The 108,202-nt window shown below is 43.4% G+C and overlaps 4 protein-coding genes across 10 annotated transcripts; 3 read left to right on the top strand and 1 right to left on the bottom strand.

Moving 5' to 3' along the window:
* The first annotated feature begins 281 nt into the window (after positions 1–281).
* Positions 282–13,878, top strand: zgc:158398 (uncharacterized protein LOC568894 homolog). 3 transcript variants are annotated; one of them, XM_041901168.1, is made up of 7 exons: positions 282–639; positions 758–922; positions 8,815–9,079; positions 9,241–9,349; positions 9,493–9,655; positions 13,092–13,232; positions 13,580–13,878. In XM_041901168.1, exons 1-7 carry the CDS (start codon positions 631–633, stop codon positions 13,598–13,600), a joined length of 873 nt encoding a protein of 290 aa, XP_041757102.1. In that variant the 5' UTR covers positions 282–630; the 3' UTR covers positions 13,601–13,878. The 3 variants fall into 3 exon arrangements, with proteins under 3 accessions (XP_041757102.1, XP_041757101.1, XP_041757103.1); XM_041901167.1 differs by having other exon boundaries at positions 9,484–9,655; XM_041901169.1 differs by lacking the exon at positions 13,092–13,232 and having other exon boundaries at positions 9,484–9,655.
* A 329-nt stretch (positions 13,879–14,207) lies between these two features.
* On the top strand, positions 14,208–48,285 carry LOC121583985 (ATPase MORC2A-like). Of its 3 annotated transcripts, none has more exons than XM_045225659.1 (27): positions 14,208–14,949; positions 17,607–17,768; positions 29,606–29,659; positions 29,940–29,974; positions 31,961–32,029; positions 32,174–32,264; positions 32,472–32,580; positions 32,811–32,970; positions 33,079–33,190; positions 33,310–33,435; positions 35,085–35,164; positions 35,265–35,347; positions 35,457–35,542; positions 35,632–35,772; positions 35,878–36,032; positions 36,574–36,702; positions 36,800–36,905; positions 38,588–38,807; positions 38,973–39,245; positions 39,572–39,820; positions 40,180–40,320; positions 43,272–43,329; positions 43,450–43,588; positions 44,871–45,044; positions 45,176–45,269; positions 46,857–47,045; positions 47,156–48,285. In XM_045225659.1, exons 2-27 carry the CDS (start codon positions 17,701–17,703, stop codon positions 47,222–47,224), a joined length of 3,210 nt encoding a protein of 1,069 aa, XP_045081594.1. In that variant the 5' UTR covers positions 14,208–14,949; positions 17,607–17,700; the 3' UTR covers positions 47,225–48,285. The 3 variants fall into 3 exon arrangements, with proteins under 3 accessions (XP_045081594.1, XP_045081593.1, XP_045081595.1); XM_045225658.1 differs by lacking the exon at positions 14,208–14,949 and adding an exon at positions 15,881–16,036; XM_045225660.1 differs by lacking the exons at positions 14,208–14,949; positions 40,180–40,320 and adding an exon at positions 15,881–16,036.
* Positions 48,286–51,254: 2,969 nt separating this feature from the next.
* LOC121584920 (mitochondrial sodium/calcium exchanger protein) lies at positions 51,255–59,239 on the top strand. 3 transcript variants are annotated; one of them, XM_041901173.2, is made up of 15 exons: positions 51,257–51,819; positions 52,371–52,523; positions 53,088–53,140; positions 53,667–53,724; positions 53,987–54,092; positions 54,269–54,436; positions 54,733–54,849; positions 55,308–55,376; positions 55,476–55,606; positions 55,830–55,971; positions 56,134–56,255; positions 56,353–56,506; positions 56,614–56,694; positions 56,851–56,915; positions 58,144–59,239. In XM_041901173.2, exons 1-15 carry the CDS (start codon positions 51,622–51,624, stop codon positions 58,330–58,332), a joined length of 1,806 nt encoding a protein of 601 aa, XP_041757107.1. In that variant the 5' UTR covers positions 51,257–51,621; the 3' UTR covers positions 58,333–59,239. The 3 variants fall into 3 exon arrangements, with proteins under 3 accessions (XP_041757108.1, XP_041757105.1, XP_041757107.1); XM_041901174.1 differs by having other exon boundaries at positions 51,255–51,420; positions 55,308–55,606; XM_041901171.2 differs by having other exon boundaries at positions 51,256–51,819; positions 55,308–55,606.
* A 127-nt stretch (positions 59,240–59,366) lies between these two features.
* On the bottom strand, positions 59,367–77,587 carry LOC121584919 (two pore calcium channel protein 1). The gene is made up of 27 exons (XM_041901170.2): positions 77,161–77,587; positions 76,812–76,948; positions 76,269–76,445; positions 76,004–76,117; positions 75,667–75,797; positions 75,459–75,547; positions 75,218–75,252; positions 75,043–75,101; positions 73,011–73,110; positions 72,818–72,934; positions 72,604–72,728; positions 72,474–72,522; positions 66,023–66,086; positions 65,867–65,911; positions 65,663–65,719; positions 65,427–65,480; positions 65,238–65,310; positions 65,013–65,120; positions 63,082–63,153; positions 62,903–62,992; positions 62,267–62,382; positions 62,103–62,149; positions 61,906–61,974; positions 61,712–61,808; positions 60,962–61,101; positions 60,753–60,833; positions 59,367–60,377 (listed from the first exon to the last, which is right to left on the bottom strand). The coding sequence occupies exons 1-27, from the start codon at positions 77,282–77,284 to the stop codon at positions 60,216–60,218; spliced, it is 2,532 nt and encodes an 843-aa protein (XP_041757104.1). The 5' UTR covers positions 77,285–77,587; the 3' UTR covers positions 59,367–60,215.
* Between the last annotated feature and the right edge of the window lie 30,615 nt (positions 77,588–108,202).

Raw genomic sequence — 108,202 nt, 5'->3', positions numbered from 1 at the left:
CAGTGTATATATCTACCTCAATTACCTCGTACCCCTGCACATCGACTTGGTACTGGTACCCTGTGTATATAGCCAAGTTATTATTACATTTATGTGTTGTACTTTTCTATTATGTATTCTCTGCATTGTTGGGAAGGGCCCATAAGTACGCATTTCACTGTTAGTCTACACCTGTTTGTTTACGAAGTATGTGAAGAATAGCATTTTAAATGCGGGCTTTTATTTTTAAGTATTCTTCATTACCATACAAATTGACGTCATTGTTTGTGCTGCTGGCAGAATACTAGTTTGCCTTTCAAAACAATATGGTCAATTCTCAGACGTGGCTAGTTTTCCTCATGTGAACTGCATACTTCAGATGTAGCTATCTTAGAAAGCTGCTTGCTAGCTGATTAACTTTCTTCTGATCCGAGTTAACTAGTGAGTTGTAAATTGTACGGAACTGTATGGCTAGCTAGGCGCTGGACTTTTGCTATCAAGAAAACCACAGATAGCTACGAAAGTTGTACTTTGACTGGTAAACTCCGTTGTCTTGACATGTCAAGCAACGCGAGGTAGCATTGCAGAGAACGGCTCGACGTTGGACTAAGCCTACGTCATCCCTGTGGACCTGTCTGTGTAGATGAACCCATGAGCCAGGTAACATATGTTGTTGCTAAATCGCTGTGTGGCGAATGCAATGCGCTTATGGTATGTTTTCCTGAATCCTGTATTGTCATCAGTTTTTTATAGCAGCAATCTGTTGTGTGTGTTACAGGTGTGTGTGATGGGTTCCAGGCAGCCAGTTGCTAATCTAAGGGACTATGTTTCCCAGCACCCTCCTGGGGTCACCTTCTTCCTGTGTGTGCTGACCCTTGCCCTCACCTTCCTAAGCATCGGGTTATATACGCACACACACCGCCTGCCCAACCCAGACACGCAGGTACAACATACATTACACACAGTTAAGGTTGGGCGATATGGCCAAAATATCATATCACGATATTTTTCACATTTGACGGTATTTTATGTTTTAGAATAATAAAAGTTATAAATATTCAGGACCCTAGAGTGGCAACACATTAATTCTGTGTTTTCAATGGGGCATTCTCCATTCTGATTGATTTATACATTTCCTGCACTTTTGTTATCATTTCCACACCGTGTCAAGTAGTACTCAGTAGGACTGTATAATAGATATGGGCCAAAAATCTAGGCCTACAGCAGTTTATCGGTGAACTGTTGAAATCATGGAAATTGTAATTCAAAAATTAGAATATACTGGGCAGCATTTTGAATACATTGCTGTTTGACATGACAACAAAGGAATAAGCCAGGCAGTAATTATTTTGACAGGGTAGGAACCAAAGGGATTTTCAGTGTTTCCTAGGGGACCCTATATGATGTTACAGTACATGTGTATTCTCCATAGAGAATGATAGAGGCCTCTAGTGGGCAAAAGGCCATTTTAGCATGGGCAGTGCCATTGAGGGCTTCCACCATACTTCCGCCATTTTAAAGTAGGGAACTGGGTGGGGATTCTTATGGGTTGTAGCCTCAATGGCGCTGCCCATGCTGTCACAGACTCTAATGGTACAGATATAGAGGACTCATCTTTATCTCTATGTTATTCACTTACTTCATGTAGCTAGCTAATATATTAATGCTTTGCCTATTCCTCTCTGATTTAGAAGATACAGTTGCACAAACAACATACTGATCTAGGCCTACCCCAGCACTGGGGCCTGTTGCACAAAACTAGGATAAGGGATTAAGCCAGGATATCTTGGTGATCCTGGCTCAATTGATCCGTAATCCGGTTGCACTAAAGATGGATAGGGGGCAGGAGGATATGTTCTGGTATAAATTACCATGGAGATTTATTCTGTGGAGCTAGCCTGCTCCAGACCAGGCTAAATTCCAGGATCTATTTAATCTCATCCCTAATGTCAGTCAGCAGTCACCACAAATGGAAACCAATAGTTATTTCACTGCTCACTATACATTGTTATCACATATAACTAGACCCACTGTCATTATTTAAACGTTTGTGATCATTAATTTCAATGATTTTGGATAAAAAATGATTTTTAGATGATGTTGCTATCATTAGATAATTTACAGTTTCCCATAGACTATAAGGCTATATATAAAATGATAGAATATTAGGGCCACAGAGGGAAAAAAACACAAGTCATAATATTGTAACCAGTTGTTTTAAAGGAGGACAGTTGTTAAAATGACAGATGTGGGGCATTTCGTGAAATTGTACTTCAGTATGGTTTCATAAACAAAGACATGCTGATGTGCCAGAATATTAAGTATCACATTGTCATAAGTATCAAAACTGTAAAAACAATATGTAGCTTTTCTGCAGAAAGAACCAGCCTCATAAATTTATGACTTTATCCTTTTTCTTCAGTGTGGCCCTAGTACTCTGTCATATAAACAAATACACATTCCATATGAATATAAAAACACAATGTGTAACATTATGTTCCTTTATTGAATAAGGACAAAACAAAGCAGGTAAACCATCAGCTCCTTTCGAAACTGAAGTCACAGTGACTCTACAAGATGGAAAGCACAGAATCCAAGCATATTATACAAAATGATACATACACATTCAAAGGTCTGTATATAACACACCCTGCATGTCTGCACACTAAAATAAATGCAGGACAAATCCATACACATCAACTGAACAGACAAATGAATGGATGCAGTAGCCTCCCTGCAGCCTTGTATTACACACAGTATACCGCACAAACATCATAAGAGGCCAAATTCGTAAAAAAAACGAACCCAAAAAACCCAAATTCCTCTGCCACCGCAGTATATATTTAACCAAAATTGAAAGCACACATACTAACTAAAATAATTCAACACATATTGGTCCCTCAGCAGCCGACCACTGTCGTCATCAGGGAAGATTGCCGGATTGTCCCAGTCCATGGCTGGTGGCACTCTGGGGGCCCTCTCCTTCCTCAGGCAGGCCACATTGTGGAGGACAGCACAAGCCACAGTAATATCACATGCCCTAACAGGGCTGACCCTTAATTTGTGAAGGCAGTGAAAGCGTGCCTTCAGGAGGCCAAAGGTCATTTCAACTCTGGCCCTGGTCCTGGCATGGGCATGGTTGTAGGCCTGCTGTGCTTCCTGGGGGTCTGTGAAAGGTGTCAGGAGAAAAGGCTGGCAGCCATACCCCCTGTCTCCCAGCAACACACCAGAGAATTCACCTGTCAACACAAAATCTCATCATTACTACCTCATAAACACAGTGATATTCTTGACACAGCCATGATGGTTATAAATAGGGGGTTGTGTGGCTTACCTTGTGATAGGCACTGATAGATTTCAGAGGCCCGAAAGATTCTGGAGTCATGGACTGAGCCAGGCCATTTTGCCACAACATTGCTGATCACACAGTCAGCATTGCAGACCATCTGAAATCATAAGATGAGGAATATTACACCAATCAATGCACATCACTGGCAATGCAGAGTGTTCGTCAATGGACAATATCAAAAAGTTATGTTCACCTGAACATTAATGCTGTGAAAGGATTTCCTATTCACAAAATCGGCCTCATGGGCACCTGAGGGGGCTTTTATCCTTATGTGTGTGCAGTCCACTGCACCAATGACATTGGGGAAAACCTGTCACACAAAGTAATGAGTATCCTACTATGTGTTAACAGTTGTCCTGTAATTTGTAGATCCTCTTACCTGCAATCCTATAGAACTCCTCTTTGATGTCACAGAGTCTTCTGTGGCCAGGGAAGGAGATGAAGACATCTGCTAATGCTTTGATAGCCAGACACACACTCCTTATTGTGCGGCAAATTGTGGCCTTGTTCAGCTGTTCTGCATCCCCCACTGAGTACAGGAAGGCTCCACTAGCAAAAAGCGCAAGGCCACACAAACCATTTGCTCCACACTCAGTGCATGGCTCCGTGCAGTGCGGTGCTTAATCCTGGGACCCAGTAGTCTGCATAGATACCTGATGCCATCTGCAGAAAACCTGTATCTTTCATATAGATGGTCATCAGGGAAGGCCAGTGGGTCCAACCGGTCCCTGAAGACCCTTTCTCGCCCTGAAGGCTCTCCTCAGCACAAGTGCTTCTTCATCCACCACATCTCGCACGAATGGGCATGCCATTGTCAGAGCAGAAAGGAACACACAATTTTGGGCCTTCATATAGGCTAGTGGCCACACCTGGTGCTGGGGGTGGGCAAAAGAGGGCGATGCCTTATAACGATGACTTGGTTGTACTGATTGCTGGGAAAATAAAAAAAACCTTAGAAAGATGCCACCGTCCTGTGTGCTCACAATAAGAGCTCATATGTCATGGCTCACTTGACTTTACGAGAATATACCTAATTTTTATTTTTGAGCTGTGTCATCTTCTTGGAGCTGGGGGAGGAAAGAAAAATAATGATTAATACATTTGTGTTACAGTTAGCATACAGTGTACATTGAAGGCATATCTCACCTCCCTCTCAAGTTTTTTTATTTCAAGGTCCAGTTTCCTAATTGTCCTCTTTTTTATTTCGGACTCCAGTGCAAGATTTTCCATCTTTTTCTTCTTGTACTGAATGTCTATGTCTGCCAGTTCTATTTGGCGCCGGAGGTGGTTGCCATACAACTTTCTGATAGCTTGTGAGCTCTGTGAACACAATACAATTAGCGCAGCTGGAATTTGGCAGGATGTGGTGTCCTTTTATTAATACGCACTATGTTGCCAGGCTGGTTTTCCCACTGTATAGCATCTGGGTCCTGTAAAAGAAATTAGATTTTTTGATTTTGATGAGGACTCCTCACCATTGTAGAGTAAATAGTACTTTCACAGTCTTAACATGATACCTCATGCCTTCTGGAATCCAGAGAGATGGTCTCCTCCTCATCATCGTCTCCATCATGTGCTGTTGCTGCTGCACTGGGGCCTTCACCCTATCACATTTAATCGGATTCATATTGAAGCTAGTAGACAAGACATGCCAGGCCTACAGTATGCCTTTGATGGAGTACTCACTGGATCAGCATCGTCTGGTGCTTGTGCTGGTGGCTCTAACAGGAACACAGTGCTGCCAGACACTGCAAGGCAATAGGTAAACCAAAGTCAGACAGTCCAAATTGATTCAATATGAATGTGGTTGTATCCCATGTAGAGATGGAAGGACATACCTTGAATGAAGCGGGTGGCATCTTGGGAGGAACCTATGCTCGTCTCTTTCCCCCAGGGATCCCCTCTAAGACGGGCCTGCCTTTATTTAGCTCCAAGGCCATGTCCTCTGCTGGGGTAAGGTCAGCCTTTGGTGACCCACCACCCGTGCCTTGTCTGTGGGTATTCTTTTTCACTGCTAAAACAGTACAGACAATGTGTGAGCAGGCACCTTCTGGGTACAATATATGCTTGTGCTTTGTTAAATATTAGTCAGGGACCATACCATTCTGCAGAATGTTCTTGTATTTGATTTTGACCTGCTGCCATGTCCGTTTTGGCCCGTTCATGTTTAATCTACACACACACACACACACACACACACACACACACACACACACACACACACACACATTTAATGGAGTCACACTGCAAAAAATTACTTGGTATTTTTGTCTTGTTTTCAGTAAAAATATCAAAAAATGTATCATAGCTTTATACAGTGTGATGGAGTTACTTTACACAATTTCACTCATATCTGCAGTGCATTTCAATTAAAAATTTAACGCTTCACAATTACAGTACAACTGCATTTTTGGAGATGTGAATTAAATATTTGAATTGTAATTGTGATGTTTCAGCGGAGCGGTGAGTGTGTAATTGTGCACTACTTACGCATTCAGGCGGTCTGCAATACTTTGCCACGCTTTTTCTCTTTGCTTTATCACTGTGGCGGTGTTGCCTTTCTTCTTAATTATATCTTTTACCTCCTCGTATGCCTCCATGAGGATTTGTGCTTCCGACGGGGAAAAGTACGCGGCTCTAGTTGCCATGGTAAATCAGTTAATCTGTGATCTGTGGCGGGGTCTATTTGAGTGAGCCGTGAGCGCACCTATCCAGGATTGGTTTCACCTGGCTTAATGAATCCGTGTCTGCTCATCCTGGCTTGGTCTTTGTGCAACCAATTAAGCCTGGACGCACATGTTTTGGCTTCATTGAGCTCAGCTGAGTCATTTATCCCGGATGTCTTAATTCTACTTTTGTGCAACAGGCCCCTGGTCTCAGGCTGTATATTAGCTAGCTATGTTTGCTCTGACTGATTACATTTAACCATAGAGAATGATAGAGGCCTCTAGTGGCCAAAAGGCCATATTAGCATGGGCAGCACCATTGAGAGCTTCCACAATTTTAATGTAGTCAACTGGGTGGGACTTCCGACTTCATGTCCAACCGGGTCATCAGGAGGGATCAGCCAATCGTGATGAAGAAAATGGACTACTTCAAAATGGAGATACAATGATGAGTCCTCTATGTCTTTGCATTTAGCTAGGTAGCCAACTAGCTAGTGATAACATGATTTATTTGAGCCACAACTTGCTAAGAAAATAAAGCTGTTTGCAGACAGTAAGATACAAACTAATAGTGTAATTATAGAACGCTTTGAAAGCAGCATTGTTGTCACCCAACATCTTGTTGCGTCTGACCATGTAGACTGCAAAGTGAACGGCAAGTGAAGTGCTCGTGACTCCATGGTCAAGCAACAACAACTGCTCTCCTTGAGTGACAGTGGGCAGGGCTTGGTGTGGGAAGCGAGAGGGAGAGTGACGACTTGCAAGTAGCAAATGGAGTAAACTATAAAAACGGACATTACACGCGCCAGAGTTGCGTATCACATATAACAAACTAAACATTTAAATACTGTTTTAAAAGGTAAAATAAAAAACCGGTCCATGCATCAATACCGGTCTATAGTAAAATAATATGGGATACTGTCCAGCCCTACACATTACACACAATGCCTGTCCAACACCGACACTCTACAGTTATTCACCCCCCTTGGCATTTTTCCTATTTTGTTACCTTAAAACCTGAAATTAAAATGGATTTTTTGGGGGTTTGTATTATTTCATTTACACAACATGCTTACCACTTTGAAGATGCAAAATATTTTTTTTGGTGAAACAAACAAGAAATAAAACAAAACAGAAAACTTGAGCGTGCATAACTATTCACCCCCCAAATCAATACTTTGTAGAGCCACCTTTTGCAGCAATTACAGCTGCAAGTCTCTTGGGGTATGTCTCTATAAGCTTGGCACATCTAGCCACTGGGATTTTTGCCCATTCTTCAAGGCAAAACTGCTCCAGCTCCTTCAAGTTGGATGGGTTCCGCTGGTGTACAACAATCTTTAAGTCATACCACAGATTCTCAATTGGATTGAGGTCTGGGATTTGACTAGGCCATTTCAAGACATTGTCCTGCTGGAAGGTGAACCTCCGTCCCAGTGTCAAATCTCTGGAAGACTGAACAGGTTTCCCTCAAGAATTTCCCTGTAGTTAGCGCCATCCACCATTCCTTCAATTCTGACCAGTTTCCCAGTCCCTGCCGATGAAAAACATCTCCACAGCATGATGCTGCCACCACCATGCTTCACTGTGGGGATGGTGTTCTCGGGGTGATGAGAGGTGTTGGGGTTGTGCCAGACATAGCGTTTTCCTTGATGGCCAAAAAGCTCAATTTTAGTCTCATCTGACCAGAGTACCTTCTTCCATATGTTTGGGGAGTCTCCCACATGCCTTTTGGCAAACACCAAACGTGTTTGCTTATTTTTTTCTTTAAGCAATGGCTTTTTTCTGGCCACTCTTCCGTAAAGCCCAGCTCTGTGGAGTGTACGGCTTAAAGTGGTCCTATGGACAGATACTCCAATCTCCGCTGTGGAGCTTTGCAGCTCCTTCAGGGTTATCTTTGGTCTCTTTGTTGCCTCTCTGATGAATGCCCTCCTTGCCTGGTCCGTGAGTTTTGGTGGGCGGCCCTCTCTTTGCAGGTTTGTTGTGGTGCCATATTCTTTAATAATGGATTTAATGGTGCTCCGTGGGATGTTCAAAGTTTCTGATATTTTTTTATAACCCAACCCTGATCTGTACTTCTCTACAACTCTACACTGTCCCTGACCTATTTGGAGAGCTCCTTGGTCTTGATGGTGCCGCTTGCTTCGTGGTGCCCCTTGCTTAGTGGTGTTGCAGACTGGGGCCTTTCAGAACAGGTGTATATATACTGAGATCATGTGACAGATCATGTGACACTTAGATTGCACACAGGAGGACTTTTATTTAACTAATTATGTGACTTCTGAAGGCAATTGGTTGCACCAGATCTTATTTAGGGACTTCATAGAAAAGGGGGTGAATACATATGCACGCACCACTTTTCCTTTATTTATTTTAGAGATTTTTTTTTAACAAGTTATTTTTTTCATTTCACTTCACCAATGTGGACTATTTTGTGTATGTCCATTACATGAAATCCAAATAAAAATCCATTTAAATTACAGGTTGTAATGCAACAAAATAGGAAAAATGCCAAGGGGGATGAATACTTTTGCAAGGCACTGTACAACACACACACCAATAGGCAAAGAACAAAGTTCATGGTAACTTATACTATTATGCCGGAGGTTAGGGAACTGCCCTTTTACCTCGTTGTTCCTATACTTTTGTCCATACAGTTGAGAGACCTGGCTAGATGACTGCAGAACACAGTTTTTGGCTTTTGGCTCCGCTGTCTGCTCAATGTATATTGGGCATGCAGGCCAAAAAAATCCCCAAAGGGCTAGATGAGTGCAGACCACTTTAGATGTACAGGAAAATGGAAATGCATATTTTCTTGCAAAGGACTGGAACCACTTCCTGTCATCGTTGGCCCACCTCCAGTTGTGTGCAAGAGCCAATGGTACAGCAATGGAGACGGTTTCCTATCCTCCATTTGGGAAAGAGGAGGTAGGTGGAACAGCATTGCTGAACTCCACCCAGAGTCCACCATCCATCACCCAGTTGTCCCTTTGGGTGCCACTGGCTGTGATGGACAGCTCAGACAGCCAATCCCTGAGCGACCTCTGCCTCCATGCAACGTTATTGGCCAGTCAGCTGGGCCTCACAGGTCAGTTTTTGTCCTCGAACGGTAATGGTGCACATTTTATGTTATGGTTAATTGGTTTTATATGATGAAAGCATGCTTAATAATACATAAATGAGAATGATGTGTCATGGTGAAATAACTACAGGAGCAGCAGTAAAAGTTGAAAATGTCTCTCTCCTCAGGTAACGAGGCTGTAAACGTGACACTGATGTTCTCCTCTCCATCTGTGGGGGGCAACTCACACGCCTGCCTTCGCGTCAGTGCACCTACACACATCCTACCTCCAACCCTGTGAGTCACACACACACACACATACCTAGTCTTACATACACTGGTTCATTCACCTGTTGCATTCAGCTCTGTACAGAGTGCCTGGATGGCACTTCTGCGTTATCTCCTCTGGAGTGTCTCTGCGTGATGTCTAGTGTCTTCAGTATGTCCAGGCTGCCACCTGTGTGCCGCCGTGCCAATGAAGGGACATCCTCTCCTGTCAGAGCGATTGCAATGGAGATAAGCAGCCAGAAGCCCTCGGCGTCACAGTCTTGCTACAGTCTACAGTACACACCTGATCCTACACTCACCGCCATGCTAACGCAGGTACACATACACATGACCCCACACTCACAGCCATGTTCTAACATTTCCGGCGACACACTCACACACAAGTCACAACTTACTCACCGCCATGCTAACAGGTCAGGGATTCTTGAAAGTCGGGACAATCTTTGTCCGGCAGGGAAATTTTATTTTTTATAGTAGAAAAAAAGAATCTCTTCATTATTTGATCTTAAAAAATACATTTAGGGGAATTTTATTATGGAAAATATTTGTTTTTGTAATTTTCCAAATATTTTTGATTTTATTCAGTTCCATGTTGGCTCTCTGCCAGGAAATGCCCTTGTCCAGAGTAAATTATCACAATTTCAAACTACCCAAAAAAGTTTTTCAAATTCTATTAACTGGCAAAAATTTATATTAATTGAAAAATGATCACATGTAGTTTCTTGCAATAACCACCTCTGACTTTTAAGGAATATTTCTCTCAAAACTGTGATTCCTATCAAATTTGTCTGGAATTATGGTGAACTCCATCAGATTTATCTAAAATCATAAATTAATCCGAAATGAGCAGCTTCAGCAATACCATGAGAACGCCTTCATCTCCTGATTAACTGTAGTGCAACAAGACCACCCATGGGCTGAAAAGTTCTGTACTTTTGATAGATTTAAACAAAACAATATTGAAATCCCCATGGTTACAACCATAACCTGATAAATCCATCTTCCTTTAATATTAAGATAGAATATTAATTTTGGTTCAAATATGTTCATTTTAATTAGGTTTTAGAGTCAAAGCAACTCAGGAAAAACTAAATTGCTACTTTGTATACCACTTGAATAATGAAGAAAATAATGTATTTTGTCAACTCTGTCATTTTGTTGGGAATTGTCAAATGAATCATTTTCCATATTTTACTCATGTTTGTATTTAACTTTAAGACAATAATATCTGTCTTGAGTTCCTGTTGTCAACTCCGTCATTGATTGCTAACCCCCTTAAGATCGATTTTTGTTGTAAATATTCTGAAAAAATATGTTCATTGTCCTGCAATATATGCTTAAACTATTGAAGTACTTGCTGTGCTAGACACAAGGGATATATGTTCGCTTTATAAATCTTGTTTTATGTTATGAATCTAGAAAAACATACCAAAATGCTAACGAAATTAGCCCTGGAGCATTATGCAATGATATAAAACAAAACAAAAAGACGTTTGGAGATTTGTTTTATATACTGAACAAAAATATAAACGCAACATGCAACAATTTGAAAGATTTTACTGTGTTACAGTTCATATAAGGAAATCAGTCAATTGAAATAAATTCATTAGGCCCTAATCTATGGATTTCACATGACTGGGCAGGTGTGCAGCCATGGGTGGGCCTGGGAGGGCATACAGTGCATTTGGAAAGTATTCAGACCCCTTGACTTTTTCCACGTTTTGTTACATTACAGCCTTATTCTAAAATCGGTTATCGCTTTTTCCCCCTCATCAATCTACACACAATACCCCATAATGACAAATCGAAAACAGGTTTTTAGAAATTTTTGCAAATGTATAAAAACATTTCAACAGAAATACCTTATTTGCATAAGTATTCAGACCCTTTGCTATGAGACACGAAATAGAGCTCAGGTGCATCCTGTTTACGTTGATCATCCTTGAGATGTTTCTACAACTTGATTGGAGTACACCTGTGGTAAATTCAATTGATTGGACATGATTTGGAAAGGCACACATCTGTCTATATAAGGTCCCACAGTTGACAGTGCATGTCAGAGCAGAAACCAAGCCATGAGGTCGAGGAGCTCCGAGACAGGATTGTGTCGAGGCACAGATCTGGGGAAGGGTACCAAAAAATGTCTGCAGCATTAAAGGTCCCCAAGAACACAGTGGCCTCCATCATTCTTAAATGGAAGAAGTTAGGAATCACTAAGACTCTTCCTAGAGATGACCGCCCGGCCAAACTGAGCAATCGGGGAAGAAGGGTCTTGGTCAGGGAGGTAACCAAGAACCCGATGGTCACTCTGACAGAGCTCCAGAGTTCCTCTGTGGAGATGGGAGAACCTTCCAGAAGGACAACCATCTCTGCAGCACTCCACCAATCAGGCCTTTATGGTAGAGTGGCCAGACGGAAGCCATTCCTCAGTAAAAGACATGACAGCCTGCTTGGAGTTTGCCAAAAGACACCAAAAGGACTCTCACACCATGAGAAACAACATTATCTGGTCTGATGAAACCAAGATTTAACTATTTGGCCTGAATGCCAAGTGTCACGTCTGGAGGAAACCTGGCACCATCCCTACGGTGAAGCATGGTGGTGGCAGCATCATGCTGTGGCGATGTTTTTCAGTGGCAGGGACTGAAAGACAGGATCGAGGGAAAGATGAACGGAGCAGAGTACAGAGAGATCCTTGATAAAAACCTGCTCCAGAGCGCTCAGGACCTCAGACTGGGATGAAGGTTCACCTTCCAACAGGACAACGACCCTAAGCACACAGCCAAGACAACGCAGGAGTCTCTGAATGTCCTTGAGTGGGCCAGCCAGAGCCCGGACTTGAACCCGATCTAACATATCTGGAGAGATCTGAAAATAGCTGTGCAGCAATGCTCCCCATCCAACCTGACAGAGCTTGAGAGGATCTGCAGTGAAGAATGGGAGAAACTCCCCAAATACAGGTGTGCCAAGCTTGTTGCGTCATACCGAAGAAGACTCAAGGCTGTAAATGCTGCCAAAGGTGCTTCAACAAAGTGCTGAGTAAATGTGATATACATTTTCAAAAATTTCAACAAACCTGTTTTTGCTTGATCATTTTGGGTATTGTGTGTAGATTGATGAGGGGAAAAAACTATTTAATCCATTTTAGAATAAGGCTGTAATGTAATGTAAATGTGGAAAAAGTCAAGGGGGTCTGAATACTTTTCTAATGCAATGTAGGCCCACCCACTTGGCAGCCAGGCCCACCAACTGGGGAGCCAGGCCCAGCCAATCAGAATTAGTTTTTCCCCACAAACGGCTTTATTACAGACAGAATCTTGTTATTTATTTCAGCTCATGAAACATGGGACGAACGCTTTACATGTTGCGTTTTATATTTTTGTTCAGTGTATATTTGAATAATCTGTTAGAATGAAACAATCAAGGCCTTTAAACGCTTGTTGGACAATTTAAATATAACAATAAAATATTTTTTATGGTGTGTGTGATGGAGTTGACAAATCCAGTTAGGTGCATGTTATGAAGAAAAAATAAATAATTGTGTTGTTCCTTTACATGGTGTGATAGCTGATACTTTGGTCTATAAACATTTATATTGAAAATGTTGTTAATATTAAGAAAAATACTTGTGACAAAAAGGTTGTGATGGTCCGGTCTTTCAATAATCCCTGAGATACAAACAGCCATGGAAACACAAGTACAAACACACTGCCCTAGGTCAGTCCCTCTAAACCTGTGTGTAACTCTGCAGAAGGAGCTGGGTCTGGCGGGTAGGCATCTGATCCAGGTGAGTGTGTGTCTGCTGGGGGTGTGTGTGATGCTCTGTTTCTCCGCCAGTCTCACACACTCACACGTACGCCACTACCACAGCAACAGCTTGGACCTGCAAAGGGTAAGGTTGCTAATCTTTCTGATTTAATATTTTTTTTTTTTTACATTTTAGTCATTTAGCAGACGCTCTTATCCAGAGCGACTTACAGGAGCAATTAGGGTTAAGTGCCTTGCTCAAGGGCACATCGACAGATTTTTCACCTAGTTGGCTCGGGGATTAGAACCAGCAACCTTTCGGTTACTGGCACAACGCTCTTAACCACTAAGCTACCTGCCGCCCCAATAATAATATAACTAATATACAGTTAATGGGTCGCTGTATTCTTACAGCTCTGCAATCTAAGTGACATGTTGTTTATGTGAGTGTTATTTAACCCAGATGTCATCACTGCTTCCCCCCCGTCACAGGAACCACTGATTGACTCCTGAACCAGTCTCCACCACACCATGCAGCTAGTACCCAGTAGAGAAGAAGAAAGAGGGAGGATGGTTCGATTAAAGGACTCTTTCTGAGAGTGCTGCTTCTGCTGTTGGGATCAAAGTTTGATGGAGCATCTCATTTCAAACTGCTTAGCTGCTGTTGTTGATGTCAACCCATGCCCTGTCCACAAACATTGCCCTCTGATAAGACTTTTGAGGTTCTACTCTGTCATGTTATGACTGCAGGGTGATTGGGCACGTTATTAAATATTTCAATTTTATTTCAACACGTTGCTACATCCTAAGGTGGTTTTATTCTGTTCAGGCCTCTTGGCACTTCCATCCATCTGAGCCACCTGCAGCTGTTCATCCCAGTCCAGCTCCTCTCTCTGTAGCGTCCTCTCCACCACTGTCAAAAAAAGCGGAGTCGCTGCCCAGCTTCTGCAGCAGACTGAAAATCCATCTCTTCATACTGCACCTTGATTCCAGTACCGTCTTCCCCATTATTATTTTTTTTGTCATTTAGCAGACGCTCTTATCCAGAGCGACTTACATGAGCAATTAGGGTTAAGTGCCTTGCTCAAGGGCACATCGACAGATTTTTCACCTAGTCGGCTCGGGGATTAGAACCAGCGACCTTTCGGTTACTGGCACAATGCTCTTAACCACTAAGCTACCTGCCGCCCCATCTTATCACTTCTCCTACAAAGATCATTTGTGGTGCAAACTTGTGTTGAATCTTGCAGTTTATTAGTTTAATAAATTACAGCACTTTTTGTACATAGTCCCCCCCATTTTAGGGGACCAGAAGTATTGGGACAAATTCACTTGTGTTAAAAATAATGCATAAGGTCACAGCATTTTATTCTTCACTGTGGGAAAGGGGTGGAAATGCTTGTCATGTTGATATGCTTTTCGCATATTAAACATTCTAGTTTTGAATACTGAGAATGCGTCATGCATGATTGCGTTGTTTCCTGCTATTCGTTGATTTCAGTAGCGTATCCCCCTATCTAATTGATCAGCTTTTGTCAAAGCTGAAATTAGTATGACATCCAGGCATTTAAAGTATACGCGATTTTCGAAATGTCTCATACTATTAAACTTTTTTTTTGCATACTCAAACGGCCTACTATTTAGGAAGCAATTATGGGTATTTGGGGACACAGCCAGTATGTTTTTCCACTTGGAACCGATAGGTTCGCTTGACCTTATTCATGGTTTCCTCCTGCGTAAAGGTGTGGGAATTAAGTCAAGGTCAGAATACGGAATATCTGTAGGCACACCTCAATTTCTGTGATCTCCACCCCAAACGAATACCTGGCTGGCACTTGCGTTTCCCCATGCTTAAGTTCAAGGTCAGTATACGATAGGGAGAAAAGTGCATTTAAGTTCCATTTAACTGGAAGTGACTCAGGTCTGAATTCCCCCCACAATCAAGGAAGGTTGGAATTAAGTGTTGTGGAGTTGACCATTTACAGTAGCTTAACATATGTAGCCTACTTTAAATAGACAGTTGTGCACAGATATGGGTGTAGTACTCAAATAAAGTACAAGCATGCATGGGTCAACTATTGCATAAAACAAGGAGACAATGGCAGCCATTTCAGAATTTGCCATTCAACATGGCTGTCTAGTAGTAACTAACAACACATACTGACACAAAACACAAAGCTAAATCTAGGTCCTAAATGAACAAGCAAAAGGATTCAAACGACTGAATATTCTGGAAACAAGGTACAAACCTGTTCCATTAGCAAAACCAAATGGGTATTATTTACTGATGTATAACCGTCAACTAACTAGCAGTTAGCAGGCGACTAACGTTGCTAGTTCAACAAACTTACCATGGGGATAATAGAGCAAAGTCGAACTGCATGTCCAAAACAAAGATAAACGTTTAGTTTTGGCTAATAAGAGTTCAACTTTAGAGCTAGCCTAGGCTGAGTTAGAGCAGACAGAGATCCTTAGAGAAATGAGTACTATCGGGCCCTCAGCACTAGCATGTGCTGGGCTTCATTACGCATATTACAATAATATTAAACAAAACTTTTACAGGCAAAATGCTCACATTTAAATATTCATTACACGACGTAAAGGTCAATGTCTTTAAATATCGTTATTATATTAGCTTATTTCTTCAATCGAGCTAAGAGAGAATCGAGACATTTTACTTCCTGATCATAGACGTGGACAATAATTGACGAATCACAGTAATGTAAATAAATTAGACGTGTTTCTATTGGTGTTCAGATGAACGGTAGAGGCGGGCGTACCCTTCGGACCTTCCTCTCCTCTGTGCGCAGTACTGTGAGGGAGGGGAGAAAGGAGGAGGTTTTCGCGGCCTGTAGAGTTGGTTGTATTCAGAAATGTAACATAGTTATCGATTCGACGGATGTTTTACACGGACCTAAAGTCAATTTGAAGCTGCTGGCGCTCTAAACGGTTTGCATATTGGATAAATATACATGCTAATGTGCTCTTTACAGGTGTTTACGTTACCCAACTAGCTAGCTAGCTAACGTACATGGATGGGTAGCTACCAGATATTGTGGGTGTGAGAGCCAAGATAGGTTGCTAGTTAACTTGGTCAGTAGACGAACCATTTGTTAAAGCATGACTGGACATTGCAACTCGCCAACATTGACAATAACATCGTCTCTTTACTCATCCATACTCGATAATAAAAATTACGTCAAGATTTAGCCTAGATGAGTCTTATGGAATGATCCAGATTAACAGCACTAACAGGCCTCCCACGTGAGTGTTCTCTTGTCGGCGGGCCCGTTTGAAAGTGGAGTGTTACCTGGCGCGTGGTCTATAGAGAGAAATTAGTAGTGGCATCTTTTTCTAGGCAATAACTCCGCCTTCGTTCGTTGGACAAAGCCTATGGGAAAATTGTGTTTTTGTACGGTTTTTTGATAAACGGCCAAATTAATGTCACAGGGGTAGGAGATCTTTTATGTTTTGTTCTATGAGATCTTAATCAGCTAACATCATTTTTTGTGGATTTTGAAGCATTTATGTAATCAGAAAAAGCACAAAGGTTTCATAATTCATAAAAGTCATGTTAACTGACTATTATATCATAGAACAAAACGTATAGGAACTCCTAAGCCTGTGTTAACTAAAGACCATATTTTTGGCATTTATCCCAAAACCCAGTTCTTTCCCCATTCATTTTCACCATAGGAATGGCTGAACCAACCAGAAGTAACTCCTTTCTGTTTTTTAGATCTACAAGCTGGCAAGCTATAAACAGGACAGGAGTGGAGCTTGTTTGTGTGTTGATAGAGAGACTGTCATAGTACTAAGTAGCAACATGTCTTTACCTCAAGAAAAAGCACTCAAACCCAGCCATGAATTGGCAGAGGTTGCCAACCACCACAGGACTTATTTCCGAGTTTGAATACTCATACTTACTTTTCAACAGGACTTATTCTTTCTGTTCAGATGAAGTATCAGATATCTAGAGGCTTTTCCTCCAGTGGTATTTGTTCTGGGCAATTCCATTGTAACGGAATTACGCTGACACTCAGATTCACTTTAAGATGTATAGTATACCAAACAAAAACCATTGATTTCAAAGTTTAAAATTGCACAAGGACTACTTTTAACAATTTCCACTGAACATTTTATAAAACCACATTTACAGGAAGAAGTGTGCAGATACATTTAGTGACAAACTGATAATAAAACTAAGGGAGATTTTACCAAACTTTGGATCTGCACAGTTTTTCCAGCCACAGTGTATTTTTTTATATTTTTTACTGTGTTCAAAGTAGTCATTGTGCATAGAGTTGTATGGTTCTTTGAAATCAATGTTTTTTGTTTGGCATACATTTTTAAGTGAAAAAATCGGAGTCTCAGCGTAATTCCGTTACTGTGGAATTGCCCTTTGATCTTAATGAAAGCTAATTATATTCCAGGCTCTTGTTATTTCACACAATCATAATATCCTTGACACCATGCATACGTTTGACCAGTGGAGCTGACTGCTGCTGTGATTCTGTAGGTGCATAAAGCTCTTGAATAGAGCTCTTGAAAATCCACACCGGACTGAGAGGAAGTCAGAAAGAAGACCAGGAAGTAGCTTTTAACGAGTGGCGATGGCCTACTCAAACTACAGCACCCTGAACAGGGCTCAGCTCACCTTCGAGTATCTGCACACCAACTCGTAAGTACCGCCTGCAGTAAATATATATATATATATATATATATATATATATATATATATATATATATATATTTTACACACACACACAGTACCAGTCAAAAGTTTGGACACACCTACTCGTTCAAGGGTTTTTCTTTATTTTTACAATTTTCTACATTGTAGAATAATATTGAAGACATCAAAACTATGAAATAACACACATGGAATAATGTAGTAACCCAAAAAGTGTTAAACAAATCAAAATATATTTTTATATTTTAGATTCTTCAAAGTAGCCACCCCTTTGCCTTGATGACAGCTTTGCACATTCTTGGCATTCTCTCAACCAGCTTCATGAGGAATGCTTTTCCAACAGTCTTGAAGGAGTTCCCACATATACTGAGCACTTGTTGGCTGCTTTTCCTTCACTCTGCGGTTCAACTCATCCCAAACCATCTCAATTGGGTTGAGGTCGGGTGATTGTGGAGGCCAGGTCATCTGATGCAGCACTCCATCACTATGTTTTGGGTCATTGTCCTTTTGAAAAACAAATAATAGTCAGACTAAGTGCAAACCAGATGGGATGGCATATTGCTGCAGAATGCTGTGGTAGCCATGCTGGTTAAGTGTGCCTTGAATTCTAAATAAATCACAGACAGTGTTACCAGCAAAGCACCATCACACCTTCTCCTCCATGCTTCATGGTGGGAACCACACATGCGGAGATCATCCATTCACCTACTCTGCGTCTTACAAAGACACGGCGGTTGGAACCAAAAATCTCAAATTTTGACTCATCAGACCAAAGGACAGATTTCCACCGGTCTAATGTCCATTGCTTGTGTTTCTTGACCCAAGCAAGTCTCCTCTTCTTATTGGTGTCCTTTAGTAGTGGTTTCTTTGCAGCAATTTGACCAGGAAGGCCTGATTCACGCAGTCTCCTCTGAACAGATGTTGAGATGTATGTTACTTGAACTCTGTGAAGCATTTATTTGGGCTGCAATCTGAGGTGCAGTTAACTAATGACCTTATCCTCTGCAGCAGAGGTAACTCTGGGTCTTCTTTTCCTGTGGTGGTCCTCATGAGAGCCAGTTACATCATAGTGCTTGATGGTTTTTGCAACTGCACTTGAAGAAACTTTCAAAGTTCTTGAAATATTCCATATTGACTGACCTTCATGTCTTAAAGTAATGATGGACTGTTGTTTCTCTTTGCTTATTTTAGCTGTGCTTGCCATAATATGGACTTGGTCTTTTACCAAATATCTTCTGTATACCACCCCTACCTGATTGGCTCAAACGCATTAAGAAGGAAAGAAATTCCACAAATTAACCTTTAACAAGGCACACCTGTTAATTGAAATGCATTCCAGGTGACTACCTCATGAAGCTGGTTGAGAGAATGCCAAGAGTGTGCAACGCTGAAATCAAGGCAAAGGGTGTCTACTTTAAAGAATCTCAAATATAAAATATATTTTGATTTGTTTAACACTTTTTGGGTTACTACATGATTCCATATGTGTTATTTCATAGTTTTCATGAATCATTAATACTACACACATCACATGGAGGTCACAAATTACAAAAGACACATGAAAGTATTACACAACACGTTTTTCCAATGTGGACATTGTAAAGAAGAGAGGAATGTAATTGTGCCCGGCAAGTGAGAATGATTTACAGACTGCCCACACTATGGAGCAGGACATTGCATTCCTTGACAGTCAACAACATGAGTGACTAAAATTGTGTCTTTTTGAAATGTCACAAGATGGTTGAATAGACTACATAAAAAGGAACGGTTACGCTAAAAAGCGTTTTTACCGCAAAATATTGCTACATCATACGGTTGAAAGACCTTCATAAGCAAAACGCGGAGGAGTAGAAAGTCGATGAAAATGGCTGCTAATGGTACCTACATAACAAAGTCATTGATGGATCCAGTTGGTACATGACAGCTGTCCAGGGTGTCTGAACTTTAGCTACCTCCCTGAAAACACTACATAAACAACTACTGTTTGGCAGCTAAGGGCTCAGAGAAGGCCACTGGTATAAGTGATTTATGGACAGGAGTGATGCACTTTGGACTAAGGCCAAGATGAGAAAGAGAGACTAACACCATCAAACATCACCCCATAAATAGCTGATGCAACTTGTAGATCAATACTCTCCCCTCAAAACGTGAAGATATTTCACTGGGAGGCTTCAACATATAAAGCCCTGTTTACATAAAATGGGCATTAATTAATCATATTGGATATGAGTCTAAGCACAGCCTGACTATGTAGGACTCATGAAATCACCAGAGACCAACTGTATATGATGCTTGATGATGATGCAGGCAATGTGAGATTTTCATTTGAGGATTCTTAACACCCCCACCCCTGAAAACACACACACATACTGTACTTCTTCATGCAGAGTGCTGTTGAACTCTGGCCACATGTAAATAACGCCACATTCATGGTTTGCCAGAGCAAGGAATAATATCCCCACAGGGGCATTTTTATGTTCTCACGTTTGGAGAGGATAGAGATCATAACAGGTATAACAAGGTATTCTAAAAATAAGGTAAAACTATTTTAGAGGAGGTTTAGCTTCCTAAAGCCTCTTATACCTGCTGCCCGAGGTTAATACTTCATGCACTCCACCCTCTCCTGTGGCATTTCCTCTCAAACAACAAAAGGAAAGTATAATGTCTTGCCTTCACTGGGATGAATGAATGGAACAGCCAAAGAGGAAGAAGGATACAAACTGCAATCAAACCTGGATCGTCCATGCGCCCTAAGACCATGTTGGCCCACTTGGCATTCTTTCTGGGAGCTAGCATGCGTGTTCAGGTCTCGAGCAAAGTTACTTAGTTCACCAGAACACATCTGCTACACATTGCCTGACGACTCAAACTGAATTCTTCCGCTCCTCTATGTTCGCTATATACTTCAGTCTGAGACTGCCTTCATTGAAGTAGTTTGTGGTGACCTCAAAATGAAGGGTGTTGTACAAAACAAAGTCATCAGCGATGGGATCATTTCTAACCAGAGTATCAAAGCCAATGACACATTTTCAGAAATGACGCTTTACCCACGTGTTCTGGCTCTGGCCTAACCCATCGGTTTCTGGGACCAATCGGAACGGTTAGAATATGTTTACTTTCTAGAAATCGTCTGAGAGGTATTCATATCTAAACTTATTGCGGAGAAGACACTAACGTCTGTGGGCGTGGCGTAGTGTTTGGCCGGAGCAAGGAGTTTGGGTAGCCAGGCAGTGCTACACAATTACATAAATATGAAACACTCCAGTAGAGAATCTCAGACACAAACTCACTGGGCCATGGCCTCATCGGACCTGCTCTTACTTGGGGCCAAGGTGAGATCGCTGGGGACTTTTTGATGGACTTTACATAACAATGGCTAACTGTGAACATGGGTTAAGGACATGCTTCGGTACTTTGGAGACTAGTAAGTATTTTTTAAACCTCCCGCTTTGGGCTAGATGTGTCAATGTGTAGTTCATACATGCATAACCTATGAGCATAATGACTTTCTTACCTCAATTAGCCATGAAATCCCTAGTTTGAAACCGTCTGTTTTCTGGAAGCTGTGCTGTGCCATTTTCCCTACATTTCCCCCAGTGGAGGCTGGTGGGAGGAGCTAGACTTTTTCCACATTTTGTTGTTAAAGCCCGAATTTAAAATTGATTACATTTATTTTTTATGTCACTGATCTACACACAATACCCCATAATGTTAAAGTGGAATTATGTTTTTACACTTTTTTACAAATTAATAAAACATTTAAAGCTGAAATGTCTTGAGTATTCAACCCCTTTGTTATGGCACGCCTAAATAATTTCAGGAGTAAAAATTTGCTTAACAAGTCAGATAAGTTGAATGTACTCACTCTGTGTGCAATAATGGTGTCTAACATGATTTTTGAATGATGACCCCATCTCTGTACCCCACACATACAATTATATGTAAGGTCCTTCAGTTGAGCAATACATTTCAAGCACAGATTCAACGACAAAGACCAGGGAGGTTTTCCAATGCCTTGCAAAGAAGGGCACCTATTGGTAGATGTGTGTAAAAAAATAAAATAAAAATAATAATTATAATAGCAGACATTGACTTTCCCTCTGAACATGGTGAAGTTATTAATTACACTTTGGATGGTGTATCAATACACCCAGTCACTACAATGATACAGGTGTCCTTCTTAACTCGGTTGATGGAGAGGAAGGAAACCACTCAGAAATTTCACCATGAAGCCAATGGTGATTTAAACCAGTTACATAGTTAAATGGCTTTTGGTAGGGGAGAACTGGGGATCAACAACATTGTAGTTACTCCACAATACTAACCTAATTGACAGAGTGAAAAGAAGGGAGCCTGTACAGAATACAAATAATCCCAAACATCCATCCAGTTTGCAATAAGGCACTAAAGTAATTCTGCAAAACATTTTTGTCCTGAATACAAAACATTATGTTTGGGGCAAATACAACACATCACTGAGTACCACTCTTCATATTTTCAAGCATGGTGGTGGCTGCATCATGTTATGGGTATGTTTGTCATCGGCAAAGACTAGGGAGTTATTTAGGATAAAAAGAAAAGGAATAGAGCTGAGCACAGGCAAAGTCCTAGAGGAAAACCTGGTTCAGTCTACTTCAGACACTGGGAGACAAATCCACCTTTCAGCAGGACAATAACCTAAAACTCAAGGCCAAATATACACTGGAGTTACTTACCAAGACAACATTGAATGTTCCTGAGTGGCCTGGTTACATTTTTGACATAAATCGGCTTGAAAATCTATGGCAAGATTTGAAAATGACTGTCTAGCAATGATCAATAACCAACTTGACAGAGCTTGAATAATTTTTTAAAGAATAATAGGCAAATATTGTACAATCCAGGTTTGCAAAGCTCTTCGAGACTTGTCCAGAAAGACTCAAAGCCGTAATCGCTGCCAATGGTATTTCTAACATATTGACTCGGGGGTTGAATACTTACTTAATCAAAATATATTTGTGTTTTCCATTTAATAAGAACATTTTGTACATGTGGGCTCCCTAGCAATTTGCGTTCCAGCCAATGAGATTCAGCCCCTCGCCATTTGAGTGACAGCTAGCAAGAATCACACAGAGCAGAGCGAGAAAGCAAGCATTGACATGTTGCACATACAGTTGAAGTCGGAAGTTTACATACACTTACGTTGGAGTCATTAAAACTTGTTTTTTTTCAATCTACACTACTTTGTGCATGACACAAGTACTTTTTCCAACAATTGTTTACAGACAGATTATTTCACTTATAATTCACTGTATCACAATTCCAGTGGGTCAGAAGTTTACATACACCTCAGAAAAAACATTGTAGACCTCTGGTTCATCCTTGGGAGCAATTTCCAAACGCCTGAAGGTATATACAAACGTTCATCTATACAAACAATAGTACGCAAGTACAGTGAGGGAAAAAAGTATTTGATCCCCTGCTGATTTTGTACATTTGCCCACTGACAAATAAATTATCAGTCTATAATTTTAATGGTAGGTTTATTTGAACAGTGAGAGACAGAATAACAACAAAATAATCCAGAAAAACACATGTCAAAAATGTTATAGATTGATTTGCATTTTAATGAGGGAAATAAGTATTTGACCCCCTCTCAATCAGAAAGATTTCTGGCTCCCAGGTGTCTTTTATACAGGTAACGAGCTGAGATTAGGAGCACACTCTTAAAGGGAGTGCTCCTAATCTCAGTTTGTTACCTGTATAAAAGACACCTGTCCACAGAAGCAATCAATCAATCAGATTCCAAACTCTCCACCATGGCCAAGACCAAAGAGCTCTCCAAGGATGTAGACCTACACAAGGCTGGAATGGGCTACAAGACCATCGCTGAGCAGCTTGGTGACAACAGTTGGTGCGATTATTCGCAAATGGAAGAAACACAAAAGACCTGTCAATCTCCCTCGGCCTGGGGCTCCATGCAAGATCTCACCTCGTGGAGTTGCAATGATCATGAGAACGGTGAGGAATCAGCCCAGAACTACACGGGAGGATCTTGTCAATGATGTCAAGGCAGCTGGGACCATAGTCACCAAGAAAACAATTGGTAACACACTACGCTGTGAAGGACTGAAATCGTGCAGCGCCCGCAAGGTCCCCCTGCTCAAGAAAGCACATATACAGGCCCGTCTGAAGTTTGCCAATGAACATCTGAATGATTCAGAGGAGAACTGGGTGAAAGTGTTGTGGTCAGATGAGACCAAAATCAAGCTCTTTGGCATCAACTCAACTCGCTGTGTTTGGAGGAGGAGGAATGCTGCCTATGACCCCAAGAACACCATCCCCACCGTCAAACATGGAGGTGTAAACATTATGATTTGGGGGTGTTTTTCTGCTAAGGGGACAGGACAACTTCACCGCATCAAAGGGATGATGGACGGGGCCATGTACCGTCAAATCTTGGGTGAGAACCTCCTTCCCTCAGCCAGGGCATTGAAAATGGGTCGTGGATGGGTATTCCAGCATGACAATGACCCAAAACACACGGCTAAAGCAACAAAGGAGTGGCTCAAGAAGAAGCACATTAAGGTCCTGGAGCCTAGCCAGTCTCCAGACCTTAATCCCATAGAAAATCTGTGGAGGGAGCTGAAGGTTCGAGTTGCCAAACGTCAGGCTCGAAACCTTAATGACTTGGAGAAGATCTGCAAAGAGGAGTGGGACAAAATCCCTCCTGAGATGTGTGCAAACCTGGTGGCCAACTACAAGAAACGTCTGACCTCTGTGATTGCCAACAAGGGTTTTGCCACCAAGTACAAAGTCATGTTTTGCAGAGGGGTCAAATACTTATTTCCCTCATTAAAATGCAAATCAATTTATAGCATTTTTTACATGCGTTTTTCTGGACTTTATTGTTGTTATTCTGTCTCTCTGTTCAAATAAGCCTATCATTAAAATTATAGACTGATCATGTCTTTGTCAGTGGGCAAACGTACAAAATCAGCAGGGGATCAAATACTTTTTTCCCTCACTGTATAAACACCATGGGACCACGCAGCCGTCATACCGCTCAGGAAGGAGACGCGTTCTGTCTCCTAGAGATGAACGTACTTTGGTGCGGAAAGTGCAAATCAATCCCAGAACAACAGCAAAGGACCTTGAGAAGATGCTGGAAGAAACGGGTACAAAAGTATCTATATCCACAGTAAAATGAGTCCTATATCGACATAACCTGAAAGGCCGCTCTGCAAGGAAGAAGCCACTGCTCCAAAACCGCCATAAAAAAGGCAGACTACGGTTTACAACTGCACATGGGGACAAAGATCGTACTTTTTGGAGAAATGTCCTCAGGTCTGATGAAACAAAAATATAACTGTTTGGCCATAATGGCCATCGTTATGTTTGGAGGAAAAAGGGGGGGCTTGCAAGCCGAAGAACACCATCCCAACCGTGAAGCACAGGGGTGGCAGCATCATGCTGTGGGGGTGCTTTGCTGCAGGAGGGACTGGTGCACTTCACAAAATAGATGGCATCATGAGGAAGGACAATTATGTGGATATATTGAAGCAACATCTCAAGACATCAGTCAGGAAGTTAAAGCTTGGTCGGAAATGGGTCTTCCAAATGGACAATGACCCCAAGCATACTTCCAAAGTTGTGGCAAAATGGCTTAAGGACAACAAAGTCAAGGTATTGGAGTGGTCATCACAAAGCCATGACCTCAATCCTATAGAAAATCTGTGGGCAGAACTGGAAAAGCATGTGCGAGCAAGTAGGCCTACAAACCTGACTCAGTTACACCAGCTCTGTCAGGAGGAATGGGCCAAATTTCACCCAACTTATTGTGGGAAGCTTGTGGAAGGCTACCTGAAACGTTTGACCCAAGTTAAACAATTTAAAGGCAATGCTACCAAATACTAATTGAGTGTATGTAAACTTCTGACCCACTGGGAATGTGATTAAAGAAATAAAAGCAGAAATAAATCATTCTCTCTACTACAGCCGTGGTCAAAAGTTTTGAGGTGACACAAATATTTTCACAAAGTCTGCTCCCTCAGTTTTTATGATGGCAATTTGCATATACTCCAGAATGTTATGAAGAGTGATCAGATGAATTGCAATTAATTGCAAAGTCCCTCATTGCCATGAAAATGAACTTAATCCCCCAAAAAACATTTCCACTGCCACAAAAGGACCAGCTGACATCATGTCAGTGATTCTCTCGTTAACACAGGTGAGAGTGTTGACGAGAACAAGGCTGGAGATCACTCTGTCATGCTGATTGAGTTAGAATAACAGACTGGAAGCTTTAAAAGGAGGGTGGTGCTTGAAATCATTGTTCTTCCTCTGTTAACCATGGTTACCTGCAAGGAAACGTGCCGTCATCATTGCTTTGCACAAAAAGGGCTTCACAGGCAAGAATATTGCTGCTAGTAAGATTGCACCTAAATCAACCAGTTTGTAGCTCAGTTGGTAGAGCATGGCGCTTGCAACACTAGGGTTGTGGGTTCGATTCCCACGGGGGGGCCAGTATGAAAAATGTATGCACTCACTAACTGTAAGTCGCTCTGGATAAGAGCGTCTGCTAAATGACTAAAATGTAAAATGTATCGGATCATCAAGAACTTCAAGGAGAGAGGTTCAATTGTTGTGAAGAAGGCTTCAGGGCGCCCAAGAAAGTCCAGCAAGCGCCAGGACCGTCTCCTAAAGTTGATTAAGCTGCGGGATCGGGGCACCACCAGTGCAAAGCTTGCTCAGGAATGGCAGCAGGCAGGTGTGAGTGCATCTGCACGCACAGTGAGGCGAAGACTTTTGGAGGATGGATGTGTGGGGTTGCTTCTCAGCCAAGGGAGTGGGCTCACTCACAATTTTGCCTAAGAACACAGCTATGAATACAGAATGGTACCAACACATCCTCCAAGAGCAACTTCTCCCAACCATCCAAGAACAGTTTGGTGACGAACAATGCCTTTTACAGCATGATGGAGCACCTTGCCATAAGGCAAAAGGGAAAACTAAGTGGCTCGGGGAACAAAACATCGACATTTTGGGTCCATGGCCAGGAAACTCCCCAGACCTTAATCCCATTTGAGAACTTGTGGTCAATCCTCAAGAGGCGGGTGGACAAACCAAAACCCACAAACTCCAAGCATTGATTTTGCAAGAATGGGCTGCCATCATTCAGGATGTGGCCCAGAAGTTAATTGACAGCATGCCAGGGCGGATTGCAGAGGTCTTGAAAAAGAAGGGTCAACACTGCAAATATTGACTCTTAGCATAAACTTAATGTACTTGTCAATAAAAGCCTTTGACAGTTATGGAATGCTTGTAATTATACTTCAGTATACCATAGTAACATCTGACAAAAATATCTAAAAACACTGAAGCAGCAAACTTTGTGAAGACCAATACTTGTGTCATTCTCAACTTTTGACCATGACTGTATTATTCGGACATTTCACATTCTTAAAATAAAGTGGTGATCCTAACTGACAGGGAATTTTTACTAGGATTAAATGTCAGGAATTGTGAAAAAAATATATGTGGCAAAGGTGTATGTAAACTTCCGACTTCAACTGTATCTGCGCATATGTGGTGTAGTACGCAATTTTGGCTCGTGGGGGCTACGTTAAGAACTACTGGCTAAAAAGTATACAAAAGTACTGGAGAATCCCTTAAACACCTTCTCAAAAAGCAACTGTTTTGATTATGCAGAGTTTGTTGAATCTTCTATTCATACAGTGCATTCGGAAAGTATTCAGACACCTTTACCACATTTTGTTAAGTTATAGACTTATTCTAAAATTTATTAAATTGTTTTTTCCTCCCTCAATCTACACACAATACCCCATAATGATGAAGCAAAAACAGGTTTTTATAAATGTTTGCAAGTAAAGAAAAAATACAGAAAAAGATGGGGAAAATAACATTTACATGAGTATTCAGACCCTTTGCTCAGTACTTTGTTGAAGCAGCGTTGGCAGCGATTACAGCCATGTCTTCTTGGGTATGATGGTACAAGCTTGGCACACCTGTATTTGGGGAGTTTCTCCCATTCTTCTCTGCAGATCCTCTCAAGCTCTGTCAGGTTGGATGGGGAGTGTCGCTGCACAGCTATTTTCTGGTCTCCAGAGATGTTCGATCGGGTTCAAGTCCGGGCTCTGGCTGGGCCACTCAAGAACATTCAGAGACTTGTCCCGAAGCCACTCCTGCGTTGTCTTGGCTGTGTGCTTAGGGTCGTTGTCCTGTTGGAAGGTGAACCTTCGCCCCAGTCTGAGGTCCTGAGCGCTCTGGAGCAGGTTTTGATCAAGGATCTCTCAGTACTTTCCTCCGTTCATCTTTCCCTCGATCCTGACTAGTCTCCCAGTCCCTGCCACTGACAAATATCCCCACAGCATGATGCTGCCACCACCATGCTTCACCGTAGGGATAATGCCAGGCTTCCTCCAGACGTGACACTTGCCATTCAGGCCAAAGAGTTCAATCTTGGTTTCATCAGACCAGAGAGTCTTGTTTCTTATGGTCTGAGAGTACTTTAGGTTATTTTTGGCAAACTCCAAGCAGGCTGTCATGTGCCTTTTACCGAGGAGTGGCTTCCATCTGGCCACTCTACCATAATGGCCTGATTGGTGAGTGCTGCAGAGATGGTTGTCCTTCTGGAAGGTTCTCCCATCTCCACAGAGGAACTCTGGAGCTCCGTCAGTGACCATCGGGTTCTTGGTCTCCTCTCTGACCAAGGCCCTTCTCCCCCGATTGCTCAGTTTGGCCGGGCGGCCAGCTCTAGGAAGAGGTGGTGGTTCCAAACTTCTTCCATTTAAGAATGATGGAGGCCACTGTGTTCTTGGGGACCTTCAATGCTGCAGACATGATTTGGTACCCTTCCCCAGATCTGTGCCTTGACACAGTCCTGTCTTGGAGCTCTACGGACAATTCCTTCGACCTCATGGATTGGTTTTTGCTCTGACATGCACTGTCAATTGTGGAACCTTATATAGACAGTTGTGTGCCTTTCCAAATTATGTCCAATCAATTGAATTTACCACAGGTGGACTCCAAGTTGTAGAAACATCTCAAGGATGATCAATGGAAACAGGATGCACCTGAGCTCAATTTCGAGTCTCATATCAAAGGGTCTGAATACTTATGTAAATAAGGTATTTCTGTTTTTTATTTTTAATAAATTGGCAAACATTTCTAAAAACCTGTTTTTGCTTTGTCGTTATGGGGTATTGTGTATAGATTGAGGGGGGGAAAGTACTTTAATCAATTTTAGAATAAGGCTGTAACGTAACAAAATGTGGAAAAAGTCAAGGGGTCTGAATACTTTCAGAATTCACTGCATGTATTTAATGTCACCCTGGGTGATGGAGAAACACTGATGAAATAATAACAATGGATCACTTTAATCACTAGAGACACTCGGGTGCTGCTATGGAAAAGGTCCATTACTTAGTAGTATAATAATAATTTGCCCCAAGGCTGATTTTTCTGTTTCTGATTCAGGTGCTTCAAACCTGCATGTATTCAAGTAACTAGGGCTGGTTGACTACCAGTATCACATAGTGTCCCATCCAAAATCTACATCAGGTTCCATTCTGCCCCATTACCCCAGCTGTCGACTTAAACCAATGAGTCACCACACCCCACAACTCCAATGATGTTACCCAACCCCGGCCTGATGATATCACAGGGCCCAACCTCCACCCACATTGAACATACTGATGTTTACACTGACTTGCAATTGTGCTCGCTGGCACGCACTCTCCTTACCTTAGCAAAGCGTTTTGGAAATGTACCTTTTTAAGGACCAGAACTGTAGGTTGATTGGTTGGTTGGTTGTTTGTTTCCAGAACGACACATGAGTTCCTGTTTGGAGCTCTGGCTGAGCTGGTGGACAACTCCAGGTACCAACAATGCACTTCTCTCTGTTCTTACCCACAATTCTTTTTTCTTCTACCCATCCAAAATGTTTGTATGTATGTGGGACATCATGCATAGGTGTTAGTAAATCACAATTGCAGCAAAACACAATACTGAACTGATTCAGGATTAAACCTGTGGGAAATGAATGTGTTATTGTTATCTATATTCTGAAATAAAAGCCTTCTAATAGGAACCACATCTAACCACACTGGTTTTATCTGTCTTCTGATTGGTCTGTCACCTGCCAATCATCTCCTACAGGGATGCAAATGCCACCCGGATTGACATCTACACAGGTACACACACACACTTACACACATACAGTGGGGAGAACAAGTATTTGATACACTGCCGATTTTACAGGTTTTCCTACTTACAAAGCATGTAGAGGTCTGTAATTGTTATCATATGTACACTTCAACTGTGAGAGACGGAATCTAAAACAAAAATCCAGAAAATCACATTGTATGATTTTTAAGTAATGAATTTGCATTTTATTGCATGACATAAGTATTTGATCACCTACCAACCAGTAAGAATTCCGGCTCTCACAGACCTGTTAGTTTTTCTTTAAGAAGCCCTCCTGTTCTCCACTCATTACCTGTATTAACTGCACCTGCTTGAACTCGTTACCTGTATAAAAGACACCTGTCCACACACTCAATCAAACAGAATCCAACCTCTCCACAATGGCCAAGACAAGAGAGCTGTGTAAGGACATCAGGGATAAAATTGTAGACCTGCACAAGGCTGGGATGGGCTACCGGACAATAGGCAAGCAGCTTGGTGAGAAGGCAACAACTGTTGGCGCAATTATTAGAAAATGGAAGAAGTTCAAGATGATGATCAATCACCCTCGGTCTGGGGCTCCATGCAAGATCTCACCTCGTGGGGCATCAATGATCATGAGGAAGGTGAGGGATCAGCCCAGAACTACACGGCAGGACCTGGTCAATGACCTGAAGAGAGCTGGACCACAGTCTCAAAGAAAACCATTAGTAACACACTACGCCGTCATGGATTAAAATCCTGCAGCGCACGCAAGGTCCCCCTGCTCAAGCCAGCGCATGTCCAGGCCCGTCTGAAGTTTGCCAATGACAATCTGGATGATCCAGAGGAGGAATGGGAGAAGGTCATGTGGTCTGATGAGACAAAAATATAGCTTTTTGGTCTAAACTCCACTCGCCGTGTTTGGAGGAAGAAGAAGGATGAGTACAACCCCAAGAACACCATCCCAACCATGAAGCATGGAGGTGGAAACATCATTCTTTGGGGATGCTTTTCTGCAAAGGGGACAGGACGACTGCACCGTATTGAGGGGAGGATGGATGGGGCCATGTATCGCGAGATCTTGGCCAAAAACCTCCTTCCCTCAGTAAGAGCATTGAAGATGGGTCGTGGCTGGGTCTTCCAGCATGACAACGACCCAAAACACACAGCCAGGGCAACTAAGGAGTGGCTCCGTAAGAAGCATCTCAAGGTCCTGGAGTGGCCTAGCCAGTCTCCAGACCTGAACCCAATAGAAAATCTTTGGAGGGAGCTGAAAGTCTGTATTGCCCAGCGACAGCCCCGAAGCCTGAAGGATCTGGAGAAGGTCTGTATGGAGGAGTGGGCCAAAATCCCTGCTGCAGTGTGTGCAAACCTGGTCAAGACCTACAGGAAACGTATGATCTCTGTAATTGCAAACAAAGGTTTCTGTACCAAATATTAAGTTCTGCTTTTCTGATGTATCAAATACTTATGTCATGCAATAAAATGCAAATGAATTACATAAAAATCATACAATGTGATTTTCTGGATTTTTGTTATAGATTCCGTCTCTCACAGTTGAAGTGTACCTATGATAAAAATTACAGACCTCTACATGCTTTGTAAGTAGGAAAACCTGCAAAATCGGCAGTGTATCAAATACTTGTTCTCCCCACTGTACATATTGCTTCATACACCGGTACATAGACACAAATCTATATGGAATAATTTACATTGCTCACCCCTCTGACACTACTATACAGATCACGCTGCCTATCAACAATCTACAATACCTACAGTGCCAATGGTTACTGTACTACTGATTTTAATTATAAGCTACACCCAGAATTTGACTAGTTCTGATTTTAGTAGGCTTAGTTTCAGCTATTGAAAAAGCCATCTATTTCGGTACTAGTTCCGTGTGTTATGCTATCTCTTTTCCCCCTCTTGTATCTAACCTGTGTGTGGCTCTCTTTCTTATCCACCTCCTGTTGTAACGTGTGTCTAACCTCTCTTCCCCTCGTGGCCAACAGAGAAGAGACAAGACTTGCGTGGAGGCTACATGCTATGTTTCTTAGACGACGGCACAGGAATGGACCCCAGTGAGTTCCATTAAAATAAAATGACTAAAGTAGACCGTAATAAAGTTGATCCACATATCTATATATGAGTTATAAGAAATGCCATAGTATGCAACAGTCAACCATATATGACGGTTATATTTCCCTCCCATCTCTCTCTCTCAGACGAGGCGACCCATGTGATCCAATTTGGGAAGTCCACTAAGCGTACACCAGATTCTACTCACATCGGCCAGTATGGAAACGGACTCAAATCGTAAGACACTTTAATCCTCTCTCGCACATAATATATACCCCTTTGCAGACACTTTCATTCAAATCTACCTACAGTACATACATTTAGTGCATACATTTATAGTGTTTGTATGTGATCCTCGCATTGATCGAACCTGCGACCTTGGGGTTGCTAGTGCCACGCTCTCACCAAGTGAGCCACATCGTTTGTGTGTGTGTTTCTCTCTAGGGGCTCCATGCGTATTGGGAAAGACTTTGTTTTGTTCACCAAGAAGGACAACACTCTGTCCTGCCTGTTCCTGTCTAGAACGTTCCACGAGGAGGAGGGGCTTGACGAGGTGAGGTGTCAGGGATCAGCTGAAGCAGGCACTCTCCCATCCAGCAGACACAGTGATGATATGTCAATTGTCTTAAAACATTGTTTTTATTTTGTGACTGTCGTGTTATACTCTGACTTACTGAGAGCCTTTAGTGACTATGTCCACCTATTTGAAACAACAGATAACATCACCTCTTGAGAAGTGTTTCAGTGTGTATCTTAAGGTTGTCCATTTGTCTCCTCTGTCAGGTGATCGTACCCCTGCCCACCTGGGACCTACTGACCAGACAGCCAATCACAGGCGACCCTGAGAAGTTTGCCATAGAGACGGAGCTCATCTACAAATACTCTCCTTTTAAAAACGAACAGCAGCTGATGGAACAATTTAACAAGATGGAGGGCAGCAGCGGTGAGACGTGTGGCTGTGGGTGTGTCTATTGTGTGTGTCAGCATGCGGTTGTGTGTCGGAGTGTCTGTCTGTCTAGGTGATAATCTATAATCTGAACTGTGTGTGTAGGTACTCTGGTGATCATCTATAACCTGAAGTTGATGGACACCAGAGAACCAGAGCTGGATGTGGAGACAGACCACCAGGATATCCTGATGGCTGGGACTCCTTCAGAGGGAGTGTAAGTATGGGGTCTGTGTGGGTAAGAACGTTTCAAATGAAGTTTTTCCTGTGTCGTGTGACCTGAAGACTACCTAGGATTGTGTGTTTATGTTGATGACATCACTTCCCCTCATACAGGAAGCCAGAACGTCGGTCGTTCCGAGCGTACGCAGCTGTCCTCTACATCGATCCCAGGATGAGGATCTTCATACAGGGACACAAAGTCAGGACCAAGAGACTGTCCTGCTGCCTCTACAAACCCAGGTTTACATATATATATATATATATATACACACACACTACCGTTCAAAAGTTTGGGGTCACTTAGAAAAAGAAAAGCAATTTTTTTGGCCATTAAAATAACATCAAATTTATCAGAAATACAGTGTAGACATTGTTAATGTTGTAAATGGCTATTGTAGCTGGAAACGGCAGATTTTTAATGGAATATCTACATAGGCGTACAGAAGCCCATTATCAGCAACCATCAGTCCTGTGTTCCAATGGCACGTTGTGTTTGCTAATCCAAGTTTAGCATTTTAAAAGGCTAATTGATCATTAGAAAACCCTTTTGCCATTATGTTAGCACAGCTGAAAACTGTTGTGCTGATTTAAAGAAGCAATAAAACTGGCCTTGAGACTAGTTGAGTATCTGGAGCATCAGCAATTGTGGGTTTGATTACAGGCTCAAAATGGCCAGAAACAAATAACTTTCTTCTGAAACTCGTCAGTTTATTCTTGTTCTGAGAAATTGCCAAGAAACTGAAGATCCCGTACAACGCTGTGTACTACTCCCTTCACAGAACAGCGCAAACTGGCTCTAACCAGAATAGAAAGAGGAGTGGGAGGCCCCGGTGCACAACTGAGCAAGAGGACAAATACATTAGATTGTCTAGTTTGAGAAACAGGTGCCTCACAGGTCTTCAACTGGCAGCTTCATTAAATAGTACCCACAAAACACCAGTCTCAACGTCAACAGTGAAGAGGCGACTCCGGGATGCTGACCTTCTAGGCAGAGTTGCAAAGAAAAAGCCATATCTCAGACTGGGCAATAAAAAGAAAAGATTAAGATGGGCAGTCTGAGATATGGCTTTTTCTTTGCGACTCTGCCTAGAAGGTCAGCATCCCGGAGTTGCCGCTTCACTGTTGATGTTGAGACTGGTGTTTTTATACATATACAAACCTGTTTTTGCTGTTATTGGGTATTGTGTTTAGATTGATGAGAAAAAAACAATTTAATCAATTTTAGAATAAGGCTGTAACGTAACAAAATGTGGAAAAGGTCAAGGGGTCTGAATACTTTCTGAATGCACTGTATACTTTACATCCCTTGTTTCCTTTATTTTGCCAGTTACCGGTATGCCTAGAGTCAGGAAGGCCGCAGTTTGGGCACCATGCCTGCCAAATATAGGCTACAGCTAACATAATTGCAAAAGGGTTTTCTGACGATCAATTAGCCTTTTTAAAATGCTAAACATGGATTAGCAAACACAACGTGCCATTGGAACACAGGACTGATGGTTGCTGATAATGGGCCTCTGTATGCCTATGTAGATATTCCATTAAAAATCAGCCGTTTCCAGCTACAATAGCCATTTACAACATTAACAATGTCTACACTGTATTTCTGATCAATTTTATGTTATTTTAATGGACACATTTTTTTGCTTTTCTTTCGAAAACAAGGACATTTCTAAGTGACCCCAAACTTTTTAACGGTAGTATGTGTATGTGTATGTGTGTGTGTGTGTGTGTGTGTGTGTGTGTGTGTGTATATATTTATATATATATATATATACACACACACACACACACCACCGCATCCAGAGACTCATGTCTAGAGACATCACTAAGACTGAAATCATAAGTCCTGTTTGTGTTCATTCAGCTAAGTGTGTGTCTGTCTGTCTCAGGGTATATAAATACACATCGACTCGATTCAAAACCCGCGCTGAGCAGGAAGTAAAAAAGGCTGATCACCTCGCTAAGATAGGTGAGTTGCCCACGGATCACCTGGCCAAGATGGGTAAGACACAGAACCAGGTCTGCCTTTAAAACCCACACCCCTCTCTAACTGACTGTGTGTGTTCCAGCGGAGGAGAAGGCTCGTGAGGCGGAGAGCAAAAGTCTGTCTCTGGAGGCCAAACTGGGAGACGACCTGTCTAAAGAATCACGGGTAAGAACCAACACACACACACACCACACAGCAAGATTAGCAATATCTTGACCCAATGGTCTGACTTCTCTCCTCCCTTATTCAAATCCTCCTCTTGTCTCTGCTCCAGGTCATGTTGCGTAAGGCTCAGGAGGGGGCCATGATGCTTCGACGGGAGGCGGAGGTGAAGAAGAAGATTCAGGAGTCCAAACAGAAGTCAGTGAAAATATAGGACTTTATAAAAAAACGAACGAAAGTCAAGCCAAACAATAAAACTTTAACACTTCTCTCTCTCCTTCCCCCAGAGCATTGAAGGAGCCTAAGGAACTGAGTTTTATCTTCGGGGTGAACATTGAGCAGAGAGACCTGGATGGGATGTTTGTGTATAACTGCTCTCGTCTCATCAAGATGTACGAAAAGACTGGCCCTCAGCTGGAGGGAGGAATGTGAGTAACACACACACACTCCCTTCGATAGTCCTCTCTTATTGGCTAGTCAGTGACCAGTGTGACGACCAGAAATGCTTTCTAATGAAGTGTGCGTGTGTGCAGGGCGTGTGGGGGTGTTGTGGGGGTAGTAGATGTTCCATACCTGGTTCTGGAGCCCACTCACAACAAGCAGGACTTTGCGGACGCTAAAGAATACAGACACCTTCTGAGAGCCATGGGAGAACACCTAGCCCAGTACTGGAAGGACAGCAACATAGGTAACGCACACAACGTCTATATAACCATGATAGTAGGTACTTAGAGATTGTAATTTAACCCTTATTTTACCAGGTAAGTTGACTGAGAACACATTCTAATTTACAGCAACGACCCGGGGAATAGTTACAGGTGGGAGGAGAGGGTCGCTTCAGGGTTAGAATACATGAGTAATTATAGCGTTAGAAAGTTGACATTCTCCGCTTTTCAACAGTATACAACTTACGTTGTAAGCTAATGCATTGAAAAAATAGAAAATAATTCTTAAATGAATACAGTCAAAATAAGTGTAGCCTACCATGTCCCTCCTCCTCGCTCTACGTCTAGGCTGCAACAAGAGAGGGACAGCAGTGAATGCAGGCGGATTGTTTAGTAGGCTAAATAAACATATCAAGCGTAGCAAAATAATGTAACTATTACATCTGTGTATAGCTCTAGTTAGAGACACACTACTGTTAATGAGCATGGTTACGCGCGGTTGTATCCTTACTGCAACAGCCTTAGTCCATATGTCTAGCATGTTTCTGCTTTTCCCACTTTTAGCTCAGAAGGGCATAGTGAAGTTCTGGGATGAGTTTGGGTACCTGTCTGCCAGCTGGTCCTCACTTCCCTCGCCAGAGCAGAGATACAAGAGACGCCGCGCCATGGAGATGCCCCTCACGATACAGTGTGGTGAGTTGTACACATACACAGAGATACTTTTAAGTGTGTCAAGTCACACACAAATAGACAAGCTCTGAGGTTTGTCTTTCTCTCACTCTCTCTGTAGATAAATGTCTGAAGTGGAGGACTCTACCATTCCAGATGGATGCGGTGGATAAACGTTACCCGGACAGCTGGGTGTGTCTGATGAACCCTGACAGCACTCAGGACAGGTAAACACACACACACACCTGCAGGAACACAACATACAGTGGGGAGAACAAGTATTTGATACACTGCCGATTTTGCAGGTTTTCCTACTTACAAAGCATGTAGAGGTCTGTAATTTTTATCATAGGTACACTTCAACTGTGAGAGACAGAATCTAAAACAAAAATCCAGAAAATCACATTGTATGATTTTTAAGTAATTAATTTGCATTTTATTGCATGACATAAGTATTTGATACATCAGAAAAGCAGAACTTAATATTTGGTACAGAAACCTTTGTTTGCAATTACAGAGATCATCGTTTCCTGTAGATCTTGACCAGGTTTGCACACACTGCAGCAGGGATTTTGGCCCACTCCTCCATACAGACCTTCTCCAGATCCTTCAGGTTTCGGGGGCTGTCGCTGGGCAATACAGACTTTCAGCTCCCCTCCAAAGATTTTCTATTGGGTTCAGGTCTGGAGACTGGCTAGGCCACTCCAGGACCTTGAGATGCTTCTTACGGAGCCACTCCTTAGTTGCCCTGGCTGTGTGTTTTGGGTCGTTGTCATGCTGGAAGACCCAGCCACGACCCATCTTCAATGCTCTTACTGAGGGAAGGAGGTTTTTGGCCAAGATCTCGCGATACATGGCCCCATCCATCCTCCCCTCAACACGGTGCAGTCATCCTGTCCCCTTTGCAGAAAAGCATCCCCAAAGAATGATGTTTCCACCTCCATGCTTCACGGTTGGGATGGTGTTCTTGGGGTTGTACTCATCCTTCTTCTTCCTCCAAACACGGCGAGTGGAGTTTAGACCAAAAAGCTCTATTTTTGTCTCATCAGACCACATGACCTTCTCCCATTCCTCCTCTGGATCATCCAGATGGTCATTGGCAAACTAGAAGACGGGCCTGGACATGCGCTGGCTTGAGCAGGGGGACCTTGCGTGCGCTGCAGGATTTTAATCCATGACGGCATAGTGTGTTACTAATGGTTTTCTTTGAGACTGTGGTCCCAGCTCTCCTCAGGTCATTGACCAGGTCCTGCCGTGTAGTTCTGGGCTGATCCCTCACCTTCCTCATGATCATTGATGCCCCACGAGGTGAGATCTTGCACGGAGCCCCAGACCGAGGGTGATTGATCATCATCTTGAACTTCTTCCATTTTCTAATAATTGCGCCAACAGTTGTTGCCTTCTCACCAAGCTGCTTGCCTATTGTCCTGTAGCCCATCCCAGCCTTGTGCAGGTCTACAATTTTATCCCTGATGTCCTTACACAGCTCTCTGGTCTTGGCCATTGTGGAGAGGTTGGAGTCTGTTTGATTGAGTGTGTGGACAGGTGTCTTTTATACAGGTAACGAGTTCAAACAGGTGCAGTTAATACAGGTAATGAGTGGAGAACAGGAGGGCTTCTTAAAGAAAAACTAACAGGTCTGTGAGAGACGGAATTCTTACTGGTTGGTAGGTGATCAAATACTTATGTCATGCAATAAAATGCAAATGAATTACTTAAAAATCATACAATTTGATTTTCTGGATTTTTGTTTTAGATTCCGTCTCTCACAGTTGAAGTGTACCTATGATAAAAATTACAGACCTCTACATGCTTTGTAAGTAGGAAAACCTGCAAAATCGGCAGTGTATCAAATACTTGTTCTCCCCACTGTACAGTATATCTCCAAAATGTTGTGTGTGTGTTGTAGGTGTGATGCAGAGGAACAGAAACAGAACCTTCCAAGTGGAGTTCTGAAGAAGGACAGACAGACAGCGGAGGACAAACAGAAAGAACTGACAGAGAAGATCAGACAGCAGCAGGAAAAACTAGAGGCTCTGCAGAAAACCAGCACCATCAGATCAGCAGCAGATGTGAAGAAGTTGCCTCTGGATGTCAGCATGAGACCCATGAATGACAGTTCTTCCCAGGTACACACACACACTCACAAATACTCCCCATCTACAGGTAAACACACACACACACACTACAGCTATACAGACATACTTACCCTCTACCTGCTTCACACACACAATAACACATACTGTCTCCTGATATCTGAATATAATGTGTCTCATGTTCTCTCTGTCTCCTAGGCAACCAGGTCGTCAGAGCGTGTGTCACGCCCTCGCTCCCCCCCTCTCCCTGCCCTCCTCAAGAACGCCCCCAGCCAGCCCCCGGCCCTCAACCGCAAACCCACCAATTCCCCTCGACTGACCACCCGGCCTGCTGCCCCTCCCCCGGCCCCCAGAGTCGACCAATCTAGAGCCAGAGCTGCAGCGAAGCCATCACCCCCTCCAGCTAAGCCCGCCCCCAAAGCCCCAGCCAAAATCCCCGCCAAACCCACCCCTCCAAGCCGCAGCTCACGGGTGAGTGTGTTTGTGTGTGTTGTCCTTTTTCAAATCTATTACGGCTATGTTAAAGGAATAGTGCGAGACTTTGGCAATTAAGCCATTTATCTACTTACCCAGAGTCAGATGAGGTAGACTTCCAGTCATTGCACTAACGCTAGTTAGCATTTGCCCGCAAAACTACCTCTAACTTCGTTCATACTGGATGCAGAGACATAAAAGTTCATTGCCAAAATAATTGTCAAAATACCTTTAATGGTTGAAGCAGATATTTACATGATCTATCAGCTGTTAAAATGTATGGTCCTTTAGCAGTAGCAGTAATATCTATGGTGTTTCTACAGACCCCAGCCAAATCGTCTCCTGCCAAAGCAACCACACCTGCTAGCAGCCAGCGCAAGAGAGTGATGGAGCAGGAGGAGAGTGATGAAGAGGAGGAAGAAGAAGAAGAAGAGGAAGAGGAGGAGGACAGCGAGGACGACAGTGAGGAGGAGAAGGAGCCTCAGCCCAAGAAATCCAAGATGGCAGCTGCAGTGGGGAATCGTGGGAAAGCTGTTGAGAAAGCTCCACTCAAACGGGGAAAAGTGACAGAGGTACTCTCTCTCTCCCTCCCTCTTTCTCACACACACACACATTTTCACTGCTCAGACTATCAAACTGTCAATCTATAGAATATCTCTATACAATGTATCAGACAGACAGAGGAAAGCACTGAATGTGTAAGAGGAGAGGGAACAGAAAGATGAAGGGAAAGTGATGTTTGGAAGAAGAGGACAGGCAGAAAGATGTCCCCTGAAGACGAGTGAGGACGGAGAGATTATGTTAGGTACGGAGAGAGTGAAAGCTCTTTTGGAGGAAGAACATAAGTCTAATACATGGAGCAGACCAGATGACCCATAGGTCAGAGGTTGACCCATAGGTCAGAGGTCATGTGATGTCATCGACCCCACAGGTCCCCACCCCCCCACTCAGCACCAAACCCCCAACGCCTGAGAGGAGTGCTACCATAGCAACACGGCTGCCCCCTGCAACACCACCGCCGGCCAAACCCATCCCCACCCCCCCTAAGCCCTCGGCTGGGGCTAGAGCCAAGGTACCCACCAGCCACGGAGCAAGAGGCTACACTTGCTTTCTCTACACATAATGGAATCGGTCCTATCCTTCTCTCCTAACTCTAATCATAATAGAATAGATCCTACGCTTCTCTCATAATTCTACTCTAAATGGAATGGGTCCTGTCTGTCTCCTAACTCTACTCTTAAGGTTGTTTTCGCATGTAGTCCTCTTTAAAATAACTGATCTCAGTCTTCTTTAAAGTGAACTCTAGAGTAAAGAAAAGCAAAATAACTCTTACAGTGCCTTGCAAAAGTATTCATCCCCCTTGGCGTTTTTCCTATTTTGTTGCATTACAACCTGTAATTTAAATGGATTTTTATTTGGATTTCATGTAATGGACATACACAAAATAGTCCAAATTGGTGAAGTGAAATGAAAAAATAACTTGTTTCAGAAAATTCTAAAAAATAAATAACGGAAAAGTGGTGCGTGCATATGTGTTCACCTCCTTTGCTATGAAGCCCCTAAATAAGATCTGGTGCAAACAATTACCTTCAGAAGTCACATAATTAGTTAAATAAAGTCCACCTGTGTACAATCTAAGTGTCACATGATCTGTCACATGATCTCAGTATATATACACCTGTTCTGAAAGGCCCCAGAGTCTGCAACACCACTAAGCAAGGGACACCACCAAGCAAGCGGCACCATGAAGACCAAGGAGCTCTCCAAACAGGTCAGGGACAAAGTTGTGGAGAAGTACAGATCAGGGTTGGGTTATAAAAAAGTATCAGAAACTTTGAACATCTCACGGAGCACCATTAAATCCAGTATTGAAAATGGAAAGAATATGGCAACACAACAAACCTGCCAAGAGAGGGCTGCCCACCAAAACTCACGGACCAGGCAAGGAGGGCATTAATCAGAGAGGCAACAAAGAGACCAAAGATAACCCTGAAGGAGCTGCAAAGCACCACAGCGGAGATTGGAGTATCTGTCCATAGGACCACTTTAAGCCGTACACTACACAGAGCTGGGCTTTATGGAAGAGTGGCCAGAAAAAAGCCAATTGCTTAAAGAAAAAATAAGCAAACACGTTTGGTGTTTGCCAAAAGGCATGTGGGAGACTCCCCAAACATATGGAAGAAGGTACTCTGGTCAGATGAGACTAAAATTGAGCTTTTTGGCCATCAAGGAAAACGCTATGTCTGGCGCAAACCCAACACCTCTCATCACCCCGAGAACATCATGTTTTTCATCGGCAGGGACTGGAAAACTGGTCAGAATTGAAGGAATGATGTATGGCGCTAAATACAGGGAAATACTTGATGGAAACCTGTTTCAGTCTTCCAGAGATTTGAGACTGGGACGGAGGTTCACCTTCCAGCAGGACAATGACCCTAAGCATACTGCTAAAGCAACACTTGAGTGGTTTAAGGGGAAACATTTAAATGTCTTGGAATGTCCTAGTCAAAGCCCAGACCTCAATCCAATTGAGAATCTGTGGTATGACTTAAAGATTGCTGTACACCAGCGGAACCCATCCAACTTGAAGGAGCTGGAGCAGTTTTGCCTTGAAGATTGGGCAAAAATCCCAGTGGCTAGATGTGCCAAGCTTATAGAGATATACCCCAAGAGACTTGCAGCTGTAATTGCTGCAAAAGGTGGCTCTACAAAGTATTGACTTTGTGGGGGTGAATAGTTATGCACGCTCAAGTTTTCTGATTTTTTTGTCGGCAACAAAATAGGAAAAATGCCAATGGGGGTGAGTACTTTAGCAAGCCACTGTATCTTTGTATTCACACTGCCCTTGCCTTTGAATGAGGACTCAACTCTTTTGCCAGTTCACTTCACTTATTTTGTGGTCCGAGTCCTCTTTGCATTCACATTGCTATGTTTAGAAAGGAACCAAGATCTTTTTCCAACATTCAAAGTGCAGGGCAAGCCATTACATCAGAATGTGTTATCAGACAGCTAGATATACCTACTTAAATTTTGGAAGCTAATAGATTGCATTTAGTTAAGAGACATAATAATTGTAATCCGAAGATACTATTAACATGTAAATATGATTGGTAACAGAATAAATAGCAGAAGAATAACTGCAGATGAAATAACGCTGTAATTGAAAATTGTACAGCTAATGTAGGCTACTGCCCCTTTAAGAGCTAGAATTGATTTTGCACCCCATGTTGTGATTCTCACCAAATATTCTCACACTATTCAAATCCCAGAATCGAATAAACCTCTTATGAAGCGCTCAGCCTATAGATCACATATTGCAAACCAAATAATCTGAACTAAAATCACCAGACATATTTTGGCATTTCTGTGCATCCTTGACAATCTCTAATCAGTATCCAAAAACGACATGTTTTTTCAACGAATCTGTAGTCTAGTGTGAGGTGCGGGAATAATGACAAGCAAACCTGGGAACCTTTGTGTTCACATTGCCCTAAGAACGGGACCGCGGAATTCAAGCGACTCGAACTCCGACCACCTCTCGAGATGGTCTCAGTTCGGTTTGCTTCAGGGGCTCTTTTGAGGGGTCGGAGTGACTTTGTGTTCACACTGCACAAAAAATTAAGCAAACCACACTGAGTTCACAAAAATTGGCTGAGAGGGACCAAGTGTGAAAACACCCTAAATGGAATGGGTCTGTCTGTCTCCTAACTCTACTCTAAATAGAATGGGTCCTGTCTGTCTCCTAACTCTACTCTAAATAGAATGGGTCCTGTCTGTCTCCTAACTCTACTCTAACTAGAATGGGTCCTGTCTGTCTCCTAACTATTCTAAATAGAATGGGTCCTGTCTGTCTCCTAACTCTACTCTAAATAGAATTGGTTACATTCTTCTCTCCTGCTTCATCTTTTTCTCCTACTCTCTTTTCTCAATGACACACCACTCTTGTATTTCCTGGAATTTCTTCACACACACTTACTGTTAGACAGTTTGATCAGTGTGTTTTCTGTGTGTGTATGTTTTTAGGTGATAGGCAGCGCAGAGGACGAGCACCCAGAGAATGAACCGAAGAATGCTCAGAAAGGTGATTTATTACATTCTTGATGATAGTTGATTGGCCGAGAAGATTTCCGATTAGCAATGCCATAGACATCAGAGTTTCAGGACAAAGCTTCATAAAACTCCTCTGTGTTGTCTCCTGTAGATAAGGGTATGTTGGTGGAGGTACGTGTGAATAAGGAATGGTTCACAGGCAAAGTGGTTGCTGTGGAAACCAGTAAGCAGAGTGTTCGGTGGAAGGTGAAGTTTGACTACGTCCCCAGATCCACCCCCAAGGATCGATGGTAGGCTCACCAACTCACCGTGTTTGTGCTCTGTTGTCTTACGTTTATGTGTGCGCTGTACTACGGCAGGGAATTGCTAGGGACCTCACAATACGATATTATCTAGATACTTAGGTGCCGATACTATGTATTGCGATTTGATACTGCGATTTTATTATATTACGAACTATGTCTGCTGCAGAGAGACGAGGGGGCATGAGAAAACAAGTTTTGATCAGTCAGGCAAATTAATGCTGAAAACATGTTGGCTCACTATTTAAAAAGATGGAGAACAAGCTATAGCTATTTTATTTATTTAAATCGGTACTTGGAGTCAAATATCAATATAATATTGTCCAAAAATAATATTGCGATATGTACAGTTGAGGACCTGTAAGGCGTCTGTTTCTCAAACTAGACACACTAATGTATTTGTCCTCTTGCTCAGTTGTGCACCGGGGCCTCCCACTCCTCTTTCTATTCTGGTTAGAGCCAGTTTGCGCTGTTCTGTGAAGGGAGTAGTACACAGCGTTGTACGAGATCTTCAGTTTCTTGGGAATTTTTCACATAGAATAGCCTTCATTTCTCAGAACAAGAATAGACTGACGAGTTTCAGAAGAAAGTTATTTGTTTCTGGCCATTTTGCTCCTGTAATCGAACCCACAATTGCTGATGCTCCAGATACTCAACTAGTCTCAAGAAGGCCAGTTGTATTGCTTCTTTAATCAGCACAACAGTTTTCAGCTGTGCTAATATAATTGCAAAAGGGTTTTCTAATGATCAATTAGCCTTTTAAAATGATAAACTTGGATTAGCAAACACAACGTGCCATTGGAACACAGGACTGATGATTGCTGATAATGGGCCTCTGTACGCCTATAATAATAATAATAATAATATGCCATTTAGCAGACGCTTTTATCCAAAGCGACTTACGTAGATATTCCATAAAAAATCAGCCGTTTCCAGCTACAATAGCCATTTACAACATTAACAATGTCTACACTGTATTTCTGATCAATTTGATATTTTAATGGACCAAAAAAATGCTTTTCTTTCGAAAACAAGGACATTTCTAAGTGACCCCAAACTTATGAACGGTAATGTAACTGTATAGATTTTTTTCCCCCATCACTATGCTGTAACAGTGGCCAATGATGTGCCAGTTTCTGTCATTTCCAAATGTTTAGTTTATTGTTTTGTTAAGTTAGTGTTCTCAGGAGTTTTAGGGTGTTGTTATTATGGTGGTTAATGGCAGTGAGGAGGAGAGGTTGTTGGTATAATTTATTGTTGTTGTTATTAGGGTTTTCAAAGGCAGTGAGGAGGTGAGGTTGATGCGACCCCCCTCTCCCCTCTCCCAGACCCCTGACACACAGCAAGGGGAGGGGACAGACAAGGGGCCCGCCCCCATGGAACCCGACACCACCCAACCAGGAGCCAGTCGAGAGGTGACTGACAACCTGGTCAGCATGATGAGGTAACCATGACTACCTGATATACGCTGTCATTGAGTCCTAACTGTTGGTTTTTGGCCTCCAATTCCCCTTTTTTCAGAGGGAGAATGGAACGGGGATGTCACAACTATAATTTTGTGTGTGTTCTCTTCAGGACTCTGCTGCGTTATTTCTTCCCTCCTGATTTCCGGATCCCGAAGGACGATGTCAACAGCATGACCGCAGAAGAGCTGGTGGCCTTCCCTATGGTGAGACTGACCATTAACTCCTGACCTCTAACCTTAACACATGTCTTCTAGAGACCTACCCTGGAGTCTGCTGCAGTCATAGTCATATCATTGTAATTCATGCCATAGCAAAATCTGTGTGTATATACACTACCAGTCAAAAGTTGGGACACACCTACTCATTCAAGGGTTTGTCTTTATTTTTACAATTTTTTACATGAAATAACACATATAGAAGTATGTAGTAACCAAAAAAGTGTTAAACAAATGAAAATATATTTGAGATTCTTCAAATAGCCACCCTTTGCCTTGATGACAGCTTTGCACACTCTTGGCATTCTCTCAACCAGCTTCATCAGGTAGTCACCTGGAATGCATTTCAATTAACAGGTGTGCCTTCTTAAAAGTTAATTTGTGGAATTTATTTCCTTCTTAATGCGTTTGAGCCAATCTGTTGTGTTGTGACAAGGTAGGGGTGGTATACAGAAGATAGCCCTATTTGGTAAAAGACCAAGTCCATATTATGGCAAGAACAGCTCAAATAAGCAAAGAGTCCATTATTACTTTAAGACATGAAGGTCAGTCAATACTGAACATTTCAATAACTTTGAAAGTGCAGTCGCAAAAACCATCAAGCGCTATGATTAAACTGGCGCTCATGAGGACCGCCACAGGAATGGAAGACCCAGAGTTACCTCTGCTGCAGAGGATAAGTTCATTTGAGTTACCAGCCTCAGAAATTGCAGCCCAAATAAATGCTTCACAGAGTTCAAGTAACAGACACATCTCAACATCAGCTGTTCAGAGGAGACTGTGTGAATCAGGCCTTCGTGGTCGAATTGCTGCAAATAAACCACTACTAATGGACACCAATAAGAAGAAGAGACTTGCTTGGGTCAAGAAACACGAGCAATGGACATTAGACCGGTGGAAATTTGTCCTTTGGTCTGGAGTCCAAATTTGAGATTTTTGGTTCCAACCGCCGTGGCTTTGTGAGACGCGGTGTGGGTGAACGGATTATCTCCGCATGTGTTTTTCCCACCGTAAAGCGTGGGGGTGCTTTGCTGGTGACACTGTCTGTGATTTTAGAATTCAAGGCACACTTAACCAGCATGGCTACCACAGAATTCTGTAGCGATACGCCATCCCATCTGGTTTGGGCTTAGTGGGACTATCATTTGTTTTTCAACAGGACAATGACCCAACACACCTCCAGGCGGTGTAAGGGCTATTTTACCAAGAAGGAGAGCGATGGAGTGCTGCATCAGATGACCTGGCCTCCACAATCCCCCGACCTCAACCCAATTGAGATGGTTTGGGATGAGTCGGATGGCAGAGTGAAGGAAAAGCAGCCAACAAGTGCTCAGCATATGTGGGAACTCCTTCAAGACTGTTGGAAAAGCATTCCAGGGGAAGCTGGTTGAGAGAATGCCAAGAGTGTGCAAAGCTGTCATCAAGCCAAAGTGTGGCTGTTTGAAGAATCTAAAATATATTCTACAATGTAGAAAAATAGTAAAAATAAAGAAAAACCCTGGAATGAGTAGGTGTGTCCAAACTTTTGACTGGTACTGTATATATATCTGACTGTGTGTTCATGCGTGTCTGCAGAAGGAGTATTTCCAGCAGTATGAGCTGGGTCTCCAGTCTCTGTGTAACTCGTACCAGAGCAGAGCTGACGCCAGAGCCAAAGCTGTGGAGGAGAAGAGTAGCAGCGCTGAGACCAAACTCAGGGAGGCAGACGAGAAGCTACAGAAACTACGAACCAACATCGTACAACTGCTGCAGAAAGTACAGGAGGTAAGACACACACACCAAAATCGAAGCTTAGCCACAGAGAAGATGAGGTAACACACATGCACGCACTCACACACAAACTGAAAACTAATGTCTCTATTTCCCTCCTGCAGGACATTGACATAAACACAGATGACGAACTGGATGCCTACATAGAAGACCTGCTGACCAAGGGGGACTAGAGAGGAGACAGACAGGCTCTCAGAACCCTGGTCCGTCTGTTCTTCCCAAAGTACTGTAGCTCTGTAGCTCCTCTACAGACGCCCTTTACCCATAACCCTCCACGAGGCCTGCCCGCCCCACTCTGCAGATGGAGAGGAGTGGCAGCTGCTGCCTGACCTGCTGCTGTTGCCGTTTGGTCCCCAAGTTTGTTTTTATAAAACTGCAGTATGGTTTTCTGTTTCTGTCTGTTCCTGTTTATTTAACATTAGCATGCTCTGGTTTTGGATGGTCCATTCTGTGATTAGCACGTAACGGACGTCTCTTTTTAGTCCTTTTATATCAACAATCTATTATGTTATATACAAGCTATGTTAAGCTACTGTATGATATGCCAACCAGTCCTGATAGACTGTAGAACTGAACTCTTCTCAATCTGTAGGTGGGAATCGGATTCTGCTCTGTTGCTATGTTCTGACCATGTGCCGTTATACACATACATACACACGCCAGTCTGAGAATGGCACCAAGCGTCTCCGATCAAAGCTCCTGTGATGTAGATGACAGGTGATTCTGTGATTTCAGAAGAGGGTCTGATGGTAACCTAAATTATGGAGCAGTTAAGATTCATATGTATTCTCCATATTGATCTGTGATCAGGTGGAGAGAAATGACATGAATCATAAACCAATAATAACGTCCTGACCTCTAATCCTGACCCATAACCCCTTTATTACCATCAGTCACAGTCCGATGCAAATCCAGTCCCATTGAATCCCAGATTTGATGTTAGCTGCCATCAGATGGTCTAGCCTTTTCTACCCTGTGTTAAAGCATTATCTTTAATCCAGTGTTGAAAAAAACGAATCAGTGTTGCCTAGCTGCTTTCAACCACCTCTCTCCCACCCTACCCTCCTCTCTCCCACCCTACCCTCCTCTCTCTCACCCTAGCCTCCTCTCTCCCACCCTAGCCTTCTCTCCCACCCTATCCTGTTAGCGTTTTTCACCATGAATCTTGTTCTGGAGGCAGCTCTGCAGAGTGGTCACTAGCTGGCACAGCCACAAAGTCATAAAATCTGATTTTAAACCGAACCTTAAATTAAGACCAAAAATCTAATTTTGGTTTCATGAATTTTTACAATCTAGCCAATTTTGACGTTGCAGCTGGCCTATCTAGCGGAAATCATTCAGTTATGCCTCAAGGGCAAGTTTCATGACAATAAACATCAACATGCATCCTGTTCTGACAGTGTAGCCATCAGGTTTACCAGCCAGACTATTGAGGGTTACTCCAACACCCTCGAGACTGAAGTACTTACTGGGTTTTATCAGTACGACTCTCTGTGACGTCTCCTCAATACAACTATTATGTCCCTATTGTTTCCTCTTGCCATTGTGACATGACAGTTCACCGTTTTCTTTTTGGTCTCAAAGGTGATTATCTGGATTCTGAGTTTATAGTTATCTAATGTTCTTTGTTCATATTATTTCAGTGGTCATGTTTCTTCTAATGGGTATTTTTAACATGTCAAGGAAACGTTTTATTAAATGGTGTACGTTATTTTGTCTGGTGTGTACTCATTGTATTTTTTACTTGTCTGTCTCTATATGGAGAAACAAATGTGGTTCCCAGACAACTGCACCGCTGGATTAAGAAGTCATAGGCCCTGGGGCCTATGACTGTCAGTGGGTTGCCATCAGACAGTGAGAGCACACATGCAAACACACACACACACACACGGTGGCGGACTTACCATTATGCAACTAAGGCAATTGCCTGGGGCCTCACAACATAAGGGGGCCTTGTGAACTGGGCATGATTTTGTTTAATAATTAATTATTTATGTTATTTTGCCTTCCTCCTCTGCTTGACGCCCTCCTCCTCTCGTGAGTAATCACTGATGTGCGCTATTATAACAAACCGATCAAATTTTTGTCTCTAGCTTTTGAACAGTTGGGTCTATTAGTTATTATTAGCCCATGCCTGAACGCTATGACTCTCAGGAACACGTACTTGTCTTCTACTTCCCTCTACAACACTCACAAGCTGTGCAGGACACGTTCAAAGGGACTGTGACAAAACCGCAATTGAAAACAATGCAGATTTTGTTTTCAACACACACAATTATTACCTGATGATCTCCCTGATGTTTTCCCAAACTTTCCAATACCTTTCTGATGCATTTCATTTACTTTGTGATGCAAATAAAAAATAATTACACCTTTCCCGTATTCAAGTCATTTAAAATATCTTATTAGCCTTATGAACATAGAAACTTGGTTGCAGTGTGTATCTGTGCTAGAATGGTTAAAAAGTTCATAAAATGAAAAAAGATATCTGTATTGGTCAATATTGCAAATCAAATATCAGATATAGGCCTGTATTGGCCCAGAATACCTAACTTGAAAGTGTAAAAACAGATAGAAAAGATGTAGGCTAGAAATTATAATGAACCTAGGACAAGGCTATATATTTTAAAACAACTGCCCTTTTTCTGGCCCGCAAATGACTTAAGACTAAGAAATCAGTCCGGAAAAAAAATCTATGCGGCCCTTTATTTAAAAATCCTAATGTGGCCCTCGAGACGAAATTACATAACTTTTTTTTACACTTTAGTAGAAGCTCTTATCTAGAACAACTTTCAGTAGTGAGTGAATACATTTTCCCCATAGGAATCAAACCCACAACCCTGGCATTACAAGTGCCATGCTCTACCAACTGATCCACAGGGGACCCACCACTGTTGTATGTGGTGATGCAAAGACTTTTACTAGTGCAGGCATTTCAGTTAGCCTTTTCATTATTTTAGTCATTTAGCAGACGCTCTTATCCAGAGCAACTTACAGTTAGTGAGTGCATACATTATTTTTTTCATACTGGCCCCCCATGGGAATCGAACCCACAACCCTGGCATTGCAAACCCTCCCCTACCTTGGACGACGCTGGGCCAATTGTGCGCCGCCCCATGTCTCCCGGTCAGCTACGACAGAGCCTGGATTTGAACCAGGATCTCTAGTGGCACAGTTAGCACTGCGATGCAGTGCCTTAGACCACTGTGCCACTCGGGTATGGAGGACTAAAAGTGCCACAATTAAATAAATAAATACACCATTAAATAATTACTTAAATGTGTCATTAATTAATTCAAATTAGAATTAAATACATAAATGTGTAATTAAATGTATCATTAATTAATTCAAATACCGATTCATTTTATGTAAAATACATATATAATTATTTCACTATTTACATTTACATTTCATGATCCTGCATTGCAGTGATTCATGAATTACTTAAAACTGTCAAACTGACCCATCAAAGTCAGTGGGCGGGGCTAACGCGAATCTAGTCTGATCCATTGCTTTGGTCTGAAGTAGAGTAGGCCAACCTGGATAGAGACAATGGAGGATCTCCGTGAACTTTCCAGGGAGTTGGTTAGAGACATTTTAAACTTAGCAGAGGATGTAGAAGCAGGACCTGCTGACATTATCCGGAATTGATTTGTCTTGGCTTGATGCAGAGGGTAACCAATCAGGCGTTAGGTTCCGCCTACCAACTTTTGATGGGTCAGTTTGACAGTTTTAAGTAATTCAGGAAGCACTCCAACGCAGGACCATGAAATGTAAATGTAAATAGTGAAATTATTATATATGTATTTTACATAAAATGAATCGGTATTTGAATTAATTAATGACACATTTAATAACACATTTATGTATTTAATTCTAATTTGAATTAATTAATGACACATTTAAGTAATTATTTAATGGTGTATTTATTTATTTAATTGTGGCACTTTTAGTCCTCCATACTCGGGAGGTTGCTTTGCATTATGCTTTGTTCACAAAAAAAAAAGAGCTGGCTTCCGAACAGCTCTTCATTCAGTAGCCATGATTGTGTTAAATGGGTGGGACCTGTGGCCTCCAAATCACTAAATCCGCCCCTTCACACACACACGGTCACACACACTCGAAGGAGTCTGTCTGGCCTGCTCCTCATTAAAATAGTGGGATGGGTTTAAATGTGGACGTCAGAGTTTAGCCTAACTGATGACGTAGGCTTGGAGGAGCGTCCGCGAGTCCGATGTATTTGTACATATTGTTCACGGACTTTTCGAAAACTAGAACAGGCATGATGTCGACAACTAGAAGAAAAAGAGCTTTCCGCGCCTATTTGTAACGAGTAGCCTACAAAATAAAGAGTTGGCTGTAACAAACGGTTGGTCAAGCTCTGTTATGAATTATTGCTGATCAGGGAGCCTTCAACCTGTCACTGCAACATTTTGTTTACAGCAACGAGGAACACTTTCAGTTCTCCAGTATTCTATTCTCAGGTCTAATCCGAACCACCAAACCCACCTCCCGCCAGTCTCATGTGGCAAGGAATCGGAATGGACGCACTTCCTGGACGGAGTAAAATATGAAATCTCGGGTTGTTTTTATATCCGTGTTGTTGCTGTTGTGGTGTCACTGTCGCTATGTCTTGGGCTCCGGTGAGTCTGGTACCGGGATAGTTCCGTTTCCAGACCGATCCGCCGACGGTGCTGACCTGCTCTCCTCTGTGGGTCCCACGGTGGGCACGCACTCCGCGATGTTACGTCAGGGAAACACAGACGAGGTTAGTCTGGTAACTAATTAGATTTCAACCATAAATCTCAATTATTGCAACTCAATTTCCCCGACAGCTGCATCCTGAAATTGTTATTTTAAATCTTGTTGATTTGATTTGCCATGTTTGGTGGTGTTGCGCAATAGCTGCAGAACTGGCCAACTATTCAAGTAGGGCATGCGCTTGTTGTATCTGGTCTCGTGACCGTTGTTTGTGTGGGCAAACTTTTTGCTTTAAGTTCAATTTGATATTATTTTCGACTGTTTTAAATCCATCTCTCATTTCCTTCATCTGCACTGCAGTGAAAGAACAAATTACATCCACCATATTGTTATGTTTTACTTTTACATTTAAAATTTTAGTCATTTAGCAGACGCTCTTATCCAGAGCGACTTACAGGAGTGAGTGCATTCATTTCATACTTTTTTCCCCTTCTCCGTACCTGTGTGTTCTGCTCAGTGCAGTAGATAATTGGATGAAGATGTATTTATTTGAAAGCTTCCCCTCCCCTCTCTCCTCCAGTGTGATGTAGTAATTAAGTATTTGTGTGTGTCTTTCAGTGTGACATTGTGATGAATCTGAGTGCTGTTGATCGCTGTGCGTTTGTGAAGGCCACTCCAGACTGCAGTATGGAAGACAGCTTCATCAACTACCTCAAATTGGCCTTCTGTCTACTACCACCCAATCTCACACCCCTCACCATCACACTCTGCGTAAGCACACTGTGTGTGTATGTGTGTATGTGTGTGTGTGTGTGTGTGTGTGTGTGTGTGTGTGTGTGTGTGTGTGCGTGTGCGTGCTTGCAGACCATTATTACATGCATTATTACAGGCATTATACACACATTTCTCATTAGCAAGTGTTCTTAACCAGAATGACCTACATGCATTCAAATAAGGAATCTGAAGCAACCTCAATAGGGGCTAGTATCATGAACATGAATAAACCCAGAAGCTGCCACTTCCCCCTGTTCTGAGTAGGGCATCCTCTAACTGAGCCATGCAGTAAAACTCATGAATCAGGGTTTAACTGAGGATTTCTCCTCACAGTGCTGAATTAGTCTGGGTTACTTAGGTCCAGACTGTATTTACAGCATAGGCTCAGTAGTGCACACTTTACACTGTGTTTACCCCATAAACCTAGTAGTATATACTAGTTATTTTTTGGGGGAGAAAGAGATGCAACACCTGCTTGTCGACATGAAAGTTATTTTATAAACACAGATATTTCAGCCATGTCAGAAAACTAACCTTTCATCTCCCTCCCCTCCTCTACAGATGATCTGGTTGTTCATCTTGTTCATAGTTCTCGGACTGACTGCGTCAAAGTTGTAAGTTTCTCTCACATTTTCTGTTTATAATATATCTTTACTGAACATGAGTTTCGTAACACTCTCTCTCTCTCGCTCCCTGTACACTGGCTGTAAAGAGACAGGGATTGTTTGTAGTTGTGTTCTGCTGACTACAGAGTTACAACAGTATTATCTCCAGCAGTTCAAGTTGATGTGATCACATGGGCCTAGTCACTTGACCACCGGAGATAAGTGTGTCATGGTTAAGGTGTGTGTGCCTCTAGTGTTTTTCTCTCAGGGAGATAAGAGTTGCAGTGCTTCTGTTCACCTCTAACGTTTGTGATCTGGTCATGTGATTGATCACATGTATCACAGACAAAGCAAACATCCTTTGTGTTTGAACAGTGAAAGCAGAAGCAGTGGTATCAACCAATGAATAGAGCACTGTTTGATTTAAAATAAACGGCACAGAAATATTTGGACAGTGTTTGGACTCTGTGAGGGTGTGTTCTATGTTAGCTATTGATTGATTGAAGGTGTATCTTTGTGTTTATTCTCTCTGCAGCTTCTGTCCCAACCTCTCAGCCATCTCCTCCAGCCTTCGACTCACACACAACGTGGCTGTATCCTTCTACAGGCCTCACACACACACACACACACACACACACACACACACACACACACACACACACACACACACACACACACACACACACACACACACACACACAGTACACATACACACTGTATCACATGCAAAAAAATGTCATGCAGTTTGCTTTAAATGTGCTTAAATAATCACCATTGTCACACACAGACACACACATACTCACAAACAAACTCTATTCCAGTACCAGAAGTGTTTTCCCTAACTGTGTGTGTCAGGGTGTGACTTTCCTGGCACTAGGTAATGGAGCTCCAGATGTCTTCAGTGCCACTGTGGCCTTCTCCCGACCACACACCGCTGGCCTGGCTATAGGAGCACTGTTTGGTACATGCACACACACACGCCACACACACGCACACACACACACACACACACACACACACACACACACACACACACACACACACACACACACACACACACACACACACTGCCTGGCTATATGTGCACTGTTCAGTAAACACACACAGAGTTTAATCCCTCGCTCCCTCCGTTCATAGGAGCGGGTATCTTCGTAACCACGGTGGTCGCCGGGGCTGTGTCATTGGTCAAACCCTTCACTGTAGCATCCCGCCCCTTCCTGCGGGATGTCATCTTCTACATGGCTGCAGTCTTCTGGACCTTCATCATCCTCTACAGAGGAACTATATCACTGGGAGAGACACTGGGTACACACACACACACAGACAGTTTGGTTAGAGTGTGTTAGAGTTGAATAAGAGTTGCGTGAGGGTTGCGGCAGCCCACATTCAACATTACCCTGGGAGCTATACAACACCAGACGTTTCACTATTGCTGGTTCATTCATCAGTCATGCCTCTGTGTCTGTCAAGCTTGAATCCAGTCAATATATTACTGACATAGACACTGGGTTCAGTGTACTTCAGAAATTAGAAGGACTAGTTACGCTGAGATGGATGGGGTGGAATAAGAATAAAGTGTTTGTCGGTGTTTCTCTCTGTAGGGTACCTGGGGCTGTATGTGGTGTATGTGATAACAGTCATTGTGAGTGCCTACATCTACAGTCATCAGAAACACTCAGCAACCAGAAGTTCTGTCCAGAGCTCAACACACGTACCAGGTGACACACACACACACACACACACACACACACACACACACACACACACACACACACACACACACACACACACACACACACACACACACACACACACACACACACACACACAAACATATTATGTTCTTCTATCCACGTGGGGACCTAAATTGTGTTTCCATTCAAAATCCTATTTTCCCTAACCCTAAACCTAAGCCTAACCCTTACCATAACCCTAATCCGTAACCCTAACCCAAATTCTAACCCTAATTGTAGCCCTAACCCTAAACTTAAAATAGCCTTTGTCCTCATGGGGATGTGGGAAATGTCCCCACAAGGGATAATTTTCCTTGTTTTACTAACCTTGTGGGAACTTTTAGGGATCTTAGGTCCCCACAAGTATAGAAGAACCAGCATACACACACACACACACACACTCACACACACCCTGTGTGTCTGACAGTTGTATCTCTCTGCAGAGCTCCAGACGTCTGAGTCAGATGATGCGGGTCCTCTTTTATCTAATGGCAGCATCCAGGAGGGCTATGGTAACAACCACAGTCACTGTGCACATTCCACTAAGTTACACCTCTGGGGTGTGCTACGAGAACCAATCCAGTCGAGTGTGTGTGTGTGTGCGTGTATAGATAGTGAGTACCGTCCCCTGATCCCCTACTGTGAGTCGACCAGTTCCATCCTGCTGAGTTCTCTAAACCCGGTGGACAGCAGGACCTGGAGGAGGAAGACCTGGCGCTGGAGGGCTGTGAAAATACTGAAGGTGTGTGTGCATGAATGTATGTGTATGTTTTTCTGTTTGCAGATCTGAATGTGTGTCTTTGCACTTTTTATTTGCAGATCTGTAGGAATTAGGGTTAAGGGTTAGGGGAATGGACAAGGGTTGGAAACAGAGCTAAAGCTTGTGGTTGTTTTTGGACAGGAGCATCAGTGTGAATTTTGAGTGTGAGTTGTTGCTGAGCTGCAGTTCCTCCCCTGTCCACTAGATGCCACTGGAGGTACTGCTGCTGCTGACTGTTCCAGTGGTGGATCCTGACAAAGAAGACAGGAACTGGAGAAGACCATTAAACTGCCTCCACCTTATCACTGCGCCGCTGGTGTGTGTGCTCACCTTCAGCTCCGGAGAGTGTAAGTCTGCATGCCTGTGTGTAGTCAAATAACCTTAATCTCTATTCAATAAGATGTGACATCCTCTCCAGAGGAAGTGGGCTAACCGACTGGACTGGTGTTCTCTCTCTCTCTCTCTCTCTCTCTCTCTCTCTCTCTCTCTCTCTCTCTCTCTCTCTATAGACGGTTTGTATCTGATTGAGGGTCAGTTTCCTGTCTGGGCGTTGACGTTGCTCTTCGGCCTCTTCCTCTCCGCCATAGTCTTCCTCACCACTTCTAACGACCACCCCCCAGCATACCACTCAGTAAGACACGTGTACACATTAGTTCACTCTGTAGCTGTTGTTGTTTCTGCTAGGTGTTGTGGTAAGTGTTTGTATAATGTGTGTGTTTTCTCCATAGGTGTTCTCTCTGCTGGGCTTTGTGGTGAGTGCGATGTGGATCAGTGCAGCAGCCTCGGAGGTGGTCAGTATCCTGCACATGCTCGGTGTGGTCCTTAGTCTGTCCAACAATTTACTGGGTCTCACACTGCTGGCCTGGGGAAATAGCATTGGTGGTGAGACACACACACTGCGGTTACCCCTGCACTCACCTACTAAATATACAACAGAAGACAGACAGCTTGCTTACTGTAGTGTTGACTCTGTTTGTTTCGGTTTCTAGATTGTTTTTCTGACATCACCATCGCTCGCCAGGGCTATCCTCGGATGGCATTATCAGCCTGCTTTGGGGGAATCATCTTTAGTATCCTTTTGTGTGTCTGCTGGACGTGTGTTTGTGCAAGTTAAATGCGAGTATGTGTGTGTTGTTTATGCCTGTGAATGTGTGTACCTGTGCTACGTGTAGGCCTATGCAGTCATGTGTGCATCATGTTTCTGCCCTTGACCATGTTCCTTTCAGACATGCTGATTGGAGTGGGCATTGGCTGTCTGATGCAGATGTTTAACAACGAGCCAGTGGTGACGGTACGTCTGCTCTTAGCTTCAGTACCATTAACCTCATATATATTACCGTTCAAAAGTTTGGGGTCACTTAGAAATGTCCTTGTTTTCGAAAGAAAAGCAATTATTTTGTCCATTAAAATAACATCAAATTGATCCGAAATACAGTGTAGACATTGTTAATGTTGTAAATGGCTATTGTAGCTGGAAACGGCTGATTTTTAATGGAATATCTACATAGGCGTACAGAGGCCCATTATCAGCAACTATCAGTCCTGTGTTCCAATTTATACAGATACCTTTAAAAAAAAGTAGGGACGTGGATTTAAAAAACAGTCAGTATCTGGTGTGACCACCATTTGCCTCATGCAGCGCGACATCTCCTTCATATAGAGTTGATCAGGCTGTTGATTGTGGAATGTTGTCCCACTCCTATTCAATGGCTGTGCGAAGTTGCTGGATATTGGCAGGAACTGGAACACACTGTCGTACACGTCGATCCAGAGCATCCCAAACATGCTCAATGGCTGACATGTCTGGTGAGTATGCAGGCCATGGAAGAACTGGGACATTGCACACGCCCTCAAAACTTGAAACATCTGTGGCATTGTGTTGTGTGACAAAACTGAACATTTAAGTGGCCTTTTATTGTCCCCAGCACAAGGTGCACCTGTGTAATGATCATGCTGTTTAATCAGCTTCTTAAAATGCCACACCTGTCAGGTGAATGGATTATCTTGGCAAAGGAGAAATGCGCACTAACAGGGATGTAAACAAATGTGTGCACAAAATTTGAGAGAAATTAGTACGTATGAATTTTTTGTGGGATCTTTTATTTCAGCTCATAAAACATGGGACCAACACTTTACATGTTGCGTTTATATTTTGGTTAAATATATATATATATATATATATATATATATATATATATATATAAATAAGCTGTTTGTAATTGTCTGTAATAAGAATTTTGTAGAGGTAGTGACAGAGAAATGTCTTTGTCTGAAGTGCATAGGACAGTTTTATTAGGAAATAAATTAAAAAGTGTATGAATGAGAGAATAGAAGCAGTCCCAGGATTGAACCCTGTGGTACACCTTTTTCAGTTCACATAAAATTGGACTGATACCCCGGTATTGCAACAGCTTGATTTTATTTGCGTGTTAAAATGTGCCAATGAAGGTTAGTTTCTAATTTATTTTCTCCACCCCCCTCTCACTCTAACCCCCAACCCTCTTCTCTACACCACCCAGTTGGAACCAGAGGGTTTGTTGACCTGGGTTCTAGCAGGTTCTCTGGGTCTCTCTCTGGTCTTCTCCTTCATCCTAGTTCCTCTGCGTTGTTTCCACCTGGGCCGGGCATATGGAATCTTCCTTCTGCTCTTCTACGCAGTCTTCCTCCTGGTTGCGCTGCTCACGGAGTTCGGCTTTATCCACACCTGAAGCCTGTACGAGATGGTTTGGACCAGTCTGGTAGAGCCACCTGCGAATACTGACAAGACGGACCGAGACCTGAGATACTTCCCTCCTCCTGGGAGAGATGGAGTCACAGCCAATCACACTGTGCCTTAACTGAGTTGGAACCAATCAAACTGTGTGATTTAACTTTTGTCTGTTTGCACTGACTATATTTTTATATTTAGATCGCCATTAGCTGTTACATGAGGACAAGCTACTCTTCCTGGGGTCCACACAAAACAATTACATACATATACAGAAATGACTGTATGGACAGTAACACACAGTTTTAAAAGTAACCCATATACCGACAAGGAGAAACTTTAAGGGAATTCTCTCTTTTAAATCAATGTGAATGCAGTGTCTCCTTAGTGACTGCTGTCTGTAATGGTTGATGTGAGTCAATTGTATAAAATGTGCTCTATGCAACACATTGTCAATCATTTCGATTTCCTAATGTATTTTAAATAACATGGCTTAGAAACACCTATATAGTTCCAACTTCTGAGAAGGGGAACCAATCGTGAAACAGCAAGGCGCAGCTGTTTAAGTCATTTAAAGATGGCCCTAAACATGCTACTTTATGCAGTTGCATCAATGTTATGCATTTTTATTAAGGAATTGTATTATTTTACTACTACAGATGTATGATAGATATAGAGGTAGTACATTACTGTCCCTGATAGATATTTGAAGGTGGAATTGTTGCATATAAAGCACCTTTGGTAAAGGATTATCTTGTTGGAACTGTCAGGGCTGTGTGTGTGTGTGTCTGTTAAAGGAAGTGAGATCAGGGTAAAAAGCACTTATGCGTGGACACATGTCTAGGTTCTGAGATGTTGATTATTGTGTATTGTCCCTGTTTAAGATATAAATAAAAACATCAAAAATCCTTCCTGTAACATCCACAGAGAAGATGGTTAAAATACCATAGGTGTCTATAGCCATGTCTCAGGGCTAGTCTGAGCCCTGCCACTTTAAAGCAAAGGTAGCTACACAAATGCACTTGACAAAGTGAACAACGTATTTAAATGACTCCTCATTTAATACACCAAATACATTATAATACACTTACAGAATAACAAGTTAAAAAAGTAAACTATTCTCTTAGGTTTGTTCAGACACTGGCTAGGAGATATAGCTGTAGGTTACTGGACAGATGCTGGGGTTTGAAGGGTGTGGGTGTGTGTTGGGTGGGGGGGATTTGTGGGGTGTGGGTATAGTGGCTGTTGAGGGGGCTTAGCTTAGTGCTGGCAGACGGGGCGGGATCGTGTGAGTATGTATGTATCTACAGGCAGCACAGTGTTCACCTACAGGTATGTGTCCTTTCACTGTCCAGACATGTATGTCCTCGCCGTGTCCAGAGCAGTGTGAAATCCCAAGTCCATCCTAGTGGCTCCTCGTACTCCGGTGGCCTTGAACATCAGCTCTCTGTCTCACAGCTAGAGGGCCTAACTCTGCCCTCGAACCCCTAAATCGATGCTCTGCTTCGGCTGTCTATGCATCAGCAGACTAAGGTCCTTGAGTTGAACATTGAGATCCAGTCAGATAGAGAACATGATTCATATCAACAGAAATCCCTGCTGCATCCAGGATCCAGGCTGTAGGTCAATGACACCATCACATCTGTCCACATCCCAACTGTCCCACCAGGCTGCTAGAGTACACTCCCTCAGGATGGGAGGAGGGGGAAGAAGGGAGGGAGACAGACATGGAGTATTGAGGGGTTCTCTGTATTGTCATTGTGGAAGACAATCCCCATTAAGTTCACAGAGTGCTCTGTGACATGATGACTGAAGTCAGAGAGGTGTGTGTGTGTGTGTGTGTGTGTGTGTGTGTGAGAGAGAGAGCAAAACAGTGAGTGATTGTTAGTTAGTGCTAAGTGGTCCTTGTGAGTTGAGCTGGGGTTGGGGTTCATGTTCAGGGTCGGGTTCAGGGTCAGGGCATGAGGTAGGGATTTCCAGCTCTCTTTCCACTAGGCTTCTGTCTGACTGGGGTAGGTTCTCTCTGGAGTATTCCGCATACCACTCCTGCACACACACACACCAATAACACATTAGTCATACTATTACCATTTTTTTTGTCACAACTGACATGTCAGAAATATACTCATTTGTAATCCAATTCCCTAGACACCAGAAGAGGCTGGTGGGAGGAGCTATAGGAGGACAGGCTCATTGTAATGGAACGAAGTATATGTTTGATGCTGTTCCATTTATTCCATTCCAGTCTTTACAATGAGCCTGTCCTCCTATAGATCCTTCCACCAGCCTCCTCTGCGAGACAAGGCAAGATCAAAATCACCTTTGTAGCTAGGTCATGTAAGCTAAAGTGTTATTTAAAGTGACAAATCTAGCATTGAGCAGTTAGCAGGATTCTGGTTGTTATGGCAGCGTGAGGCTCACCTGGATCTCTTCCTCATACATCTTCATGCTGAGGTCACTCTTGGTCCTTGACCGCCGACCCAGATACACCAGAGACGAGCTCTACACACACACACACACACACGCATCAGTCTATATTTTTGAGAGTGTAGGACGGGGCAGGTTTGTGTTGCTGTGTGAGTGAGTGTGTCTGTCTATTTGTGAGTGTAGGTCTGTGTGTGTGTTCTCACCCCGCTGCGGTCCATGGCCAGCAGTACTCCCTGTAGAGAGTTGAGTGAGGAGAGTCCAGGGCACGTCTGTTTATAAAGCTCCAGAGTGGCCAACGCCTCGTCACGATTCACCTCTGCCTCAAACACTATACCGTTCTCATCTACCACACACAAACACACCATCGTTACACACATCTCAAACACTATACCGTTCTCATCTACCACACACAAACACACCATCGTTACACACATCTCAAACACTATACCGTTCTCATCTACCACACACAAACACACCATCGTTACACACATCTCAAACACTATACCGTTCTCATCTACCACACACAAACACACCATCGTTACACACATCTCAAACACTATACCGTTCTCATCTACCACACACAAACACACCATCGTTACACACATCTCAAACACTATACCGTTCTCATCTACCACACACAAACACACCATCGTTACACACATCTCAAACACTATACCGTTCTCATCTACCACACACAAACACACCATCGTTACACACATCTCAAACACTATACCGTTCTCATCTACCACACACAAACACACCATCGTTACACACATCTCAAACACTATACCGTTCTCATCTACCACACACAAACACACCATCGTTACACACATCTCAAACACTATACCGTTCTCATCTACCACACACAAACACACCATTGTTACACACATCTCAAACACTATACTGTTCTCATCTTACTAGAATTGTTCACTTGTACGCATGCACACACTTACCCTCAGGATCTAACAGTGGTTCTTTGTTCTTCCGGCTGTAGTTCATACGGAACACAAACGCATCCAGGATGAAGGCAACGATGATGGTCATCACCACCTAGAGAGGACAGACAGAACATTACACACGCATGCACACACACACACACAAACAAGCATCTGTGCACACACAGACATGCACAGACAACGCCTCTCACCATGGTGACAATGTAGAAGGTCATGAAGTAGAGGCGGCTCCAGTGAGTTGTCATGGAGGTCACTCCTTCCTGTTGGGTAGGGGACAGCAGCTGTCAATCAACCTCAGCAACCTGGACAAGCTTGACAGTCAGGCAGCAGCAGAGGTTTAATCAGATAGGTGACAGGCAGCATACAGCGTGAGAAGGAAGAGTCTTACCATGGTGATGTACCAGTTGTTTACCACAGTCAGCTCAAACAGAGTCACTGCAGAGAGAGAGAGGGAGAGAGATGCTGAATCCCAAATCAATCCCTATCCCTTTATTATATAACAACATAGTATAAAGGGAACTGCCTAGTATTGACTACTGTGTGTGTGTTTACCAAAGCTGCTGAGGATGTTGTTGAAGTTGTTGAGATAGTAGTAGCCCTCGTCCAGCACCGTCCTGTTGCCTATGGTTACATTGATCTGCCTGTATGAATCTGCTACTGTACTGGTACTATGAGGGGGGGAGCGAAAGAGAGATAGTAGAGAGAGAGAGAGAGAGAGATAGTAGAGAGAGAGAGAGAGAGAGAGAGAAGAGAGAGAGATAGTAGAGAGAGAGAGAGAGATAGTAGAGAGAGAGAGAGAGAGAGAGATAGTAGAGAGAGAGAGAGAGAGAGAGAGAGAGAGAGAGAGAGAGAGAGAGAGAGAGAGAGAGAGAGAGAGAGAGAGAGAGAGAGAGAGAGAGAGAGAGAGAGAGAGAGAGAGAGAGAGAGAGAGAGAGAGAGAGAGAGAGAGAGAGAGAGAGAGAGAGAGAGAGAGAGAGAGAGAGAGAGAGAGAGAGAGAGAGAGAGAGACTGAAACTGAAACTCATGTGAACCACCCTGACCAAGATGGCCGTCATATTACTGGAGCGCCAATATCTTTTCTAGTATTCTTAGTCTGTGGTAGGTTCTGCTTCGAACAAAGTGTCAGGGTAGACTGACAGGTTAGTGTGTGAGTGAACTGTGTGTAAGAGGAGTGTATGTGTGACTCACTTGCAGCAGTTAGGGTAAACTACATCAGCGAAGAACTCCATCCCCACGATGGCAAAGGAGTAGTAGAAGATTATCAATGTCAGCCCCAGACTGACAACATATAAAAGTTCTTATTAAGCAGGTTCTTATAAAAGGTTAATACATGCGTTGTATGTAAATATAGTGAGCAAAGTTGTTACCTTGCCATCCTTGGGAAGAGTTCAAACATGGTGTCCAACACGTTACGATACCTCTGCTTTATCTTAAACAACCTAAGAGAGAGAACACACACACACACACACACTTACAACCTGATAGAGCGCACATACTTAACACATGATGATCAATACAATATTTATAATTCTATATACCGGTAACACACATATATGCACCTAACAAAATACCCACACAAAATAATTGCCCACCTGACAACAAACAGTACCAGTCAAAAGTTTGGACACACCGACTCATTCCAGGGTTTATCTTTATTTTTACTATTTTCTACATTGTAGAATAATAGTGAAGACATCAAAACTATGAAATAACACATATGGAATCATGTAGTAACCAAATAAACGTTAAACTAATCAAAATAAGACACCCTTTGCCTTGAAGGGTGTCTACTTTTCAAAGTAGACACCCTTTGCCTTGATGACAGCTTTGCACACTCTTGGCATTCTCTCAACCAGCTTCATGAGGTAGTCACCTGGAATGCATTTAAATTAACAGGTGTGCCTTGCTAAAAGTTTGAGCCAATCAGTTGTGTTGTGACAAGGTAGGGGTGGTATACAGAAGATAGCCCTATTTGGTAAAATACCATAATATGGCAAGAACAGCTCAAATAAGCAAAGAGAAACGACAGTCCATCATTACTTTAAGACATGAAGGTCAGTCAATACGGAAAATGTCAAGAACTTTGAACGTTTCTTCAAGTGCAGTCGCAAAATCCATCAAGCACTATGATGAAACTGGCTCTCATGAGGACCGCCACAGGAAAGGAAGACCCAGAGTTACCTCTGCTGCAGAGGATAAGTTCATTAGAGTTACCAGCCTCAGAATTTGCAGCCCAAATAAATGCTTCACAGAGTTCAAGTGTTCAGAGGAGACTGCATGAATGAGGCCTTCATGGTCGAATTGCTGTAAAGAAATCACTACTAAAGAACACCAATAAGAAGAAGAGACTTGCTTGGGCCAAGAAACACGAACAATGGACATTAGTACGGGGGAAATCTGTATTTTGGTCTGATGAGTCCAAATTTGAGATCTTTGGTTTTGGTGTCTTTGTTAGACGCAGAGTATGTGAACGGATTATCTCTGCATGTGTAGTTCCCACCGTGAAGCGTTGAGGAGGAGGTGTGATGGTGGTTTGCTGGTGACACTGTCTGTGATTTATTTAGAATTCAAGGCACACTTAACCAGCATGGCTACCACAGCATTCTGCAGCGATACGCCATCTCATCTGGTTTGCACTTAGTGGGACTATCATTTGTTTTTCAACAGGACAATGACCCAACACACCTCCAGGCTGTGTAAGGGCTATTTGACCAAGAAGGAGAGTGATGGAATGCTGCATCAGATGACCTGGCCTCCACAATCACCCGACCTCAACCCAATTGAGATGGTTTGGGTAGAGTTGGACCGCAGAGTGAAGGAAAAGCAACCAAAAAAGTGCTCAGCTTATGTAGGAACTCCTTCAAGACTATTGGAAAAGCATTCCAGGTGAAGCTGGTTGAGAGAATGCCAAGAGTGTGCAAAACTGTCATCAAGGCAAAGGGTGTCTACTTTGAAAAATATAAAATATATTTTGATTAGTTTAACATTTTTGGTTACTACATTATTCCACATGTGTTATTTCATAGTTCTGATGTTTTCACTATTATTCTACATTGTAGAAAATAGTAAAAATAAAGAAAAACCCTTGAATGAGTAGGTGTGTCCAAACCTTTGACTGGTACTGTATATATAAGCTGTTTGTAATTGTCTGTAATAAGCATTTTGTAGAGAGGTAGTGACCAGAGAAATATCTTCGTCTGAAGTGCATAGGCCAGTTTTATTAGGAAATAAATGAAAAAGTGTATGAATGAGAGAATAGCAGCGGTCCCAGTACGTGTGTGTTGTCGTGGTAACCCACCTGAGTAGCTGCAGCGGTCTGAGAACCACAATAAAGTAGAAGGGCTCCATGTCGAAGGCCAGGGCAATCAAGCCCAGAAAGGCAAACACCGTCACAGAGAAGTCAAACCTGGTGAGGCGAACACAGAGACATTTATGGCCATTAAGCTACTGAATAAACACAGTGGACATGCTAAGGGTTGAGGGTTAGGGTTAAGGAGTTAAGGGTTTAATGGTCAGTACTCACAGGTTCCAGCCGGAGCTGAAGTAGGCCAACGGTCCCATGCCCGTTATCTTCAACAACACCTCCACCCCATAGACTAGAGATTGAAAAAGAGCGAGAGAGAGGAGTAAAAATGTGTGTTCTCACTAGTGACGAAAAGGATGTGGCTCTGTGTGTGTGTGTGTAAGTGTGTGTGTTTGTGCCTGATCTTACTGGTGAGGAAGATGATGTAACTCCAGGGGACTATTCTGGACGAGGAGAATCCACCTGCCAAGGGAGGGGCCAGGACAGAGATCAGAAACAACCTTACTGTTCAACATGTAGGTCTCTACTTGACATTTAGGGACGATTTCCTGGACCCAGATTAAACCTAGTCCTGAATTAAAAAGCATGCACAATAGAGAATCTGCATTAAAAGTACTTTATATTCTGGGAATAGGTTTAGTTACTATTCAACATGTAGGTCTCTACTAGGATCCACACTCCGTTGACGGCCACCACCACATCTACAGGGGAGAGAGAGGAGAGAATTGTGTCCTAGGGTTAGTCCTGTCCGAGAGTTAAGTTTTGTCCTAGAGTTAAGTCTTGTTCTAGGTTGACAACACAGATGATAGCACTATAGCTAATACTACTAATAATGGATGTCCACTCACACATTGTGTACTGGAAGGCTTTAGACTTGACCAGCAGGTTGATGCCTGGTAGAAACATTAACAGAAGGATGTCAGTCAGTCTGAGTCACCTCAGATACGAGGAGAGGAACACAGCAGTGGATGGGATGGAAGAAAGAAGGGAAAAATACAAGTCACCTTTGAAGATAAGAAAAGTAGTGTGTGGAAGATCATCAAACCAGTGTTCCCCGCTCCGCCGTGCCTACAAAGTACAATCACATGCACGCACGCACGCACGCAAGCACACACACATCAGTGAGGTGTATATATACACTCCCCATCATATTTATTTGGTCAATGGAGCTAAAACTTCTAATTTGGCTCTATACTCCAGCATTTTGGATTGGAGACCAAATGTTTCGTATTTTCATACAAATCTGTTTTACCGTTTAGAAGTGAAAGCACTTTATGTATCTAGTCCCCCCATTTGAAGGTGTTATAAGTATTTGGAGAAATTCACTTATATGTGTATTAAAGTAGTCAAAAGTTTAGTATTTTGTCCCATATTCCTAGCACGCAATGATTACATCAAGCTTGTGCCTCTACAAACTTGTTGGATGCATTTGGATTTTGTTTTTGTTGTGTTTCGGATTATGTTGTGCCCAATTAAGATTAAAGGGATACTTCAGGATTTTGGCAATGAGGCCCTTTATCTACTTCCTCAGAGTCATTTTTATGTGTCTGCATGCGGTTTGAAGGAAATTGGTAAGTAGCGCTAGCACAATTGCTAACTAGCTTTCGCGCAATGACTGGAAGTTTATGGGTATCTGCTAGCACGCTAGCAGATACCCATAGACTTCGAGTCATTGTGCGAACGCTAGTTAGCATTGACTCGTGAAAATACCTCTAACTTCCTTCTTACTGGACACAGAGACATAAAAATGGTATCCACGAGTTCAGCTGACTCTGGGGAAGTATATGTATTTATTTATTTATTTCACCTTTATTTAACCAGGTAAGCCTGGCCAAGATAAAGCAAAGCAGTGCGATAAAAACAACAACACAGAGTTACATATGGGGTAAAACAAAACATAGTCAAAAATACAACAGAAAATATATATACAGTGTGTGCAAATGTAGCAAGTTATGGAGGTAAGGCAATAAATAGGCTATAGTGAAAAATAATTACAATTAGTATTAACACTGGAATGATAGATGTGCAAGAGATGATGTGCAAATAGAGATACTGGGGTGCAAATGAGCAAAATAAATAACAATATGGGGATGAGGTAGTTGGGTGGGCTAATTTCAGATGGGCTGTGTACAGGTGCAGTGATCAGTAAGGTGCTCTGACAACTGATGCTTAAAGTTAGTGAGGGAGATAAGAGTCTCCAGCTTCAGAGATTTTTGCAATTCGTTCCAGTCATTGGCAGCAGAGAACTGGAAGGAATGGCGGCCAAAGGAGGTGTTGGCTTTGGGGATGACCAGTGAGATATACCTGCTGGAGCGCATACTATGGGTGGGTGTTGCTATGGTGACCAATGAGCTAAGATAAGGCGGGGATTTGCCTAGCAGTGATTTATAGATGGCCTGGAGCCAGTGGGTTTGGGCAACAAATATGTAGTGAGGACCAGCCAACAAGAGCGTACAGGTCACAGTGGTGGGTAGTATATGGGGCTTTGGTGACAAAACGGATGGCACTGTGATAGACTACATCCAATTTGCTGAGTAGAGTGTTGGAGGCTATTTTGTAAATGACATCACCGAAGTCAAGGATCGGTAGGATAGTCAGTTTTAAGAGGGCATGTTTGGCAGCATGAGTGAAGGAGGCTTTGTTGCGAAATAGGAAGCCGATTCTAGATGTAACTTTGGATTGGAGATTCTTAATGTGAGTCTGGAAGGAGAGTTTACAGTCTAACCAGACACCTAGGTATTTGTAACTGTCCACATATTCTAGGTCAGACCCGTCAAGAGTAGTGATTCTAGTCGGGTGGGCGGGTGCCAGCAGCGTTCGATTGAAGAGCATGCATTTAGTTTTACTAGTGTTTAAGAGCAGTTGGAGGCTACTGAAGGAGTGTTGTATGGCATTGAAGCTCGTTTGGAGGTTTGTTAACACAGTGTCCAATGAAGGGCCAGATGTATACAAAATTGTGTCGTCTGCGTAGAGGTGGATCTGAGAGTCACCAGCAGCAAGAGCGACATCATTGATATACACAGAGAAAAGAGTCGGCCCAAGAATTGAACCCTGTGGCACCCCCATAGAGACTGCCATAGGTCCAGACAACAGGCCCTCCGATTTGACACATTGAACTCTATCCGAGAAGTAGTTGGTGAACCAGGCGAGGCAGTCATTTGAGAAACCAAGGCTAGTTAGTCTGCCAATAAGAATGCGGAGGTTAACAGAGTCGAAAGCCTTGGCCAGGTCGATGAAGACGGCTGCACAGTACTGTCTATTATCGATCGCGGTTATAATATCGTTTAGGACCTTGAGCGTGGCTGAGGTGCACCCATGACCAGCTCGGAAACCGGATTGCATAGCGGAGAAGGTACGGTGGGATTCGAAATGGTCGGTGATCTGTTTGTTAACTTGGCTTTCAAAAACTTTAGAAAGGCAGGGCAGGATGGATATACAGTGAGGGAAAAATCCCTGCTGATCCCCTGCTGATTTTGTATGTTTGCCCACTGACAAAGACATGATCAGTCTATAATTTTAATGGTAGGTTTATTTGAACAGTGAGAGACAGAATAACAACAAAACAATCCAGAAAAACGCATGTCAAAAATGTTATAAATTGATTTGCATTTTAATGAGGGAAATAAGTATTTGACCCCCTCTCAATCAGAAAGATTTCTGGCTCCCAGGTGTCTTTTATACAGGTAATGAGCTGAGATTAGGAGCACACTCTTAAAGGGAATGCTCCTAATCTCAGTTTGTTACCTGTATAAAAGACACCTGTCCACAGAAGCAATCAATCAATCAGATTCCAAACTCTCCACCATGGCCAAGACCAAAGAGCTCTCCAAGGATGTCAGGGACAAGATTGTAGACCTACACAAGGCTGGAATGGGCTACAAGACCAAGGTGACAACAGTTGGTGCGATTATTCGCAAATGGAAGAAACACAAAATAACTGTCAATCTCCCTCGGCCTGGGGCTCCTTGCAAGATCTCACCTCGTGGAGTTGCAATGATCATGAGAACGGTGAGGAATCAGCCCAGAACTACACAGTAGGATCTTGTCAATGATCTCAAGGCAGATGGGACCATAGTCACCAAGAAAACAATTGGTAACACACTACGCCGTGAAGGACTGAAATCCTGCAGCGCACGCAAGGTCCCCCTGCTCAAGAATGCACATATACAGGGCCGTCTGAAGTTTGCCAATGAACATCTGAATGATTCAGAGGAGAACTGGGTGAAAGTGTTGTGGTCAGATGAGACCAAAATCGAACTCTTTGGCATCAACTCAACTCGCCGGGTTTGGAGGAGGAGGAATGCTGCCTATGACCCCAAGCTAAAGTGTTTTAGGGAGCGTTTGACAGTGATGAGGGGTGGTCGTTTGACCGCGGACCCGTTACGGACGCAGGCAATAAGGCAGTGATCGCTGAGATCCTGGTTGAAGACAGCGGAGGTGTATTTAGAGGGTAAGTTAGTCAGGATGATATCTATGAGGGTACCCATGTTTACGGATTTAGGGTTGTACCTGGTAGGTTCGTTGATAATTTGTGTGAGATTGAGGGCATCTAGTTTGGATTGTAGGATGGCCGGGGTGTTAAGCATATCCCAATTTAGGTCAAAAGCTCAAACTGTTTGGGCACAGACCTGGATAGTATGATAGAGCTCTGCAGGCTATCTCTACAGTAGATTGCAACTCCACCCCCTTTGGCAGTTCTATCTAGACGGAAAATGTTGTAGTTGAGGATGGAAATTTCAGAATTTTTGGTGGCCTTCCTAAACCAGGATTCAGACACTGCTAGAACATTAGGGTTGGCGGAGTATGCTAACGCAATGAATAACTCAAATTTAGGAAGGAGGCTTCTGATGTTAACGTGCAGAAAACCAAGGCTTTTACGGTTACAGAAGTCAACAAATGATAGCTCCTGGGGAGTAGGAGTGATACTGGGGGCTGCAGGGCCTGGGTTAGCCTCTACATCACCAGAGGAACAGAGGAGGACTAGAATAAAGATATGGCTAAAGGCTTTAAGAACTGGTCTTCTAGTGCGTTGGGTACAGAGAATAAAGGGGGCAGATTTACGGGCGTTGTAGAAAAGATTCAGGGCATTATGTACAGACAAGGATATGGAAGGATATGAGTACAGTGGAGGTAAACCTAAGCGTTGGGTAACAATGAAAGAGATAGCATCACTGGAGGCACCGATTGAGCCGGTCTCGGCGTGTATGAGGGGTGGAACAAAGGAACTATTTGAGGCAGTTTGAGAGGGAGTTGGGGTTCTACAGTGAAATTGTATAATAAGAACTAACTGGAATAGCAATAGGCAAGGCATAATGACATGGGAGAGAGGCATAAAGCAATCACAGGTGTTATTAGAGAGAGCTAAGACAACAACTGGTAATGGCGATAGAGTTTGGGCTGAGGCTAAACAGGACAGGGTACCGTGTAAAGGAACAGTCCAGCAGGCATCAGCTGTGCAGCTGAGTGATCATAAGGTCCAGTGAACAGCAATATGTGAGTCCGAGAGCAGTTCAAATTGGTGCTTCAGCACAGCGAGCAGGAAGCACGGTTGTTATTTGCGTGTGCTAGCGAGCGGGGCTAGCAGATGGATCTTCGTGGTCGTCGCAACGGGAAGCCTGTTGATACCACAGACGATTACGTCGGCAGACCAGTCGTGATGGATCGGCAGGGCTCCGTGTCGACTCTAGGAGGTCCCGTCCGGTTGACAGAGAGGTAGATAGCCGGGAGATGTGCCTGACTCAAGGCTAGCTCAAGGCTGATTAGCCAACAACAACGTTCATTTGGTTGCATCTAGCTAGTTGCGATTATCCAGTGTTAAATGTCCAGTGATTCAGTGATTCCGGCAGAAAATCCGATAGGTTCTGGGTCGATAACGCGCTGTGCAGACAGTGCAGACTGGCCGATAATAGTCCAGGCTAGAGCTGGCTGGTAGGTAGTGCAGGCCATGGACAATGGAGAAAAGCAGCTAACGGTGGCTAATAGCAAGTAGCTAGTTAGCTGGTTAGCTGGCTACTACCGTCCGGAAGACAGAGAGGTAGATAGCCGGGGATAGCTCAAGGCTCAAGGCTAACTGGTGCTTCGGGGGCAGTGGTGATTAGCCTACAGCAGATAAAGGGCCTCATTGTCAAAATCTCGACGTAGCCCTTTAATCTTAATTGGGCATAACATAATTCGAAACACAACCAAAACAGAATTTGTCCAAATACTTACGAAAACAACACGTTTTCAAATGGGGGGGACTAGACACATAAAGTGCTTTCATTTCTAAACGGTAAAACAGATACACTATACATACAAATGTATGTGGACACCCTTTCAAATCAGTGGATTCGGCTATTTTAGCCACACCCGTTGCTGATATGTGTATAAAATCGAGCACACAGCCATCCAATCTCCATAGATAAACATTGGCAGTAGAATGGCCTTACTGAAGAGCTCAGTGACTTTCAATGTGGCACCATCATTGGATGCCACCTTTCCAACAAATCAGTTTGTCAAATTTTGTCTGTCCTTGGTTGCAACACTCACTACCGAGTTCCAAACTGCCTCTGGAAGCAACGTCAGGAGCTTCATGAAATGGGTTTCCATGGCCGAGCAGCCGCACACAAGCCTAAGATCACCATGCGCAATGCCAAGCGTCAGCTGGAGTGGTGTAAAGCTCTGGAGCAGTGGAAACGCGTTCTCTGGAGTGATGTGGACATCCGCCAAAAACCTGGGTTTTTGGCGGATGCCAGGAGAACGCTACCTGCCCCAATGTATAGTGCCACCTGTAAAGTTTGGTGGAGGAGGAATAATGGTCTGGGGCTGTTTTTCATGGTTCGGGCTTGGCCCCTTAGCTCCAGTGAAGGGACATTTTAACGCTACAGCATACAATGACATTCTAGACGATTCTGTGCTTCCAACTTTGTTGCAACAATTTGGGGAAGGCCCTTTCCTGTTTCAGCATGACAATGCCCCCGTGCACAAAGCGAGCTCCATACAGAAACGGTTTGTCGAGATTGGTGTGGAAGAACTTGACTGGCCTGCACAGAGCCCTGACCTCAACCCCATCGAACACCTTTGGGATGAATTGGAAAGCCAACTGCGAGCCAGGCCTAATCGCCCAATATCAGTGCCCGACCTCACTAATGCTCGTGGCTGAATGGAAGCAAGTCCCCGCAGCAATGTTCCAACATCTAGTGGAAAGCCTTCCCAGAAGAGTGGAGGCTGTTATAGCGGCAAAGGGGGGACCAACTCCATATTAATATCCATGATTTTGGAATGAGATGTTCGACAAGCAGGTGTCCACATACTTTTGGTCATGTAGTATATGTATGAAAATACCCCAGAATAAAATGAGAAATTCTGTACTGTTGCCTCACATGAAACATTTGATCTCAAATCCAAAATGCTGGAGTATAAAGCCAAATGTACTAATTTTAGCTTCACTGTCCAAATAAAAACGGTTAGGCTTACCTTCCATTTGAGGCCGATTACTTCATAGAATTTATAGAAGTCATCTAGGCTGCAACAGAACATCACACACTTCTTTAAAACAGCAACACTTATAGTATGTGTGTGCTCATACAGTATGTGTGTGTGTTACCTGAGCATGGGTGCTCCTGCAGTGTTAAGGGCCTTGTATGTGAGGAAGCGGTCTCTGGCTGACATACGGGGTCTGTAGAAACGCATTAGACCATCAAACTGCTTCAGAGACACACCCATCGGCCTCTGAGGAGACAACACACAGGAACGAAATGCAACAGTTACACATAAGTTACAACAGCTTACAGACACTAGCTGGGTGTGTGTGTGTATACCTGTCTGCTGACCAGCAGTTGGAAGGCATGGTCGATAGCGGAGCGTTTGTGGAGCATCAGAGATTTAAACTTCATCTTCTCAACACCGTTAAACGTATCAAACACCACTGCCAGAAGCTGCAACACAAACACACTATCAAACCGTGGCCATAGGGTGCACAGGGAGGAAACAACAGCATGTGTGTGTGTGTACCAGGTTCATGATGAAGTAGAGTTCAATGGAAAGGTAGACGATGAAGAAGACACAGGACCAGCGGTTCCTAGAGTACGCTGGCATCATCACGTCTGGGAAGCTAGAGGAAACAGAACACCAGCAATCTCATTAGGCACTATACTGTCTTGAGCGTAATACAATCTCAACAGGCACTAAGCTGTTCAGTGGTGTAAAGTACTTAAAAGAAAGGTTCACCCATTTTGAATGTAATATTGTTTTTGTGCATCTCTGAGTGATGTTCTATCGATTCCCTGGGTCATTTCATGTTTTCATGTGAGTTATTGGCGTTCAAGCAGGCAGAAATCCAGCTGGTATGACATAGCACTGTGATAAAGTCGCTCTCACTACACTCGAAGTTAATAGGAATACAACTTTTAGATTGCAAAAATTTATATCATACATGTCAGATTTCAATACTGGCTGATGTCATAACTCGGGAGGATGTCTTCTCTCGAATGAGCCATTGATAATATTTTTGCAATATTCCTACCTCGAGAAATGTGTAATTGAATGGAGGTCGTAGCACATTTTTCCTAATTGTCTGCCTCTTTAGTGCAGTGTGCATTGCATGATGCCGTTGCCAGAGATATTATAGAAAGGAGATAGGAATCCAATGAATCAAAGAACGTATTACGCCCCACCCAGCAGACTGTTGACCAATCGCACTCACGTTGTCATGCTGCGTAAAGCGGTTGCTAAACTAATCGTCACGCAATCCCTTCTCAAAGTTAATGTATATGTCGAGAAACGTGCCTATTTTCCTCGAAAGAACGTAATGTCACGATTCCAAAGCTATAAGATACTACAGATAGCAAGCATTGTTTATGAAATTCGTGCTAATGTTGGGTTTTTCAGCTTGCGCACAATAGACTTCCATTCACTCTGAAGGAGAACGCTCCTTGTCCCAGAATAGCCCAGAATGCACCGCGCGGTCCATTGTCGTAGCATGGGCAACGTTTCCCAACTCCTCAAACGTATATCTGCCGTTGCAAATGTTAGACTCCACTCCGTGAGGCACATCGATCTGCAGGTTGAACATGGTGAGATTGTAGACTCATAAAATGACAGAGCAGTTTGTTTAGGCGATTTTACAGCTAACTAGTTACATTAGATGCTGATATTGTCTTTGGTATTATTGTTTGCTAGCTAGCTAGCCAGCCCATAGAGAGAGCATTGAATTGTGGATTTTGTAGTCGACTTGAGCTGCAACAGATTTCCACAACGATTTTCCATGTTGCTACCAACCTTATTATAATGCCAAAATGAAACATTTGTTCACAAAAAATACTGTTCTCACACATTAGTGTTATTTAACGCTGTAAATTACAGCAATTTAGTTTTTTGGGGGTATCTGTACTTTACTTTAATATTTATATTTGTGAAAACTTTGACTTTTTACTCCATACATTTTCCCTGACACCCAAAAGTACCAAAAGCAGGACAGGAAAATGGTCTAATTCACCCACTTATCAAGAGAACATCCCTGGTCATCCCTACTGCCTCTGATCTGGCGGACTCACTAAACACACATGCTTCGTTTGTAAATAATGTCTGAGTGTTGGAGTGTGCCTCTGGCTATCCGTAAAAATACAATAAAAAGAGGAATAAGGAATTTGAAGTGATTTATACTTTTACTTTTGATACTTAAGTATATTTCAAACCAAATAATTTTAGATTTTTACTCAAGTAGTATTTTACTGGGTGACTCATTTTCTTTAAAGGTAACTTTTTACTTTTACTTAAGTAAGACAACTGGGTACTTTTTCCACTACTGATGCTGTCTTGAGAGAGTACTACAATCTCAACAGGCACTATGCTGTCCTGAGAGAGCATTACAATCTCAACAGGCACTATGCTGTCCTGAGAGAGCATTACAATCTCAACAGGCACTATGCTGTCCTGAGAGAGCATTACAATCTCAACAGGCACAGAGTAAGAAACATATCAGACTATTAGAGAGACAGGTGTATAAAGTAGGAGTTATGGTGTGTGGTAGATGAGCAAGTCTTACTTTGCGGTGGTCAGGAGCACAAAAAGACTAACGATGCTGTTCTCCAGAGTGTTGAAGTACTGAGAAGAGAAAAGCCAGACAAAACAGTATGAGACAGACCCCTCCAGTTAGCACCAGACTAGCAGTCTACAGAGGCACAACATACTGAAAATATCAGTCAAACTGTTTCACTTACCGGATCAGAAGTGTTAGGGGAGAACAGACAGAAGCCTGTAGAGAGAGAACAGATCCATACTCGGACAGGCACAATAGAACATAATTTATTTTAGATTTCAAGGTAGAGTTGTTTGTAAGGTTGTTTTTAAGATTATATAATTTCCAATGTTTTTGGAGGCTCCTCGAGGATTGTCATTTAGGATCAATGTCATGATCAACTTTGATGAACAGTAAAGATGGTGTGTGTGTGTGTCTCTCACCCAGGATGGCGAAGATGACCATGAAGAAGAGCAGCAGCAGCAGGATATCTATAAAAGGGGGAAGGGACTGGAAGATCTGACGCAGGTTTCTGATTGGTCAAGAGGGTGACAACACACAACAGTTATTCACTCTTTGGAAACAACAAAGCAGTGCGAGGTAATACAGGTGTGTATGTGATGTATCTGCGGTATATGAGTGTGTGTGTACCTGCGCACGGCACCACAGTATCTGCAGTCCACCAGGAATATGGGTCTGAGAGCTCTGGTCACACGCAAGTGTGACGTCTGCCGGATCAGAACCACTATGGCTTCCACAAACTGGAGCAGCAACACACACGTCTACACACAGGAGAGACCAGCTGTCAGTCATATGAAATGGTGAAACTATAACTGTTTGTAAACCATCTAACTGACAGGCAAGAATGTGTCACTCTTGTAAGTATAAAGGGTCACAAGGGGTCCCTCAGGGATCTATTATGGGACCACTCTTGTTTGCAATCTATATGCACTGCTTGGGATGCTCCTATATAGTTGTGTGTATGTACCTTCACCATGGTCCTCTTGTGTCTGATGAATGTGTGGAAGCCGAGCCAGCGCAGCTTCATGCAGAGTTCAAACGCCACCATAACCAGAGCCAATAACTCCAGAGTGGCGTGGACCTACAGAGACAGAACACATCCTTTAACCTTTCACCTCCGACCTCTAACCCTAACCCAGCAGGTCCAGAGTGGTGTGGACCTGTGGCAGTGTGTGTGTCAGTGGCAGTGTGTGTGTGTGTGTGTGTGTCAGTGGTAGTGTGTGTGTACGTACATAAACATCCAGGCGTAGTGATGGTACAGCGGGAGCCTCAGAGAGAGACAGCACCATCAGTAGGAGTCCTGTTAGCAGCTCCATCATGTAGAACAGGTGGTTGTGAGCAAACAAGTATGCTGCCAGCGCCTTGGGGTTCCGAGGGTGTGTGAAGAACTTATCATTGTTCTCTCCTTCCTATGGACCGACCACACACACTTACATCAGAATTTTGTTTCATAATAAAAGTGTGAAAATATGATACATTTGTTCTACAGCTTTCTACCATTCACCTGAGCTATACCTATAGCTACAAATAAAAGGTACCATGTTTAGCATAGGGGTTTAGCACACAATAAACTCACATGATCTACCCGTCACATAATGCTGATGTGTCCCACCATAGCTTGGCTTTCTTACAGTCAGCTTACAACTTATAACTACCCCATAACATTATAATGTAGCTAATCATTACCATCTAACTTTTAAAGTAAATACCAAGTAGACCGTAATATAGTCTAGCTAGCCAACATGCCAAAATGGCTGTGTGTGTGTGTGGGGTACCTGTAGATAGATGGCTGCTTCCTGGTAGTTCATCTCCCAACTTTGTCGAAGTGAGGCATTATGTGATCTGTAGTTTGGTGGTGGCCCTGGTGTTGGTATCACCTGGTTATTCACTATGTCATACCCCCCTCCTCCATCTACACAGAAGAAACAACCACAACATTATTAATTCATTAACACAAAATAATTAAAGAGCCTCCAAAACATGACAAAGATATATTTAGTCGTTTCCTTCACTATTACGGAGCTAAAACACACTAGAGTATACGAACTGGTGGGACGGCTTCAACAGCACTGTATCCTGCATGTTCACAACATATCCTACACGCACGCACACACACACACATACCCATGCTATCTAGCTGTAGCTCGGTGCAGAATGAGGAGATGAGGACCGGACTCTCCTCCAGGGTCAACTCTACACTGTTGTTATGGATACCAGGAGTCTCCGCCTGCACGGCCGAACACTCCATGGCTCTGCTGGCTTCCAGTGGTCCAGGAGTTTGTGTGTGTTTGGGTGTGTGGAAGTGGTCCGCTAAAGCAGTGTGTGTGTCATTCACAGTTCACAGGTCCAGCATCCGCGCGCCTCCAGGGACACACACGGGCTATCATGCCACTGCACATGGACACACATCAGAGAGAAAATGTAAAAACAGATCCCCCGCAGAGGTTCTCCACAGCTCAGAAACAGATCCTGAGCACAGAGGTCCAGACACATGCAGAGCAGGTGGTTCTCCCTGTGTTCTTAGAGACTGGTCTTTCCTCTGTCCCAGGAACAAACAAACCATTAAATGAAAAACCATTAAATGAAAAACAGACGTTGCTGGAGCGTCCGATTAACAGCTGGTAGACAGATGAACCATCCAGAGTGTGTCTCTCCAGTCAAAGGTCTAGGGTAGGATCCCACAGCCTCTGTCAGCAGCCTGCATCAGCCTGGGAGACTGGGGAGTCCAGACTGCACAGTCACACTCTGGAGTTACAGCTTCTCTTACCCTCTTTCTCCCTTCCTCTCTCCCTCTCTGGGCTCCTCCCTCTCTCTGCTCAGTGCAGTTTCACCTTTGAACTCAGTGCTGCTCTCCGTGCACACGGCTCCATTTTATAACCAACAATGCCGCTCTTCATTGACGTTAGCTTGAGGAGTGTCCTTCAAGTCATAGACAGGAAGTGAGGTCACCTCCTGATGGTGAGACATACCAGACAGAGAATAAAAAAGGTCCTGGTTAGATCCGTGCGATGTCTGGTCTGGCTGTCTGGAGCCTTAGCAGGCTGAGGAAAATCAAAACTAGTCTTAAACTTCCCCTAAGTACTTACAATATGACTTCAGTCTCTGACACAATGATATAAATAATCTTTAAAAATCAACCCAACCCATCTTTGAATCCAACTCTAAGTCATGCTTACTAAAGATAATATACAATCAGCTAACCACTGACTCTTTAGAAAAATCCTGATCTAAAAACGGATTTAAAAAAAAAATCCTCATAAAACCAAGCAGTAAAATCCTTAGTAGAGGTGTAGTAGATGTCCCCTCCTCTCCTTAGGAATTACAGACAGACATCTGAGTGCCAAGTAGGCAGGGCTCATCGATATTATGCCAGCCGCCTGTCCGTCAGTCAGCCAGTCAGATCCTGCACACAGAAGCCTCTTCAGGTGCTGTGACAGTAGCGTGTGCTGAGCTCAGTCTGCTGCTGTGTAGAGATCAAACTCCAGTTGAGTAATAATAATCCTGGTGAGGCTCCTGTTCTCTCAGGCCTCTGGTGTTGTGGTGATAATGAAGTGGCCTAGTATCTGCCGTTGTCCTAATAGCACTGTGTCTGTGGGTAAAGTCCCAGCCACTCGTTTGTTTTTCAGAACAATAAAACATTCAGAGCTCCCGTCAACAACACACTGAGGTCCCGTGCCTGCCTGTGGCTCCACAGGCCCATAGAAACACACACAGGGCAGTCCTGGTCAGTCCTCTGGGCTAAGAGGAAAATACTACAGAAATCCTCTCTTTCCTCCACAGTGGCTTCTCCAACTAGGCTAAATCACAAGAACAAAGCCAGCAGCTTGATCATGACCTGTCGTGAGCCGGAGCCTGTGCCTGTGACGGTCTGCTCCAGGCTGTGTGTTTCAGAGCAGGCCTCCCTTTGCTGTGTCCTGCTCTCCACTGCCTGTTGAACAATCTTCTCCTCCCAGGCCTCAGGGTAGTCACCACACCGCCCGCTACAGATATCCTGGAAAAAAAACAGTCCTTTTCCTGTCCACTTCAAGAGGAGGGGAAACCGAGAGCTCACACACACACTCTGACCCACAGAACCAGAGAGGCCCGAGGGGCCGTAGAGACACACACACACTGCCCTGCGTGCGCTGCGGGTGGGGGGCAGCACAGGGCAGGGGAGGGGCCACACACAGAGGTATCTGCCGCTCTGCTGATACTGCAGTTTCCAGCGTGTATGTGAGGCAGTCTGCAGTGTGTGTGTGTGTGAGAGGTACAAAGGCTACAGGATTACTGAAGTGGAGACACACACAAACACACACAAACATGATCTCTGGGTCAGGGGGACACCTCTCTCTTCTAATTTAAAGCGACAGAGGAGCAAGCCAGCGCTGCGTTTACCTGCTCCGATGACAATCAGCAGAACCTCCCAAACTACCGTACCCTCAAACGACAAAACCGCCATCAGCCAAAACCTAACCTCCGCCTGCAGAGGAGCTGCCTCTCTGGTGAGTCTCTTTGAAGGGGTTACGTTACACCAGTATTTATCTTCAAATAATTTACAGTGGCTGTTCAAGTAGAAGATGCATTTGCTTCTGTGCTCTTTGTTTCATGGTTGTTCCATATGATTTTAATCACTTCATGACTGCACCCCTTTAGAATTGAATGAATCCTTTCATGTTTTCCCATGGTAATAGTGGTCAGAAAGAGATTTTGGTCAAAGTTCACCAATTTTTTTCATAACCCAGCCTACCATGAGACATCCATGTCGGTTTGATACTTTCTTGAAAATGTATTTATTTTATAGCAATTGTTTAACCTTTAATGCCAATTACCTAAAAATACGTAAACTCAGATTTCTCTTATTTTCACATGTTGTATGTAGCTCATCTGAGGTGCTTGTGTTTTGCCCGTTATCGGTTCTTAAATACAGGGTGGGTGTCATTTCAATCATAGAAACAGAATTCATAGAATGGACCTATCCAATTTACATTTACGTAATGTAGCAGACACTCTTATCCAGAGCGACTTACAAGAGCAATTAGGGTTAAGTGCCTTGCTCAAGGGCACAGACAGATTTTTCACCCAGTCGGCTCTGGGATTCAAACCAGCGACCTTTCGGTTACTGGCCCAACGCTCTTAACCGCTAGGCTACCTGCCATCCCTTCAGACCACTGCAATTTAGCTGGTACACCATTGAAATTGAATTGACATTTTATCTTCCATTTCCTACCAGGTAAGATGGCCTGTCGGTCCACCCACCGTCGAATGTCAACTTGAATGGGAATGCCTATTCTATTATCTATACAGTGCATTTGGGAAGTATTCAGACCCCTCGACTTTTTCCACATTTTGTTACGTTACAGCCTTATTCTAAAATGGATGAAATCGTTTTCCCCCACATCAATCTACATACAATACCCCATAATAACAAAGCATAAACGTTTTTTTTTTTTATGCATTTTAGCAAATGTATAAAAAATTAATTTAAAAAATATCACATTTACATAAGTATTCAGACCCTTTACTCAGTACTTTGTTGAAGCACCTTTGGCAGTGATTACAGCCTCGAGTCTTCTTGGGTATGATGCTACAAGCTTCTGACCTACAAACCTGACTCAGTTACACCAGCTGTCAGGAGGAATGGGCCAAAATTCACCCAACTTATTATGGGAAGCTTGTCGAAGGCTACCCGAAACGTTTGATCCAAGTTAAACAATTTAAAGGCAATGCTACTGTGGGGATCTATTTTCTTACAACTAGATGTGATGCCTAGCTTAGAAAGAATACATTAATGATTAAACATAATAGGTTTGTGCTGTACTGATATAGATTGTTTAACATAACAAGCTGTGATTAATGTGAGGAACCGTTAGGGGGTAGGCTGAGATAGACTTGTGACTCACACACACACACTGCCTCTTTGTTAAACCGCTCAAGGACATGTGTACTGCAACAGAAACAACTAACACCTGGCAACAGTGAAGCGCCAAGGGGCTGGGACCAGCCTGTGCGCATCGATAGGTTGGGTAAGTTTAAACCACACCCAGCCTCTACTCTGACAGGCCCAGCCTGGAGCAGGAACTATCTCTGTCAGAGTATTAAAGAAGAACCTTGGGTTGAAAAAGTTAGTTCTCTGACTGCCCTGCGTGGTGTTTCAGTGGGCCCGTATATACGAACATCATATTTACCATTCAAGTGTTTGCATTAATTAAAATACTAGTCTATCTTAGAAGACGTGTATTGACCTCTTTTTGTTCCTATACCAGATTCGAATGGACGCAATTTGACAATTGGTGACCAACGACGTGATCTGGTAGAGGGACTTCGCTGGGAATTGTCCGGCCGATTGGACATCGCTGCCGTTGGACGGTGTGTTTCACAAAGAGTCCGGACAACTAAAAACAGGTAAGCAGACACCTATTGTTATATAACTAAAGTTCTGCACATTGGCTTTATCCAAATTAATTTTGTGAAACACCTGTTTGATGTAAGTGAACTAAATTATGAATTATTATACGAATTATTATGAGTAGATAAGCACCATATTGTGACATGCAAACCTGTGGTGAATGTGATGTTAAACCATGGTACCATAGAGTATTGTTCTACCGGCAAGGTCCGTAACTACGAGGGTACGGCTAGGTTCGAGGAATTACACCGGCAAGGTCCGTAACTACGAGGGTACGGCTAGGTTCGGGAAATTTTTGATAATATAGGGGATAATTGAATTAGTAATTGGTATCGGCAAGGTTCGTAACTACGAGGGTACGGCTAGGTTCGAGGAATTACACCGGCAAGGTCCGTAACTACGAGGGTACGGCTAGGTTCGGGAAATTTTAGATAAATACTGGCGACCGGCAAGGTCCGTAACTACGAGGGTACGGCTAGGTTCGGCAGAGTATTTTGTAGATAGGAGGAGGAATAGGAGGCGAGGTTGGAAGGAGTAATAGTAAATTGGGAATATAAAGGTAAAAATAATGAATAACGAGTATGACTAAACTGAAACGTTTGAACTGATATAACTGAACTGTAACGTTTGATGTTTGACATAGCATCATACTGGTTTTAAATAATTAAGTTGAAGCAATTTGGTTTATTATTTAATTTAATGTTTGATGTTTGACCCTGCAAAATACTGGTTAAATAATTAGACTGAAATAATTTGGTTTATCGTTGAAATATAAATATGCACCGACTTTAACTAATTAGGTGGGAATAATTTGATTTAAATAAATAGATAGACGTACTTTAAATAATTAAATAACGGACGAATATTACAAATTAAAACGAAAACATGACTACCAGTGGAGAAGCGGAAAGAACATTGAAGGCTCTAAAATCCACACTTGAAATTAATGTGAGGAAGGTGTGTAAAGGAGAAAGAAGCAGTGAGAGAGAGACAGAGTAGGAGGGGGCCAGTACCCACTGATAGCCCTACCTAATCTATTGGCGGGGAATGAAAGAGGCCCCAGCAACCTTAGATGTATACAGTAATAATAATAATATGCCATTTAGCAGACAGGCCATGAACACAGAGGACGTGGCCAGAGCGGTAGAAGGAATGACCCACCCCAAAACAGGAATAGTAAGGTTTGGGCTGCCGTTAGAGGGCAATGGGTTTCAGGGGATGCCCAGAGGACACTTTTGCCATGGGCCGATCACGGAGAGTATGTTGGGAAAATAACTGAATTGTGTAATAGCCTCAGAGAGACATGCAATCCATCATGAGCAGAATAACAGACAGGACAGAGCCAAGAAAGAGCAGAAATGAGCAGAGTACCTAATGGCCACTCTTGGGGAAATAGCGGGTAAAGGCAGGGAAAAGTGAAGGCTACAGCGTGGGAGGTCGATGCTTCAACTGTAACAAAGGAGGGCATTTCGCCAGAGAGTGTGAGGTCCCATGCAGATACTGTGGTAAGACAGGCCATAACTATTTTCAATGCAGACCCAGGGGAGGAGGAAAGAAAGAAAAGAGAGAGAAGCCTAACAGACGTCTATTTCCTAGCTTTGAGTGTGAGGAAGAGGAAGATAAGGCGTGACTAGTCCTTGAGGGAGAAAGAGTAGAACCCTTTGATCCAAATTGTGAGGTGTTTGAATTGGCTACTATTGACTTAGCACATAGAAGGGGAGACAGATTTTCCTAGGGGGTTGATCAAATAATTGATAATGGATCATTTGAGATGAGATCACATGTAGCAGATTTAGGGTAATCAATTAAATAATAATTGTATACTCGAGGAATTTTGAGTGGTTTTATGGATTAGTTATGAGGAATTAGATTGATACAAACAATTATTGATGGGTTAGGACTGGGGATATCTGTATCATGTTTTGTGTGTACTACCATCTTTAGATTACTGATGGTAATTGAAGGTTAACAAAATGTATAACCAGGAGAAAGAGATTAGCTTATCTCATTGGAATGTTGCCCAGGGCTAGGGGGAGCAGTAGTGAAGTTAGGCAATATTTAGGTCATAAAAGTGAGCTACCAAATTAAGTGGGGCCTGGCTATTTGTGGTTGTTGTTTTTCAAATTGGGTTTTTCAAATAAAAAACAACACACCTAGTATGATGGTTATAAAGGGTTGTTATGTTAAATTTAGGGGGTTTGTGTTAGGTTTGAAAGATTTAAGTATGGACCGGTCATGACCAACCATCAGTCTTCAGGTCAAGCCCGGGAGAGCCGGGGTAGAACAGAGTTTGAACTAAACATGAGTGTTTTTACAAGATAAGGGATTGATTGATTGGATTACTATTGATTCTGAACTGAATGAAAGTCGAATTTAGCCGCCATAAAAGACAAAGGAAGTGGGAGGAGCAATAAAGAAGCAAGGGACAGTCCTGGCAACAGTGAAGCGCCAAGAGGCTGGGACCAGCCTGTGCGCCATCGATAGGTTGGGTAAGTTTAAACCACACCCAGCCTCTACTCTGACAGGCCCAGCCTGGAGCAGGAACTATCTCTGTCAGAGTATTAAAGAAGAACCTTGGGTTGAAAAAGTTAGTTTTCTGACTGCCCTGCGTGGTGTTTCAGTGGGCCCGTATATACGAACATCATATTTACCATTCAAGTGTTTGCATTAATTAAAATACTAGTCTATCTTAGAAGACGTGTATTGACCTCTTTTTGTTCCTATACCAGATTCGAATGGACGCAATTTGACACTACCAAATACTAATTGAGTGTATGTAAACTTCTGACCCACTGGGAATGTGATGAAAGAAATAAAAGCTGAAATAAATCATTCTCTCTACTATTATTCTGACATTTCACATTCTTAAAATAAAGTGGTGATCCTAACTGACCTAAGACAGGGAATTTTTACTAGGATTAAATGTCAGGAATTGTGAAAAACTGAGTTTAAATGTATTTGGTATGTATGTAAACTTCCGACTTCAGCTGTATTTACAGGAGCTACTAGGGCGCCATGGCAACTACAGAACTTATGAACTTAGAACACACTATGATTTCAATAGCTTTCCGATGGAAGATTGACCATTCAATTTAAAACAATGGATATTCCCAACATTCTCTGATGTATGGACCTCTAACCATCTTTATCATACACAAAAAAAAAATGTATGCACGCACGACTGTAAGTCGCTTTGGATAAAAGCGTCTGCTAAATGGCATATTATTATTATTATTAAATGTCTATTTTATTAAAATGTTAGTACATTCATCCGCCAAAACATGACACCCACCCTGTATTAAATAGCATGCTGTGTCTCACCGATGGTTGGCACAACAAACACCTTTGATTATGTAAAATAAGATCTAAACTCCAACATATATGAAAATGTAAAAAAAATCTCATTTTACGCATTTTTTGCTAAATAACGTTAAAGGTAAAAAAAATGAAATTGTTTCATTAAAAAAACGTATTTCAAGAAATTATATTATAGTTTGACAACCCTGATTGTAAGCTTTCAAATTATATCAAACTCAACAATTTATATTTTTCAGTGATGAAGACATGGATGTCTCATGGTAGGGTGGGGTATGAAAAATGGGTAAATCTTTGAGCACCTCTATCGCCTGAATGTTTTAGCATTCAGGTCCAAAAAGTCACTTTCTGTCCACTTCTCCCAAGTATGGAAGGGTTCCTTAAAATCTAAAGGAGTGCAGTCAGAAAGTGATCGAAATCAAATGGAACGACCCTTCATTCAATTAATTTGGCAGTGGTTCTTTGCCGAAGTTGTTTGGCGTATGACCACTTTTTCAAGCATGCGAACATGAAAAAAAATTGCACATAAATGTGATCATGCAATACATCTCTTGAACAGATTATATAGCCAGATTTATTTTTTATTGCACCACTTAGAGAAATGCAGAACATCTTAACATTAATTCCTAAAAGTTAATTCTAGTTTGAGGTCATTTAGCCTAACTGATTTAAAAACAGATTTTCATTGTGCCTCATAGTCACTCATAACCTAGTCATCATAACCTACCTGTACAAGACCTGTACTGTCTTCTCAGACATCATCAACCTGTCCCTGTCCCAGGCTATAGTCCCCACCTGCAACAGCGTCTCTACTTCCTAAGGCGGCTGAAAAAAATGTGGCATGCCACCCTGGGTCCTCTCCAAATACTACCGCTGCACCATCGAGAGCGTCCTGAGTCCTCAATCAATCAAATGTATTTATAAAGCCCTTTTTACAATCAGCAGATGTCACAAAGTGCTTATACAGAAACCCAGCCTAAAACCCCAAACAGCAAGCAATGCAGATGTAGAAGCATGGTGGCTAGGAAAAACTCCCTAGAAAAGGCAGGAACCTAGGAAGAAACCTAGAGAGGAACCAGGCTCTTAGAGGTGGCCAGCCCTCTTCTGGCTGTGCCGGGTGGAGATTACAAGTGTAGATGGCCATTAAGGCCAGATCATTCTTCAAGATGTTCAAACGTTCATTGATGACCAGCAGGGTCAAATAATAATCACAGTGGTTTTAGAGGGTGCAACAGGAGTAAATGTCAGTTGGCTTTTTATAGCTGAGCATTCAGAGGTTGAGACAGCAGGTGCGGTAGAGAGAGAGAGAGAGAGAGAGAGCGAGACGGTTGCATCACGGCCTGGTACAGGAATTGCTCCGTCCATGACCACAAGGCCCTCCAGCAGGTGGTGAAGACGGCCCAGTACATCACTGGGACCGTACTCCCACCCACCCAGGACAGTTACTCGGAATGGTGCCTGAGGAAGGCCCGCAACATCATCAAGGACCCCACACACCCCAGCCAGGAGCTGTTCAGTCACTTTTCGGGAAGGGGGAATTGGGGGGCAAGTGTTTTAAATTGTGCAGTATTTAGCAATCATAATAAGGGTCTGGTAGCAGCAGTTGTGACGTGTGTGTAGCATGAATCTGTGTGTGTGTGTGTGTATATCAGAGCATGAGGTCTGATACCAACAGGCTCAGAGACAGTTTCTATCTACAAGCCATCAGACTACTGAACACTTGAACTGGACTGACCACCTGTACTGACTCTCCGCACCTTACATGCTGACTAGACCGGGCACGCATGTGCGTCCACGTGCGCCATCGCATGCATGTTTGTTTTGTCCACCCACACCAGACGCGATCAGGACACGCAGGTTGAAATATCAAAACGAACTCTGAACCAACTATTTTAATTTGGGTACAGGTCGAAAAGCATTAAACATGTATGGCAATTTATCTAGCTAGCTTGCTGTTGCTAGCTAATTTGTCCTGGGATATAAACATTGGGTTGTTATTTTACCTGAAATGCACAAGGTCCTCTACTCCGACAATTAAGCAACAGCTGGTAGAGCACGGCGCTTGTAACGCCAAGGTAGTGGGTTCGATCCCCGGGACCACCCATACACAAAAATGTATGCACGCATGACTGTAAGTCGCTTTGGATAAAAGCGTCTGCTAAATGGCATATTATATTATATTATTATAATCTCTCCTCCTTCAGGCTTCTTCTTCTTCGGACTTTATATGACGGTTGGCAACCAACTTTAAGGTGCATTACCACCACCAACTGGACTGGAGTGTGGACCTCAGTTCAGCTTTCAATCACTCACATGGGTATATGCAGTGTTGCCAACTTAGCGACTTTTCATTTGTAGTTCTAAACATATTTAGGGTGTTTTTACTCACTTTTTGTCTCTCCCATGACCTTATTCCTCTCTCCTACAGCGTCCATCACAATTACATGCACATGGCCAATTATGCAAATTATGTGATGACGTCATTTAGTGACTTCTAGCGACTTTTAGGGCAGCCAATAGCTACTTTCCTTACTGAGGAGTTGGCAACACTGGCATATATGCTCCTAAAATCCAAGGAGGAGATGGGAGAGGAGAGACTTGCAGCATGTCAAGCATCACAAATAGAACCAAGTTCTATTTTAGCGCCTGGCTACACAGACGCTCGCGCGAGCAGTGTGGCTGCAATGATTGAATAACATGTATGTCTACATTTATTTTGCGACGTGGGCGGTGTGGTCAGCATGTTAGCACATTGGCACTCACTCACCCACCCACATAAATATACACTCATCTACACACACACAACTGCTGCTACCACTCTTATGATTGCTAAATACTACACAATTTAAACACTTGCCCCCCTTCCCCAAAACACGTGTAAATATTGGACTAGAAATTGTGCCTTCATGTATTATACTTATGCTAAAATGTTAATTATATTATTCTGCGCCATTTACTTTATGTTCGTTTTCTTATATTTTCTTATAATAATAATATAATAATATGCCATTTAGCAGACGCTTTTATCCAAAGCGACTTACAGTCATGCGTGCATACATTTTAGTGTATGGGTCTTGTTATTGTTGCATTGTCGAGAAGGAACCTGCACCGTCGTTGGACGGTGTATACCATGTGTATCATGTACATACCACTAATCAAAATGTGAAACTTGAAACATTGAACAAAGTTCAGTGAAGTAACGAAAAGTTCAGAAAGTTCTGGACATCTGTAACTGTTAAACACTTATTGAGTCATCATGACAACTGAGTCATCATCAACCAACAAACCCCAAACAGGATAGGTCACCAAAACAATAAGGCTCTGAATAGCTCATAGTTGTTTCGCAGGCATAATTTGATCTATGCTGAACATTAGAACAAATATAATAGAATTAGAAGTGAACTGATGTGCAAAAGACTGAAGCTGAGGGCCTAGCAAGTAAACTAATGATCATCATTATGATGAGACAACAAAAGTTACAAACAGATTACAAAAGAGAAATCCTAAAAATGACGATAGCCATTATGAATATGCTGTGCTAAATGCAATAAAATGTGTCACGGGCTGCAGCCACTTTTGATCTCTAGCATCTAGCTACGCAGCAAGATGTGGATGTCAACAAAAACTTACTCTCGTCTCCCCTCTCTGTCTCCTCGCTCAACAGACCGCTGGTCGCATCATCCCAGGTCAGGATGAGGGGCACGTCGTCATCAGTACCCTCCATTCTCCCGGCCTGGCAAGATGAAATCCACAGGAAAAAGCGACGTTGTACCCCCCCCTGGGCTAGCCCTTAGCTACTGGCTAATGCTATGGTCAAACCATACACGACATAGCTAGCTAGCTAGCTATCATCTCCATCTAGCATAACGACACATCTTGCTAGCTAGCTAACGTTAGCGATTTCTTGCTAACTGGATAACTAGCTAACTTTCCAGGTGACTCCACTAAACTAGCTAAGAGTGCTCGAAAAGCACCAGATAAACGACTGTTAATGAAGACAAGCTCGTTTATTAGTCAAATGGCTAGCTACTGCTGTTTGATTTGTCCCGAGTTGACGTCTGTCATTGACGAGGAAGCTATGCTATCCTAACTAATCGATGTCCAGTCCATCAGCATCTACTGCCTACAAAAATATTTGCTAGCGGGAAGAATGAGGAGTCAAGTCAAGAGTTTTGTAAATCCATGACTCATATGCATTTTGTTGGTACCACCATCAACTAAGTTTTGTATCCAAAGTAAAAATAAATATGAGATATTTTCAAATAACGGTATCTCCATCAAAATAGAGCCCCACAGTGGAGGTGTCATAATGCCCATAAAACCTAGCGGTCAAACAGGAAAATGGTTCCAGTCGTTTTTCCAGCATTCATTTTTACCATAGGGAATTTTAGAAACACTTAAAATAAGGGCTGTGTTTCGTGAAGGCTTACCCTAGTGTAACATTTTGATAACCATGTAAATCTCTCTCGAACAAGGTGACTTTTAACAATTGTCTCCCGAGTGGCGCAGTGGTCTAAGGCACTGCATCGCATAGCTGTGCCACTAGAGATCCTGGTTCGAATCCAGGCTCTGTCGTAGCCGGCCGTGACCCGGGAGACCCATGGGGCGGTGCACAATTGGCCCAGGGTAGGGGAGGGAATGGCCGGCAGGGATGTAGCTCAGTTGTTAGAGAATGGCGTTTGCAACGCCAGGGTTGTGGGTTCGATTCCCATGAGGGGCCAGTATGAAAAATTTAAAAATAATGTATGCACTCACTAACTGTAAGTCGCTCTGGATAAGAGCGTCTGCTAAATGACTAAAATGTAAATGCTTATGGAAGCCAACCTCATTGGTCTCTAGCAACTGAGTTGTAAAACCTACAAATACAGTGCCTTCAGTAAGTATTCATACCCTTTGACTTATTCCAAATGTTGTAGTTTTACAGCCTGAATTCAAAAAGGATTAGTGAGGGGCTGGTAGGGGGGCTGCGGGAGTTGTAGGGGGTACTGTTAGAGAAACTGCTCACCAGCCCGGCTGAGTAATGTGAAAGAACATGCTACATGCATTTGGTGTCGCTGCGCCATGACAACAACATGGAGCTGGTTGCAACACTGGAGACGGAAATCTCTGCCGCCATTAAAGACAGAGATGCAGAGGTGCTGATATATACAGTTATCATTATCATTATACTACTGTTGTTATTACACCAGAGTTTAGTCCTTGAAATATTTAACCCATGATAATTCTAGATCAGTTGTCCAAAACTTCACCTCTTTATTTTCTCTGCTCTCTATCTTTCTCTCTCACTCTCATCTCTCCCCCCTCCACTCTCTCCCCACCCCCCTACCCTCTGCTCTCTCAGATCTCTAAGAAAAATGAGGTGATCAGGAAGTTGAAGAGCTCTCTGCACCAGATGGAGAAGATCTCTGAGGACTTTGTGTTGAGAACACAACAGGATGCCGAGAAGCAGGGTTGCCAGGTCAAGCAAAAAATTATAGCTCAATGACCACTCAAAACCTGCCCAAAAGGCCTGAAAACTAGCCCAGTTGTTTTTTTCCCCACAGCAATAGAGGAGTTGCCATATCTATACAATAACAATTTTTCCATAACGTTATCGAGCCAATTAAGAAGGAATATCATATTAACTTGTAACGACCGTTAGAAGCAAATTTCGGGTTTCCTCAAAATAATAATAATTGCAAGCTATGACATGACGTAATAAAGGAATTTGAATATGTGACAAGAGAAAATATAATTTGCCCTTATTAAACTCGCCAGATCATTTTCCATCAATGGATGTCGATTTAACTCACCTTGACTGCTATGATTAAGTAATAAGGCACCCCGGGGGTTTGTGGTATATTGGCTATACAGCTAAGGGCTGTTCTTAAGCACAACTTAACGCGGAGTGCCTGGATACAGCCGTTAGCCGTGGTATATTGGCCATATACCACAAACCCCCAGGGTGCCTTATTGCTGTTATAAACTGGTTACCAACATAATTGCAACAGTAAAAAAGTTATGTTTTGTCATACCCGTGGTATATGGTCTCCATATATGAGACCATATACCACGGCTTTCAGCCAATCAGCATTCAGGGCTCGAACCAGGTTTATAATTGTAAATAAATCCCCTTTGCGCATGTGCATAACTATAGATAAATCCGACAGGAGAGTTTGAGTGATGAAAGTTGGGCAGAAGATCTCGAAATCTCTGAGCAAGAAACACTTGGATGAACATAAAAAAACAAATGTTAGGCTATTTTCTAGCAATTGTGCTGTTATTATGTGCCAGATGTTAAGATTACAAACCGTTATAAATGGCCCATTTGCGAGATTGACTTGTCATTTCAATAGGCATAGGCTACAGACAAAAATCTGGGATTATGATTCTAATTACATTTTGCCATAGTTTGCTTAGATAAATGCAGGTAGCCTATTGCCCCTGGTAGGCCTACATCTCATTTCAGATAGTCTACAGTAGCCTAGACAAGATGTAGGCAATGTTTAGCCGTTTGCTTAGTTCAAATTAACAGACTAATTTATTCAACATGAATAGCTAGGCGATTTCGCAATAAGAAGTGCTTGTTTCCCCAGGAGCCTGCTGGAATAAACTACTGAGGATGGGGTCATAATTTAAATCACTGAATTAAATATTAATAATATGTATATGAACTGAATATGCTTGTCAACAACAGCCAGTGTTTATTTTTTTGAATTTGTTTTACCTGTAGCCTAATCTAATCTGACTACTGTTATGGTCAATCTAATGTGTTCATAATAACACAAGGCTACAACAACAATAAACTGAAGTTGTAGGCTATTTATTAAATTGGTTTGCCAGCTCCAGGTAGGCTACACAAGTGGCACAAATTGATTTGCAATGACTCCAGTGATATCGTAATTTAAACATATTTATTGTATCAAATGGTAGCCTACAATTACATATACATTAATAGGCTACTTGATGGCCAACAGAGGCAAATGTATAATTCTCCACATTTAGCCTAATGGTAGTTTCATTAATATGAGTATTAATATGTTTTATGGAAAAAGGTTTGGAATAGGTGTCTCCGTAATGACAATCAAAATAGCCTACCTACAACTGGTAAAAAATTGTCACAACTGGTAAAAGGTTGTCACAACGTGCGCGCGTGCTGTTCACGCTCCTCTAGCTCACGTGACTCAGCCTATAACTGTAGTGCTCTCTCAACACACACACACACCTCCGGCCCTCCCCACCACTCACTCACTCAGCAACAGTCTGTCGCACTGCCTGACAGTCAGGAGCAGGTCACAGTAAAATACATATTTAAGAGAAATGCCATGGCGGCCGCGGTGCAACTTAGAAATAGCCCAAAAACCTGCAACCTGCAACCTGCGACCAATACATTTTCACCCGCGACAGCGTTTTCAAAGTCGCCCAATTTACAGGAAAACCGCCAACATGGCAACACTGCGGGTCATAAACCAAAACCTCAGAGGGGAGGCGGCCCGTATGCAGCATGAAGCCAATCAGCTGAGAGTTCAGTTTAGCAACCTGGGCCCGGTTTCCTGATAGTGATGGAATTTACATGCTGACCACACCGATCGCGTTACTTGCGCGAGCATTGCAAAATAAATTTACATATACATGTTATTCAATCATTTAATCCAAACTGCTCAACAAGCGTCTGCAAAGGCAAACACTAAAATATAACTTGGTTCTTGGTTCTAATTCTTGGTTCTATTTTTGACACTTGGCAGGCTGCAAGTCCCACCTCTCCCATCTCCTCCTTGGTTTTTAGGAGCATATACCCACATGGGTGATTGGAAGATGAACTGAGGTCCACACTCCAGTCCAGTTGGAGGTGGTAATGCACCTTAAAGTTGGTTGCCAACCGCCATGTAAAGTCCACAGAAGAAGAAGAAGGAAGCAGACTACTAGAAACTGACTAGGTTTCCCCTTTTATCTGTGGATTAATTGTCAGAGTAGAGAATACACGATTTTGTGTGACTCAAAATGGGTCAAAATTCTACAAAGATCCAGAAAAAAAAGACCTTGTGTATTTCAGGTAAAATAACAACCCAATGTTTATATCCCAGGACAAATTAGCTAGAAACAGCAAGCTAGCTAGCTAAATGGCCATGAATGTTTAATGTGTTTCGACCTGTCCCCAAATTAATATAGTTGGTTCAGATTTAGTTTTGATATTTCAACCTGCGTGTCCTGATCGCGTCTGGTGTGGATGGACAAAATCAACATGCGCACGATGGGGGGCGCACGCATGTGCCAGGTCTAGTCAACATGTTTGGCTTTCCTACAACAGCCGAAGAGAACCGCTGCAGAGTGCGTCGTTGGAGCATGTGTTGATACTGACAGGACCAAAAGAAAGGCAGTGCTGCTCTCGGATCAACTTTCTACATTCAAATCTTTCCTTAACGTTATAATTATTCAAAAATACTGACTATGGATCAGCTCCTAGAGAGATATTACCACCTACGGCTGCAAATATTGAGGCGGCTTATTCAAATGCTTACCCAATAAAAATGCACAAAATCACAGATTTGGCACAGCACATGTGCACATGTTAGCCTACACATCATGAAATATTGTAATGTGTGTACACATTTGAATGTCTCTTAGCACATAATGTTATGCAAATTAGTTGCTGTATGTGATGATGCTGGGGCATGTTGAGAGTGAGGGAGTTTTGAGAGGCACCTATGTGCGTCGGGTTAGTGCTGGGGTGCACTGTGTTCATCCAAATAAAAAACAACTTGATTATTTCATTGGAAATCATCGTCTTAGACTGTTTATGCTAGTTAACAAACTATGTGTGAGTTTTGGTGGCCTTACAGGCTCGTTACAAATTGGTGGCACGTCAACTATATAGCTAACAGCAACTCGCTAGTTTGGCTAACATTGGCTGGCTAGTTGCGTGGGAAAATGGAGGGAAAAGTCGAACAACCCGAGAACAGCAATCAACAACCACCGACCGACAGTCGGTGGTGGATCAGCCGGGTGCCATGGACAGGTGGATTGACCGGCCAGGGTTTATGCCAGAATCTTTTGAGGGGAAAGAAGGGGAATGGACTGCTTGGATTGAACAGTTTGAGTAAGCAGCGCAAGTGAATGGATGGCAATTTGCATCTTTCTTATGCTTTTGCTGAGGGGAAATGCGCAGAGATTTTGCAGTACATTACCTCAGGATACCAAGAACGATTACAACAGTGTGAAAGTGGCTTTGCAGCAGCATTTTGAGCCACCGGAGCATGCTGACTGGAATTGTGCATTTTCTCAGGACAGAAAACATAAAGTGGGTGAGTGTATTCGTGACTTTGGACATGATTTAACTTAAGCAGGCTAGCTTCAAAGGCTTACCCAGATTATAGCACAAGCACACGTGATTCGTTTGCATGAGACCATTTTATTACATACATTGGGTGCAGTGATCTTCGTATGCACCTGCGCAAGGCAGTGCCAAAACGTTGGAAAAGGCAATTAGCATTGCTACAGAGCTTGATCAGATAAGGCAGCTAGAATTGCTGAAAAGCAAAGACACTACACAATACAAAGTGAACATGTGTGGGACAAGCAAGGTTAATCTGCCTCCAGTTAGAGACAATGTCAGTGTTCCAAAATAGATGTTTGAGTTATTGTGTGAGAGCGTTGCACAGTTGCGGACCGAGGTGCAGCATCTGGCAGCGAGGGAGCCACATCAGAGGGAGACATACCAGAGCAGAATATCGTTTCCAGGGTCTTCTAAAGCAGCAATGGCGGCCGCCGCGGGAGGATACCGAGAGGGCAATCTAGGTTCCCTAGAAGCAACAGAGGATGACCTATGGCGATCAATAGTATGGCCTGCTGGCACTGTGGGTGCACAATGCACATGAAAAAAGACTGTCCATACGTGGAAAAGGACAGTGCCGCATCGGCTTCAACTACACGCACAGCTGACCAGTCCGCAGCGAGGATTACTTCAAGTGTTGTGGGGAGTGGGGTTAACCTTGAGTGCAAAATTGCTGACTTCGAGTGTGAGGTCATGGTGGACTCGGGGGGCCCAGGTTTCCATGGTACACGAAGAGGTATGGAGAAATGCTACTGGAGGTAAAAGTGATACACTGCAACCATACCACAGCACAGTTAAAGCAGAAAATGTACAGTTTCTCTCAGTCCTGGGGAGCTGGTCCACAGTCATTGACGGTCTGAATCTGACCTGGGACGTTGTCGTTGCTTGCAACGCAGACCAGCCAGAGAACTGATAGGGACAAACTCCTGGTAAAATACAGGGCTGTAATTGATTTGCAAAATAAAACATGCTGTGTTTTGGGGAAGCAGATTCCATTGATTTTCAGGGGACGGACATGGGGAGTGTGTAAAGTGGTAGTGATGAATGACACGATTATCCCCTCTAGAAGTGAAATGTTTGTAACAGGTAAAGTTGAGGGTACAGTAAACAATGACAAAATGGAGGGTCTTCTTGAGCCTTGTGCTAAAGTTACTGATATAAACAACCTGTTGGTAGCATGTAGCGTTGGCAGCTCAGTGAAGGGTAAACTGCCAGTGCGTGTGATGAATGTAACCCCTGAATCACAGTTAATGAGGGAGGGCACTGAACAGGGGGGATTCTCTATCTGGGAGAAGGGTAGTGAAGACACTATCGTTGATAGCCTACAGGATTCTAACCAGCCGCCGTACTCTCACACCACTGCAAAGTGGGACGTAGAATAGTTAGTGCAAGAGCTGGACATAGATTGCAGCCAGCTAACTGAGGTGCAGCTGATAGCTGTAAAGGAAATGGTGGGGAGGTATGTGGGAGTGTTTAGCACTGGTGACTTTGAGTTGGGCTGCACAAAACTAGTCCAGCATAGGATTGACACAGTGGACACCAGGCCAATCAAACAAGCATTGAGGCGAGTGCCTGTTCATCTGTTTGCAGAGTTTGACAAACATTTGCAGGAAATGTTAGAAAGGGGAATAGTTAACCCATTCAGCAGTCCATGGGCAGCACCAGTGGTGTTAGTAAGAAACAAGGATGGCTCAATCAGGTTCTGTGCGGATTACAGAAAGTTAAACGAGAACACTTTAAAAGATGCATATCCACTTCCTAGGATAGATAAACCCTTGTATTAGCTTGCCGGCGCTCAGTGGTTTTCCACTTTAGACTTAGCCAGTGTGTACTGGCAAGTTGAGATGCACCCCGAGGATCATTGCAAAACTGCTTTGTGTCAAAGAGGGGGCTTTTTTCGAATTCCAGGTCATGGGGGGGGGTTTGGGTTGAAAATGTCTCCAAGCAGCCAGCTTCCAGCATCTTATGGACCTGGTGTTGGCTGACTTACATTGGACAACATGTCTGCTGTACTTAGATGACATCATAGTGTTTGGTCGTACATCCCAAGAACATAAGAAGCACCTAGACAAGGTTTTCAGCAGATTGGACAAGCAGCAGTTAAGGTGAAACCATCTACGTGCCATTTGTTCAGGTCACAGGTGAGCTACCGGGGTCACATCATCTCGGCTGAGGGAGTGACCACTAACACCACGAAAACAGAGACAGTCAGGTCATGTCCTAGCCCCAAGTCACTGACAGAGACAAGAAGCTTTTTAGGCCTGGCGTCATACTACAGGAGGTTCATACCAGATTTTGCAGCTACACTACTAGTCAAAAGTTTTTCTTTATTTAAAAAAAATTTTACATTGTAAAATAATAGTGAAGACATCACAACTATGAAATAACATATGGAATCATGTAGTAACCAAAAAAGTGTTAAACAAATAAAAAAATTATTTTATATTTCATATTCTTCAAATAGCCACCCTTTGCCTTGATGACAGCTTTGCACACTCTTGGCATTCTCTCAACCAACTTCATGAGATAGTCACCTGGAATGCATTTCAATTAACAGGTGTGCCTTCTTAAAAGTTAATTTGTGGAATTTCTTTCCTTCTTAATGCGTTTGAGCCAATCAGTTGTGTTGTGACAAGGTAGGGGCGGTATTCAGAAGATAGCCCTATTTGGTAAAATACCAAGTCCATATTATGGCAAGAACAGCTCAAATAAGTAAAGAGAAACAACAGTCCATCATTACTATAAGACATGAAGGTCAGTCAATACGGAACATTTAAAGAACTTTGAAAGTTTCTTCAAGTGCAGTCACAAAAACTAACAAGTGCTATGATGAAACTGGCTCTCACGAGGACACCCACAGGAATGGAAGACCCAGAGTTACCTCTGCTGCAGAGGATAAGTTCATTAGAGTTACCAGTCACAGAAATTGCAGCCCAAATAAATGCTTCACAGAGTTCAAGGAACAGACATATCTCAACATCAACTGTTCAGAGGAGACTGTGTGAATCAGGCCTTCATGGTCGAATTGCTGCAAAGAAACCACTATTAAAGGACACCAATATGAAGAAGAGACTTGCTGTGGCCAAGAAATTAGACCTGTGGAAATCCAAATTGGAGATTTTTGGTTCCAACCGCCGTGTCTTTGTGAGACGCGTGTGGGTGAACGGATGATCTCTGCATGTGTATTTCCCACCGTAAAGCATGGAGGAGGAGGTGTTATGGTGTGGGGGTGCTTTGCTGGTGACACTGTCTGTGATTTATTTAGAATTCAAGGTACACTTAACCAGCATGGCTACCACAGCATTCTGCAGCGATACGCAACCCCATCTGGTTTGGGTTTAGTGGGACTATCATTTGTTTTTCAACAGGACAATGACCCAACACACCTCCAGGCTGTGTCAGGGCTATTTTACCAAGAAGGAGAGTGATGGAGTGCTGCATCAGATGACCTGGCCTCCACAATCCCCAGACCTCAACCCAATTGAGATGGTCGGACCACAGAGGGAAGGAAAAGCAGCCAACAAGTGCTCAGCATATGTGGGAAAGCCTTCAAGACTGTTGGAAAAACATTCCAGGTGAAGCTGGTTGAAGGAATGCCAAGAGTGTGCAAAGCTGTCATCAAGGCAAAGGGTGGCTATTTGAAGAATATCAAATAAAAAATATATTTTGGTTAGTTTAACACTTTTTTGGTTACTACATGATTCCATGTGTGTTATTTCATCGTTATTCTACAATGTAGAAAATAGTAAAAATAAAGAAAAACCCTGGAATGAGTAGGTGTGTCCAAACCTTTGACTGGTACTGTATGGCTGAGCCTTTGTACAGATTGGCAGATAAGGGGAAAACATTTGAGTTGAACGCTGCGTGTGAAGTGGCCTTTAATGAACTAAAGTCCAAGCTTACCACATCCCCATACTTGCTTTCCCTGACCCAAATGTAGATTTCATAATGGATACTGACGCATGACAGGCATAGGGGCAGTCCTCTACCAGAAACACGAGGGTAGGGAGATAGTAGTAGCATATGCCAGTCGGGCACTGTCAAAACAGGATAGGAAGTACTCAACTACTGGTAGCGTTTCTTAAACATTTCAGACACTTTCCGCTGGGGAAGAAATCTCTACTGAGAACTGATCGAGGCTCACTGAGGTGGCTGAGTAACTTCAAACAACCTAAGGGACAGATAGCTAGATGGCTCAGATAGCAAACTGGATCAGTTTGACTATGATATTGTCCACAGGCCAGGGAGACGGTAATGCAGATGGTGTGTCACGCGGACACACACAAACAGAGAGTGTTGACACAGCCGACACACAGGAGGCCACTGTCAACCTGAGAGCCATCGTAAAAAAGCCTCAGGATGTCACTATTGAGCCTGCAGTCAGAGCTCAAACAAGCCATTCAGTCCCCACAAATGCAGCTTTCCTTTTGGAAGCACAGGATAGAAAACCGGTGGCCTATCAGTTAAATAAATGGGGGGAAAAAAGGGTAGAGCAGAGCTCCCTCTGGAGCTGCAATCTGAGCCAAAGTTCAAGCCCTTCAAACAAGTTTGGGGGACCTTACATGTGAAAAATGGAGAGGAGTTTTACCAGATGAGCTCCTACATGAGATATTTACCTTCATCCACAATAACAGAAAAGGAGGTCATTTAGGAGTTGAAAAACTCACCAGAGCAAGTGGTGTAAGGGCTGTGTGGCGTGCGCTGCATACAAGTTACAGGGTCGAGCCCCTTGACAAGTTCTGTCACAGGCCGCCCTTTCGCGAGGATAGCTGTAGACTTAATGGGTCCTGTGACGTCACGAGAGGCTACACAGCTTTCAGCGGGATTGCTCAAGTAGTGCAAGGAGACCAGGTTCAATCAAAACAAGGATTTTATTAAAGGTCTTGGGAAACTAACGAAAGTATAACACAATTCTGTTCTCTTGTGGCTCTTTAAGGGTTAACAGTTCAGGGATGTCTCTTCCACATCCAAAATCATAACTCTCACTCGCTCAAATAACTTTTCCCCAGTCTTACTGTATTCCACGTTGCAGCTAGTGGCCAACCCAGCAAAACGTCCTTCCAAATGTCCCACACGTATTTCCACAGGTGCATATATCCAAAGGTGAGTATTTCCCAAAGGTAAGTATCTCCAAATCCTTATATTCCTCATGGAAGTGGACGTGCAGCACTCTTGTCCTCCAGAGAGCCCAGGTTGGAGACCGTGTCTCTTCACCCCCACACACTCACCCCCAGTGTGTCTCTTCCCTTCAACAAACCTTCAGCTCATCAGCTCCTGATTGGTTTCAGCTGCGTGGGAAGATTGGCCATAGAGGGTTGGAGTTCCCGACCATACCAGCAGATGGAGCCATAGCTGTCTGGGTTTGCAGCCACCTCAGGGGGATGTAACGTCCCTCCAGGACACAGCCTCTCGTGACATCACACATCCCCCTCCTCGGGACCGACGTCCTCGTCGGGGTAAAGGCAGCGAAGAAGGCATCACGCCGGGAGAGGGCGTCCGCATTGCCGTGAGTGCTTGCCAGACTGCTCTCTCTTCAACTCCTCCAACTCTAGGACCAGGGACTCCGCCTCCTGTTGTCTCTCCTTGAGTTTCTTACTGAACGCATCAGCCTTGGTTTTAGCAGAGTTTAGCTTCTGTTGAGCAGCTTTCAGTTCCTTCTCTCTCTCTGCCTCCGCATTCTTCATCTTGTTCTCCAACACCTTGTACTTCTCCTCTGCCTTCTTCTGGACCTCCTTACTACTGCGCAGGGTCTCCTCACACTCCTCGATGGTCCTGCGCAGCCTCTCCAGCTCCTCCTGTTGCTTATGGAAGGAGCTCTGTTGGAGTTTAGCCTGGAGGATATCTAACTCTTCTGTCTTCATGTCTAACTGTTGCTTTAACAAACGATACCTCTCAGCGGTCCCCTTCAGACCAGACAGTTCTTTGTCCAGATTCTGTAGCTCCGTCTCTGTGTCGGTCTGGGCACCTGCCATCCCTATCAGAGCCCGGGCGGGAGTGAGTAACTCGGAGGATTGCACCGGAGCCTTCCCAGGATGAGTCTTGCCTCTCCGTTTCCGAGGTACTCGGGTTATCCTCTCCTGAGACTCTCTCCAGAGTGGGTAAAAGGCTGGGCAGTCTCGTCCAATTAGGACAGGGACGGGGAGGGAATCAACCACCCCCCGCCGTCGTGTGTATGGTTCCCCGTGTGCTGGTCATTGTAAGTTCAGTAATGGGGTATTCTCTGGTGTCCCCATGGACACAGGAAACTGGGAGGACTTTCCCCGGGGGTCAGACACGTTGGGCCCACCAAATCCTTACGCACCAGGGTGGCCCGGCTACCAGAATCCAGTAAGGCCTCCACATCATGGTGATTCACAGTTACCGGGCAGGTGGGGGGTCGATCTGGGCCGCCATCTACGACTCCCAAGAGCGAGGCAAAACGGTGTGTGGGTGCTGAGCTGGAGGACTCCGCAGTGGGCATAGGTTCATCGGCTGGTTTCCCACACTGCCAGGAGATATGTCCCATCTCCCCACACCGGTAACACTGTCGAAGTTTCCCCCCTCCTGGTGTACTCTTCTTGGACCCGTCTGGTTTCTGGCTCCCCCTGGAGCCGGGATAAGTCCTGACGTGGCTGGGTTCGAGACCTTGGGGTCCTTTGGACGGGTTCTTCCCATTTGTGGTGGGGCCGCACTCCTGGGGTTTTTTCGGAAGCATTCAGCATCTCCGCTGTGGCCTGGTACTTTTCCACAGCTTCCACGGTCAGATCAGCCGTGGTCAAGGCCTGTTGACTGATGACCCGTTTTGCCTCATAAGGCAGGGCGCGTAGGTACCGATCCACCACAACGGCCTCCACCACCGCCGCTGCTGTATTCCTCTGCGGATCCAGCCATTTCCTTGCGATTCGGACAAGTTCATGCATCTGCGCCCGAGGAGGTTGGTCTGGTTGGAAGGTCCAGCTGTGAAAGCGCTGGGCCATACCAAACTTTGTGAGTCCATATCTGCTGAGGATCTCAGACTTCAGGGCATCATAGTCAGTAACCTGGTCAGGGCCCAGGTCCCGGACAGCATTCAGCGCTTCCCCGGTTAGAAAGGGGGCTAACAGACCAACCCACTGTTGCTTGGGCCAGGCTTCCCTAGTGGCCGTGGCCTCAAATGCATGCAGGTATGCCTCAATGTCATCGGTAGCTCCCATCTTAGATATAAAGTCACTTGCCTTTATTGGGCGGGTATTTTGGACCACCCTCTTGTCTCTGCAACTGCAATTCCTCTACCTTCAGAAGGTTGGCTTTCTTTTGCTCCTCCAAGAGAGCCACGTTTGCTTGCATCTGGGCTTGCTGGCCAGCAACAAGGGCTTTCAATATGTCCTCCATTTCAGTCGGCGGGGAGCCTACGGCCAACTTGGAAAACTGGGTGATCAAACCTTCGGTATCCTCCTCTGACATGCACTATTAACGCTTGAGCGTGCCTGTATTCTCCACCATCTGTGACGTCACGAGAGGCTACACAGCTTTCAGCGGGATTGCTCAAGTAGTGCAAGGAGACCAGGTTCAATCAAAACAAGGATTTTATTAAAGGTCTTGGGAAACTAACGAAAGTATAACACAATTCTGTTCTCTTGTGGCTTTACAGAGACTGGACGAGGTAACAAGCACATTATGATAGTGTCAGATTACTTTACTAGGTGGTCAGAGGCATATGCCATACCTAATCAGGAAGCAGTAACAGTGGCCAAGAAACTGGTAGAGGAATTTGTGTTGAAGTTAGGCGTTCCTCGCTCAATCCATAGCGACCCGGGGAGAAATGTTCTGCTCTTTTTAGAGACATGCAATCTTTTACAAATGAACAAAACAGATGGTTTAATGGGAAGAATGAACAGAACTCTGATCAACATGCTGTCACTTTTTGTTGATGACAATCAAAGAAATGTGGATGACATTCTCCCATATGTGATGATGGCATACAGGAGTAGTATTCAATCTTCCACGGGGTTCACAGCATACAAGGTGCTGTTTGGTACTAAAATGACTTTACCTGTTGATGGGGTTATGGGAACACAACAAAATTAAGGGAAACAGTAGGTTTCTCAGTATGTGCAAAAGTTACAAGGGTATTTAAACACTGTAAGGGAAGCTGTAAAGAGAAATCACCTAAAAGCCACAGGTTAACAAAAGCAATACTTTGATCTAAAAGTGACACCCCAGAGGTATGAGGAAAATGAATATGTGTGGCTTAGAGACTACCAGAAAAAAAAGGGGTTGTCACCCAAACTGAGAGAAGGGTGGAGGACAATGTGAGACTGTGGGCTCCAAGGGATGTTAATGTGTCAGCTGAACGGGAACTGGACACTGTCAAGACTGAAAGCTCAGTCGAAGACACAGAGACCACGTAAATGGACATTAACACAGAGATGCCCTGTGCACCTGTCTCATTTGAGACGGGTCAAGTACCTGAATCAATTGCAGCAGAAGGTCACGTGGGTCAGGGGGGTAGACCCCAAATAACTATTAGGAGGCCTGTTTGGCAAGAGGGTTTTGTGTTGAACACGGTCAATGCAATCTGAATGTATACGGTTACTGTACAAATTCCCACAGTAATTGTATAAAACAAATGTTTATCCAGGTTATTAAACACAGGGTGTGTTTCAGTCTAAGAAGTGTGTAATGTGATGTGTGTACACATTCGAATGTTTCTCAGCCTATCACACAATGTTATGCAAATTAGTTGCTGTATTTGATGATGCTGGAGCATGCTGAGAGTGAGTGAGTTTTAGGCTCCTTACAAAATTACAAACAGTTGCCTACAAGTAGCAAAATATAAGTAAATTGATTGAACGTGAAATGTATTTTAATGTTTGAAATAGGCCTATAGCTTACTGTTTATATTTTAATGCAGTCATCTCAGTATTCATTTCAAGCGTCTTTTTATATGTCGCTTGTTTGTATCAATTGCAAAGACATTGGCAACTTTGTATTTGTAGTCAATTTTATTCTGAAGTTATCAGCGGTCACAGAGAGACAGATAAATCATGTGATTCTATGTTTAGCGGAGATCTTCTGTCACGCTCGTCGGAAACAGAGGAGGACCAAGGCGCAGCGTTGCAGGCAAACATACTCTTTATTTAGCGATATATTGACAAAATAAACAAAACGATAACGTGACAGTTCACGGTCTAACACAAACTAACTAGAAACAAGATCCCACAACAACTGTGGGAAAACAGCCTGTATAAATATGGTTCCCAATCAGAGACAACCAGCAACAGCTGACACTCGTTGCCTCTGATTGGGAACCAATCTGGCCAACATAGAAATGCAACTACTAGATAAACAAATGAAACGCACACCCTGGCTCAACATACAAGTGTCCCCAGAGCCAGGGCGTGACAGTAACCCCCCCCTAAAGGCGCGGACTCCGACCGCGTCAACTAAATACCACAGGGGAGGGACCGGGTGGGCACTCCGCCTTGGCGGCGGATCCGGCTCCGGGCCTGATCCCCACTCCCTCTCCAACCCCCCAAAGTACCCCTGGTCCGGTCTGGCCCCGCTGACCGGAGCTGGACTGCTCTAGCTCCGGCGTGAAGCAGCTGACCGGTGCCGGACCAGGCACCGGTGGAACAGGCACGGGCCGTGCCGGACTGACGACGCGTACCATAGGCTTGGTGCGGGGAACAGGAGCGGGCCGGACCGGACTGGCGACGCACACCACTGGCTTGGTGTGGGGAACAGGCACGGGCCGTGCCGGACTGACGACGCACACCACTGGCTTGGTGTGGGGAGCAGGAGCGGACCGGACCGGGCTGGCGACGCACACCCCTGGCTTGGTGTGGTGAACAGGCACGGGCCGTGCCGGACTGATGACGCACACCACTGGCTTGGTGTGGGGAGCAGGAGCGGGCCGGACCGGGCTGGCGACGCACACCACTGGCTTGGTGTGGGGAACAGGCACGGGCCGTGCCGGACTGACGACGCACACCACTGGCTTGGTGTGGGGAGCAGGAGCGGGCCGGACCGGGCTGGCGACGCGTACCATAGGCTCGGTGCGGGGAGCAGGAACAGGCCGGGCCGGGCTGGCGACGCGCACCATAGGCTCGGTGCGGGGAGCAGGAACAGGCCGGGCCGGGCTGGCGACGCGCACCACAGGCTCGATGCGAGGAACAGGAACAGGCCGGACCGTACTGGGGACACACACCACTGGCCCTATGCAGGGATCAGGAACGGGCCGGACCAGACTGGTAACACACCCCAGTACCTCTCGCCGTGCCTCCACACTTTCCCTCTCCTCTGTGACCAGTGGCCCCCTTAACCTGGTGGCCACCTCTGCACACCCGCTGGACCGCTCCATCGCGGCCTCCTGCTGCCCCGTCGTCCCCGGTGTGAGCCCCCCCTAAAACATTTCTGGGGGTCTCTCCTCCCCGTGGGCCAGGCCTCTATAGTTCTCGCCCAACTCTCGCTCTTCTGCTTCCAACTCCAGCCATTCTGCTCTTCATTTGGCTTGACCCAGTCGAGACTCTTCCTCCACTGTTCCCAAGTCCACCCTCTCTGCTCTTCACTAGGCTTGACCCAGTCGAGGCTGCCACGGAGATCTGCTAGCGATTCCCCTGGCGATGGCTCCTGGACACGCTGCTTGGTCCAGTTTTGGTGGGATCTTCTGTCACGCTCGTCGGAAACAGAGGAGGACCAAGGCGCAGTGTTGCAGGCAAACATACTCTTTATTTAGCGATATATTGACAAAATAAACAAAACGATAACGTGACAGTTCACGGTCTAACACAAACCAACTAGAAACAAGATCCCACAACAACTGTGGGAAAACAGCCTGTATAAATATGGTTCCCAATCAGAGACAACCAGCAACAGCTGACACTCGTTGCCTCTGATTGGGAACCAATCTGGCCAACATAGAAATGCAACTACTAGATAAACAAATGAAACGCACACCCTGGCTCAACATACAAGTGTCCCCAGAGCCAGGGCGTGACATCTTCAGTGTATAAACTGTTCAACGAGTTGTCTGAGAAAGGCACTAGATTACAAGCATTTTCAAGTGCAACGTTAATAACAATGGTTTTGGGAAACAGCTTCGAGATATAATGATGCTCCTACGAAGGTAGGGGGAGTTTATAGAGATAAGATGGAGAGTTCCAAAGTGTCTGAGGTTGTGGTACCATGGGGCATAAAAGTCATAGTATGGAATAAGGGGTAGCTAGAGGGATGGTTGGCCATGGAATAAACATTCAATGGGGTGCTGGTGTGCTTCTGCACCCCTTTTAGGATGTTGTCACAAATATTCGGCCCATGTCCAGTCATACTCAGGGTCTCAGTGTGTGTCCCTCAAAGTCATTCCGTCTCAGTTGCTCTCTGTCAATCACAACCTTAAAGACGATGAGTGATCACAGCATTTCCACAAATTGAGCCATACACAATACAACTTAAGCATTGAGGACAGCATTTTGTTGACAACATGGTGGTTTACACTATGTCTACTGTGTGTGAATGATGGAAGAATCTTACCCCAGCTGTAGGTCCATTTGAGTGTGTGTGGTCACTTAGGCCTTTACATCAACCAGTACTGGGAACATTGGAGACTTGGGATGCTTGCTCTCAAAGTGCTGCTTGAATGTCTTCAGGTCTGCATCTATAAAGGTCAAGTACAACATGGAGGAAGTTAACAATCTGTGGCACAAATTATAAACTAAGCAATATGATGCAACAAACTATTACACATATGAAAGACTACCACACAGGCTGGTACAATAGCCTACACATGGAGTGGAACCTAAAGGCACATACAGTACCAACCAGTAATACTCACCCGACAGAGAGGGTAGATTATTTAACAGCCAATTAGACTGTTAAACAGTCACCACTAGCCGGCCTCCGCCCAGTACCCTGCCCTGAACTTAGTCACTGTTACTAGCCAGCTACCACCTGGTACTCTACCCTGCACCTTAGAGACTGCTGCCATATATGTACATAGTTATTGAACACTGGTCACTTTAATTATGTTTACATACTGTTTAACCCACTTCATATGTACAGTGCCTTCAGAAAGTATTAACCCCCTATTGCCAAGAGTGTGCAAAGCTGTCATCAAGGCAAAGGGTGGCTACTTTGAAGAATCTCAAATATGAAATATATTTTGATTTGTTTAACACTTTTTTGGTTACTACATGATTCCATATGTGTTATTTCATAGTTTTGATGTCTTCACTATTATTCTATAATGTAGAAAATAGTAAAAATAAAGAAAAACTCTTGAATGAGTAGGTGTGTCCAAACTTTTGACTGGTACTGTATATATACATATATTTTACAAATATATTTTCCTTTATTATTTTCCACTAACTCCCCTAATTGGAATAAACTAATGAACAACAATACTTAAGCTTCTACATCCAGCTTATACACACTATATACATTTTACGGACACAATCTGTTTTACAATAGTTCTATTTTGTTTGTTTTTAGTCCTTCCTCTACCCTTAACCTCTCCCATCTATTTCTGATGTCCATCCAGTTTGATTTCTATTTGCCATATATTTTTAACTGTGCTGTTTCACAAGAGTTCTTAACCTATATACATTTACGGACACAGTATATTTTACATTAGTTATCTTGTTGTTATTAGTCCCACCCTTCAGCTCCATTCAACGCTTCCCATCTATTTCTTAACACCATCCATATTGGATTTCTATTTGCCATATATTTTTTCAACTGTGCTGTGATGTTTCACAAAAGTTCTGAACCTTTCTATTCTCATAGTTTCTGCAGATTGTAAATTAATGATAAACATTTTTGCTAAAAGTATTATTGATTGATTGACTATGACTTTTCAAATCACCCAGTATTGCTGTCTGCAGAGTTAGCTCCTTTTTTCTGGAGATTTGTGTGTAGTGTTTTGTATCGTTAGGTATTACCGCACTGTTGGCGCTAGAAACATAACCATTTTGCTGCACTGGCAATGACATCTGCAAAATATGTGTACGCACCCAATAACATTTGATTTGAGGTGTGTACCAGTGCTGCCTTGGCTGCAGTCTTCTGGTCTGCAGCTGCTCCCTTCTTCTTAGTAGCCGCCGCCCTGGCATCAGTTCAAATTCAACTTGAAAGTGGAGCAGGTGTTATATATCAATACCATTGAAGTTAACCCCCTACCCCCCATTGTACCCATAGTACAGAATAATGACAAAAGGGTGGATCTCCAGATCAAAAGGATCTTCAGATCTGAATGGCAGGAGTGTGTATAAGCTCAACTCATACCTGATTACAAATCATAGCCTATTGCCGTGATTCGTTATGTTGATTATTTAAGTCAGGTATTAGAGCTGTGAAAACCAATTAATTTAAAACCCATCATAGCAAGTGGGACTAAATAAGGTTACATAACTATGCCTTGAAGCTATACGAATGATCTGCTGTCCAGAGGGTAACAGTAAACAGATCAATGTCTTCCCCTCAGTAAAGTAAGCACACTGTTGACTCAAGAGAAGCTAATCAGTCCATCTCTGAAACCTCTCAAAAAGCCAGACCAAAATAATACAGCTAGCTAGGGTAGCTACAAGTCAAGTAGTAGGCTACTTAAAGTAGGTTACCCACCCCTCACACACAGACACAAACAAACATTATCAAGAACGCCTAGCTTAACCTTAATCTAAGTTAGATAGCTAGTTAACTAGCATGGTAGACTGTTGGTTTATAAAAGCCAAAGAAAGCTAAACTTGTTTTGATGAATTTCTCATGAATTTAAATGGCTAGACAAACAGACGACTAATGTAGCCATCTAGCCAGGCTAATGTTGCTAACTAGCTAGCTAACCTTGAGCTAGCGAGCTAGATAACAGGTATTGTGTACATTTAGAAACTTGCCCAATACAGTACACAGAATTGTCAATTTAAACAAATTTAGCCAATTTATAAATTACTAAATGTAGCTAACATTAGATAGTTAATCCAGAGCATTTTACTCTTGCCTCGATTCGGCAGTCTCGTCCAGATCATCGTGGCCCTTGTGAGTGACGTGAAGCTTGAGTCAGTTCTGTATGATAGCCACATTAGCAGCTAATTAGCATTTCATTTTATTTTTTGGGGGGAGGGGAGGGGGGTAAATACAGGCGAATATATTGATAAAAGTCACCTTGTCTGAGAGAGATTTACAAGGTTATCAAAACATCACGCCAG

The sequence above is a fragment of the Coregonus clupeaformis genome, chromosome 16 (genome assembly GCF_020615455.1).
Source record: "Coregonus clupeaformis isolate EN_2021a chromosome 16, ASM2061545v1, whole genome shotgun sequence".
In the NCBI taxonomy this organism is placed as follows: Eukaryota; Metazoa; Chordata; class Actinopteri; order Salmoniformes; family Salmonidae; genus Coregonus; species Coregonus clupeaformis.
The sequence above is the reverse complement of the archived record's forward strand: the minus strand, read 5'-3'. Positions and strand labels throughout refer to the sequence as shown.

What these genes read in the sequence shown, in the direction of transcription:
- zgc:158398 (XM_041901167.1), top strand. An exon ending in CACATCCTACCTCCAACCCT is followed by an intron (nt 9,350 to 9,483) that starts GTGAGTCACACA and finishes CGTGATGTCTAG; the next exon opens with TGTCTTCAGTATGTCCAGGC. An exon ending in ACAGCTTGGACCTGCAAAGG is followed by an intron (nt 13,233 to 13,579) that starts GTAAGGTTGCTA and finishes CCCCCGTCACAG; the next exon opens with GAACCACTGATTGACTCCTG.
- LOC121584920 (XM_041901171.2), top strand. Translation starts at nt 51,622, where the DNA reads ATGAAATCTCGGGTTGTTTTTATATCCGTGTTGTTGCTGTTGTGGTGT. An exon ending in GTCAGGGAAACACAGACGAG is followed by an intron (nt 51,820 to 52,370) that starts GTTAGTCTGGTA and finishes TGTGTCTTTCAG; the next exon opens with TGTGACATTGTGATGAATCT. An exon ending in CTTTGGGGGAATCATCTTTA is followed by an intron (nt 56,695 to 56,850) that starts GTATCCTTTTGT and finishes TGTTCCTTTCAG; the next exon opens with ACATGCTGATTGGAGTGGGC.
- LOC121584919 (XM_041901170.2), bottom strand. Translation starts at nt 77,284, where the DNA reads ATGGAGTGTTCGGCCGTGCAGGCGGAGACTCCTGGTATCCATAACAAC. An exon ending in AACTGCTGGTCAGCAGACAG is followed by an intron (nt 72,729 to 72,817) that starts GTATACACACAC and finishes TTGTCTCCTCAG; the next exon opens with AGGCCGATGGGTGTGTCTCT. An exon ending in GTTTACCCTAACTGCTGCAA is followed by an intron (nt 62,383 to 62,902) that starts GTGAGTCACACA and finishes CCCCCCTCATAG; the next exon opens with TACCAGTACAGTAGCAGATT.
- LOC121583985 (XM_045225659.1), top strand. Translation starts at nt 17,701, where the DNA reads ATGGCCTACTCAAACTACAGCACCCTGAACAGGGCTCAGCTCACCTTC. An exon ending in GGGACTCCTTCAGAGGGAGT is followed by an intron (nt 33,191 to 33,309) that starts GTAAGTATGGGG and finishes CCCCTCATACAG; the next exon opens with GAAGCCAGAACGTCGGTCGT. An exon ending in CTCCAAGCCGCAGCTCACGG is followed by an intron (nt 39,246 to 39,571) that starts GTGAGTGTGTTT and finishes GTGTTTCTACAG; the next exon opens with ACCCCAGCCAAATCGTCTCC.